General features: G+C 43.7%; 1 protein-coding gene across 1 annotated transcript; it reads right to left on the bottom strand.

Annotated features, from left to right (window-relative positions):
* Window positions 1-3604: 3604 nt before the first annotated feature.
* On the bottom strand, window positions 3605-70187 carry LOC121535216 (translation initiation factor eIF-2B subunit gamma). The gene is made up of 12 exons (XM_041842057.1): window positions 69882-70187; window positions 69431-69592; window positions 60155-60312; window positions 48978-49137; window positions 48505-48616; window positions 36932-37021; window positions 33439-33557; window positions 33139-33329; window positions 32803-32865; window positions 31996-32144; window positions 28852-28955; window positions 3605-3778 (listed from the first exon to the last, which is right to left on the bottom strand). The coding sequence occupies exons 2-12, from the start codon at window positions 69576-69578 to the stop codon at window positions 3726-3728; spliced, it is 1347 nt and encodes a 448-aa protein (XP_041697991.1). The 5' UTR covers window positions 69579-69592; window positions 69882-70187; the 3' UTR covers window positions 3605-3725.
* Window positions 70188-121896: the final 51709 nt, after the last annotated feature.

Genomic DNA, 121896 nt, shown 5'->3' with positions numbered 1-121896 from the left:
GTGTGGGGTTGGAGGGAGGCGTAGGGTTGGAGGGAGGCATGGGGTTGGAGGGAGGCATGGGGTTGGAGGTGGGCGTGGGGCTGGGGTTGGAGGTGGGCGTGGGGCTGGAGGGAGGCATGGGGTTGGAGGGAGGCATGGGGTTGGAGGGAGGCATGGGGTTGGAGGGAGGCGTAGGGTTGGAGGGAGGCATGGGGTTGGAGGGAGGAATGGGGTTGGAGGGAGGAATGGGGTTGGAGGGAGGTGTAGGGTTGGAGAGAGGCATGGGGTTGGAGGGAGGCATGGGGTTGGAGGGAGGAATGGGGTTGGAGGGAGGCATGGGGTTGGAGGGAGGAATGGGGTTGGAGGGAGGCATGGGGTTGGAGGTGGGCGTGGGGCTGGGGTTGGAGGTGGGCGTGGGGCTGGAGGGAGGCATGGGGTTGGAGGGAGGCATGGGGTTGGAGGGAAGCGTAGGGTTGGAGGGAGGCATGGGGTTGGAGGGAGGCATGGGGTTGGAGGGAGGCGTATGGTTGGAGGGAGGCATGGGGTTGGAGGTGGGCGTGGGGTTGGAGGGAGGCGTGGGGTTGGAGGGAGGCGTAGGGTTGGAGGAAGGCATGGGGTTGGAGGGAGGCATGGGGTTGGAGGGAGGCATGGGGTTGGAGGGAGGCATGGGGTTGGAGGGAGGCATGGGGTTGAAGGGAGGCATGGGGTTGGAGATGGGTGTGGGGTTGGAGATGGGTGTGGGGTTGGAGGGAGGCGTAGGGTTGGAGGGAGGCGTGGGGTTGGAGGGAGGCGTAGAGTTGGAGGGAGGCATGGGGTTGGTGGGAGGCATGGGGTTGGAGGTGGGAGGCATGGGGTTGGAGGTGGGCGTGGGGCTGGAGGGAGGCGTAGGGTTGGAGAGAGGCATGGGGTTGGAGGGAGGCATGGGGTTGGAGGTGGGCGTGGGGCTGGGGTTGGAGGTGGGCGTGGGGCTGGAGGTGGGCGTGGGGCTGGGGTTGGAGGTGGGCGTGGGGCTGGAGGGAGGCATGGGGTTGGAGGGAGGCATGTTTTTGGAGGGAGGCGTAGGGTTGGAGGGAGGCATGGGGTTGGAGGGAGGAATGGGGTTGGAGGGAGGAATGGGGTTGGAGGGAGGCGTAGGGGTTGGAGGGAGGAATGGGGTTGGAGGGAGGAATGGGGTTGGAGGGAGGCATGGGGTTTGAGGGAGGAATGGGGTTGGAGGGAGGCGTGGGGTTGGAGGGAGGCGTAGGGTTGGAGAGAGGCATGGGGTTGGAGGGAGGCATGGGGTTGGAGGGAGGCATGGGGTTGGAGGGAGGCGTGGGGTTGGAGGGAGGCGTGGGGTTGGAGGGAGGCGTGGGGTTGGAGGGAGGCGTGGGGTTGGAGGGAGGCATGGGGTTGGAGGTGGGCATAGGGTTGGAGGGAGGAATAGGGTTGGAGGGAGGAATAGGGTTGGAGGGAGGAATGGGGTTGGAGGGAGGCGTAGGGTTGGAGAGAGGCATGGGGTTGGAGGGAGGCATGGGGTTGGAGGTGGGCGTAGGGTTGGAGGGAGGAATGGGGGATGCATCAGTGTCTTAAAAGATAGTGCAGCAAAAAGGGAGGAAATTAGCTTGTGCCTCAAGAACACAGAAGACAAACTGAGGAAGTGTTCTGTTAATGTGCAGGGGTCAGCAACAAACCACTTGGGTGGCCTAGCCAGTCTCTTGCCCTCCAACACGCTCAGCCCTCCAGCCCCGAAACCACCCACCTACCCTGCACCCACCCCCGAAGTCCCAAACTCCACCCCACCACACACACACACACACGCATACTCCTCCCTTTGAGCAGAGCGGGTGACAGCCTCTTTTGCCCCAAGCCCTGAAACTTCTCTCCTAGCTGTCATTTTATTTTATTAGGATCCCCATTAGCTGATGCCAATGGCTAGTCTTACTGGGGTCCGACACACAACAAAAAATACATTACAGACAAAAGACTTTACAATGTACATACATTTAAAAACATGAACATGTAGTGTGCGTGTGTGTGCATGCATGCATCTACCAGTTATATGTCAATACATACACACAAAAAGTAGGTCACATGGGGGAGAGGCATTGTGGCGTTGCTTTATGTTTTTTTGTTTTTTTAAACAGGTTTGCTGTTCATTTGCAATCAGTACTCAGTGTGGCCACCACCCCGTAAGCCAGGGCAGGGTACTGCTCCACAAGAGCTGGCTGTAGCTGCGTCCCAAATGCACTACTAAATAGGGAATAGGGTACCATTTGGGATACACCCTCTTGGACCAGCTCCTTGGCAGTATTTATATCACTGTCTACATGTCTTCATGATTTATGCCACCATGGGCTTCGCAAGTACCACTGCACTTACACTACTTACAGTAACTGCCAAAAGCACATTGAATCACCGCCTGCCTGTTAACATTAGCATCCTGCCAACGTTCACACCATGCAGATGAGCTGACACAGAGGTACGGAGAGAGGGAATCAACAAACATAAACAATAACAGCGGTAGATCTAGTAAACAGATAACATGGACATTTGATTTCATTACTTTAAAAAAAGTTTCCCAATTCCGTTGAGCGACCACTCTGAACAATTTCACCCTTTATAGTCTGTCCATTGTGGTAGGGCCTGTTATATCATAGTAACACATAGCCCTATGGAGACTAACCCAGACCTACCCAGAGACAGCGAGAGCTGATATATGATCTGTTGGATGACATCTGATCCCGAACCCTGGAAAACACAAGCATCTGTCACATTTGGCCCTGAGGGGTGGGGACTGACACTGAACACAGAGCTGGATAGCCCCTAACCAAACCAGCACAGCCACAGGGACTCAAGAGTAGGCTGCTGTATAAATATACAAACCTGACTTTCCAAAACAACCCATGCCAGATCTCATAAACTTGACTTTATGCTCAGGTCAGAGGCTGCTCAAAGGGTTAAAGTTTAAAGCAGGAAGAAAAATAATACATAACAAAAAAGTTTACAATAACTTTTATATTGGGACTGAATGAAAAAGCAATTGTGAGTTGAAAGTGAAGTTATTATTATAGCGTCCCGAATGACAAAAACAAAAGAAGAAAGATGAGAAAAGACAGACATAATTACTCTCCCAATGACACTAAATGACTTCTATTGATCACAGACACGCTATAAAGCAGGCCACTAAATCACACGACGTAGACAGAGCATCTTCCTGGAGATCTGTTGTTAGTGACTAAGGAACTTCAGACCTGTAATTTAAGAAATGAGCTGGCAAAGGAATGCAATAAATCTTTGACAGCAAAGAGGAAGAAGTAAAATTAAAAACAATAAAAGAGAGCAACTCTTATGTTTCTATCAGTTTGTGAAAGTGGGCGGGATTGTGTGTTACTTCATGAGATCTCACTGGGTGGTCCGGCCCACCATTTTTGTGTACAAATAAACTTAACCCCCATTGTGCTTCTCTGGTCCTCTGCTGCACCACACAGCACAGCACGAACACACAGACTACTAGGCTGAATAGTTGTGTGGAGGAATGTATGTATAGACGAGAACACCCTGACTGAACAAACACCTTACAAAACTTTATAGAATCACCCAGAAACAACAGACAAGATTCACACAAAGAACACCACTGAAACTGAGCTTAGGGATAAAAAAAAGTAGCTTTTATTTGGACACAATGTTTAGTTTGCCTCACTGCTGTGGTTTCTGTTGGATCTGTCAGCAAGGTGTAGGACTGGTCAGTCAGTCCGTCTGCCCCTGGTCTAGATCTCCATCAGCTGTTCAGTTCCAACAATCACCTCGTTAGTCCTTTCAGCTACAGAGTGAGAAGAAAGCACTCACAATTAGACATTTGAGTTAGAAGATTATGACCCCTTGTCCTGTAGAACCTGGTATTTGAGGTGAACAGGCCTAGGACCCCTAGACCTAGCAGGTGTAGCAATAGGCTAGTTCATTGTTTCGGGTTGTTCCATGTCATTTCAGCAAGCCAGGACACCCACCAACTCAGATTGTTCTGAAATTGTTTCTGTAGTAAGAAATATAAAAATAGCATTCCTGCAACATTATTTTGTTTAAATATAATTGAACTGATTGCACCCAAATTGGCCATTTTAATTTATAGGATTCATATAATATTAAATAAATATAGTACCTCACATCCGATTTGGACCTTTTTTTTTTTTTTAACAATGAGTAAGACATGAGGAATCCAAAGAAATTGTCAAAAGCCACCAACGGACCCCCCCCACCCCACACTAATCCCAGTAGTATGGAGCTGCAGCTCGGAGTATTGTTTCTTCATCCTATTTAATGTGTTCTCAGTGAATTTGGTGATGTTTTTTCCCCCGGTAATAAATACCAATACCGTTCAGCGAAATGTGTCATTGTTGTTAGGTTCATGTCCCATCCTACATCCTGACATTACCAGGCTCTGTACACTAGATAATGCTGTACCCCACCCCCCTTCCCAATGTTAAGGGGAGAGTTAAACCAAATTACAAAATTACATATTGGTTTCCTTACCGTTTAAGCAGTCTATGGACAAGGTATGACAGCAACCCATGCTTTGGTTTTGTTGGCCACTGTTTCAAATGATAACTTTTTAGCATTTGTAGCACAAATCCCAATGCAAGTCAGTGGTACCTATATTAGAATTTTCACACTTCATATCCAAGTCATGCTAAAGTATCTAAAAATGGATTGTGTAACTCAATGTTATACAGTGCCTTCAAAAGTATTCAAACCCTTGATTTATTCCACATTTTGTTACGTTACAGCCTGAATTCAAAATGGATAAAACATATTTCTTTTCTCACCCATCTACACATAATACCCCATAATGACGAAGTGAAAGTGTTTTTAGAAATGTTTGCAAATTTATTGAAAATGAAATACAGAAATATATACTTTCGGATGACTTGGATATGAAGCGTGAAAATCCTAATATAGGTACCATTGACTTGCATTGGGATTTGTGCTACAAATGCTAAAAAGTTATCATTTGAAACAGTGGCCAACAAAACCAAAGCATTGGTTGCTATCATACCATGACACACTGCTTAGGTAAGGAAACCAATATGTAATTTGGAATTTGGGTTAAGTATCTATCCCCTTAACATTTGGTGGGTTATTTAAAGTTTTTTCAATTTATATCAAGAAAACCATTATTTAATGGTCAGAGCCTGGTAATGTCAAAATGAAATCACATTTTATTGGTCACATACACATATATAGCGGATGTTATTGCAGGTGTAGTGAAATGCTTATGTTCCTAGCTCCAACAGTGCAGTAGAACCTAACAATTCACATCAATACACACAAATCTAAAAGTAAAAGAATGGAATTAAGAAATATATAAATATTAGGACGAGCAATGTCTGAGTGGCATTGACTAAAATACAGTAGAATAGAGTATATACAGTGAGGGAAAAAAATATTTGATCCCCTGCTGATTTTGTATGTTTGCCCACTGACAAAGAAATGATCAGTCTATAATTTTAATGGTATGTTTATTTGAACAGTGAGAGACAGAATAACAACAAAAAAATCCAGAAAAACGCATGTCAAAAATGTTATAAATTGATTTGCATTTTAATGAGGGAAATAAGTATTTGACCCCCTCTCAATCAGAAAGATTTCTGGCTCCCAGGTGTCTTTTATACAGGTAACGAGCTGAGATTAGGAGCACACTCTTAAAGGGAGTGCTCCTAATCTCAGTTTGTTACCTGTATAAAAGACACCTGTCCACAGAAACAATCAATCAATCAGATTCCAAACTCTTCTCCATGGCCAAGACCAAAGAGCTCTCCAAGGATGTCAGGGACAAGATTGTAGACCTACACAAGGCTGGAATGGGCTACAAGACCATCGCCAAGCAGCTTGGTGAGAAGGTGACAACAGTTGGTGTGATTATTCGCAAATGGAAGAAACACAAAATAACTGTCAATCTCCCTCGGCCTGGGGCTCCATGCAAGATCTCACCTCGTGGAGTTGCAATGATCATGAGAACCGTGAGGAATCAGCCCAGAACTACACGGGAGGATCTTGTCAATGATCTCAAGGCAGCTGGGATCATAGTCACCAAGAAAACAATTGGTAACACACTATGCCGTGAAGGACTGAAATCCTGCAACGCCCGCAAGGACCCCCTGCTCAAGAAAGCACATATACATGCCCGTCTGAAGTTTGCCAATGAACATCTGAATGATTCAGAGGAGAACTGGGTGAAAGTGTTGTGGTCAGATGAGACCAAAATCGAGCTCTTTGGCATCAACTCAACTCGCCGTGTTTGGAGGAGGAGGAATACTGCCTATGACCCCAAGAACACCATCCCCACCGTCAAACATGGAGGTGGAAACATTATGCTTTGGGGGTGTTTTTCTGCTAAGGGGACAGAAAAAATTCACCGCATTAAAGGGACGATGAATGGGGCCATGTACCGTCAAATCTTGGGTGAGAACGTCCTTCCCTCAGCCAGGGCATTGAAAATGGGTTGTGGATGAGTATTCCAGCATGACAATGACCCAAAACACACGGCCAAGGCAACAAAGGAGTGGCTCAAGAAGAGGCACATTAAGGTCCTGGAGTGGCCTAGCCAGTCTCCAGACCTTAATCCCATAGAAAATCTGTAGAGGGAGCTGAAGGTTCGAGTTGCCAAACGTCAGCCTCGAAACCTTAATGACTTGGAGAAGATCTGCAAAGAGGAGTGGGACAAAATCCCTCCTGAGATGTGTGCAAACCTGGTGGCTAACTACAAGAAACGTCTGACCTCTGTGATTGCCAACAAGGGTTTTGCCACCAAGTACTAAGTCATGTTTTGCAGAGGGGTCAAATACTTATTTCCCTCATTAAAATGCAAATCAATTCATAACATTTTTGACACACATTTTTCTGGATCTTTTTGTTGTTATTCTGTCTCTCACTGTTCAAATAAACCTACCATTAAAATTATAGACTGATCATTTCTTTGTCAGTGGGCAAACGTACAAAATCAGCAGGGGATCAAATACTTGTTTCCCTCACTGTATATATGAAATGAGTAAAACATTATGTAAACCTTATTAAAGTGACCAGTGATTCCATGTCTATGTATATAGGGCAGCAGCCTCTAAGGTGAAGGGTTGAGTAACTGGGTGGTAGCCGGCTAGTGATGGCTATTTAACAGTCTGATGGCCTTGAAATAGAAGCTGTTTTTCAGTCTCTCGGTCCCAGCTTTGATGCACCTGTACTGACCTCTCCTTCTGGATGATAGTGGGTTGAACAGGCCGTGGCTCGGGTGGTTGACGTCCTTGATGATCTTTTCGGCCTTCCTGTGACATCGGGTGCTGTAGGTGTCCTGGAGGGCAGGCAGTGTGCCCCCAGTGATGCGTTGGGCAAACCGCACCACCCTCTGGAGTGCCCTGCGGTTGCGGACGGTGCAGTTGCTGTACCAGGCGGTGATACAGCCAGACAGGATGCTCTCAATTGTACATCTGTAAAAGTTTGTGAGGGTCTGTTGCGCCTTCTTCACCTCACTGTCTGTGTGGGTGGACCATTTCAGATTGTCACTGATGTGTACGCCGAGGAACTTGAAGCTTTTCACCTTCTCCACTGCGGTCCCGTCGATGTGGATAGGGGCGTGCTCTCTCGGTTGTCTCCTGAAGTCCACAATCAGCTCCTTGGTTTTGTCGTCTGCAAACTTCATGATTGAGTTGGAGGGGTGCGTGGCCACGCAGTCATGGGTGAACAGGGAGTACAGGAGGGGGCTGAGCACGCACCCTTGTGGGGCCCCTGTGTTGAGGATCAGCGTAGTGGAGGTGTTGTTTCCTATCTTCACCACCTAGGGGTGGCCTATCACGAAGTCCAGGACCCAGTTGCACAGGGTGGTGTTCAGACCCAGGGCCCCGAGCTTAATGATGAGCTTGGAGGGTACTATGGTGTTGAAGGCTGAGCTATAGTCATTGAACAGCATTCTTCCATAGGTATTCCTCTTGTCCAGATGGGATAGGGCAGTTTGCAGTGCAATGGCGATTGCATAATGCAACAATGGTGGACATCTTGAAGCAAGTGGGGACAGCAGACTGGGATAGGGAGAGATTGAATATGTCCGTAAACACTCAAGCCAGCTGCTCTGAGGATGCGGCTAGGGATGCCGTCTGGGCCGGCAGCCTTGTGACGGTTAATACGCTTAAATGTCTTACTCATGTCGGCCACGGAGAATGAGAGCCCACAGTCCTTGTGAGTGGACCGCGTCGATGGCACTGTGCTATCCTAAAAGCGGGCGAAGAAGGTGTTTAGCTTGTCCGGTAGCAAGACGCCAGTGTCCACGACGTGGCTGGTTTTCCCTTTGTAATCCGTGATTGTCTGTAGACCCTGCCAGATACGTCTCGTGTATGAGCCATTGAATTGCGACTCCACTTTGTCTCTGTACTGACGTTTTGCCTGTTTGATTGCCTTAAGGAGGGAATACCTACACTGTTTGTATTCAACCATATTCCCAGTCACTTTGCCGTAAATGCGGTGGTTCGCGCTTTCAGTTTGCGCGAATGCTGCCATCTATCCATGGTTTTTGGTTTGGATAAGTTTTAGTAGTCACAGTGGCAACAACATCCCCTATTCACTTCCTTATGAACTCAGTCACCGTGTCCGTGTATATGTCAATGTTATTCTCCGAGGCAACCCGGAACATATCCCAGTCCACGTGATCAAAACAATCTTGAAGCATGGATTCTGATTGGTCAGACCAGCGTTGAATAGACCTTAGCACAGGTACTTCCTGTTTGAGTTTCTGCCTATAGGAAGGGAGGATCTGATTTGCCGAAGGGAGGGCATTGGAGCCATCTCGGAAGGGAGAATAACAATGGTCAAGAGTTTATTTTTAGCGCGAGTACTACAGGTAATGTGTTGATAGAACTTTGGTAGCGTTTTCCTCAAATTTGCTTTGTTAAAATCCCCAGCAACAATAAATGCGGCCTCAGGATATGTGGTTTCCAGTTTGCACAAAGTACAGTGTAGTTCCTTGAGGGCCGTCATGGTATCGGCTTGAGGGGGAATATACACGGCTGCGACTATAACCGAAGATAATTATCTTGGGAGGTAATACGATCGACATTTGATTGTGAGGTATTCTAGGTCGGGTGAACAAAAGGACTTGAGTTCCTGTACGTTATCACAATCACACCATGAGTAGTTCATCATGAAACATACATCACTATCTTTCTCTTTCTTCTTCCCGGAGAGTTCTTTATTCCTGTCTGCGCAATGTACTGAGAACCCAGCTGGCTGTATGGACGGGGACAGTAAATACGGAGAGAGCCATGATTCCGTGAAACAGAGTATGTTACAGTCCCTGATGTCTCTCTGGAAGGAGATCCTCGCCCTGAGCTAATCTACTTTATTGTCCAAGGACTGAACATTAGCAAATAAAATACTTGGAAGTGGTGGATGGTGTGTACGCCTCCTGAGTCGGACTAGAAGTCCGCTCCGAATACCTTTTCTCCGCCGGCGGCGTCTTGGATCAGCCTCTGGGATAAGTTCAATTGCCCTGGGGGATACAAACAAAGGATCCAATTCGGGAAAGTCGTATTTCTGGTCGTAATGCTGGTGAGTTACCGCCGCTCTGATATCCAAAAGTTACTTCCGGTGTCACGCCCTGGCTCTGGGGACTCTAGTATGTTGAGCCAGGGTGTGAGTTTATTTGTTTTTCGTTCTAGTTTTGTAGTTCTATGTTGGCCAGTGTGGTTCTCAATCAGAGGCAACGTGTATCAGCTGTTGCTTGTTGTCTCTGATTGGGAACCATACTTAAGCAGCCAGTTTTCCCACAGTGTTTGTGGGATCTTGTTCCTGTGTAGGTTTGTGTTTTGCACCTTTGGACGTCACGTATCGATTTGTTGTTTTGTTCGTGTAATCATTATTTAATAAATATGTTCACCTTCCACGCTGCGCCTTGGTCCTCTGTATCCGACGATCGTGACAGAAGATCCCACCAACACTGGACCAAGCAGCGTGTCCAGGAGCCAGCGCCAGAGGTATCGCTAAAGGACATCAACCTCGACTGGGCCTGGCCCACGGGGAGGAGAGACCCCCAGAACATTTTTAGGGGGGGGCTCACGCCGTGGACGACGGGGCAGCAGGAGGCCGCGATAGAGCGGTCCAGCGGGTTTGCAGAGGAGGCCGCCAGGTTAAGGGGGCCACTGGTCACAGAGGAGAGGGAAAGTGTAGAGGCACGGCGAGAGGTACTGGGGTGTGTTACCAGTCCGGTCCGGCCCGTTCCTGATCCCTGCGTAGGGCCAGTGGTGTGTGTCCCCAGTACGGTCCGGCCTGTTTCTGTTCCTCGCATCGAGCCTGTGGTGCGCGTCGTCAGCCCGGCCCGACCTGTTCCTGCTCCACGCACCAAGCCTATGGTGCGCATCGTCAGCCCGGCCCGGCCTGTTCCTGCTCCACGCACCAAGCCTATGGTGCGCATCGTCAGCCCGGTTCGGCCTGTTCCTGCTCCCCACACCAAGCCAGTGGTGTGCGTCATCAGTCCGGCACAGCCCGTGCCTGTTCCACCGGTGCCTGAGCAATCCGCTCCACCGGTGTTCAGTCCAGCTCCGGCCAGCAGGGTCAGACCGGACCAGGGGTACTTTGGGGGGTTGGAGAGGGAGTGGGAATCATGCCCGGAGCCGGATCCGCCGCCAAGGCGGAGTGCCCACCCGGGCCCTCCCCTGTGGTGTTTGGTTGGCGCGGCCGGAGTCCGCGCCTTTGGGGGGGGAGGGTACTGTCACGCCCTGGCTCTGGGGACTCTAGTATGTTGAGCCAGGGTGTGAGTTTTCATTTGTTTTTCGTTCTAGTTTTGTAGTTCTATGTTGGCCAGTGTGGTTCTCAATCAGAGGCAACGTGTATCAGCTGTTGCTTGTTGTCTCTGATTGGGAACCATACTTAAGCAGCCAGTTTTCCCACAGTGTTTGTGGGATCTTGTTCCTGTGTAGGTTTGTGTTTTGCACCTTTGGACGTCACGTATCGATTTGTTGTTTTGTTCGTGTAATCATTATTTAATAAATATGTTCACCTTCCACGCTGCGCCTTGGTCCTCTGTATCCGACGATCGTGACATCCGGCTGTATGTAATAACACAAAAAACGTTCTGGGCTAATAATGTAAGAAATAACACACAAAAAAAATATATATACTGCAAAGTTGCTTAGGAGCTAGAAGCAGAGCTGCCATGTCTGTCGGCGCCATCTTCCAGGATGTAGGATGTAGCATGGGACATGAACCTAATAATAACTAATTCAATAATTAAATTACTAATTTCTCTGAACAGGGGAAGAAAATCGTCACCAAATTCACTGAGAATACATTACATAGGATGAAGAAACAGTACTTCGAGCAGCAGCTCCATACTACTTATCAGACATAGAGAACTGATATTGTCTACTTGTTGTTGGGGTGTGATTGGCGTGGGGTGTGGGGGGTCCCGTGGGTGGCTTTTGACAATTTCTTTGGATTCCTCATGTCTAACTCATTGTTAGTAACAAGCTTGGTCCAAATCAGATTTATTGAATATTATAGGAATCTTATAAATTAAAATGGGCAATTTGGGTGCAATCAATTAGCTTAATTTCTCTGAGAACAAATTACATTTCAACAAAATAATGTTGCAGGAATGCCCTATCTTATCCGTTTCTAACAGAAACGATTTCAAAACAATCTGAGATGATGGGTGTCGAAATCCTCTTTCTTGTGCTTTTTGAGGTGGAACGACCCTTTCGTAAAACAAGTGTTTGATAGACTGAAGTCATGTTCTGGTCTTTGAAGTGCTCTTTCGAGCAGAAATTAAATGTCATAAGGTAGTTAACATGCTCAACTCAGACAAAAAGTATACATCTTCAAAACGTGCCAAATCTACACTTTCCCTCTCAATATGGCAGATGGACCAGGATTTTAGGACAAAAATAAGGTGAAAACAGATGATACCTTGCCTCACATAAGGGCGATGCCTAACAGCCTATTGAAACACAAACACGAGGCGAGCCTGCTATCCATCCAGAGCAAGACAGCTATTCCAAACTAAACTGTGGGGAAAGTAATTCATGATCCATATAAAGACATATTTTAGTGTGAAGGAATCCGAAAGGCTTTGTTTTTGCATTCAGAGTTTGGAGGAAAGAGAAATAGAGCATGGAACACTGGGAGAGAAGTGTATTTCCAAGAGACAGTGAGGGAGAGGGCTAGTTGGAGGAGAGAAGAGCGTGTCTGTGTCCCAGAAGCCTGGAGAACAGTCTGGTTTCTTTATGAAGCAGCAGCAACACCTGCAGTCCCACCACCACCGGACTGCATGCCTGTCTACGCAGTCAGCAGACGTCTGTCGGTCTGTGGCTGCCTGACAGGGTGGTCTCTCTCCACAGCAGACATACACTTCCATCTAACTGCTTTGTGAGTGGAGGCGTAATGCTTTTACCAGCCATGCTCTTCATTTATACTCTGACGAGAGAGGTGACCCACCTGATACGGATGGTGCACAGACGCAGACTGAGCCCCTTGAGGATCAACTGCTTCAGGTGATTTATATGTAAAGCAACTGCTCTTTGCTTCATATGGACAGCATTTCTGTATAAGAGAACCCACTGTTCACAGTGTGTATGTAATATGTATGTATACACAGTGGGCCAATAGCTTGGGACTGATAGTAGTCAGATGTAGATCTGATGGATAGCCATGAATAGGAGCACCCTGTGAAGTCAGATGAAAGGGAAAATTGCAGACAGTCACTGTAATAGAGATAAGGCTATCTAAGCACTATCAAATATAATGTCATAACAGCTGACATAACTTGTCCTAACCTGTCATAATATGGTCATAACACTGCCATGACCCATATTTTACAACTGTTGTGACATATATTGCGTTATGACACCTACATAAGTGTCAAAACCCACATTTATTCAAATTCTTTTTTTCCCTGACAAGAAGTTCCCTTTCGTTTGAAAGTTTATCTTAAATCCTTAGTTTTTGTTTTAATGAATTCTTTACAGTCATGTTATTTTAAAATCATATTTTAAATAATTTGTAGAAAATACACTTTATGACACTGTGAAGAAGCATTATGACCATCATAATCATATAAGCCAGATATGCCTATCACATACATGCCCTTATATCTGTCATCAGTCAAAAAGAGAGTGTCTTGTCCTGCTCCTGAAATCTGCTCCTGCATTCACCCCAGTCATCAGCAACAGCGCATTGGGGTAGGTGCATGTCTGGCATCAATGTTTGCACAATTACAATGATAATTTAACATGGTCAATAAATAAATACAATTATAGAACAAACATACTGTTGACAGGTTGGCTATGGTGTAATGAAACGTTTTGCCTTGTGTGGTAGGTTTTGTGGGATTTTACACTTATGTAGGTGTCATAACCAGCCATAAAATAATGCAATAGATGTCACAACAGGCCTAAATGTGTCATGACAGTGTTATGACCATATTATAACAGGTTATAAGTTATGTCAGCTGTTATGACATATGACACTGGGTGTCAAGTAAAGTGTTACTAGAAAAAGTAGCCAGCCAGGCAATTTGTTTTGCAGAAGGAGCTCTATTTTGGTGGCCTCTGGTACATTCTAATGCCTTGATTCTATCCAAAATACTCAGTGAAATTATTGAATACTTGATCAACTTTACCACCCAGATTGGAAAACTGTGTTGTGATATTGTGTAGAAAGTCATGACTTCACAATTTATACTGAACAAAAATATAAACGCAACATGTAATGTGTTGGTCCCATGTTCATTTGCTGAAATAAAAGATCCCAGAAATGATGTGCACAATTTTTTTTACATCCCTGTTAGTGAGCATTTCTCCTTTGCCAAGATAATCCATCCATCTGACAGGTGTGGCATATCAAGAAGCTGATTAAACAGCATGATCATCACACAGGTGCACCTTGTGCTGGGGACAATAAAAGGCCACTCTAAAATGTGCAGTTTTGTCAAACAACACAATGCCACATATGTCTCAAGTTTTGAGGGAGATTGCAATTGACATGCTGACTGTTGGAATGTCCACCAAAGCTGTTGCCAGAGAATTTAATGTTAATTTCTCTACCAACGTCGTTCTAAAGAATTCGGCAGTATATCCAACCGGCCTCACAACCGCAGACCACGTGTAACCACGCCAGCCCAGGACCTCCACATCCGGCTTCTTCACCTGTGGGATCGTCTGAGACCAGCCACGCGGACAGCTGATGTAACTGAGGAGTATTTTTGTCTGTAATAAAGCCCTTTTGTAGGGAAAAACTCATTCTGATTGGTTGGGCCTGGCTCCCAAGCGGGGTGCGCCTGGCTCCCAAGTTGGTGGGCCTTTGCCCTCCCAGGCCCTTGCCCAGTCATGTGAAATAAATAGATTAGGGCCTAATTTCTTTTTTTCAATTTACTGATTTATTTATTTTATTAAAACAGAAAAATAAAGTAAATAGCCCACATTATCTTGAAAAATTAAAGGATTATTTCCCCCCCCAGTTACTTCAGTTTTTCAATCTCAAAATTACACATTAAAAACCAAACAAAAAAACATTAGATGTTCTAAGTCCACAACAATGCTTAAACCTCATCGGGAGACCACTTTTGAGGTCTGGGAAAAATCGGAGAAATGTAGATTTTCTTGGTGTAGTTAACTTTTAATTCAAGTAAGCACCTAGCAAGAGGCTGTGTTTAGCAGTGTTATTATTTTTACATTTTAGTCATTTAGCAGAGGCTCTTATCCAGAGCGACTTCCAGTTAGTGAGTGCATACACAACCCTGGCGTTGCAAGCGCCATGCTCTACCAACTGAGCTACAGTTATTGTAGTGCACACGTGATGGTAGAGTTTGTAAACCAAATACCCACTGGATTGATGAAAATAATCATGATATCATTCTGCCAGGTAAGCATAGGATACTTTATAGTTAACATTTAAGTCAAATCAAATTTAAGGTCTTTGGGAAAGCCTTTCTATCTACCAGAGACTGTTTTCATTACCTAACGGCTACACAAAATGGTAAACACCGCACACTGACAGGGGCATTCTCATTGCCTCTTCAGAAAGTTGCAGGAAACTCAAATCACTGATGCTTTCTGTTTATGTATTATGATAAACCTGGGAAAATGTATACATTTCCAATACATTTAGTTGATTCCCTACTAAGGTCAATACATTTTTTAATATTGTTGAACTCAGTTTTGGATGTTGGGGGGCAGGACCGAGTTTGGGAAACCCTGGGCTACACGAGAGTCAGTCACTTTAGCCTCACTGCCTGGCAAACGCCAACATCCTAGGAAAGGAAACCTAGTACATCCTTTGGTTTACTTGTCCCGATGCAATACCATGGACTTATAACCACGATGCATGACTTCAGAACGGCAAAGGGATATAGGATATCAACTTCAGTCGGTTCAACTTTTATAAACTAGTCAACACTTGCTGTTCAGTACAGTAAACAGCCTACTATGCGCCACGACTCCGCGTGGCTGGCTATGTGAAACAAGCAAAATAAAATAAATGTGCCAGAAAACAAGACTCATCGTTACCACTTACATTACATGGGATATGCAAATTCAAGAGCATCATGTTGTCTCTCTGTTTAAAGAAATTGGACTGCAACCAACCACAGCGCAAACAAATTACTGGGAGGTGGGACAGACAGCAGACTGCGTTTCCCTGGAATCGCTCGCACTGTGACTGCCAGCATCCTATCCTATCAATAGATCGCTAGAAGATGCAAATCGTTCATTCTAGCGGGAGAGGGCTCGACGGACTAATAAATTGAATCTTTTAAAGGAAAAGCAGCGTAGTTTAATATGAAGCGGAAAAAGTTGCCAGCTGAAAATGAGTCTGTTTTCCGCTAATTGAAAACACTGCGAAAGTGAGGTTTAGGGTTAATGTAATTTTGCCGAAATTGTCCATATCAGAGGCTACGAATACAGAGTTTTCTTCCCGCCCCGCCCCACTGGAAATGTATTTCTCAAAACGAAGGATCCGAATCACGTTCTGCGCATGTGTTATTTTACACACACATTCAAGTTTCTCTCATTACTCTATGCTTTACTCACCATCTTCTGAACCCTAAACCAATTTGATCGACATGATGATGTATCCTATGTCTCTGCCTCATATTTCTGAACAGCTGAAATAAAAACTCGAAGGCAATTAGAATGAACATTCCAAATATACAGCAAATTCGCAAAGTATTCAGACCCCTTGACTTTCCACATTTTGTTACGTTTCAGCCTTATTCTAAAATGGATTACATTGTTTTTTTCCCCTCATCTGGATGACTGTGTGATCACGCTCTGCGTAGCCGATGTAAGCAAGACGTTTAAACAGGTCAACATTCACAAGGCCGCGGGGCCAGACGGATTACCAGGACGTGTACTCTGAGCATGCGCGGACCAACTGGCAAGTGTCTTCACTGACATTTTCAAGCTCTCCCTGACCGAGTCTGTAATACCTACATGTTTCAAGCAGACCACCATAGTCCCTGTGCCCAAGAAAGCGAAGGTAACCTGCCTAAATGACTACCGGCCCATGGCACTTACGTCGGTAGCCATGAAGTGCTTTGAAAGGCTGGTCATGGCTCACATCAACACCATCATCCCGGAAACCCTAGACCCACTCCAATTCGCATACCGCCCCAACAGATCCACAGATGAATTTTATTTAACCTTTATTTAACCAGGTAAGCCAGTTGAGAACAGGTTCTCATTTACAACTGCGACCTGGCCAAGATAAAGCAAAGCAGTGCAATAAAAACAACACAGAGTTACATATGGGGTAAAAAACAAAGTCAAAAATACAACAGAAAATATATATAGAGTGTGTGCAAATGTAGCAAGTTATGGAGGTAAGGCAATAAATAGGCTATAGTGCAAAATAATTACAATTAGTATTAACACTGGAATGCTAGATGTGCAAGAGATTATGTGCAAATAGAGATACTGGGGTGCAAAAGAGCAAAATAAATAACAATATAGGGATGAGGTAGTTGGGTGGGCTAATTTCAGATGGGCTGTGTACAGGTGCAGTGATCGGTAAGGTGCTCTGACAACTGATGCTTAAAGTTATTGAGGGAGATAAGAGTCTCCAGCTTCAGAGATTTTTGCAATTCGTTCCAGTCATTGGCAGCAGAGAACTGGAAGGAATGGCGGCCAAAGGAGGTGTTGGCTTTGGGAATGACCAGTGAGATATACCTGCTGGAGCGCAGACTACGGGTGGGTGCTGCTATGGTGACCAATGAGCTAAGATAAGGCGGGGATTTGCCTAGCAGTGATTTATAGATGGCCTGGAGCCAGTGGGTTTGACGACGAACATGTAGTGAGGACCAGCCAACAAGAGCGTACAGGTCACAGTGGTGGGTAGTGTATGGGGCTTTGGAGACAAAACTGATGGCACTGTGATAGACTACATCCAATTTGCTGAGTAGAGTGTTGGAGGCTATTTTGTAAATGACATCGCCGAAGTCAAGGATCGGTAGGATAGTCAGTTTTACGAGGGCATGTTTGGCAGCATGAGTGAAGGAGGCTTTGTTGCGAAATAGGGAAGCCGATTCTAGATTTAACTTTGGATTGGAGATTCTTTATGTGAGTCTGGAAGGAGAGTTTACAGTCTAACCAGACACCTAGGTATTTGTAGTTGTCCACATACTCTAGGTCAGACCCGTCGAGAGTGGTGATTCTAGTCGGGTGGGCGGGTGCCAGCAGCGTTCGATTGAAAAGCATGCATTTAGTTTTACTAGTGTTTAAGAGCAGTTGGAGGCTACTGAAGGAGTGTTGTATGGCATTGAAGCTCGTTTGGAGGTTTGTTAACACAGTGTCCAATGAAGGGCCAGATGTATACAAAATGGTGTCGTCTGCGTAGAGGTGGATCTGAGAGTCACCAGCAGCAAGAGCGACATCATTGATATACACGGAGAAAAGTGTCGGCCCAAGAATTGAACCCTGTGGCACCCCCCATAGAGACTGCCATAGGTCCAGACAACAGGCCCTCCGATTTGACACACTGAACTCTATCTGAGAAGTAGTTGGTGAACCAGGCGAGGCAGTCATTTGAGAAACCAAGGCTATTTAGTCTGCCAATAAGAATGCGGTGGTTGACAGAGTCGAAAGCCTTGGCCAGGTCGATGAAGACGGCTGCACAGTACTGTCTATTATCAATCGCGGTTATAATATCGTTTAGGACCTTGAGCGTGGCTGAAGTGCACCCATGACCAGCTCGGAAACCGGATTGCATAGCGGAGAAGGTACGGTGGTATTCGAAATGGTCGGTGATCTGTTTGTTAACTTGGCTTTCAAATACTTTCGAAAGGCAGGGCAGGATGGATATAGGTCTGTAGCAGTTTGGATCTAGAGTGTCACCCCCCTTTGAAGAGGGGGATGACCGCGGCAGCTTTCAATCTCTGGGGATCTCAGACGTTATGAAAGAGAGGTTGAACAGACTAGTAATAGGGGTTGCGACAATTTCGGCGGCTAGTTTTAGAAAGAAAGGGTCCAGATTGTCTAGCCCAGCTGATTTGTAGGGGTCCAGATTTTGCAGCGCTTTCAAAACATCAGCTGTCTGAATTTGTGTGAAGGAGAAGCGGGGGGGCATGGGCAAGTTGCAGCGGAGGGTGCAGAGTTGGTGGCCGGGGTAGTGGTAGCCAGATGGAAAGCATGGCCAGCTGTAGCAAAATGCTTGTTGAAATTTCGATTATTGTAGATTTATCGGTGGTGATAGTGTTTCCTAGCCTCAGTGCAGTGGGCAGCTGGGAGGAAGTGCTCTTATTCTCCATGGACTTTACAGTGTCCCAAAACTTTTTGGAGTTAGTGCTACAGGATGCAAATTTCTGTTTGAAAAAGTTAGCCTTTGCTTTCCTGACTGCTTGTGTATATTGGTTCCTAACTTCCCTGAAAAGTTGCATATCGCGGGGGCTATTTGATGCTAATGCAGTACGCCACAGGATGTTTTTGTGCTGGTCAAGGGCAGTCAAGTCTGAGGAGAACCAGGGGCTATATCGGTTCTTAGTTCTGTATTTTTTGAATGGGGCATGTTTATTTAAGATTGAGAGGAAATTACTTTTAAGGAACAACCAGGCATCCTCTACTGACGGAATGAGATCTATATCCATCTAGGATACCTGGGCCAGGTCAATTAGGAAGGCCTGCTCGCTAAAGTGTTTTAGGGAGCGTTTGACAGTGATGAGGGGTGGTCGTTTGACCGCGGACCCGTTACGGACGCAGGCAATAAGGCAGTGATCGCTGAGATCCTGGTTGAAGACAGCTGAGGTGTATTTAGAGGGTATGTTAGTCAGGATGATATCTATGAGGGTACCCATGTTTACGGATTTAGGGTTGTACCTGGTAGGTTCGTTGATAATTTGTGTGAGGTTGAGGGCATCTAGTTTGGATTGTAGGATGGCCGGGGTATTAAGCATATCCCAATTTAGGTCACCAAGCAGTACGAACTCTGAGGATAAATGGGGGGCAATCAATTCACATATGGTGTCCAGGGAACAGCTGGGGGCTGAGGGGGGTCTGTAGCAAGCGGCAACAGTGAGAGACTTATTTCTGGAAAGGTGGATTTTTAGAAGTAGAAGCTCAAACTGTTTGGGCACAGACCTGGATAGTATGATAGAGCTCTGCAGGCTATCTCTACAGTAGATTGCAACTCCACCCCCTCTGGCAGTTCTATCTAGACGGAAAATGTTATAGTTGGGGATGGAAATTTCAGAATTTTTGGTGGCCTTCCTGAGCCAGGATTCAGACACTGCTAGAACATCAGGGTTGGCAGAGTGTGCTAACGCAGTGAATAACTCAAATTTAGGAAGTAGACTTCTGATATTTATGTGCAAGAAACCAAGACTTTTGCGATTACAGAAGTCAGCAAATGATAGCGCCTGGGGAGTAGGAGTGATACTGAGGGCTGCAGGGCCTGGGTTAGCCTCTACATCACCAGAGGAACAGAGGAGGACTAGAATAAGGATACGGCTAAAGGCTTTAAGAACTGGTCTTCTAGTGCGTTGGGTACATAGAATAAAGGGGGCAGATTTCCGGGTGTTGTAGAAAAGATTCAGGGCATTATGTACAGACAAGGATATGGAAGGATATGAGTAAAGTGGAGGTAAACCTAAGCGTTGGGTAACAATGAAAGAGATAGCATCACTGGAGGCATCAATTGAGTCGGGTCTCCGCGTGTATGGGGGTGGGACAAAGGAGCTATCTAAGGCAGGTTTAGCTGGGCTGGGGGATCTACAGTGAAATAGTACAATTAGAAATAACCGAAACAACAATAAGCTAACCATGTTTGGGCTGAGGCTAAACATAAACAGGATGTAGTACCGTAAAAAGGAACAGTCCAGCAGACATCAGCTGTATAGCTGAGTTATCATAAGGTCCGGTGAACAGCAATAGGATAGTTCGGAGGCTGCTAAAGCACTAGCGAGTAAGAGGCCACGGCTAGCGTGTGCTAGCGGGCCGGGGCTAGCAGATGGAATCTTCGTGGTCGACGTCGTAACCACATCAGACGATTTCATCGGCAGACCAGTCGTGTAGGATCGGCGGGCCTCCGTGTCAACACTAGGTGGTCCCGTCCGGTTGACAGAGAGGTAGATAGCCGGGAGATGGGCCTAGCTCAGGATGATTAGCCAGACCACAGCGTCCATTTTGTTGCAGCTAGCTGGTAGCGATGAATCCGGAGTTAAAGGTCCAGTGATTCAGTGATTCCGGCAGAAAAACTGATATGTTCTGGGTCGATAACGCGCTGTGCAGACTGGCCGAATATCCGGTGATTAATGTCCAGTGATTAAATTAATCCCGCAGAATCCAATGTTCTGGGTGAAATACCGCTAACTGTGGCTAATAGCAAGTAGCTAGTTAGCTGGCTAGCTAGTTTCAACTGGAGATTCTAGATAAAAGGTAAGTCAATAATAGAATCCGTTCCACATTGAGTGAGGCGGGTTGCAGGAAAAGTATATTTTGTAGGATGAATAGTCTGATAGGGAAATATGTACGAAAAATACAAAAAAAACAGGGTATTTACAGGCTATTTACAGACACACGACAAAAACAGAACTGCACTACTACGCCATCTTGGAAACTCCTGGATCAATCTCAATCGCACTCCACACTGCCCTTTCCCACCTGGACAAAAAACACCTACGTGAGAATGCTGTTCATTGACTACAGCTCAGCGTTCAACACCATAGTGTCCACAAAGTTAATCACTAAGCTAAGGACCCTGGGACTAAACACCTCCCTCTGCAACTGGATCCTGGACTTCCTGACGGGCCACCCCCAGGTGGTAAGTGTAGGCAACAACACATCTGCCACGCTGATCCTCAACACGGGGGCCCCTCAGGGGTGCGTGCTTAGTCCCCTCCTGTACTCCCTGTTCACCCACGACTGTGTGGCCAAGCACGACTCCAACACCATCATTAAGTTTGCTGATGACACAACAGTGGTAGGCCTGATCACCGACAACGATGAGACAGCCTATAGGGAGGAGGTCAGAGACCTGGCAGTGTGGTGCCAGGACAACAACCTCTCCCTCGACATGAGCAAGACAAAGTAGATGATCGTGGACTACAGGAAAAGGAGGGCCGAACATGCCCCCATTCACATCGACGGGGCTGTAGCGGAGCGGGTCGAGAGTTTCAAGTTCCTTGGTGTCCACATAACCAACAAACTATCATGGTCCAAACTAGGGCTGTAGCGCTCACAAAATTTTGTCAGCAGGTGATTGTCAAGCAAATAACTGTCGGTCTCACTGTAATTGACCGTTAATGAACATAAACACATTTAACATCTCCTGGCTTCCACACATAGCCTACACCTTTAAAAAAATCCATTATTTATTTTAGACAGGTCTAAAAAATCATGATATGAAGAAAATGTAGTCTATTTCAGAAGAAAATAATAGCATACTCTGAGTTGTCCTTATGTTAGGTCCTGATGTGGCTATGCCAAATGGCTGTGGGCTACACTAGTTAATTTAGCAGACAAGATTTGCTTTTAATTCCGTGGCATTATTTTATAGTATGAAGAATACAATTGAACAAAGCTGAATAAGTGCGCACATGCGGCTATTCTCTGTTGAGCAGTTAACAAAGAAATAGGTACTCCTAAAAGCTTAATTTAGAGGTATGAATGTAACTTAAGTTGTTCTACAAACGTTGGGCTATATGTTTTGATTTGTAATACATTGTAAGGCTGCATGATGAGACTAATGATGATTTGAAAAAAGTTGCTTGAAAGGCATGAGCTCTGCTTTGTTTTTTGCGCAGGCTGTACACACTCCAATCGTCTCTCATTCACAATTTGACAAGCACTTGATAATGGCTTGAATTTCACGGCGGCATCCCCTTTGTGGCTGTACCGCACTCTAAAGAAATCCATGCCTTTTGCAGCCCGGAGTGCTGCGTTGTGCCCTTCTCCCTGAGTGTGCTGCGCAATCCGAAGCGTCTCTCACTCACACCGCTCTCCGTCACATGATCGGGTCTTTCTCACAGTCTACAAGTAAAGACAGACACATCGGGGACGTAACAGCGCTCGTCCTTTTCCAATTTCGAGGTGCACATTGAAGAACTGTCCACATTTACTTTTCATCAGCCAACAAGATGAGTAGGCCTAACGAACAGCAAAAGCACTAGTCTATGTCAATCTACTATCCCCCATAGTACAAAAGTCAACCTATTCTATTCTGTGTGAGAAATAAATATTCCAAACATAGTCTGGGACAGTTGTGGGATGTGATAGATCCCATATTAATACAACCACTAGCATCAAAAAACATGTTTTATGCAATGTGGCTGACGCAACAGATCAGAACGTTTAGCTTAAAATGTTGATAAACTATTAGGCTATTTTTTTCAAAATATAAGCTCAGCAATGCGTACCTTGGTAGTAGGCTATAAGCGCGAATGTTCCATTTACGGAAAACACCATTATCAAAAGTGACCGCAAATGCAATTATGCATGTAATGCTTTTATTATAAAGGTGCATTTTTATGGTGAAGATTATCTTCCCCAAACTGGAAACTCATACGCTGCTTATATATGCCAGTTAGGCTCTACACCCCTTGTAAAGCGGATTAATGTGCTTAATTTTAAGAAGTTATTTGGCCACTTCAGTTGTGATACAAACCTTATCAAAACATATAGGCCTATGGGCTAGGCTACATGAGGTGTGCAACTATGATTCGAACAAGTCGCAATAAAAAAAGGCATTGTTTCTTATGACAAAATATAATTCACAAGTGATAGGCTAATATTGTCACCCATCAGACTATTCTTGATTTAATCTTGTCTTTACATATACTAAATAATATATGTGTGACATTTGTTTTGATTTAGAATGGACCATTATCATGCACCTGTATCGAAACAGGGGCAGCGAGAAAAAATACATGGCGTCTATGCACTAAAATAGCGAATGGAGGACGCTTTTCCCCATGGTTTATTTTCATGCCAGCCAGGTAGGCTATACTCCTGTTGTAAATATAAGCAATGTGATTGATATTAGGAAAGTTGAGAAATAAATATAAGGCCTAGCCTATAGAAAGCTGATGGGAACCTCCTATTTTTATTAGAGGCCATCACTCTGTTTTCTCCCGCAATTGCATAGCCTATAGAAATGTTGCGCAACATGAGCTCATGGGCTCTCATTAAGTGTTTGATTAGATTTTCGAAAATATTTGCATTGATGTCAGAGTGATAAGAGGGACAATAGAGTGCTGAGTACCAGGCAGTTAGCAAGTTTGGTAGGCTACTAATGACCAGCAGCAGCATCAGAGCTTGGAGAAGCCTAATTACCATTACTAAATGGTCATGTGGAATTTGACTGCATTCATGATTCGAGACCACAGGTGTGGCGGTAATAGGTCACCGCAACAGCCCTAGTCCAAACAAACCAAGACAGTTGTGAAGAGGGCACGACAACACCTTTCCCCCCTCAGGAGACTGAAAAGATTTGGCATGGGTCCTCAGATCCTCAAAAAGTTCTACAGCTGCACCATCGAGAGCATCCTCACCTGTTGCATCACTGCCTGGTATGGCAACTGCTCGGCATCCGACCGTAAGGCGCTACAGAGGGTAGTGTGTACGGACCAGTACATCACTGGGGCCAAGCTTCCTGCCATCCAGGACCTATATACTAGGCGGTGTCAGAGGAAGGCCCAAAAAATTCTATACACACACAAAAGTATGTGGACACCCCTTCAAATTAGAGGATTCGGCTATTTCAGCCACACCCGTTGCTGACAGGTGTATAAAATTGAGCACAGAGCCATGCAATCTCTATAGACAATCTCAGTGAATTTCAACGTGGCCCTGTCATAGGATGCCACCTTCCCAACAAGTCAGTTCGTAAAATTTCTACCCTGCTAGAGATGCCCCGGTCAACTGTAAGTGCTGTTATTGTGAAATAGAAATGTTTAGGCGCAACAATGGCTCAGCCGCGAATGGGTAGGCCACACAAGCTCACAGAACGGGACCGCAGAGTGCTGAAGCGCATAGCTTGTAAAAATCGTCTGTCCTCGGTTGCAACACTCATTACTGAGTTCCAAACATCCTCTGGAAGAAACGTCAGCACAAGAACTGTTTGTCGGAGCTTCATGAAAAAGGGTTTCCATGGCCGAGCAGCCGCACACAACCCTAATATCACCATGCGCAATGCAAAGCATCAGCTGGAGTGGTGTAAAGCTCGCCGCCATTGGACAAATCTGGTTTTGGCGGATGCCAGGAGAACGTTACATGCCGAATGCATAATTCTAACTGTAAAGTTTGGTGGAGGAAGAATAATGGTCTGGGGCAGTTTTTCATGGTTCGGGCTATGCCCCTTAGCTCCAGTGAAGGGAAATCTTACAATGACATTCTTGATGATTCTGTGCTACCAACTTTGTGGCAACAATTTGTGGAAGGCCCTTTCCTGTATCAGCATGACAATGCCCCTGTGCACAAAGCGAGGTCCATACAGAAATGGTGTGTCGAGATCTGTGTGGAATAACTTGACTCGCCTCCACAGAGCCCTGACCTCAAACCCATCGAACACCTTTGGGATGAATTGGAAAGCTGACTGCAGGCGTAATCGCCCAACATCAGTGCCCGACCTCACTAATGCTCTTGTGGCTGAATGGAAGCAAGTCCCTGCAGCAATGTTCCAACAGCTAGTGGAAAGCCTTACCAGAAGAGTGGAGGTTGTTATAGCAGCAAAAGGGGGGACCAACTCCATAGAGCAGGTGAATGCCAAGAGTGTGCAAAGCTGTCATCAAGGCAAAGGGTGGCTACTTTGAAGTATTTAAAATAAATTATATTTTGATTTGTTTAACACTAATTTGGTTACTACATGATTCCATGTGTTATTTCATAGTTTTGATGTCTTCACTATTAATTTACAATGTAGAAAATAGTAAAAATAAAGAAAAGCCCTTGAATGAGTAGGTGTGTCCAAACTTTTGACTGGTACTGTATATATACAGTTTAAGTCGGAAGTTTACATACACTTAGGTTGGAGTCATTAAAACTCGTTTTTCAACCACTACACACATTTCTTGCTAACAAACTATAGTTTTGGCAAGTCGGTTAGGACATCTACTTTGTGCATGACACAAGTCATTTTTCCAACAATTGTTTACAGACAGATTATTTCACTGTATCACAATTCCAGTGGGTCAGAAGTTTACATACAAAGTTGACTGTGCCTTTAAACAGCTTGGAAAATTCCAGAAAATGATGTCATGGCTTGAGAAGCTTCTGATAGGCTAATTGACATCATTTGAGTCAATTGGAGGTGTACCTGTGGATGTATTTCAAGGCCTACCTTCAAACTCAGTGCCTCTTTGCTTGACATCATGGGAAAATCAAAAGAAACCAGCCAAGACCTCAGAAAAAATTGTAGACCTACACAAGTCTGGTTCATCCTTGGGAGCAATTTCCAAATGCCTGAAGGTACCACGTTCATCTGTACAAACAATAGTATGCAAGTATAAACACCATGGGACCACGCAGCCGTCATACCGCTCAGGAAGGAGACACGTTCTGTCTCCCAGAGATGAACGTACTTTTGTGCGAAAAGTGCAAATCAATCCCAGAACAGCAAATGACCTTGTGAAGATGCTAGAGGAAACAGGTACAAAAGTATCTATATCCACAGTAAAACGAGTCCTATATCGACATAACCTGAAAGGCCGCTCAGCAAGGAAGAAGCCACTGCTCCAAAACCGCCATAAAAAAAAGCCAGACTACGGTTTGCAACTGCACATGGGGACAAACTTTTTGGAGAAATGTCCTCTGGTCTGATGAAACAAAAATAGAACTGTTTGGCCATAATGACCATTGTTATGTTTGGAGGAAAAAGGGGGTTCTTGCAAGCCGAAGAACACCATCCCAACCGTGAAGCACGGGGGTGGCAGCATTATGCTGTGGGGGTGCTTTGCTGCAGGAGGGACTGGTGCACTTCACAAAATAGATCATGGCATCATGAGGAAGGAAAATTATGTGGATATATTGAAGAAACATCTCTAGACATCAGTCAGGAAGTTAAAGCTTGGTCGCAAATGGTCTTCCAAATGGACAATAACCCCAAGCATACTTCCATAGTTGTGGCAAAATGGCTTAAGGACAACAAAGTCAAGGTATTGGAGTGGCCATCACAAAGCCCTGACCTCAATTCTATAGAACATTTGTGGGTAGAACTAAAAAAGTGTTTGCAAGCAAGGAGGCCTACAAACCTGACTCAATTACACCAGCTCTGTCAGGAGGAATGGGCCAAAATTCACCCAACTTATTGTGGGAAGCTTGTGGAAGGCTACCCAAAACGTTTGACACAAGTTAAACAATTTAAAGGCAATGCTACCAAATAATAATTGAGTGTATGTAAACTTCTGACCCACTGGGAATGTGATGAAAGAAATAAAAGCTGAAATAAATCACTCTCTACTATTATTCTGACATTCACATTCTTAAAATAATGTGGTGATCCTAACTTTTTACTAGGGATTAAATGTCAGGAATTGTGAAAAACTGAGTTGAAATGTATTTGGCTAAGGTGTATGTAAACTTCCGACTTCAACTGTATATGAAGGCTAACTGTCTGTTGTTACAGATATTACCGTAGCACAAGCAAGACGCAGTTTACACATTACATTGTGGCAAAATGATCAGCGTTTTGTTTGATGTAATCTTACATTTTAGTCATTTAGCAGACGCTCTTATCCAGAGCGACTTACAGTTAGTGGGGTACTTTTTTTTCCCTCATAATTAATCTTCATAGTTATGCTGCCATATAGCCAGAGTTGCTGGAAAAATAACTGCCTCCCAATAACCAATGTTTGCACTTTAAATCACTAGTGACTGCCCGTCTGCGTCTTGCTTGTTGATATGCTGCGTACATATAGCTTGCCTAAATAGCTGCATGAAGGCTAACTCCCCTCTTGAAAAAATAACATGAAATCGCTAGACTGCCTGTTGTGTCGTGCTTATGTCTGCTTTGATTACTGTTACAACAGACAAAGAACTAAGTTTGTTCGAACAAGCGGCAACGAAGTCACGGAGAGCGTGAGCACTGAGCAGCAGCTGAAAGGACTCTGATGGGGAAGCGGGCAGCGGAACCCACACATGCGCAGAAATCTCTGTATCTTTAGTCCAAAACTTCCAGGTTGCAGAAAATCCGGAACCGCAGCCAGTCCGTAGAAAAAAAGACGGTACTTTTTAATTAATTAACATTCAAATTGAAGGGGAATTGGCGCTTTGATATGATGAAATCAAAGTGCTTTTGACTTTAGAACTTAAAGAGAGCGGTTGTTGTCATCCTCCGGGCTATTTCGAGACATTTATGGCAGTTATTATAAGTAATGCTTTTATAATGATAGGTTACATTAACCTCTGCTCTGTTGCAGACTCTGTTAGCCTTTTTTCAGGGATATCTTTTAAATTGTGCTCTCTTGCTGTGCTTTAAACTTAAAATGAGTTGGGTGGGGGTTTGTGCTGGGCTGTGTTAAACTGGGCTGTGGGGCTGAATGTGTGGGAAGTACAAGGGTCTAACTTATAATTTGGGATGTCTGGGAGCCGCTCCATAAGCCAGTGCTTTCCAGGTTACGGCAGGCTAATCAGGTCCAGTCGCACTCTGATAACTGGGCTGGGCTGAGAACTTGGAACACGGACGGGGGTTGGTTCGGAGGGGGGTAAATGTTGCAGTATTTGGTGCAGGGGGCCGTGGTGAAGCAACACCCTGTTGCTCAGTCAATTAGGCTGAGCAGGCCCTGGACATTTTAGGGGCGCCTCTGGCAGTGTCATTGATGGAGAGGTTAGAGAACAGGCCAGGACCACCCGGAATTCAACAGCCCCCAGCCCCCTCATTCCCCATACCACCCCCCAATCCCAAAAACACACACACTGACTAACACACAGGAACACACACACAACCCCCCAGCTCCATCTAGGGAGTACGGACAAGGGGATTAGGAATATAAAAAAATAAAGCTGAATTATACACAGAGGGTTCCATTTTAATGCAATCTAAGAAAGCGTAGAATAAAACGCATCACATTCACATAAACACTGACCCACACAAGTTCACTTCCAATACTCATAACACACTTTAAAAAAAACATTCCTCCCTGCTTTAATACTACATGGCTATTAGCATGTGTTATTTCCTGCTTCTTAGTGTTGCAAAACTCAGGTACCTTTCCCCAAATTCCCAGGTTTTCCAGAAATCCCAGTTGGGAAGTTTCCCAGATTTCCTACATAGTCTCTACGTCTTCCAGGAATCCTCCAAACAGGATTTCTGGAAAACCTGGGAATTTTGGGTTACCGGAATTGTGCAACCCTACTGCTGCTGGATGAAGTGGAGGTGAGTGGGACTTGAGTGTGTGATGGCAAGGTGAGGTGAGGCAGTAGTATGCAGTAGTATGCTCACCCTCTGGCTCTATTCGCTGGGCACTCCCCACCAGGCAGTATTTGATGTCTGCACCTCGGCCGATCACAGCATTACTGCAGATCACACTGCCCTGGATGTTACACCTGTAGAACAAACACACAGCACCATCAAGCAGCAGTCCCCTTGAGAACTAGTACACTATCACTCTGTGCAGCTTGTGGGTACTGGCGAAGACATCGCAGAGGAGTTGATTTCTGGCCAGTGGACACTTGCACTTGCTCTCTGACCTAATGCAAAGTTAAAATCCTGTTCTTGTGTACTATATTTGAACATCTACTCAACCAGGCTTACATTTCAAGGAGGACATTTGCTGGACGTTATAACTTTATGTGCACAGTTTGATGTTTACTTAACATGCCTGGGCCAGGCCAGCTTTTTTTCTTAGAGCATGAAGAACATATTTACAATGAACATTTCTCTTTCATGTCTTCAACTAATTGCACAGCAGAGGGAGGGCCTTGTCCTTTCCTGCCTCTAACCCCTCCCTTAAAGGAAACATGACCCCTCAGAGTTTTCAGCTGTCTTGTTTTATTTTCATAAAGAGACTAGATTAGCATACATATTAAAGAAAAACACCAGCCTCTACCTCGTGTGTGCAAATGATACACTATCATCAACATTTAGAATACACCAATGGTATTCGATACCGTCAGGTTTATTTTTTCTTTTGTTGAGGGCAGGGGGTGCCGAAACATTATAGACAGGTGTTCATCAAGGCTGAGACCAAGCACACACCCCATGTCGAAATAAACCCCCCATTCTGGATCCTATGTTGTAATTATTATGGGTACTGAGCTCAGTCTAAAGAGGGTTTCAGACATTAGGCTTGTTTGATACTCATTCATTTGAGTGGGCTAGCAATTATTTACGGTAAGTAGACATTGATCTTTCTTTTAATTCTTAATTAACTGTTAATTTACTCAGTTTTAAACATATTAATTGTTCTTTCATTCCCTTGATTGTGTCTATTCTACATTTACACAGATGTTAAATGCTGTTTAAATAAAGTTTGATATGATTTGATCAATAAAATATAAAATCCTGAATTAATCAATGAATCTCAATTCAGGATTTCATCTCATCTTCCCATGTGTAACTGCCATAGTGAAACTCCAGACCCTGGGTGGCAGGCAGAGGCATGCTAACAATCAGAGTATCAAAAGTTGGAAAGTCTCTGAGGTGGTGGTGCAGTGTTGGGTTAGGGTTAGTTAGGAGAGCTGGGGAACCAACAACCCTACCCGGGGATGGTTGATGCTCTGCTCCACCTGGGTTGGCAGAACGGGCTGAGGCTGAGGCCACCATAAGTCTCCTCTGGAGGATAGAAACAGACTGAGCTCTGTGCGGCGGGCTGGGGAGCAACATGTACGTCTCTCCCTCCTAGAGACTCTGACGAGCTTGGCCCTGCAGCCACTAACACAGGCAGGTTTGTATTGGCTACTGCTGCACAGGGGCATTCTATTCAGGTGGTGGTGGTAGGGTTGGAGGGAGAGGAAGGGGGGTGAGCAGGAGGGAGGGAACCGGCTGGGGGGTTGATGGCAATGGGAGATTACAAGGATTGGAGCTTTAAACAGAGAGACCACCAAAGAAGCCCAACTGAAACACCACTAATTACTGACACTGTGCTCCTCCTTGCTGTGACCCTCCCCCCCACCTCAACCACCCACCACCTCCGCCTGCCACCCCACGACCTCAGCCCCCCAAATATCCTCTGCTTTGTAAACAAGCACTCCTACATGCAAACAAAGGGCCCAAAAAAATGCAAGTGCCTTCTTTAACATGCCAGGGATTTGCTAATCCCCTCTTACATTTTTTTTATTTTTTATGTTGCGAAAGAATTGCCATTTCTTTATTTTCCTATTTTCTTTCTTTCTTTCCTTCCCTTTATGCATGCACTAACTTGGACATGAGGGTACCCCCGCTGGCTCTGGCCTCCCTGTCTTTAAGAGCGACTGTGCTTAAGCCAAACTCTGCCAGATAAAGCTCTTCCCCAGGATTTGAGGATGTCTGAATTTAAAATAACAGGCCCCTTTTCTACTTCTCAGTGGTCTCTCTCCTGCGATTCATGTCATGCTTGCACTTTTCAATCACCAGCCAGGACATCCTTTCAACCAGCCAGCACGAGTGAAAATACTTTAATTAAAAATGTCTCCCAATGCTAGACTGAAGAAAATAACTACTATTCATAGTAGGTTTACTTTACATAGTCAGCAATCCACCCACAATAAATAGTTGAATATGAAACTTTAAAAAGGTAGAAAACAACTGAGGTAAATGTAAAATAAATATATACCGGTATATGTAAAAGCTTGTGAGTTATATGGATGAAGTGAAATACGCTGTTGCTGAGAATCTAGCTACAGCATAGTTTAACCATGTATATTAATCACCTATTTGTTTATGTATAGCATTGTAACCGTGCTCTGGTTCACTGCACACCAATGGACACTGTCAACATAGTGTTCTCTGTTTCCCCCACATATCACATAAAACAAGCCTCAGTCAGTCAGTCCCCTCCTCGCGCTGCAGCCCACCCAAAAACAAACTTTTACTATCCTTGTGGGGACCAAACAATTGATTCCCATTCAAAATCCAATTTTCCCTAACCCTAAACCTAACCTTTAACCTAACCCTAACCTTAACCCCAAACCCCTAATTCTAACCCTAAAGCTAACCCCTATGCCTAAAAAAGCATTTTCCTTGTGGGGACCGGCAAAATTTTCCCATTTGTCAAAATTGTCCTTGTTTCACTATCCTTGTGAGGACCTCTGGTTCCCACTAAGATAGTAAAACCAAAACACACACACACACACACACACACACACACACACACACACACACACACACACACACACACACACACTCTGGAGTCATCCATACACACTGGCCTCTGAAACTTAATTGTTCCCCTTTGTGGTTCAACACTATACTGGGCTTAATTGGGGAAGGGAGTTTACTACCCAGTCTTTTCCAAATAGAAATAACAGTATTGCTTACACTGCTTTCTCTCTACCATAAAGTGTAATGTGTGACTACCTGGTAAAATGTCCTGGGATCACAGCTTCTAAAGTCTAAGGACACAGTGGTAGAAATGGTCCAAATCTGTATACAATAGGCTCTACTCACCCCTCCTCGATGGTTACTCCGTGCATGATGATGGAGTTGGTTACTTTGACCTTCTCTCTGACGGTAGAGGACGCGCCGATCGTTGATCTCTTGATTGATGTCTTGTCTGAGATCTGACAGGAAGCTCCTATTATGCTGTCTGCACCAATCTGGCAGACAATAACCAGACATGGTAGAACGTTGTCAGTAAAAAAAAGATCATAATCAGAAAAGACCACACCAGAATGTACACTTCCCTCTGATCCCTTCCTACACTTCACTATATCAGTGAGTCTCTTGATATATCGGTGAGTGATAGGAAAGAGACAGAACAACTATAGGATTATATTTTAGAACTCGACAGTTTGAACATAAAGATAGTGGAGAGGCAACCTACAGATGTAGGATCTTAATTTGATCATCCTGTTGCAGAATATTTGTAATTATAATCCACATAATAATTCACATTTCCTGTTGCTGCAGGATTATTTTCCTGCTGTAGCAAACTGTTTCAAATTAAGATCCTACATCTGTAAGAGCTCCCCAACTGTTGAACAGGGCAAGAGGAGCTGAGGGCCTCTGCTGGTGGCCTCCCCTGCCTCTTACACCCCTTAATCCCCTATGACACGCACCTACTGCATCTTACCTCATAGACAACAAGAATAGCATGTGACTAACCAAAGCACACTCACTCTAATGGCATCCTCACTCACCAGACAACGCTCATTCTACAACCTGCTAATGACTCAGACAGACTCATGGACTCAGTCAGAAAATACACATTGTACCAGACATCTAAGAGAACCACCCATCTAGCTAGCTACTCACCAGACAGCGCACAGAGATCACTGCTGATGGATGGACTGCAGGCTCATCAAACAGCTTAGGGGCCTGGAACACAAGACAATATAGGCTACATGTTCATAGAAGAGGATAAAACAATAATGTCAGTAATGTTCAGGGAGCATGTTCATCACTAAGAGAAATACTTAAAGATAAAGGTCATATCAATCAAATCTAAAAGTTACATGTAAGTTAAGGTTACTAACAGAGCCGACTATTAGTTTGATGTGACAGGTAAAGAAAACAGTGTATGAGAAGAGTATGCTAGCCATGAAGCAGTCAGAAACAGATTAATACATCTAGTGTCACTCTCTCACTTACCAGGCGATTGGCTTCGATGTAGGCCGCTAGCGTGTTGACGCGGTAACACATGCCCTCGTCCATGATGTGCACGTAGCATCGCAGGCGTCCTCCGTGGTAGGCCTCACTCATGTCCCCACAATGGTCATTCCAACAGGACCTGTCCCGGGTTAGCTGCAGCAGCACCTCATCCCTGGACGAGATCTGGATCTCTACACACACAGACAGCAGATAAACACAGGTGAGTGTGTGTGTGTGCATTAAGTGAGTTACAACCTAACTATGGAAACTCTCTTAAATGTTAAAGTATAGTTTCATTACCATCCTTTTTCTTAAGGTTTTGATCAGCTTCATCGTTGACCTTCGGAGAGTTCATGGATTTAGAGAACTGTTTGCGGACGAGATACGGGACTAACTCTCCCCGAATCGAAGAGATAGATCTTTGAGAAAAAAAACAAAATACAATACTTACTCAATTGCTGAAATAGGTACATTCACTGAAAGTAAAAATACATTTTACCCTCATGAAGTCTAACATTTGACCCCCAACTCTTTTGAAAAGTAATAACATAGAATCAGAATGAGTACAACATTTGACCGTGGCAATTGACCTGCATGCGGACCCCCGTTCTACTCATTATATTTCAATGTTGAGTCAGGTATTTCCTCATGGCCAATCAAAACGATAGAAGTAGGAAGTAGGTTGAGGGGGGTGAGAAGGGGGGAAATTCCTTTGTGTGTACATGGATAATGTCCATGTACTGAACACTTTCATACGTTCTAGGCTTATCTCTGCTCATGAGGGTTACCGGCTAACCAGAAAAGAATGAAACAACCACGATAATTTCACAGTATACACATTATTCATGGATTTCCTAACAGGTAAAAAAAGATTAGGCTGAATCATGGTTTCAAACTACCATGTAAGCCCAGTAGGCAATTTTACTTTCTCCTCCTTCTCCATCTCTCCTGCACTGCACTATGTCCTTCTCCTCTCTCCTGCACTGCACTCTATGTCCTTCTCCTCTCTCCTGCACTGCACTCTATGTCCTTCTCCTCTCTCCTGCACTGCACTCTATGTCCTTCTCCTCTCTCCTGCACTGCATTCTATGTCCTTCTCCTCTCTCCTGCACTGCACTCTATGTCTTTCTCCTCTCTCCTGCACTGCACTCTATGTCCTTCTCCTCTCTCCTGCACTGCACTCTATGTCCTTCTCCTCTCTCCTGCACTGCACTCCATGTCCTTCTCCTCTCTCCTGCACTGCACTCTATGTCCTTCTCCATCTCTCCTCTCCACTCGCTTTTTCTTTTCTTTTAAGGGAGATTAGAATTTCCATCTGAATGCAGAGAAAGAAACAACAGTTACTCTGTCCATTTTTCTCCTTGAGTGCTCCACAGCAGAGCAGCTTCAAGAGGGAGTGATATAGAGAGAAAGAGATGGAGAGAGAGAGCGGTAGAGAGAGATAGAGGGGGATGGAGGAAAAAGGGGGCTGAATATATAAAAAAAAGTATACTTTGATGCGGGAGAGAAAGAAAGAAATGGGTAGTGCTTTTGAGGCCTCCTGAGTCTGGGTGACAGATAACATTAAATGATATTTATATCAGGATGACTGGTTCATTAAAATGCAATGGGAAGCAGCAGGAACAAGCGTCTGCAATGCAGCGTATTGATGTAAACCCCCGGTAGAAAATTCCTATTTGGATGGAAAGTGGGCCGGGCGAGTGAGTGAGTCAATGCACTCACCAGTTAATGCCACCTGCGCTTATTTTCAACACCACTTAAAGGAGCTGTTGGGTCTCCGCACAATGGTAGTGTAACAAGCACAAAGGGACAGGGGGGACTAACTGGGGTACTGGACTGGGGGGTGGGCAGATGAGGAGGTTGTGCTGCTGCTTTTGGTCTTGCTGTTGGTGGCGGGGGGGGCTACATCAATAGGATGTACATTTATCAAAGTGGGACACACTTCAACTAAGTGCCCTAAGCATCTAACAGTGCCTTCAATTGCTTGGCCTTGATTATAATTATTAGGTGTACATATTTTAAACTGGTGGTGGCCACAGAGATCCATTAAATGACTTCTATATGTTGTAAGCTATATGTCATTTTATGGTGGTGGCCCTATTATATACGTTAACCAAAAAAAGTAGAATGGGCAATAAACACCTGAGACTTTCTGATTGGTTCAAAGTGATTGCAGTTTAAAAGAAAACCAGAGTATGAGGAAGTGAGATGATCAACACAGTTGTGATTGAGGTGTACCTCTGACACAAACGCACAAGGGGGCTAAAAGCCTAATAAACTGCTCAAGTGGCACATTGTAAAACAAATTAACACCTAACAAGAATACCTACCAGCCTCAAAGCCTTTCCACAGTCACAGCCTGTTCTTACATTAACTCAAATTCAACAAGCATGAACCTTGGCAAGAAAGGTGCTGTTCAATATTTCACCTGTATATAGCAATACACTGTATTCACATTTATGTGGATGGTTATCGGTACCTTTTAAAAACTAATTTGATATACATTAAAACATAAAACACAAGCACATTTGTGAGAAAATGACATGACAAAGGTTGCATCCCAAATGGCACCCTATTCCCTATATTGTGCACTACTACAGTGCCTTCGGAAAGTATTCAGACCCCTTCACTTTTTCCACATTTTGTTACGTACAGCCTTATTTCTAAAATGTATTAAATTGTTTTTTCCCTCATCAATCTACACACAATACCCCATAATGACAAAGCAAAAACAGGTTTTTAGAATTGTTTGCAAATTTATGAAAAAAAAGAAAAAAGTATTCAGACCCTTTACTCAGTACTTTGTTGAAGCACCTTTGGCAGTGATTACAGCCATGAGTCTACTTGGGTATGACACTACAAGCTTGGCACACCTGTATTTGGGGAGTTTCTCCCATTCTTCTCTGCAGATCCTCTCAAGCTCTGTCAGGTTGGATGGGGAGAGTCGCTGCACAGCTATTTTCAGATCTCTCCAGAGATGTTCGATTGGGTTCAAGTCCGGGCTCTGGCTGGGCCACTCAAGGACATTCAGAGACTTGTCCAGAAGCCACTCCTGCATTGTCTTGGCTGTATGCTTAGGGTTGTTATCCTGTTGGAAGGTGAACCTTCACCCCAATCTGAGGTCCTGAGTGCTCTGGAGCATGTTTTCATCAAGGATCTCTCTGTACTTTGCTCCGTTCATCTTTCCCTCGATCCTGACTAGTCTCCCAGTCACTGCCACTGAAAAACATCCACACAGCATGATGCTGCCACCACCGTGCTTCACCGTAGGGATGATGCCAGGTTTCCTCCAGCCGTGACGCTTGACATTCAGGCCAAAGAGTTCAATCCTTCGACCTCATGGCTTGGTTTTTGCTCTGACATGCACTGTCAACTGTGGGACCTTACATAGACAGGTGTGTGCCTTTCCAAATCATGTCAAATCAATTTAATTTACCACAGATGCACTCCAATCAAGTTGTAGAAACATCTCAAAGATGATCAATGGAAACAGGATGCACCTAAACTCAATTTCGACTCTCATAGCAAAAGGTCTGAATACTTAAGTAAATAAGGTATTTTTTATTTATTTTGTATACATTTGCAAAAATTCCTAAAAACCTGTTTTCGCTTTGTCATTATGGGGTATTGTGTGTAGATTGATGAAGATTTTTTCTTCATTTAATCAATTTTAGAATAAGGCTTTAACGTAACAAAATGTGGAAAAAGGAAAGAGGTCTGAATATTTTCCGAATGCACTGTATATAGGGAATAGGGTGCCATTTAGAACGTAACCAAAGTAAAATGGCCTCACTTGTTATCAGCGAGGAAGTCGACCACAGACTTCTTCAGGCAGTACAGGTGGGCGTCCACAAGGCCAGTTTTGATGTGCATCCTCGGATGTCTGAATGAAAGTGAGAGACAGAGACGTAGGGGGTAAATCAAATCACATTTTAACTAACATTTCTCTATCCCTGTGTAGTAACAACATAGTAGTTGTTATAGAAACATTGTATTAACATGTCTTAGCACATACACTAGCAATTGGTTTGGAGTTGAGAGCGATCTTTGCTATCACCCACGTGGGCTAAGGATTATTCCCTATTTCACTTTTATAAGTCAACTGTTAGTAGAGTAATAACAGTGTTACTATACAGGTATAAGGGGAACTTAATGTAAACTTTAACCGTACATGTTTACTGAGAACACAGGTGGTGCCAGTACCACAGTTAATGTCACTGTTCATGGCACAACACACTATAAAGTATACTGTAGCAGACACTGAGGCACCAATCCTCTTTCCTTACATGAGCAAAATCACTTTTTTTCTTCTTTTTTTTTTTACACGTTTTGTTTTTCTTCTCCAGATGTTTTTTTAATTAGATGACAAAGAGTAAAAATAACTACAGTCTTTAATTTTGCTTTTCATTCTACCCCCTTAATTACTGTTGAAAGCAGTACGTGACAGAACAAACAGAACATCTGCTATGATAAAAAAAGAGGTGATATAAAAGTCCTGCATCTGTGTATTGTCCCCTGCCAGCCTCCGTCCGCAGGCTCTGTCCCAGACGCTTGGCTGTCATGGCAACCGTGTCCAGTCTGGACTGCAGTGAGTGCTGCATTAACTGGTCAGATGCCAACACCAGCGGACCCCCCAATTGTTTAACAGCCTGCGATTGACATGACAATGCTCTGGGTATAGAGCCTCTGTGTCCAGGCAGGGCAGGCTTCTATAGAGCCCAGGGCTAAAATGGCACCCTATTTCCTATATAGTGCACTACAAGTAGAGCACTATATAGGAAATAGGGTGCCATTTGGGACACAGTCCAGAGCCGGCTGCCTGCCTGCCTGCCCTGGAGGCCAGTCTAATTCATCTGAGAGCAGCAGCAGCCAGGCTGTCTGAGTGATGTGGGAAGTCTCTGAGTTGCAGCTGAAGGCAAAACAAAGGTTGTTGCACCAGGCAGGAAGAAAGAGAGGGGGAAAACGCACAGGATCAGAGATTGTGGTGGCATTGTGTTGAAAAGCTTTAATTGAGTTGAGAATAATTGCTGTTTGGGTTTTATTTTTGAAGTCCTCGGGTGAAATTATCATTATAATATAACTTTCTATACTTGCCGAATGGTGGTTAGTTACAGAATTAAATCTAAGCCTACAGTCGAAATTGCCTAAAGAAGCCAACATCAATTCTAAGACAGTGATGTCAGTTAGCAAAGCTAGCACTGTATTCACAGTAGATATGACCATGGTGAAAGGCCTCTGTAAGCACTGCTCACATAAAGCACTGCTCTGCTCACGTGGCCAGGTGACCCGACTCCATAAACAGCTCCTTGGACAGTACCAAGGAAATGGATCATAAAAGACCATAGCCATACACTCACTAGCCTATCTTCTATATGACCTCTGGATTAGAGCACCAGGTGAAATAAATGAAAACTCCCCCAAACACCCACCATGATCAGAGTGGTGAAGCACCACCATAACGAACTGGCTATCCAGCCTGCCTGGTGGTGTCACATTCAACTGGGCCCCCCATACCCCCCGTCTCCCCTTAATGTGACATTTATGAAGCGAAACCATAAGAAAACCATCTCATCTCTGAGGCTTTATGTGAGAGCCTCCCCTCTCAGTCTTTTCTTGAGTGAAGAATGCGATTTGAAACATTGAGAATGAGTCAGGAGGTCTGTTTGGCCATGCAGATTTCAGAACCAGATGCCGGGCCGTGTAAATCACATTGTGAGGGGGAGGAGGGTAAACAGGCAAGAGGTAAATTATGACAACTTTGAGCCATTCCATTAACCAGCTCACAGAGGGGTCATGTGTTGAATCCACCAACAAGAGACTGAAAACAAAGACAGGAATATTCTAGCACATCACACCACCCACATGTGGTCCCAATGTGCTCCTCCAGTCCACACACAGACCAGAGCAGAGCAAACAGGTTGTCATATCCTGTGTGTGTGTGTGAACTGTACGCCAAATGCAGATGGAAGTAAATGAGATTTATAGGAACACCCAGCATCTGACATCATTGTTTGGCACCTGTTGGGCCAGGCAGGCAGGCAGGGAGGCCAAGCAGGAGAGATACCCAGGGATCAGTGTACCGTGGCTGGTGGTCAGGTGTGGTGTGGCGAGTATGGGAGGGGTTTGGGGGGGTGGGGGGCGACAGGTGCCCTTTATGGAGCAGGACACCATGGTTAAACACAAGCAGGAGCGGCTACAGGCCTAGTCTGTCCGTCCAATGGGAAGGCCTACATGCTGGAGGAAGGATCCCAATTTGGGTGATAATTTTAGAAGAAATACAATTCAAATCGTTTGGCCATAAGCCACTGCATTTCCCAAACAAGTAAACAAGTCTAATGTGTGATTCCTGGTAGTCTAGGGGGCCTGGCTGATGAGTGAAACAGAACATTGTTGCAAAACTCCTCAGGCTAGGGTGATTCACTCCCAAGCTTAATGACTTACTACTAAAAACCTCTAAATGAGCACAATCCACATGGCAGCAGTGCTGTGCTGTGAGGTAATGGTGCTTGTGCTTCTCTCTGAGGGGACAGTGCTAACTGCTGTTCTGGACCTAGTCTGTGTCAACACCACTGCAAGGCCCAGACAAATTTGCTCAAGCATCCAGCTACACTGCGCTTTACTATAAAGACCTAGGCTCTTTGTCCTCTCTCGTGTCTGAACACAGAAGGTAAATACGAACGGCCCAAAAATGTCCAGACTTGGGTAGTTAGTTGGGAAAATGTGCAGTTAAATGTATAGATTCCCTGCCATCGGACAATACATTGACGCTATTTAAAGAGAAGAATGTTTGAGGAGTGTGCTTCATGGCACACAGTGGACAAGACACATACTGTATTACTTGTTTTGCAATGGTACTACATTCTTCAAATATATTTAGTGTTGCAGGAACCAGGTACTGTAGACCTCAAGTGATTGACCAAATCCATGGTTTCATCCTGAAAGAGAATGAAACTATGGTAGTACATACTGTATGAAGACTATGACTATGAAACCTCTGCTGAGTTTACAGTGGAAAGTGGAGCAACATCGTATGCAAGAGCAATCTGCAGGAGCCTTCACACTGTCAAATCAATTCAGGGGCCAACTCATATCACATGTGTAGCAGGTTTTCAGCTTCTATTTAGCTCACATGTGGAAATGGGTAGTGAAAGGTGTCACCACTCACAGACTACTAGTATGGGGAAAATGTGGTGGTAATCTAGGACAGGGGTCAAGAACATGCAGTTTGTGGACTGCAACCAGCAAATACTGGGAAGAGAACTGAAGAGATAGTTATCTTTAAGGGCTGAATACTAACTTAAGATCCTAACCCAAGATCTGCGTTTGTAACTTGCCCATTCGCATAACTCATGCATTGATATCAATGGTCCCAGGTTAGCAGTACCACAGGACAGGACAGCAGCATGTGTGACAGCAGTCCAGAATTCCCATTCCATACGTCACCCAGCCCATGTCTGTATAAATACAACGGCAGACAAGTAAAGACTCTGGAGACAGCTCAGACAAACAGCCAGGGAACGACTGGAGCTGGTGGGGGAGACTTTCAGACGTCTAACACCGTGTTCAAACTTCCTACGCTCAGGAAAAATAGGGTTAATGGGGGAAACAGAGTCAAAACAGACTTTTGACATCTTAGGCTGAAATAAGCGACAAGGCGTCGATACTTAGGCTAGCTTAAGAGTTAGGCTAGCCAACAGCTTTGAGATATCACAAAACTCACTACACCTCAGTCTCTCAATAAGTGGCCTAGTGCTCATTGACAACTTATCTTTTAAAGCTCAACTAGGGTAGGTTTAAATTTTCTTATCCAGAGCGACTTACAAATTGGTGCATTCACCTTATGATAGCCAGTGGGACACCCCCTTTACAATAAAAAAAATGTGGGTGGTGGGGTAAGGGGGGTAGAAGGACTACTTTATCCTATCCCAGGTATTCCTTAAAGAGGTGGGGTTTCAAGTGTCTCCGGAAGGTGGTGAGTGACTCCGCTGTCCTGGCGTCGTGAGGGAGCTTGTTCCACCATTGGGGTGCCAGAGCAGCGAACAGTTTTGACTGGGCTGAGCGGGAACTGTGCTTCCGCAGAGGTAGGAGGGCCAGCAGGCCAGAGGTGGATGAACGCAATGCCCTCGTTTGGGTGTAGGGACTGATCAGAGCCTGAAGGTACGGAGGTGACGTTCCCCTCACAGCTCCGTAGGCAAGCACCATGGTCTTGTAGCAGATGCGAGCTTCAACTGGAAGCCAGTGGAGAGTGCGGAGGAGCGGGGTGACGTGAGAGAACTTGGGAAGGTTGAACACCAGACGGGCTGCGGCGTTCTGGATGAGTTGTAGGGGTTTAATGGCACAGGCAGGGAGCCCAGCCAACAGTGAGTTGCAGTAATCCAGACGGGAGATGACAAGTGCCTGGATTAGGACCTGTGCCGCTTCCTGTGTAAGGCAGGGTCGTACTCTGCGAATGTTGTAGAGCATGAACCTACAGGATCGGGTCACCGCCTTGATGTTAGCGGAGAACGACAGGGTGTTGTCCAGGGTCACACCAAGGCTCTTTGCACTCTGGGAGGAGGACACAACAGAGTTGTCAACCGTGATGGCGAGATCATGGAACGGGCAGACCTTCCCCGGGAGGAAGAGCAGCTCCGTCTTGCCGAGGTTCAGCTTGAGGTGGTGATCCATCATCCACACTGATATGTCTGCCAGACATGCAGAGATGCGATTCGCCACCTGGTTATCAGAAGGGGGAAAGGAGAAGATTAATTGTGTGTCGTCTGCGTAGCAATGATAGGAGAGGCCATGTGAGGATGACAGAGCCAAGTGACTTGGTGTATAGTGAGAATAAGAGAGGGCCTAGAACTGAGCCCTGGGGGACACCAGTGGTGAGAGCACGTGGTGCGGAGACAGATTCTCGCCACGCCACCTGGTAGGAGCGACCTGTCAGGTAGGACGCAATCCAAGAGTGAGCCGCGCCGGAGATGCCCAACTCGGAGAGGGTGGAGAGGAGGATCTGATGGTTCACAGTATCAAAGGCAGCAGATAGGTCTAGAAGGACGAGAGCAGAGGAGAGAGAGTTAGCTTTAGCAGTGCGGAGAGCCTCCGTGATACAGAGAAGAGCAGTCTCAGTTGAATGACCAGTCTTGAAACCTGACTGGTTTGGATCAAGAAGGTCATTTTGAGAGAGAGAGCAAGAGAGTTGGATAAAGACGGCACGCTCAAGAGTTTTGGAGAGAAAAGAAAGAAGGGATACTGGTCTGTAGTTGTTGACATCAGAGGGATCGAGTGTAGTTTTTTTTAGAAGGGGTGCAACTCTCGCTCTCTTGAAGACGGAAGGGACATAGCCAGCAGTCAAGGATGAGTTGATGAGCGAGGTGAGGTAAGGGAGAAGGTCTCCGGAAATGGTCTGGAGAAGAGAGGAGGGGATAGGGTCAAGCGGGCAGGTTGTTGGGCGGCCGGCCGCCACAAGTTGCAAGATTTCATCTGGAGAGAGAGGGGAGAAAGAAGTCAAAGTATAGGGTAGGGCAGTGTGAGCACACACTACCAGTCAAAAGCTTGGACACATTTACATTTTAGTAATTTAGCAGACGCTCTTATCCAGAGCGACTTACAGTTAGTGACTGCATACATTTTCATACTGGCCCCCCGTGGGAAACGGACCCACAACCCTGGCGTTGCAAGCGCCATGCTCTACCAACTGAGCTACAGGGGACATATTCATTCAAGGGTTGTTCTTTATTTTTACTATTTTCTACATTGTACAATAGTAGTGAAGACATGAAAACTATGAAATAACACATATGGAATCAAGTAGTAACAAAAAAAGTGTTAAACAAATCAAAATATATTTTATATTTGAGTTTCTTCAAAGTAGACACCTTTGCCTTGATGACAGCTTTGCACACTCTTGGCATTCTCTCAACCAGCATCCTGAGGTAGTCACCTGGAATGCGTTTCAATTAACAGGTGTGCCTTGTTAAAAGTTAATTTGTGGAATGTATTTCCTTCTTAATGCGTTTGAGACAATCAGTTGTGTTGTGACAAAGTAGGTGTGGTATACAGAAGATAGCCCTATTTGGTAAAAGACCAAGTCCATAATATGGCAAGAACAGCTCAAATAAGCAAAGAGAAACGACAGTCCATCATTACTTTAAGACAATCAATAAGGAACATTTCTAGAACTTTGAAAGTTTCTTCAAGTGCAGTTGCAAAAACCATCAAGCGCTATGATGAAACTGGCTCTCATGAGGACCGCCACAGGAAAGGAAGACCCAGAGTTACCTCTGCTGCAGAGGATAAGTTCATTAGAGTTACCAGCCTCAGAAAATGCAGCCCAAATAAATGCTTCACAGAGTTGAAGTAACAGACACATCTCAACATCAACTGTTCAGAGGAGACTGTGTCAATCAGGCCTTCATGGTCGAATTGCTGCAAAGAAACCACTACTAAAGGACACCAATAATAAGAAGAGACTTGCTTGGGCCAAGAAACACAAGCAATGGACATTAGACCGGTGGAAATGTGTCCTTTGGTCTAGAGTCTAAATTGGAGATTTTTGGTTCCAACCGCCGTGTCTTTGTGAGACGCAGTGCGGGTGAACGGATGATCTCCGCATGTGTAGTTCCCACCGTGAAGCATAGAGGAGGAGGTGTTATGGTGTGGGGGTACTTTGCTGGTGACACTGTCTGTGATTTATTTAGAATTCAAGGCACACTTGGCTACCACAGCATTCTGCAGCGATACGTCATCCCATCTGGTTTGGGCTTAGTGGGACTATCATTTGTTTTTCAACGGGACAATGACCCAACACACCTCCAGGCTGTGTAAGGGCTATTCTACCAAGAAGGAGAGATGGAGTGCTGCATCAGATGACATGGCTGACCTCAACCCAATTGAGATGGTTTGGGATGAGTTGGACCGCAGAGTGAAAGAAAAGCAGCCAACAAGTGCTCAGCATATATGGGAACTCCTTCAAGACTTTCGGAAAAGCATTCCAGGTGAAGCTGATTGAGAGAATGCCAAGATTGTGCAAAGCTGTCATCAAGGCAAAGGGTGGCTACTTTGAAGAATCTGAAATTGAAAAACGTATTTTGATTTGTTTAACACTTTTTTGGTTACTACATGATTCCATGTGTTGTTTCATAGTTTATGTCTTTACTATTATTCTACAAATGTAGAAAATAGTAAAAATAAAGAAAAACCCTGGAATGAGTAGGTGTGTCCAGACTTTTGGCTGGTACTGTGTGTATATATATATATATATTTAGGTCTATACGAGATTTTTGAGGTTGTGCATGTTTGTGCCTTTTATGTGTGGATACAATTTGCCTGTCTTTCAATGTGCATGTGTAGGCCTTGATGTTCAGATGTTTCCTCACAAGTATTTCAGTGTAAGTAAGCTCAGTATGAATGTAGTGTCACAAGCCCACAACTGTGTGTGACGTCCTGGTGTGTGTCTACGTGTGTGTATTTACTTGAGCTGGGCGATGTGGACAGAAATCCAAATTGCGATAAATTGTCTGAATTGGTGCAATAATGATAATTAGAACGATACGTTTATAACATTACTGTGCACCACAGCTTTTATTAAATTATCCTTAAACTACTACTACTAATTTGATGGTTGTAGCCATCAATTGTCTCATTAAAAGGTCCAATGCAGCCATTTCTATCTCAATATCAAATAATTTATTGGTAACAATTCAGTACCTTACTGTCTGGGAGTGGTCTGATTGGGGAGGGGAAAACTGAAAACTAACTTATTAGCAGAGAGGTTTGGAACTCTTTCTTATTGGTCTATTAACTCATTTACTGCCTGGTGAGGCAGACCAAAACTCCATCCCACCAAAACAGGCTGAAATTTCAGGCGGTCTTTTCAAACAGCTCTTACACTAAAAAGGGAACTATCATCATGTTCACAATTTCACAGTATTATTCCAACCTCAGTGTGGAAATATACACTGACTCAAAAAAATAAAGGGAACACTAAAATAACACATCCTAGATCTGAATGAATGAAATAATCTTATTAAATACTTTTTTCTTTACATAGTTGAATGTGCTGACAACAAAATCACACAAAAATTATCAATGGAAATCTAATTTATCAACCCACGGAGGTCTGGATTTGGAGTCACCCTCAAAATTAAAGTGGAAAACCACACTACAGGCTGATCCAACTTTGATGTAATGTCCTTAAAACAAGTCAAAATGAGGCTCAGTAGTGTGTGTGGCCTCCACGTGCCTGTATGACCTCCCTACAAAGCCTGGGCATGCTCCTGATGAGGTGGCGGATGGTCTCCTGAGGGATCTCCTCCCAGACCTGGACTAAAGCATCCGCCAACTCCTGGAGAGTCTGTGGTGCAATGTGGCGTTGGTGGATGGAGCGAGACATGATGTCCCAGATGTGCTCAATTGGATTCAGGTCTGGGGAACGGGCGGGCCAGTCCATAGCATCAATGCCTTCCTCTTGCAGGAACTGCTGACATACTCCAGCCACATGAGGTCTAGCATTGTCTTGCATTAGGAGGAACCCAGGGCCAACCGCACCAGCATATGGTCTCACAAGGGGTCTGAGGATCTCATCTCGGTACCTAATGGCAGTCAGGCTACCTCTGGCGAGCACATGGAGGGCTGTGCGGCCCCCCAAAGAAATGCCACCGCACACCATGACTGACCCACCGCCAAACCGGTCATGCTGGAGGATGTTGCAGGCAACAGAACGTTCTCCATGGCGTCTCCAGACTGTCACGTCTGTCACATGTGCTCAGTGTGAACCTGCTTTCATCTGTGAAGAGCACAGGGCGCCAGTGGCGAATTTGCCTTTCTTGGTGTTCTCTGGCAAATGCCAAACGTCCTGCACGGTGTTGGGCTGTAAGCACAACCCCCACCTGTGGACGTCGGGCCCTCATACCACCCTCATGGAGTCTGTTTCTGACCGTTTGAGCAGACACATGCACATTTGTGGCCTGCTGGAGGTCATTTTGCAGGGCTCTGGCAGTGCTACTCCTGCTCCTCCTTGCACAAAGGCGGAGGTAGCAGTCCTGCTGCTGGGTTGTTGCCCTCCTACGGCCTCCTCCACGTCTCCTGATGTACTGGCCTGTCTCCTGGTAGCGCCTCCATGCTCTGGACACTACGCTGACAGACACAGCAAACCTTCTTGCCACAGCTCGCATTGATGTGCCATCCTGGATGAGCTGCACTACCTGAGCCACTTGTGTGGGTTGTAGACTCCGTCTCATGCTACCACTAGAGTGAAAGCACCGCCAGCATTCAAAAGTGACCAAAACATCAGCCAGGAAGCATAGGAACTGAGAAGTGGTCTGTGGTCACCACCTGCAAAACCAGTCCTTTATTGGGGATGTCTTGCTAATTGCCTATAATTTCCACCTGTTGTCTATTCCATTTGCACAACAGCATGTGACATTTATTGTCAATCAGTGTTGCTTCCTAAGTGGACAGTTTGATTTCACAGAAGTGTGATTGACTTGGAGTTACATTGTGTTGTTTAAGTGTTCCCTTTATTTTTTTGAGCAGTGTATATAAAACACAGGAAAATCACATATTTGACTGCACTTGGCCTTTAACAATCACCCATATTAGCAAACATTTAATTTCAAACTTCACATTTCTCTAGTAATGCCTGCAGTAAGTGATTGGTATGGTCGGTGTCGATAATTTTCGGTTTATCGTCCCAGCTCTAGTATGTACGTACATGCTTGCATGTGTTTGCTACATGCGTGTGTGTGTGTGTGTATCTCCACATTAGCGTGTGTGTGTGGCTGATTTCCTTTTGCAGGGAAGCGTGCTTGCAGCTGCTGCGGCCCCTCTCTTATTGGGCAGGATTTACAGTGGCTCTGGCTCCCTGAAGTATTTACGAGCTCCCAACAGACCAGCGCCCACAGCCCAGCCAAGAGCCCAGGACCTGAGTCCACAGCCCAATACCAGCACCCCAGGACCAAGGCCCAGACCATAACCCAGAGCCAGACCTACACCCCAGAACCAAAGCTTAAGACCAGAGCCCATATTTACAGTGTCTCAGAGTATGACTGCTGATCTAAGATCAGGGGCCATATCTATAGTGTCAGAGCAGGAGTGCTGATCTAGGATCAGGTCCCCCCTGTCCATGTAAACTTATTATGATCTAGAAGGAAAAAGCGATCCTAGATCACTACTCTGAGATGCTGTGTGAATCTGGGCCCAGGGCTGCAGTCCAGGCACAGCTAGTGTGCTGACAGCTTCCAGAGCCTCTTCCTATTGCAGCCCAGACATCATATACACATGCTACACTGGGGACTCAACATAATGCTACAAAGGTGTTCATGATACGTTTTGCACAAACTAGTTCGCACCAGTATTTGATGACTATTGAGATAAGCTATTTATTTAAAAAATAATATGACTATGGTGTTCTATCAGCTCTAAATAGCCTAATCCCAATATTTATTTCATAGTGGGCAGTACATCTACAAGTATTTTACATCAATATGTCATTTTACCAATCTGGTCAGGTATAAATGTAGGATTTAGGCAACACCTTTGTCAATTGAACAAACATGAATTCTGCTTTAAGTCTTTTAAGACTTAGGGTGGTGATGGAATAAGAGCTTAACTAGAAGACTTAGGAGCAGCCAAATGCAAGCACACACTCACCTCAGCGCTAAAGCCTCTTGAAAAAAAATCTAAATGGATGTTGGAAAAAAAGAGAGAACAAGTGAAAGAAAAGAAACAGGGCCTAAGCTGGAACAGGAGGTCTGCTGTGGAGAAACAGCAGAGGACAGCCAAAGCAGGAGCAAATCCCTGTATAGCTGGAGTAATTGGCAAGTCTCATGACAGTCAAGGCTGGGGAGAGCTGTGTTTTTATTAGCAATCCCACACAAATGAAGGGTCAGAGCTGAGCGAGTTTGCATTGTTCCCTCCAACACTCCTCAACACCCCCGCCTTACCTTGTGCTCACACACACACCACACCACACACAAAAAAACCCTGCTGGTTAGATACGGATTGGGAGAACGATAGCAAGCTAGCAGTCAGAACTCAGAACAGGAGTAGCTATAAAATATGTATCCCTGAATTGCTAAACTGGGGAGGTGTTAGTTGTTGTGCTTCCCAGTTCCAGGTCGCATTATTTGAAAATGATCTGAAACGTCATTCATAGTGTGAAAAGTACTTGATTCAACACAGCAATGACAAGATATGAATGAAAATCCTACAGAGCATCTAATAACATTTGATTAGAGTAAATACATCACCTGGTAGATAATGTGCAGTATAAGAGCCATACGCGATATAGATAGCCAATGGAGTCTACATAATGGTTCTGAGCAATACATTTGAGTAATAACCAGTGTAAACCACTGGTTGTGCTGCTCAACTAATACTCACTTTCTCATTATGGACTTCCTGATGACTAGACCTTCGTCCAGGTCGGCCTCATTGGCCATAAAGAGGAGCCTCTTTCCTGTTCCGTCCACCCCAACAAAGTCCCTCTGCTCCCCTGGGAGAAGGAAGACACCAGAGGAACAATCACACATCTATGGCTAAGATCTCACCACACGGCTAACAAGCTAGCTATCTGCCCAGCTTGTAAACTAACATCTAGGCCTATGGATGTTCACTCAGTTTAATAACACAGATTTATAAATAAAAACGTTAAAGAGTTTGAATGTAGAATATTACAAGCAAATAAACAGTTAACTGAGGAATAGCCTTATTTGGAAATGCAACTTCAAAAGTTACGATGTCAGCCATAAAACTACTGACAGATTATATGACGAGGTAGTGCTTTGTATTCTGCACTTTTTTGTGCAGAGCTGGAGTAATACTGGGAGTTGTAAAATTTTGTGAATCTTGTGTACCTGTTTTTTTCTTTCCCTTCTGTCCGGGGACAGTCTCCGTGAACTCGTGGGCTTTGCTCATCAGCATTGAGAGGGTAGCATTGTGAGCCCGGAACAGGTCGACCACCTCGTGGAGAGCAGCGTCCGTTATCAGGTCACAGCTCACCACTAAGATGTCTGTCTGGAGGGAGACATGGAGGAGGACCACACATTCATCCAAATTTAAGAGATGGAGGACCACAGAGATTCTCTTTACCTTGTCTTATTTTTTTTAAGCAAAAAACAATTTAGGCAACAGGGATCTTGATCCAGGAGGGGATTGAATGTCTCTGCTGTAATCAAGAAGCTTGGTTGGCTAGAAAGTTAGCAAACCAAATGCTTAGCTGGAGCCCTAAGCTGGATATAATTTCTTTATAATATATACAGTGAGGGAAAAAAAGTATTTGATCCCCTGCTGATTTTGTACGTTTGCCCACTGACAAAGAAATGATCAGTCTATAATTTTAATGGTAGGTATATTTGAACAGTGAGAGACAGAATAACAACAAAAACATCCAGAAAAACGCATGTCAAAAATGTTATATATTAATTTGCATTTTAATTAGGGAAATAAGTATTTGACCCCCTCTCAATCAGAAAGATTTCTGGCTCCAAGGTGTCTTTTATACAGGTAACGAGCTGAGATTAGGAGCACACTCTTAAAGGGAGTGCTCCTAATCTCAGCTTGTTACCTGTATAAAAGACACCTGTCCACAGAAGCAATCAATCAGATTCCAAACTCTCCACCAAGACCAAAGAGCTCTCCAAGGATGTCAGGGACAAGATTGTAGACCTACACAAGGCTGGAATGGGCTACAAGACCATCGCCAAGCAGCTTGGTGAGAAGGTGTCAACAGTTGGTGCGATATTCACAAATGGAAGAAACACAAAATAACTGTCAATCTCCCTTGGCCTGGGGCTCCAAGCAAGATCTCACCTCGTGGAGTTGCATTGATCATGAGAACGATGAGGAATCAGCCCAGAACTACACCGGAGGATCTTGTCAATGATCTCAAGGCAGCTGGGACCATAGTCACCAAGAAAACTATTGGTAACACACTACGCCGTGAAGGACTGAAATTCTGCAACACCCGCAAGGTCCCCCTGCTCAAGAAAGCACATATACATGCCCATTTGAAGTTTGCCAATGAACATCTGAATGATTCAGAGGAGAACTGGGAGAAAGTGTTGTGGTCAGATGAGACCAAAATGGAGCACTTTGGCATCAACTCAACTCGCCGTGTTTGGAGGAGGAGGAATGCTGCCTATGACCCCAAGAACACCATCCCCACCGTCAAACATGGAGGTGGAAACATTATGCTTTGGGGGTGTTTTTCTGCTAAGGGGACAGGACAACTTCACCGCATCAAAGGGACGATGGACGGGGTCATGTACCGTCAAATCTTGGGTGAGAACCTCCTTCCCTCAGCCAGGGCATTAAAAATGGGACGTGGATGGGTATTCCAGCATGACAATGACCCAAAACACACGGCCAAGGCAACAAAGGAATGGCTCAAGTAGGAGCACATTAAGGTCCTGGAGTGGCCTAGCCAGTCTCCAGACCATAATCCCATAGAAAATCTGTGGAGGGAGCTGAAGGTTTGAGTTGCCAAACGTCAGCCTCGAAACCTTAATGACTTGGAGAAGATCTGCAAAGAGGAGTGGGACAAAATCCCTCCTGAGATGTGTGCAAACCTGGTGGCCAACTACAAGAAACGTCTGACCTCTGTGATTGCCACCAAGGGTTTTGCCACCAAGTATTAAGTCATGTTTTGCAGAGGGGTCAAATACTTATTTCCCTCATTAAAATGCAAATCAATTTATAAAATTTTTGACATGCGTTTTTCTGGATTTTGTTGTTGTTATTCGGTCTCTCACTGTTCAAATAAACCTACCATTAAAATTATAGACTGATCATTTCTTTGTCAGTGGGCAAACGTACAAAATCAGCAGGGGATCAAATACTTTTTTCCCTCACTGTATTTATAATATATATTTCGAAATACCTCGGTATACGGTATAAACGGTATATCGCCCAAGCCTAACCAATACTAATATTAAGGCAGTTAGTGGCTTGAGAAGAGGAGGACGGGTTTTCACTCAAAACAGTCAGGCCCCAGTAAACAGTTGAATTGAATCACTGATACAATAGAGAACTCAGAACACATAGCAGTTCATGACTTTGATAGGAGAATATCACAGCTGGCACTAGTCAAAAGGGCATAAAAGTTACCATTAATTTATCTCTAAAAGGAAACAAACACAGTGATGACCTATGACCAACATGTTTCAAGCAGACCACCATAGTCCCTGTGCCCAAGGACACTAAGATAACCTGCCTAAATGACTACCAACCCGTAGCACTCACGTCTGTAGCCATGAAGTGCTTCAAATCAAATCAAATTTTATTGGTCACATGCGCCGAATACAACAGGTGCAGACATTGCAGTGAAATGCTTACTTACAGCCCTTAACCAACAGTGCATTTATTTTAAACAAAAAAAGTAAGAATAAAACAACAACAACAAAAAAGTGTTGAGAAAAAAAGAGCAGAAGTAAAATAAAGTGACAGTAGGGAGGCTATATATACAGTAAAATAAAGTGACAGTAGGGAGGCTATATATACAGGGGGTACCGTTGCAGAGTCAATGTGCGGGGGCACCGGCTAGTTGAGGTAGTTGAGGTAATATGTACATGTGGGTAGAGTTAAAGTGACTATGCATAAATACTTAACAGAGTAGCAGCAGCGTAAAAAGGATGGGGTGGGGGGGCAGTGCAAATAGTCCGGTAGCCATGATTAGCTGTTCAGGAGTCTTATGGCTTGGGGGTAGAAGCTGTTGAGAAGTCTTTTGGACCTAGACTTGGCACTCCGGTACCGCTTGCCGTGCGGTAGCAGAGAGAACAGTCTATGACTAGGGTGGCTGGAGTCTTTGACAATTTTGAGGGCCTTCCTTTGACACCGCCTGGTATAGAGGTCCTGGATGGCAGGGAGCTTTGCCCCAGTGATGTACTGGGCCGTACGCACTACCCTCTGTAGTGCCTTGCGGTCAGAGGCCAAGCAGTTGCCATACCAGGCGGTGATGCAACCAGTCAGGAGCTCTCGATGGTGCAGCTGTAGAATTTTTTGAGGATCTGAGGACCCATGCCAAATCTTTTAGTCTCCTGAGGGGGAATAGGCTTTGTCGTGCCCTCTTCACGACTGTCTTGGTGTGTTTGGACCATGATAGTTCGTTGGTGATGTGGACACCAAGGAACTTGAAGCTCTCAACCTGTTCCACTACAGCCCCGTCGATGAGAATGGGGGCGTGCTCAGTCCTCTTTTTTTTCCTGTAGTCCACAATCATCTCCTTTGTCTTGGTCACGTTGAGGGAGAGGTTGTTGTCCTGGCACCACACGGCCAGATCTCTGACCTCCTCCCTATAGGCTGTCTCATCGTTGTCGGTGATCAGGCCTACCACTGTTGTGTCGTCGGCAAACTTAATGATGGTGTTGGAGTCGTGCCTGGCCATGCAGTCATGGGTGAACAGAGAGTACAGGAGGGGACTGAGCACGCACCCCTGAGGGGCCCCCCGTGTTGAGGATCAGTGTGGCAGATGTGTTGTTACCTACCCTTACCACCTGGGGGCGGCCCGTCAGGAAGTCCAGGATCCAGTTGCAGAGGGAGGTGTTTAGTCCCAGGATCCTTAGCTTAGTGATGAGCTTAGAGGGCACTATGGTGTTGAATGCTGAGCTGTAGTCAATGAATAGCATTCTCACGTAGGTGTTCCTCTTGTCCAGGTGGGAAAGGTCAGTGTGGAGTGCGATAGAGGCTGGTCATGGCTCACATCAACACCATCATCCCAGAAACCCTAGACCCACTCCAATTTGCATACCGCCCCAACAGATCCACAGATGATGCAATCTCTATTGCACTCCACACTGCCCTTTCCCACCTGGACAAGAGGAACACCTACGTGAGAATGCTGTTCATTGACTACAGCTCAGCGTTCAACACCATAGTGCCCTCAAAGCTCATCACTAAGCTAAGGATCCTGGGACTAAACACCTCCCTCCTGGACTTCCTGACGGGCCGCCCCCAGGTTGTAAGGGTAGGTAACAACACATCTGCCACGCTGATCCTCAACACGGGGGCCCCTCAGGAGTGTGTGCTCAGTCCCCTCCTGTACTCCCTGTTCACCTATGACTGCATGGCCAGGCACGACTCCAACACCATCATTAAGTTTGCTGACGACACAACAGTGGTAGGCCTGATCACCGACAACGATGAGACAGCCTATAGGGAGGAGGTCCGAGACCTGGCTGTGTGGTGCCAGGATAACAACCTCTCCCTCAATGTGGTCAAGACAAAGGAGATGATTGTGGACTACTGGAAAAAAAAGAGGACTGAGCACACCCCCATTCTCATCGACGGGGCTGTAGTGGAACAGGTTGAGAGCTTCAAGTTCCTTAGTGTGCACATCACCAACGAACTACCATGGTCCAAACACACCAAGACAGTCGTGAAGAGGACACGACAAAGCCTATTCCCCCTCAGGAGACTGAAAAGATTTGGCATGGGTCCTCAGATCCTCAAAAAGTTATACAGCTGCACCATCGAGAGCATCCTTACTGGTTGCATCACCACCTGGTATGGCAACTGCTCGGCCTCCGACCGCAAGGCACTACAGAGGGTAGTGCGTACGGCCCAGTACATCACTGGGGCCAAGCTTCCTGCCATCCAGGACCTCTATACCAGGCGGTGTCAGAGGAAGGCCCTCAAAATTGTCAAAGACTCCAGTCACCCTAGTCATAGACTGTTCTCTCTGCTACCGCACGGCAAGCGGTACCGGAGCGCCAAGTCTAGGTCCAAAAGACTTCTCAACAGCTTCTACCCCCAAGCCATAAGACTCCTGAACAGCTAATCATTGCTACCCGGACTATTTGCACTGCCCCCCCACCCCCACCCCCCTCTTTTACGCTGCTGCTACTCTGTTTATTATTTATGCATAGTCACTTTAACTCTACCCACATGTACATATTACCTAAATTACCTCGACTAGCCGGTGCCCCCGCACATTGACCCTGCACCGGTACCCACCTGTATATAGCCTCCCTACTGTTATTTTATTTTACTGCTCTCTTTAGTTATTTGCTCTTATTTTTTTTACTTAACACTTTTTAAAAAAATGCATTGTTGGTTAAGGGCTTGTAAGTAAGCATTTCACTGTAATGTCTACACCTGTTGTATTCGGCGCATGTGGCAAATAAAATTTGATTTGATTTGACAATATCCTCTTAAACTGTTTCTAAAGCATGCCCAGGACCCTTTCACATCAGAGTCTGTGACATTATTCTGCCTAATAGGAGGAACACCCTTCAAATGAAATTGAACAGACATTTAGATGTCCCTAGGCAATGCTCAATAAGTTATCACGCACTCCAGCCTTGAATTACACTTTATTCCGTCCAGCTTTACGTTATGCTTAAAACACCCGAGCTTCCTCGCAGCTGTGACATTCATCTCAAACGATGTGCATATATGCATGAACATATGAGCCAATGATGCTCCATAAAAAGTCCTTAGCGCATGAAAAGTTTGGCCATGTTTTTCTTAACGACAGTCACAACAAAAATGGGTTCATAAGAGGGGTGGTGGTGCTGGGGGGGGGCAAAGTGGAGAGAGAGAGGTGAAGAGAGAGAGTGGAGAGAGAGAGAAGGAGCGGATAAGGAGGGTGAACCTCCTTGATAAACATTGTGCTCTCCTAACTCCCAGGCAGCCTAGCGTAGTGTAGCAAGGGGCACAGGGGAATCCAGCAATAAATCCATTGCTGCATTTGCCATTGTTTCTGTTTGAGATGTCTGGTTCCCATCTGCTCTGGCCATCTTGGGCCTGTGGATAAATAAACAGGGAAGGCAAGTGAGGAGTGAGGCCTGTTAAAGCATGCCTGGCTCTATAAAGGCTGCATGCCTCATTGGGGAGGCCTGGGGAGAGGCCCTGCCGTGACGTTCTGCACACGGGGCATGCAGCTCAGCAGTCAGGCTCTGCTCCGCTCCACAGTCCACAGCACACATGGTCAACAGATAACAACCAGGCCAGAGCCATGGGCCCCAAACCCCACTGTCTGTCTCTGTGCTACTGGAGACTGTAGAGAGACTACCGGAGCATCTTCTCCTATTGCTAATCCCAAAACGATGGTTTTCAGACCGGTTTTAAAAGTTAGAACAGACATTTGTGGGGGTGGGGGTTTGGTTTCAACATACAGTACCAGTCAAAAGTTTGGACACACCTACTCATTCAAGGGTTTTTCTTTATTTTTACTATTTTCTACACTGTAGAATAATAGTGAAGATGTCAAAACTATGAAATAACACATACGGAATCAGGTAGTAACCAAAAAAGTGTTAAACAAATCAAAATATATATTATATTTGAGATTCTTCAAAGTAGCCACCCTTTGCCTTGATGACAGCTTTGCACACTCATGGCATTCTCTCAATCAGCTTCACCTGGAATGCTTTTCCAACAGTCTTGAAGGAGTTCCCACATATGCTGAGCACTTCTTGGCTGCTTTTCCATCACTTTGCGGTCCAACTCATCCCAAACCATCTCAATTGGGTTGAGGTCGGGTAATTGTGGATGCCAGGTCATCTGATGCAGCACTCCATCACTCTCCTTCTTGGTCAAATAGCCTATACACAGCCTGGAGGTGTGTTGGGTCATTGTCCTGTTGAAAAACAAATGATAGTCCCACTAAGCGCAAACCAGATGGGATGGCGTATCGCTGTAGAATGCTGTGATAGCCATACTGGTTAAGTGTGCCTTGAATTCTAAATAAAATCACTGACAGTGTCAGCAGCAAAGCACCCCCACACCATCACACCTCCATGCTTCACGGTGTGAACCACACATGCGAAGATCATCCGTTCACCTACTCTGCGTCTCACAAAGACACGGCGGTTGGAACCCAAAATCTCAAATTTGGACTCATCAGACCAAAGGACAGATTTCCACCGGTCTTATGTCCATTGCTCGTGTTTCTTGGCCCAAGCAAGTCTCTTCTTCTTATTGGTGTCCTTTAGTAGTGATTTCTTTGCAGAAATTCCCACAGTCTCCTCTGAACAGCTGATGTTGAGATGTGTCTGTTACTTGAACTCTGTGATGCATTTATTTGGGCTTCATTTTCTGAGGCTGGTAACTCTAATGAACTTATCCTCTGCAGCAGAGGTAACTCTGGGTCTTCCTTTCCTGTGGCGGTCCTCATGAGAGCCAGTTTCATCATAGCGCTTGATGGTTTTTGCAACTGCACTTGAAGAAACGTTCAAAGTTCTTAACATTTTCCGGATTGACTGACCTTCATGTCTTAAAGTAATGATGAACTGTCGTTTCTCTTTGCTTATTTGAGCTGTTCTTGCCATAATATGGACCTGGTCTTTGACCAAATAGGGCTATCTTCTGTATACCAACCCTATCTTGTCACAACACAACTGATTGGCTCAAACGCATTAAGAAGGAAATACATTTCACAAATTAACAAGGCACACCTGTTAATTGAAATGCATTCCAGGTGACTACCTCATGAAGCTGGTTGAGAGAATGCCAAGAGTGTACAAAGCTGTCATCAAGGCAAAGGGTGTCTACTTTGAAGAATCTCAAATATAAAATATATTTTGATTTGTTTAACATTTTGTAGTAACTTTTTGTTACTACATGATTCCATGTGTGTTATTTCATAGTTTTGATGTCTTCACTATTATTCTACAATGTAGAAAATAGTAACAATTAAGAAAAACCCTGGAGGAAGTAGATGTGTCCAATCTTTTGACTGGTACTGTATATTGTCAAGAAAGATTTTGAAGCTATGAAATACTTTTCACAGTAAATCGTGACAAAAGTAAACATTTGCTTGAAATATATCCCATTGAGTGTCCCTTTGAGGCATCAGTTATATTACCACAATGAACATAGAAATAGGCTACACTTATTATATTCAGGTCAGGTCACATAACTACATATGCATCTAATACACGGGCAAGTACATCTGGCTGGACAATGTTGTATACTGTCAACAGCTGGGATAATCCCCCATTAGCTGAAGTCACAACATCAGATTAAACCGATTTGCTAGGCAGCTCCTAATGGTTAAACACATAGCACTCATTTCTATTTCTGAGTCCCAAGTTAACCAACCACCAAAAGTGGCAAAAAGCCCTTTGTTGCTGCTGGTCAAGAGGGACGGGTCTGTCTGTCACCCCACACGCTGTCCGGTCGGGCAGTCGGTTGGTGGGTCGGAGGCGGACTGAGGGTTGTCAGACAGTCAGTAGGCAACTCTGTGGGTATGTTCCAAATGGCACCCTATTCCCTATATAGTGCACTACTTTGAACTGAGCCCTACGAGCCCTGGTCAACAGTAGTGCACTAGATAGTGAGTAGGGTGCCATTTGGGACGCAAAATGTGACACTGGAATGGTGTCAGCTGGAGGATTATCTGACAGGGTTTGTGGCCTTTCAGCAGGCCTGATCTCTGGTGGTTAGGTCAGGGCCACCCACACTGCCTGCCTGCCTCCCCTGCCTGGTTCTGCCCGGCTGCCCCAAGTCCCTGTTCCCCCCTCCCAGGCTCCCTCCCCTCTCAGCCAGGTGAGACCACCCTGCATGCAGCACTGGAGAGAGGAGAGAGGGTGTGCTCTCTCTCTATCTATCTGACAGGAGGGCCTGCACGCTATTCCTGCTGTCTCTACACAGTCCACAGACGGATACACACACGGCACGCACAAACACACACATTGTGCACATACACACACGGAGCACGCACACACAACACGCACGCATGCTCATTGAGCGGACTGAGCAATCAGCCAGACACCTCTGGTTTCAGCAGTTAGGCAAAATCTCTGCTGAGCACTCAACTTGCATTTACAGTTGAGACATTCCAGTGACAACTGATCTCGATTTAACAGTTTGGGTTATGTGTGCATGAACAATAATGCGGAGGGATGCTTTTTTCAATATGCATTTTGTACTGTAGATAACGCTAATAATATCCAACAATATTTAAAATTGCATTACAATAGAATTAGTTCATAATCATTCTTATCCATACCTCATCACCAACACATGCCCAAAAATGAAATATCAGAAAAAGATTGACTGGTTCAAACTTGTTTTAGCCTTATTCAAGTGTAGTCTCTTTTATTGTATGCACTTATGACAGAGGGGGGAGCTCTACCAAAAGCTGTGTGTGTGTGTGTGTGTGTGTGTGTGTGTGTGTGTGTGTGTGTGTGTGTGTGTGTGCGTGCACATGGGAGGGAATAGCAAGAACTCCTGACCTCCTGCTCTCATTCAACCATGTCTCCTGTGTCCCCACTCACATGAAAAGCCTGCTCTGTGTCATACATACTGCCCAAATCACAGGCAAACGTCAATGTGGCTTAATGCTTTATCACTGCACTGAACACATAGTCCTTGTACATTCATCTTTTTTCAATAGGTGACTTTAGGCAGATGGAATTTACAGTATTTAGTCAGATACACCCATCATTCTCCAGGTGCAGTGTGTTCGTGTTGATGGGAAGGTCTGGGAGGGGAGAGACAACAGTGATTCCTATGCAGGGATTTGGGTTTCTTCTCTCATCACCTCAGTGTCTGTTTGTGTGCTGGGGGACTATGCAATGCAATGCCTTTAATCTACGTGACTGTGCTGGATTAGGAATAAAGGCATGTGGAGGCACTGGGAGGGAAGGAGCATGCTGGAGCCAGTCCCCTTCTCTCCCTGGAGGCCAGCTGAGTCGGCTTGGTTCTGTTTGCCCCCAGACAGTCAACGGATATGTCTGTGTTTTTGTAATGTGGCTTTACTGTAAGTTTAATGCAAACAGAGAGTCTGAATAGGGGCTTATGATGAGCCACACGATCACTCTTAAGTCTGAACTTGTCTTAATACTTTATACAGTTACAGTACAACATCTCTGGTTTACTTACTCCTTACTAGAATAAATCAATGTGTATAAAACCATAACAAAAATCATTGAATATGATCTAATTTGGACAACAACAACAACAAAAAATACCAAATATAGAAAGATAGGCAACAGTCCATATCTCTCCCTTCTGGACCCCAGTGATCCCAGATCCCCCAACATGTCTCCAAGTCCCGGCTCCAGAATACTACAGACCAGGGTGGGTTTCAGAGATCCGCTCCGTGCGTTGGACAGCAGCGGGCTGCTTCTGACATCATCTGTTTGAAGAGCAGCAAGGGGAGGGGGAGAGAGGGGAACGGCTGTAGGGAGGGAGTGGGGGAGGCAGGTTTGCAGCAGGTGAAATGAGGCCCTTCGCTTAGCCGGGGCCAGGAACGCACGGCTCAGTGGTCACCCAGAGGCACACAGGATCTCCTGCTTCAATAGCCTCGCTGACCTTTCCATACTGTGTCCAGGTGAAACATGGGGCACCTGTCTTCTATAGGCTCATTCTGGGGCTAGTAGTACCCTCGCTCCTTCACTGGCTGAACCACCTTCCCCACACGGCCTAGTACAAACACTGACACTCTGTGAGAACATTTGTCCAGGCATTTTCTCAATTTCCTTCTTTCAAATTATCAGCCATTATCAGCCTAAAGCTGACTCTGTGCCCCCCAAATACCAAAGCAATTAATCACTGATTCCACCTTATCAACGAGGTGCTCTCCTATGAGACCGTGTTGACTTGGACTGTTGGACATACAGTACACTAATGTGGTCTGTATTGATATGCTTGTACAGTATATTGATACATAAACCATATTCAAAATGACACTAAAAACATTAAAATCTCAAGTTTACAATAGGAATGATACACTTAACAGTATTTACTGCTAAAAGTCGAATTTCAACCTGAAATCCGATTATTCAACGCCACATTTTTTTGTGTGCAAATCTCCCATTGACTTCATTGCATGACTTGTGTCAACTTCCTAGTAATACACCCATAACTCAAGGTTAGGATTTATCCCCCAGGAGCATCAACATTAGATCCAGCCAATGCGTGGGCAGAGAGCAGCCAATCTGGCTATGAGATCAACTGTCTATATATGTGGCCCTATTGGCACCTTATCCTCCTTATGGGCCCTTGTCAAAAGGAGTGCACTATGTAGGGAATAGGGTGCCATTTGAGATGCAAATTCTGAGATCAACTGTCTGAGTCTGTGACCCACCTTGATTTTCTGCTGGATGTGTCTGAGGGCGTCTGCGGTGCCCATGTCAGCATCCTCCTGGATACACACTATGTCTAACTTCATCTTCACATCCAGCTTCATCTTGGGGTCTGTGCTGATCATCTTCTGCACCTCTTTGGTTGTGATCACAATTACCTCTATAGAGGACAAACAAAGACATTTAGGAATACTAAACCCAGTCACTCCTATGTGACAGGTAGCAGAATATACTACTTACTTACTGGCAGAATCTTGGAAAGTATTCAGACCACTTGACTTTTTCCACATTTTGTTTTTACGTTACAGCCTTATTCTAAAATTGATTAAATATTTTATTTTTCTCAGCAATCTACACACAATATGCCATAATGACAAAGCGAAGACAGGTTTTTAGAAATGTTTGCAAATGTATTATAAGTATTCAGACCCTTCGCTATGAGACTCGAAACTTAGCTCAGGTGCATCCTGTTTCCATTGATTGTCCTTGAGCTGTTTCTACAACTTGATTGGAGTACACTTGTGGTAAATTCAATTGATTGGACATGATTTCGAAAGGCACACACCTGCCTATATAAGGTCTCAGTTGACATTGCATGTCAGAGCAAAAACCAAGCCATGAGGTCAAAGGAATTGTCCGTAGAGCTCCGAGACAGGATTGTGTCGAGGCACAGATCTGGAGAAGGGTACCAAAAAATTTCTGCAGCACTGAAGGTCCCCAAGAACACAATGGCCTCCATTTGGAACCACCAATACTCTTCCTAGAGCTGGCCGCCCAGCCAAACTGAGCAATTGGGGGAGAAGGGCCTTGGTCCGGGAGGTGACCAAGAACTGATGGTCACTCTGAGAGAGCTCTAGAGTTCCTCTGTGGAGATGGGAGAACATTCCAGAAGGACAACCATCTCTCCAGCACTCCACCAATCAGGCCTTTATGGTAGAGTGGCCAGACGGAAGCCACTTCTCAGTAAAAGGCACATGAGAGCCCGCTTGGAGTTTGCCAAAAGGCACCTAAAGATTCTCAGACCATGAGAAACAAGATTCTCTGGTCTGATGAAACCAAGATTGAACTCTTTGGCCTGAATGCCAAGCATCATGTTTGGAGGAAACCTGGCACCATCCCTATGGTGAAGCATGGTGGTGGCAGCATCACACTGTGGGGATGTTTTTCAGTGGCAGGGACTGGGAGACTAGTCGGGATTGAGGCAAAGACGAACGGAGCAAAGTACAGAGAGATCCTTGATGAAAACCTGCTACAGAGCGCTCAGGACCTCAGATTGGGGCGAAGGTTAATCTTCCAATATGACAACAACCCTAAGCACACAGCCAAGACAACGCAGGAGTGGCTTTGGGACAAGTCTCTTAATGTCCTTGAGCGGACCAGCCAGAGCCTGAACTCTGCCTAGAAGGTCAGCATCCCGGAGTCGCCTCTTCACTGTTGACGTTGAGACTGGTGTTTTGTGGGTACTATTTAATGAAGCTGCCAGTTGAGGACCTGTGAGGTGTCTGTTTCTCAAACTAATTTCTAAGTGACCCCAAACTATTGAACGGTAGTGTATGTAAATATATTTTCAGTTTTTATTTTTTATAAATGTGCAAAGAATTACCTGTTTTTGCTTTGTCATTATGGGGTATTGTGTGTAGATTGATGAGGGGAGGGGAGGGGGACAATGTAATCAATTTTAGAATAAGGCTGTAACGTAACAAAATGTGGAAAAAGTCAAGGGGTCTGAATACTTTCCGAATGCACTGTATGCATTAAATCATTCAAAACACTTAAAATGGAATCTGTGCGTCTTTGAACACATCGAAAACATTGTCTTAACTGCATAAATGTTTCTTCCAAAGTAGTTTGCTTACTGTTGCTGTATTTAGCCTTGTAAAAGCTAATTGCAGGGCTTTGCTAGTTGGCTGCTCACAGTAAATACTGCCACACATGAAGTTACTATAGGGACTGGGAGGGCTCTGACTAGACTAAGTATTCCAGGTGGGATAGTATGCATTTTCGTGCTTCCTATCCAAATTATCTACAGTGCCTTCTGAAAGTATTCACACCCTTGACTTTTTCCACATTTTGTTGTGTTACAGCCTGAATTTAAAATGTATTACATTTAGATTTTTTTGTCACTGGCTTACACACATTTCTGCTGAATGTCAAAGTGGAATTATATTTTTCTAAGAAAATTTGAAATGTGAAATGTCTTGAGTCAATAAGTATTCAACCCCTTTGTTATGGCAAACCTTAAGTTCAGGAGTAAAAATGTGCTTAACAAGTCACATAATAAGTTGCAATAATGGTAACTTTAAAACAGTTACAGAGCTAAATGGCTGTGATTGAAAACTGATGATGGATCAACAACATTGTAGTTACTCCACAATAGTATCCTAATTGACAGAGTGAAAAGAAGGAAGCCTGTACAGAATAAAAATTTTCCAAAACATGCATCGTGTTTGCAACAAGACACTAAAGTAATACTGCAAAAATGTGTCAAAGCAATTCACATTTTGTCCTGAATACAAAGTGTTATGGTTAGGTCAAATCCAATACAACACATTACTGAGTACCCTGCTCCATATTTTCAAGCATAGTGGTGGCTGCTTCATGTTATGGTTATGCTTGTAATTGTTAAAGACTGGGGAGTTTTTCAGGATAACAAATAAAAGGAATAGAGCTAAGCACAGGCAAAATCCAAGAGGAAAACCTGGTTCAATCTGCTTTCCACCAGACACTGGGAGATGAATTCACCTTTCAGCAGGACAATAACTTAAAACACAAGGCCAAATCTACACTGGAGTTGCATACCAAGAAGACAGTGAATGTTCATGAGTGGCCAAGTTACAGTTATGACTTAAATCTACTTGAAAATATATGGCAAGACCTCAAAATGGTTGTCTAGCAATAATCAACAACCAATTTGACAGCGCTTGAAGAATTCTTTAAAGAATAATGGGCAAATGTTGCACAATCCAGGTGTGTAAAGTGCTTAGAGACTTACCCAGGAAGACTCACAGCTGTAATCGCTGCCAAAGGTGCTTCTACAAAGTACTGACTCAGGGGTGTGAATACTTATGTAAATTGACATTTTATTTTCAATAAATCAGCAAAAATGTATAAAAACATTTCACTGTCATTATGGGGTATTGTGTGTCGATGGTTGAGAAAAACATATTTATAATTCAGGCTGTAACTCAACAAAATGTAGAATAAGTGAAGGGATATGAATACTTTTTGAAGGCACTGTAAACCCCATCACCAACCGTTTTTTGTGTGTCCCATCACCAACCGTAAATATAATATAAACTCCTGTATAATAATAATAAATAATAATAATATGCCATTTAGCAGACGCTTTTATCCAAAGCGACTTACAGTCATGCGTGCATACATTTTTGTGTGTGGGTGGTCCCGGGGATCGAACCCACTACCTTGGCGTTACAAGCGCCGTGCTCTACCAGCTGAGCTACAGAGGACCTGCATAACCTGCAACATTACCCATGTAGTTTATTTGTTAATGTTTCCCTGCTAAAACACATTTTACATTGGTCAGACATCACGGAGACTGACAATCCGGCTTAATGAATACCGCAGCAACAATAAGTGCTGCGATATCGCCTCTCCTGTTTCCAGACATTTTATGGAAGTAGGCCATAGAACTGATGACAAGCAGTGTATTGGTATGGAAAAGGTTTGGGCTAAACGTAGAGGTGACAATATTGAAATAACTCTTCTGCATAGAGTCCTTTTGGATTTTCACATTAGGCACACTATACCCAGGTGGACTTAACGAGGAGTTGGATTTGGTACCTTTTCTGTGATTAAGCTAGTTGTTGTAGGAGGGGGGAGGGGGGAGGTGGGGTGTCTGAATCTAGCTTCTATTGTTAATTCCTATTTTCCTGTAACTACAAAGCCCAATGTTTTTCCAATGCATTATTATAAAAAGTTACTTGGCATTTTATGACCTCCGCCACCAAACAAGACCAAATTTGGTCCAGGCAGGACCAAATCTCAACCAATCATAGACGTTTATGTTTCACAAGTTTGCACAGGAGAGCTCAGTACAGTACAGCACAGAACAGTAGAGTAGAGTAGAGTTCAGTACAGTACAGTACAGTACACTCAACTCTAGTGTGCTCTACTGTGTACTGTACTCTACTCCACTCTATTGAGGAGTACAGGACGGTACTATATTTGACTGAACTATACTATTTTTCTTTACTGTATTTTTGTATTTGTATTTATTATGGATCCCCATCCTGGGGTCCAGCAAAATTAAGGCAGTTATAATAAAAAAAATTTTTACATTATAATAATTGAATAACAGATTTCACAGCACTAAGTGTGTGCCCTCAGGCCCCTACTACCACATATCTACAACAAATCTATGTGTACGTGTGTGTATAGAGCGTATGTTATCATGTGTGTGTATGCATGTGTCTGTGCCTATGTTTGTGTTGCTTCACAGTCCCCGCTGTTCCATAAGGTGTATTTTAATCTGTTTTTTTAATCTGATTCTACTGCTTGCATCAGTTACCTGATGTGGAATATAGTTCCATGTAGTCATGGCTCTATGTAGTACTGTGCGCCTCCCATAGTCTGTTCTGTACTCTAGTGTACTGTACTGTCCAAACTTGTGAAACATAGACATCTATGATTGGTTCAGATTTGGTCCGGTCCGGTCCGGTCCACCGGACCAAATCTGAACCAATCATGGACGTCTATGTTTGGGCCAAATGAAGGCCGGTCCAGACGTATGTAGACGTTGAAATCAAGGCTGGTCCAGACCGGACCAAAAAACAACATCTGTGGACGTTGAAATCAAGACCAGGGCGGACTGACCAAATTTCAACTGCTTTTCAATGTCTATGGACATCTGGTGTCGGTCGGTGTTCAGTGCGTGAGGATGCTGGTTACAGTAAATGGAAAGAGGTGACATTAATTGGAGAGGGAGAGTAGAGAGAGAGAGAGAGAGAGAGAGAGGGGGGAGGGAGGGAGGGAGGGGTTGTCCAGACATTTAACACTCTTGCTATGACCACCAGACAACAGAAAGAGAAAGAAAACAGTTATCAGCTGAACATAACAGTATGCCAGTGGAAGGGAGGACAGTAGCAGGTGACAACTGTGGTTTGCCATGATTTCCCATTGTAGCCAATTCAATTACAGAAATTCTGTTACCCATTTTCAGAAATTATGTTACCGATTTGGTAACAGAATTTCGAGTTTAAATCACTTAATAATTCATAAACAAAATTGATATCAGTAAAAACACTATAACTAATTGATAGGTCTACCTTTACTTGTTACTTCTGTGAACTTGTACTTGTTACCAACTGGCAAGTGTCTTCACTGACATTTTCAACATGTCCCTGACTGAGTCTGTAATACCAACATGTTTCAAGCAGACCACCATAGTCCCCGTGCCCAAGAACTCTAAGATAACCTGCCTAAATGACTACCGACCCGTGGCACTGACGTCTGTAGCCATGAAGTGCTTTGAAAGACTGGTCATGGCTCACATCAACAGCATAATCCCAGAAACCCTAGACCCACTCCAATTTGCATACCGCCCCAACAGATCCACAGATGATGCAATCTCTATCGCACTCCACACTGCCCTTTCCCACCTGGACAAGAGGAACACCTACGTGAGAATGCTATTCATTGACTACAGCTCAGCATTCAACACCATAGTGCCCTCAAAGCTCATCACTAAGCTAAGGATCCTGGGACTAAACACCTCCCTCTGCAACTGGATCCTGGACTTCCTGACGGGCCGCACCCAGGTGGTAAGGGTAGGTAACAACACATCTGCCACACTGATCCTCAACACGGGGGCCCCTCAGGGGTGCGTGCTCAGTCCCCTCCTGTACTCTCTGTTCACCCATGACTGCATGGCCAGGCACGACTCCAACACCATCATTAAGTTTGCCGACGACACAACAGTGGTAGGCCTGATCACCGACAACGATGAGACAGCCTATAGGGAGGAGGTCAGAGATCTGGCCGTGTGGTGCCAGGACAACAACCTCTCCCTCAACGTGACCAAGACAAAGGAGATGATTGTGGACTACAGGAAAAAAAAGAGGACTGAGCACGCCCCCATTCTCATCGACGGGGCTGTAGTGGAACAGGTTGAGAGCTTCAAGTTCCTTGGTGTCCACATCACCAACGAACTATCATGGTCCAAACACACCAAGACAGTCGTGAAGAGGGCACGACAAAGCCTATTCCCCCTCAGGAGACTAAAAAGATTTGGCATGGGTCCTCAGATCCTCAAAAGATTCTACAGCTGCACCATCGAGAGCATCCTGACTGGTTGCATCACCGCCTGGTATGGCAACTGCTTGGCCTCTGACCGCAAGGCACTACAGAGGGTAGTGCGTACGGCCCAGTACATCACAGGGGCAAAGCTCCCTGCCATCCAGGACCTCTATACCAGGCGGTGTCAGAGGAAGGCCCTCAAAATTGTCAAAGACTCCAGTCACCCTAGTCATAGACTGTTCTCTCTGCTACCGCACGGCAAGCGGTACCGGAGTGCCAAGTCTAGGTCCAAAAGACTTCTCAACAGCTTCTACCCCCAAGCCATAAGACTCCTGAACAGCTAATCATGGCTACCCGGACTTTGCACTGCCCCCCACCCCATACTTTTTACGCTGCTGCTACTCTGTTAAGTATTTATGCATAGTCACTTTAACTCTACCCACATGTACATATTACCTCAACTACCTCAACTAGCCGGTGCCCCCGCACATTGACTATGCAACGGTACCCCCCTGTATATATAGCCTCCCTACTGTCACTTTATTCTATTGTATATATAGCCTCCCTACTGTCACTTTATTTTTACTTCTGCTCTTTTTTTCTCAACACTTTTTTGTTGTTGTTTTATTCTTACTTTTTTGTTTAAAATAAATGCACTGTTGGTTAAGGGCTGTAAGTAAGCATTTCACTGTAATGTCTGCACCTGTTGTATTCGGCGCATGTGACCAATAAAATTTGATTTGATTTGATTTGATTTGATTTGAAATGTCATTATCCTCCCTCCTCATGAGGGAGAGAAATTAGAAAATATCTTAAAGATGTGTTTTTTTGGTAACAGAATTTCAAAGCACAAGGCAATGTTTCTTAAACGTACAGAAGGCAGAGAAATGATCCTAAACTAAATATAAGTGTTGATATTAGTTGGGAGAGGTCTTTACTTCAACATTAGTGTTTTCATGTATTCAAATACCTTCTAAGAGTTTTTATGGTTGATGTTTTCTATCTATTTTCCATCCGTTTGACAAGAAATCAAAGCCTTTGCTTATTGCAAATATTTTGGGTGGAAAATGGTTGAAAATGTACATATGACTTAATTTCTCAAAAACATTCACTCTTAGCTTTCATCTGACACCCAATTTGACATTCTCCTATGAACTTCACATGTTGGTGCTCATGGGTCCTTTTACATGGAAATGACCTTAGGCTACTTCAACACTAACGACAATGAGGAACTCGACAAGAAATCATAAAAAAATCCTCCAAAATCCACTCACTCCTAACCAGACACAACACACCTTCCAGAATACTGACACTCTAGTGGAGGGCCCTCATGTGCACTTTACTGAAGCACAGAGGAGGCCAAGAACAGCTTTCCCAGACCACAGTGGATGGCTATTACAACTAGAGAGGAGTCATATATCAAGCCCTGGGCCATATCATTAGAGGGGAAAATAGTGCTCTCTATAACAATCTTAGTCATTTATCCCCCAATAATTACCTCTGACTTATCATTACCCAAATGCAGCCTGACTGTCTGAGCTACGTAGAGGCCTGGCAGCAAACTGACTCCACTGCCGGGACCTATAAACACTGTAAATAGGTCTACCCATGCATTCACTTTGTCTTAACTGCAAGTTTCTTAGCTAGACTCATGTATTCCAAAAAACATGTTAGCTAGGCTATAAGCCAACGCCTTATGTTCTGAAACAAATACTAAGTAACGCACATAGGAGTAGGAGACCAAGGTGTTGTAAATGTGGTATACGTCCTTAAATAATGGCTCTGCCACTGTCAGCCCTAGAGCAGTACTCCTAAGTGACCTTTATTGTGCCGTTGGTTCATGCATCAACAAATATGGGAAGGATCATCAACTAGATTTAGCCACGTAATGATTTTTATTGAGTGGGTGGTCGGGGGGCCGGAACATTTACATTTTACGTCATTTAGCAGACGCTCTTATCCAGAGCGACTTACAGGAGCAATTAGGGTTAAGTGCCTTGCTCAAGGGCACAGACAGATTTTTCACCTAGTCGGCTCGGGGATTAGAACCAGCGACCTTTCGGTTACTGGCACAACGCTCTTAACCACTAAGCTACCTGCCGCCCCAGTCCCCGCTGTGGGGATCCATAATAAATGCAAATACAAAAATACAGTAAAGAAAAATAGTATAGTTCAAATATAGTACCGTCCTGTACTGTACAGTAGAGTAGAATAGAGTGGAGTAGAGTTCAGTACAGTACACAGTAGACTGCAAATCATTTGTAGACTGCAAATTGACAGCAACAAGCCCAAACAGTTATAATATTTGACTAAAACATAATAATTTCAAACCTTGCTCACATTTGTATACGATCGCATGTGTCTCTCTATTATGCGTGGGAATACTTGGGAACAGAGTTCCAAAAATAAAATCAGTTTCTTTCTAGCTCAGAAAACTTGGGGGGCCAAATAAAACCACCCATGGGCCAAATTCAGTTGGGGAACCCTGGAATATGGTGTGGGTGGGGATGTTATTGGGGCACACTGTAGAGTACAGCACAGAACAGTAGAGTTGCTGGCCTGCTCTGTCATGTGGGATGAGGTGAGATGGCACTGGCCGTGTTATCCATACAGTCTTAAATAACATGGAGAAGTGGTATCTTCACTCTTCAATTTAGAACTGTTGCATTCAGGTCATACATAAATGTGAATATCTTTTACATTGTTGAAGTATTTAGCTGCTTTGTGTTACCTTGAAAGTGTCATTACAGCCTGTAAGAGGTGTCTGAAGCAGTAAGACTGGAACCTTCTACAGTGTTTGCACACTACTGATACTGCCCCCCCACCCCACCCCACACAAACACACACACACACACACACCTCTTATTCTGAAAACAGGAAGCATCTACCAGAGGGAGTCTACTTGGTAGTTCTAGTATCAAACACCATGATTCTGGGATTTAATTTGACCATGACAAAAAGTGCTACTGTAATACAACAAAGTGGGTTTGATTGGATAAAGCCATAAACATAGAGAATATTACCTTCAAATCCCACTCTCTCCAGCAGGTTGAGGGGGTACCAGATGAGGGGCTTGTTCCCTACAGGTAGCAGAGGTTTGGGGGTGTTGTAGGTCAGGTCCATCATACGAGACCCACCACCAGCAGCCATCAATACTGCCTGCAGCTCCATCTTCTGTTATACACCTGGGACACACACACACACCAGGGGTCCAATTTATATGACCACATCAACATGATTGTACTGATAACCAGACTTGCTCTCTTGCTGACGGCATACAGTAAGCAAGTTCCTGCGTTATCCCAAAAACGTGACCCAAGCACACCACACAAACGGTCAGCTAGCTAGTTAACGTTACCTTTCTAGCTAACAGTTCAATGGCTAACAAACTGATTCAGTACTTGCAAGCAGTAATACCAATTGACAATGTATGGCTCCCAGTAGCAGATGAAGCAAATCACATATGTGACCTACCTTTTGGAGAACGTAAACTGGTTTATTCAGCAGCAACACACTCGTGACCCAAATGACAGCGCTGTGCTGTCACTAGTGTTCGCAAGCTGGCTAACAAACGTTAGCTAACAAAGAGTTCGCTATCGTGAAAGATTCCACAGTCTCAACCGAGATCAAAAATTTCGTGAGCTTATTATAATATGTACAGACCTTGACCGATACGTGGTAATAACTTTTTGTGGATCAACAAAATTGTATTAGAGACAGTTCGATTAACTGACTAGCACCATGCTAGCTTGTATGATGACACCTCCCTACCGTTGATGAAATCGGTCCGGGAGAAAACTACATCTAAAAACGGATATTTGGTTCCTACAGTCATTGGTCAGAATGAAACAATTCAGGATTTACACAGTCAACAAAAACAACACTATCAGTATCCTCATCATCATCAATATGTTTGTTGTTTATTTTCTGTGAGAATGAGATAACATTAGCCTTTTTCATATGTCTGCTGTTTTACATTTTATCCTTATCACAGCTTTTTATCTAGGCTATTGCCATAATTTGCTATTTGGTTGACATGCTAATTTGAAAACTTTGATGCTTAAAAATGTTTTCATGAAGTTTATTATAATGATTTTATCATTTTAAAAAATGTAGGAAAGGAAAGCTACTTTATGTGTCTTTACAGGGAGAGTGTTCCTAAGGATTCACACCAGCAATTTCCAGGCTGGGCTGAGGCCCCCACCAGTGCAGATTACCAGCCACCCAGCTCCTCCAGACAGACCCCAAACCCCATTTCTCAGACCTCCGATGTAACAGCAAATTAAACTCTGGGAATGTGGCGTGGCTTTGTTTTCTCTGGACAGGAGATGAGCTTCGTTGGTAGCTGCCTGTAGTGGAAACACTGGAATAACAAGACAAGCTGTTGCAGTTCACTCTGAAGAGAGGGAGAAGGGAAAGAGGGAGAACTTTGTAAATGTTCAGTGCACAACTATGAGAACACATTTTAAACTCCTTCTGGTCACCTTGACATAGTATTGCTTAGTCACAAGAATGTTTTTAATGTGGTGAAAAACAGCAATTAGACCACCCAGATAATCATGTGTTAATGATGGGAGCGGAGTTTGCCAACTGGCAGGTAGTGTAGTAGTCTACCTCCTCAATAAAAAGGTACACAACTGGACCACTGACACGTTGCCAATGAAATCCCGCTTAATGATCACAAACAAATATTAGATGTACAGTATTAACATTTCTAGAAGCGGCTAAACACACACATTTTATTTTAATGATATGGAAGGCAGAAATCATTAGTTCATCCTTTAAAAATTAACTTGAAATCACCTCATGGTAGCCTATCAAAAAGAAAATGGGAAAGGTTAAAGGGATAGTCACCCAAATTATAAAATGACATATTGGTTTCCTTAACCTGTAAGCAGTCTATTGAGAAGATATGACAACAATCCATTATTTGTTTTTGTTTACCTGGCCACTGTTTCAAATGGTAACTTTTGAGTATTTGTGGCACAACTCCAATGCAAGTCAATGGCACCTACATTATATTAGCATTTTCACGCTTAATGTCCAAATCATCTGACCCAAAGGATCTAAGAACTGATTGTGTAACTCAATGAAGTTACTTATAGATGATTTGGACATGAAGCGCGAAAACGCTTATATTGGTACCATTGACTTGCATTGGATTTGTGGCAGAGTATTGGTGCTAAACCGTGTTGTTGGAGGCTGGCATGCTAGTTGGCTGTAGCGTCATGTGATTCGGTGCCCTGGACGGTTTTTCACAGAAGAATAATGTACCAAGTTAGCTAGCTGAATAAACTAAGTTAGTCTGTTCCTAGAAAACATTGAACCGCTGTAGTTTACATTAATTATAGTTTCTGAGGTGGAAGTTGGGAGAGTTATATTTCGGTGTTTCAGTGAAACGTAAGTGAGGGAGGCCCCGCTCTCTCGCTTTCCCAGATGTTTAGTTCATTTAATTCCGATCTCCTTTGCATTATTGTAGCCATTTTCTGTAGCCTGTCAACTATGCCTCTGTCTATCCCTGTTCTCTCCTCTCCGCACAGGCTATACAAACGCCTCATACCACGTGGCTGCTGCCTCTCTAACCTGGTGGTCCCTGCACGCACGACCCACGTGGAGTTCCAGGTCTCCGGCAGCCTCTGGAACTGCCGTTCTGTGGCCAACAAGGCAGAGTTCATCTCAGCCTATGCTACCCTCCAGTTCCTCGACTTCTTGGCGCTGACGGAAACATGGATTACCACTGAAAACACTGCTACTCCTACTGCTCTCTCCTCGTCTGACCATGTGTTCTCGCATACACCGAGAGCATCTGGTCAGCGGGGTGGTGGCACAGGAATCCTCATCTCTCCCAAGTGGACATTATCTATTTTTCCCCTGAGCCATCTGTCTATCTCCTCATTTGAATTCCATGCTGTCACAGTCACTAGCCCATTCAAGCTTAACATCCTTGTCATTTATCGGCCTCCAGATTCCCTTGGAGAGTTCATCAATGAGCTTGACGCCTTGATAAGTTCCTCTCCTGAGGATGGCTCACCCCTCACAGTTCTGGGTGACTTTAACCTCCTTACGTCTACCTTTGACTCATTTCTCTCTGCCTCCTTCTTTCCACTCCTCTCCTCTTTTGACCTCACCCTCTCACCGTCCCCCCTACTCACAAGGCAGGCAATATGCTTGACCTCATCTTTACTAGATGCTGTTCTTCTACTAATCTCACTGCAACTCCCCTCCATGTCTCCGACCACTACATTGTGTCCTTTTCTCTCTCGCTCTCCTCCAACACTACTCACTCTGCCCCTACTCAGATGGTAATGTGCCGTCACAACCTTTGCTCTCTCTCTCCCGCTACTCTCTCCTCTTCCATCCTATCATCTCTTCCCTCTGCTCAATCCTTCTCCCTCCAATCTCCTGATTCTGCCTCCTCAACCCTCCTCTCCTCCCTTTCTGCATCCTTTGACTCTCTATGTCCCCTAACCTCCCGGCCGGCTCGGTCCTCCCCTCCTGCTCCGTGGCTTGACGACTCATTGCGAGCTCACAGAACAGGGCTCCGGGCAGCCGAGCGGAAATGGAGGAAAACTAGACTCCCTGCAGACCTGGCATCTTTTCACTCCCTCCTCTCTAAATTTTCTTTCTCTGTTTCTGCTGCTAAAGCCACTTTCTACCACTCTAAATTCCAAGCATCTGCCTCTAACCCTAGGAAGCTCTTTGCAACCTTCTCCTCCCTGCTGAATCCCCCTCCCCCCTCCTCCCTCTCTGTGGATGACTTCGTCAACCATTTTGAAAAGAAGGTTGACGACATCCGATCCTCGTTTGTTAAGTCAAATGACACTGCTGGTCCTGCTCACACTGCCCTACCCTATGCTTTGACTTCTTTCTCCCCTCTCTCTCCAGATGAAATCTTGCGACTTGTGATGGCCGGCCGCCCAACAACCTGCCCGCTGACCCTATCCCCTTCTCTCTTCTCCAGACCATCTCCGGTGACCTTCTCCCTTACCTCACCTCGCTCATCAACTCATCCTTTACCGCTGGCTATGTCCCTTCCGTCTTCAAGAGAGCGAGAGTTGCACCCCTTCTCAAAAAACCTACACTCGATCCCTCCGATGTCAACAACTACAGACCAGTATCCCTTCTTTCTTTTCTCTCCAAAACTCTTGAGCGTGCCGTCTTTAGCCAACTCTCTTGCTATCTCTCTCAGAATGACCTTCTTGATCCAAACCAGTCAGGTTTCAAGACTGGTCATTCAACTGAGACTGCTCTTCTCTGTGTCACGGAGGCTCTCCGCACTGCTAAAGCTAGCTCTCTCTCCTCTGCTCTTGTCCTTCTAGACCTGTCTGCTGCCTTTGATACTGTGAACCATCAGATCCTCCTCTCCACCCTCTCCGAGTTGGGCATCTCCGGCGCGGCTCACTCTTGGATTGCATCCTACCTGACCGGTCGCTCCTACCAAGTGGCGTGGCGAGAATCTGTCTCCGCACCACGTGCTCTCACCACTGGTGTCCCCCAGGGCTCAGTTCTAGGCCCTCTCCTATTCTCGCTATACACCAAGTCACTTGGCTCTGTCATATCCTCACATGGCCTCTCCTATCATTGCTACGCAGACGACACACAACTAATCTTCTCCTTTCCCCCTTCTGATAACCAGGTGGCGAATCGCATCTCTGCATGTCTGGCAGACATATCAGTGTGGATGACGGATCACCACCTCAAGCTGAACCTTGGCAAGACGGAGCTGCTCTTCCTCCCGGGGAAGGACTGCCCGTTCCATGATCTCGCCATCACGGTTGACAACTCCGTTGTGTTCTCCTCCCAGAGTTCAAAGAGCCTTGGTGTGACCCTGGACAACACCCTGTCGTTCTCCGCTAACATCAAGGTGGTGACTCGATCCTGTAGGTTCATGCTCTACAACATTCAGAGAGTACGACCCTGCCTTACACAGGAAGCGGCACAGGTCCTAATCCAGGCACTTGTCATCTCCCGTCTGGATTACTGCAACTCGCTGTTGGCTGGGCTCCCTGCCTGTGCCATTAAACCCCTACAACTCATCCAGAATGCCGCAGCCCGTCTGGTGTTCAACCTTCCCAAGTTCTCTCACGTCACCCCGCTCCTCCGCACACTCCACTGGCTTCCAGCTGAAGCTCGCATCTGCTACAAGACCATGGTGCTTGCCTACGGAGCTGTGAGGGGAACGGCACCTCCGTACCTTCAGGCTCTCATCAGTCCCTACACCCAAACGAGGGCATTGCGTTCATCCACCTCTGGCCTGCTGGCCCCCCTACCTCTGCGGAAGCACAGTTCCCGCTCAGCCCAGTCAAAACTTTTCGCTGCTCTGGCACCCCAATGGTGGAACAAGCTCCCTCAAGACGCCAGGACAGCGGAGTCACTCACCACCTTCCGGAGACACTTGAAACCCCACCTCTTTAAGGAATACCTGGGATAGGATAAAGTAATCCTTCTACCCCCCCTTACCCCACCCCCCACAAAAAAACAAAAAAAACAACAACATATTGTTAAGTGGTTATCCCACTGGCTATAAGGTGAATACACATAACATCCAAGTAGAACGTTTGTCTTTGCCTGAAATTGAATGAGAATCTGACCTGATCATCCCGTGAGGGGCTAGCCTTGGCCTGGCTCTGTAACTCAAAATGGTGAAAAATTGATGTAGAATACGGCAGCATGCATTCATCTGAGAGTGAATAAAAGCCATGAACTAAAAATTATTCAGATTTGGCTCACATGACATGTTTCTACTACAAATGGTTCTTTATAGTCTCCTGGTCCTCCCCATCAACCCCATTTACAAGGTGTTTTCTACATGCAGGTGGCATTACTCTTGTCATAAAAAGGGGTTCTGGCTGAAACTAAGGCTATCATAAAAGTGAACCTATAGCACTGACACTGTGAGATTATCCCCTTGCCTTTTTTACAACATGAGCATGACATTCCACATTTCTGGACCCAAAACATAAAGAGGCAACTGTGAGGTCCAATTGATATTTCATAATAATGTAAGTAGCAGAAAATGTGCTCTTAGTATTATGGCACAAAGTACAGACCAAGGAAGTGTCTGAAACTGGTAAACTAACGTTTATAAGAGGTATTATGAGACCATACTATTTTCTGGCTATGCTATACCTCCGAAACAAATGTTAGTGCTTTGAAAATATCAGATGTATTTTTTATATTCTTAATAGTTACCCTGGTCAGAGGGCAATGATTCCAATACATTTAAGCTTATGATTTAATAACTTGTTTCCAATTGTTAGATATACTATGTTAGAATGTGCAACTTGAGAGGGAGTATTAGAACTAAAGTTGTGGTTTTTACAGATCAAGTTCAAACTCTGCACAGACACAACACATGGCATTGTATTTTCAGAAAGAAAAAAAAAAAACATAGCCGCTAATAAGATTTGTTGTTCCTCTTTCTGTGGGAAATTTCTTAGATGCGAAACCATGGAAATGCAGGTGCAAAACTTCATAACTTCATAACCCATTGCATTCCACTGACCCTGGATCATGACAATCAAAGCTTGATCATTTTGGCAATCAAAGGCATTGATGTAAAGAACTGTTTCAGGGCCATGATGAGAATAAAGAGATAGAGAGAAGGCCCTGCCTGATCCATAAGGCTGCCACAGACTTGAAGCTCTGCCGTGATTTCCTCTGATTTCCTATTCCTGGCTGTAGCAGCTCTTGTAAATCATTCTCGATTCCCTTTAACAAGCCAGTTGGATTAGGTTGGTTTAGATCATAAACATTCACCGGCCAGACCACCCAGGGAGTGCGTCTCGGGCCGACCTCTGCCTCCCTCTGAGTTGCAGTGCGACTGAAACACAACATGTTCAGTGTGGTTTGTGTTTGCACCACTTCCAGGGCCAGCGTTGGGGCCCTAGCTGCCATGGAAACAAAAACAGGCCCATTCACGGTCATCCACTGATGACATAGATAAACATACTCTCTGAGCCTGTCTGTGCGTCCACACATTTCAGATTTGATTCTCCTACAGGCAGCAGCTAAAGGACATGTGTCGTTTACAGGATTTCCAGACATGATAGCATAGCACAAAGCGAGAGATTCTTGTTAGGACAAGCTGAACAGTATGAAAACACTCCTTTTATCGTCTGCCCGAAAGATGTAGGATTGTGGGAGAAGTGGTGACAAGTGATATGTAGGTTAACTATATAACTATTTTCTTCTTGAGAAAAGGCGGGTGTATTTACAAGAAACATTTAGGCTAATGATATTGAACATAATTTCCATGAGATGAAGGGTAAAGAAAATTGTAATGATCTTTTTCGATTGCATACTCTAAGTCTAGAGCCTACAACAAGCCAATCACCATTCCAAGAAGTAGTAACATGGAGTTTACACAGTTATTCATATGATTTAGGCATACAGTATGTGCTCCAGCCCTATAGCCCACCCCTGCAGCACCGTGAGCTGTTTTGACAGTCTGGGAAAATCTTTGGCTGCCTTCTCAGAATGCCTCACTTGACATCCAGTAAACTTCAAGGATTGATTTCAGTAAACTTCAAACATGCTGTAAACTTCAAATAATGATTTAGGTAAATGTCAAACGTTCAGTAAACTTTCAGTAAACATTCAAACTTTTTAATTTCTCTGAATAGGTTTGTCAGGCAATGTGGTGACATTGCTATCTGTTACATTCCACCTTGGGATTATGAGAAATTAGGGAAAACTCTTGTAGTGAAGTAGTGAAACCCTGACACAATCCTTTAGCTCAGGGTTCTTCAATTCCGGTCCTGGAGGGCCGAAACACCTCTGTTTTTCATCCTCTCCTTCTAATCAGGGGCTAATTCAGAACTGGGACACCAGGTGAGTGCAATTAACTACCAGGTAGAAATAAAAAACAGAAGTGTTTCGGCCCTCCAGGACCGGAATTGAAGAACCCTGCTTTAGCTGATCCTTTTAGCAGTTGATGTGTAGCATATTTTCTAGAGGTTAGTAATTATAATGACTGTAATTTCAATTATCTGCTTCATAAAACATTCCTCTTGTATACGTTCTTTTCACATTTACGTACAGTATGTAAAGCACCTTTTACTCCAACACAAAAAGGTCCAAGACACAGGTGCCAGACACAGGAAATATCTAGACTGCATGGTTTTGATGAGCCAAAGCAATAAACGGTGGGCAACTCCCTGTCGGAAGGGCCTGGCATGTCTGTGCGCTGTGCTGTGCCTGGTGAGTGCATGGTGTCAAGTCTTTGACTGTTTTACACATGTCTGGCACTGTTCATATTTCTAGTGCTTAATGATTCCCATAACTCTGGGCAGCTTGTAGTTTGGCTAGCTTGAGATAAAACGGAGCAGAGAGAAGAAGAGATAGGAGTTTACTCTACCTTACGTAGTGCCTGGATTTACAGTAAAAGTCCCACCCAAACATGGATGAGGGAGAGCCGGGAAAGGGGAGGTATGTTGTGGATTTTACAATTGTTTAAAAACACGAGGTTGTTCCTTGGTCGTTCCAACAGATATTCCCCTCCTCTGGCACCAATTGTGGTTCATAAAGCAAAATCTAAAGTATGTTACTAAAACATAAGCACATCATCACACTTTATAGTTGATCCTCTAGGGGTATGAGTGTGTGAGCATCTGTGCTCTATGTGTAAATGTGTGTGTGGTGCTGGCCGTGTGGGTGACCTGGCTGAATGGGTGACCTGGCCGTGTGGGTGACCTGGCTGTGTGGGTGACCTGGCTGAATGGGTGACCTGGCCGTGTGGGTGACCTGGCTGTGTGGGTGACCTGGCTGTGTGGGTGACCTGGCTGTGTGGGTGACCTGGCTGAATGGGTGACCTGGCCGTGTGGGTGACCTGGCTGTGTGGGTGATCTGGCTGTGTGGGTGACCTGGCTGTGTGGGTGACCTGGCTGTGTGGGTGACCTGGCGTTGTGAGTGACCTGGCTGTGTGGGTGACCTGGCCGTGTGGGTGACCTGGCTGTGTGGGTGACCTGGCTGTGTGGGTGACCTGGCTGTGTGGGTGGCCTGGCCGTGTGGGTGACCTGGCTGTGTGGGTGACCTGGCTGTGTGGGTAACCTGGCTGTGTGGGTGACCTGGCTGTATGGGTGACCTGGCCGTGTGGGTGACCTGGCTGTGTGGGTGACCTGGGTGACCTGGCCGTGTGGGTGACCTGGCTGTGTGGGTGACCTGGCTGTGTGGATGAGCTGGCTGTGTGGGTGACCTGGCTGTGTGGGTGGCCTGGCCGTGTGGGTGACCTGGCTGTGTGGGTGACCTGGCTGTGTGGGTGACCTGGCTGTGTGGGTGGCCTGGCCATGTGGGTGACCTGGCTGTGTGGGTGACCTGGCTATGTGGGTGACCTGGCTGTGTGGGTGACCTGGCCGTGTGGGTGACCTGGCTGTGTGGGTGACTACCCTAAATCTGCTGGTGCCTGTTTTAGGGGGAGCCCAGTGAGGGGCCTGTTTTAGGGGGGAGCCCAGTGAGGCAAAGCCACAAGAGTGCAAACAGCATGCTGCCCCTCTGATCTCTGTGTGTGTCTCCTCTCCTCTGTCTTTGTCCGCCCAGCAGGCCTCGGTTTGTCTGTCTGTGAGGTCCTTTAACCAACACGCTCTCCCCTCAGCCTCCCAACACTGCAGGCAGCCACATCTCCACTGGGTGTCCCCACGCACACACAGCCCCAGAGGCCAAGCCAGAGGCAACCTCCAAGGGGCAGAATCCACATGGACTCACTCATGACTGTTGCTGACTGTCCTCCTGTTACACAGCATATGTTCCATCTCTCTTTTGTCTGCGTCCAAAATGGCACCCTATTCCCTATTTAGTGCACTACTTTTGACCAGGGCCCATAGGGCTCTGATCAAAATATAGGGAATAAAGTGTCATTTGGGACGTATCCTTAGAACGGACCAAACTTCCCATGGTGGGATCCTAGAATGTGTGTGTGTATTAAACCCTGTGATGACATGACGGATGTCTTGTTTATGTCAGGCCTGGCTGGAGCCTCTCCTCTCAATAATCACATGGCATGTCAGTGTTTGGATTGTCACATCTGGTTGGGGACGTTTCGTTTTTTTGTTTACATGACACAATCTCCCATTCTCCCAGCACCGCTGGTATGCTGACTGACAGACAAGGCCTTGGGGAGTGGGTTTCATATCCGCGTCCCAATTGGCACCCTATTCTGTATATAGTGCAGTACTTGGGCTGTGGTCAAAAGTAGTGCTCTATACAGTGGCTTGCGAAAGTATTCACCCCCCTTGGCATTTTTCCTATTTTGTTGCCTTACAACCTGGAATTAAAATTGATTTTGAGGGGGTTTGTATCATTTGATTTACACAACATGCCTACAAATTTGAAGATGCAAAATATTTTTTCTTGTGAAACAAACAAGAAATAAGACAAAAAAACTGAAAACTTGAGCGTGTATAACTATTCACCCCCCCAAAGTCAATACTTTGTAGAGCCACCTTTTGCAGCAATTACAGCTGCAAGTCTCTTGGGGTATGTCTCTATAAGCTTGGTACATCTAGCCACTGGGATCTTTGCCCATTCTTCAAGGCAAAACTGCTCCAGCTCCTTCAAGTTGGATGGGTTCCGCTGGTGTACAGCAATCTTTAAGTCATACCACAGATTCTCAATTGGATTGAGGTCTGGGCTTTGACTAGGCCATTCCAAGACATTTAAATGTTTCCCCTTAAACCACTCGAGTGTTGCTTTAGCAGTATGCTTAGGGTCATTGTCCTGCTGGAAGGTGAACCTCCGTCCCAGTCTCAAATCTCTGGAAGACTGAAATAGGTTTCCCTCAAGAATTTCCCTGTATTTAGCACCATCCATCATTCCTTCAATTCTGACCAGTTTCCCAGTCCCTGCCGATGAAAAACATCCCCACAGCATGACGCTGCCACCACCATGCTTCACTGTGGGGATGGTGTTCTCGGGGTGATGAGAGGTGTTGGGTTTGAGCCAGACATAGCGTTTTCCTTGATGGGCAAAAAGCTAAATTTTAGTCTCATCTGACCAGAGTACCTTCTTCCATATGTTTGGGGAGTCTCCCACATGGCTTTTGGCGAACACCAAATGTGTTTGCTTATTTTTTTCTTTAAGCAATGGCTTTTTTCTGGCCACTCTTCAGTAAAGCCCAGCTCTGTGGAGTGTACGGCTTAAAGTGGTCCTATGGACAGATACTCCAATCTCCGCTGTGGAGCTTTGCAGCTCCTTCAGGGTTTTCTTTGGTCTCTTTGTTGCCTCTCTGATTAATGCCCTCCTTGCCTGGTCCATTAGTTTTGCCCTCCTTGCCTGGTCCATTAGTTTTGGTGGGCGGCCCCCTCTCTTGGCAGGTTTGTTGTGGTGCCATATTCTTTCGATTTTTTTATAATGGATTTAATGGTGCTCCGTGGGATGTTTAAATTTCTGATATTTTTTTATAACCCAACCCTGATCTGTACTTCTCCACAACTTTGTCCCTGACCTGTTTGGAGAGCTCCTTGGTCTTCATGGTGCCGTTTGCTTGGTGGTGCCCCTTGGTTAGTGGTGTTGCAGACTCTGGAGCCTTTCAGAACAGGTGTATATATACTGAGATCATATGACAGATCATGTGACACTTAGATAGCATTTACATTTACATTTTAGTCATTTAGCAGACGCTCTTATCCAGAGCAACTTACAGTTAGTGAGTGCATACATTTTCATACTGGCCCCCCATGGGAAACGAACCCACAACCCTGGCATTGCAAGCGCCATGCTCTACCAACTGAGCTACATAGCACACAGGTGGACTTTATTTAACTAATTATGTGACTTCTGAAGGTAATTGGTTGTACCAGATCTTATTTAGGGGCTTCATAGCAAAGGGGGTGCATACATATGGATGCACCACTTTTCCGTTATTTATTTTGTAGAATTTTTTGAAAAAATTAATTTTTTTCATTTCACTTCACCAATTTTGACTATTTTGTGTATGTTCATTACATGAAATCCAAATAAAAATCAATTTAAATTACAGGTTGTAATGCAACAAAATAGGAAAAACACCAAGGGGGATGAATACTTTTGCACGGCACTGTATGTGGTGAATTTTCTAAACTCTTTGTACAAAACTCCAAACTGGTAACATTTGTTACGCAGCCAGTCTTCCATTCAAAACCTTTCATTGTGTATTTGTTTTGTTTGTAGACATATTTCACCACACAACCATTGAGACAAAATATAAGTTTACTGTGAAATATAACGACTACATTGGTTTAATCATCAAAACACAACATAATGATATCTTCTCAATTTAGTTATTTTAACAACAAGTTAATCCAACAGCAAAAACATTTTTAAGATACATGTTTCAAAATTGCCCTTTGAATGTAGTATGCTACAGTACTTTAAATTACAGTCCATTACACTGTTTTCACATTTCACATTTTCACACTTGCACTACCCATTAAAATTGACTGAACATCAAATTTCCATCATTTCTAATCCATGTGTGATCAAAGGTGTGATCATTGTAATCAAATGAAAGAAACATAATGTTTAGTAGGCACTAGTTTGCATCAAGCCTGTCTTGAGCATTTGGCCATAGGTTCTCATTGAAAACGCAGTAAATATCGTTCGTTGTTCATGCATCTGGGGAACGACCTTTTGGCATGGCGAATCCAAGCTTGACAAACAGTAGGTCTGGATTGAAATCATTGCATGCCTCATCCATGGCCTGAAGGAGGGTGGTACACTCACAGGGATGGCAATCATACATCTTCCACCTGTATTGTATTCATGTTTTGTATTTTACAGTATTGCATTGTACGTATGTATTGTAGTGGTCCTGTATGTGCTCAGTTCATTTTTTTATTTTTATTTTCACCTTTATATAACCAGGTAAGCCAGTTTACAACTGCGACCTGGCATACACCAGAGTTGTGGGGTCGATTCCCACTGGGGTCATATGCCAAATTGTGTGGACTGTTGTTACTTTAGATAAAAGTGTCAGTTACGTAAATGGCATATATTATGGTATCACAGTACTGGATTGGACAATGTAATTTTAATAAAGCAGTGTGATGATCTTTTTGATGATCTGTTTTGAGTTTTGTACTAAGAGTTGTGAAAATGTACCATGTGAAAACTGCACCAAAGCGAAAAAAAAAAACGGTATAATACTGTTTCTACTTTACAGACTACTTTCATTATGTAGTTTTCAAAATCTGTAGTAGACAAACCAGTTTTCATGTAAAATCTAAAGGTTTACCAAACGTTTAAGTGATCATCAATTAAGAGCAGTTGGATTAAGTAATAGTAAAAGGTATTTTAACAAAAAAGAGAATCATATCAAAAGTAATGTGAGCATTGCATTGTGAAAGGCAATTACTTTATATGCAATCAAAATCAAATTTTATTTGTCACATGCGCCAAATACAACAGGTATTGCAATGTGAAACATGTATTTCTATGTCACGACTTCCGCCGAAGTTAGTGCCTCTCCTTGTGCGAGTGGCTATCGGCGGTTGTCGTCACCGGCTTTCTAGCTGCCACGATCTACGGTTCTGTTTTCCATTTGTTTTGTCTGTTTTGTACACACCTGGTTCCCATTGCATTATGATTATTTCCCTATTTAACCCTCTGGTTCCCACATGGTTTTGTGCGTGTTTGTTCATTGTGTTGTGTCATACACGTTTGTGAGCTGGTGTGTTTTCCCTGCGTGGAAATTAGTGTTTGTTTTTTTCCTAGTAAAGTACGTCGTGTACTCAGTTCTGTGTCCTGCGCCTGACTCCGTCCTACCGCTGCACATTTGACACTTGACATTCTAGATGAAACACTTATTAAGTTTGGTGAAAAAGGGACTATGATTTTGGTGGTTGTACTTAGTCAATTGAAAATGTGCTTAGAGTTTTAAAACAACTGCCTCTTTGATTATCTGTTTTGAGTTTTGTTCTAAAGAAATAACAAAAATGTAACCGTAAAGAAATTTCTGGGGAACACTACACATACCATTTTTGTCTCGTCTTGTAACCCAGAAATCTTATGATTTGAGTTACTGCACTGCTTAACGTAATACCACTTTTATTAATCTAGATATCCTTCAAAAACAAGGATTAAGACATTACTCTAAGTATTTTTCCATTAAGGGATAATTGTCTTTGTCTAAATGGAAGACAAGAATGAATGAGAGAGCGAGAGAGAGAGAGAGATGCATGGTCCATGACTCATCCCCTGCTCTGTTGGCCTCCTTCCTCTGTTTAATAAAATTAGAGTGTGTGATTTGAGCGTGGTTGTATATGGTGTAGTCCCACCCATGTTTGTTCTGCCAGCAGACTGCTCACCCTATGAAGGTGGAGGAGGACCTCACACAGAGCTAAGCCAAAGCCACAGTGCTGCTTCCGACTCCACTGCAATCCTGGCAGACGCTTCAGGGAAACAGCAGAATTTTTTGCCGAATTACAGTGCCTGGCCAAATTAGCCCAAAGGCCGTTGAGTAATGTTCTCACTAAAGCTGTGATTAAGACAGCTGGATATCTGACTCTGAGTCTTGTCTTGTCTTCAGGGGGATGTGTGCCAGAATACCTCCCTCTTAGCCTGGGAATTATTCAGGATTACAAGTATTGTCTAACTCAGTATAATTTTTCATTCACTCAAATCCCAGGGCTCACTGTAATATACTACCACTCAATCTAGTAGTGTTTTTCTCAAAATTGAGATGGCTATCATAATCAGCATGATTGTAAGCATAACATGATGTTGATCTTAGTAATTCTCTCCTCGGATCCTTTTCCGATAAACATATCAAGTCATCAATACAACTTTAGATTAACACATAATCATTATGGTGTTGTTACATCTCTATGACTATACACTCTCCGTTTGTCCAAGAAAACATTTCAACAACAGTCAAGGGAAATCACAAATCACTCTCCTCCATGTCATTCAGGGATAAATCACACCATGTTACTGGACCTGGTTCCAGACTTGTATATCCTCCCCTTTAGCCCGAGGCCTAGATGTACTGCTTCCCTTCATCTGTAAGAGGATGTGACTGTTTCTGGCCAGATCAAGGCCCCATGCCAGACCACAGAGCAGAGGCACCCAGACCCAGGCAGGCAGAAGAATGGACATGGGGCCCATTCCAAATGGCACCCTCTTCCATATACTATACAGTGCCTTGCAAAAGTATTCATCCCCCTTGGCGTTTTTCCTATTTTGTTGCATTACAGCCTGTAATTTAAATGGATTTCATGTAATGGACATACACAAAATAGTCCAAACTGGTGAAGTGAAATGAAAAAAATAACTTGTTTCAAAAAATGCTAAAATATAAATAACGGAAAAGTGGTGCGTGCATATGTATTCACCCCCTTTGCTATGAAGCCCCTAAATAAGATTTGGTGCAACCAATTATCTTCAGAAGTCACATACTTAGTTAAATAAAGTCCACCTGTGTGCTATCTAAGTGTCACATGATCTGTCATATGATCTCAGTATAAATACACCTGTTCTGAAAGGCCCCAGAGTCTGCAACACCACTAAGCAAGGGGCACCACCAAGCAAGCGGCACCATGAAGACCAAGGAGCTCTCCAAACAGGTCAGGGACAAAGTTGTGGAGAAGTACAGATCAGGGTTAGGTTAGAAAAAAATATCAGAAACTTTAAACATCCCACGGAGCACCATTAAATCCATTATAAAAAAATCGAAAGAATATGGCACCACAACAAACCTGCCAAGAGAGGGGGCCGCCCACCAAAACTAATGGACCAGGCAAGGAGGGCATTAATCAGAGAGGCAACAAAGAGACCAAAGAAAACCCTGAAGGAGCTGCAAAGCTCCACAGCGGAGATTGGAGTATCTGTCCATAGGACCACTTTAAGCCATACACTTCACAGAGCTGGGCTTCACGGAAGAGTGGCCAGAAAAAAGCCATTGCTTAAAGAAAAAAATAAGCAAACACTTTTGGTGTTTGCCAAACGCCATGTGGGAGACTCCCCAAACATATGGAAGAAGGTAATCTGGTCAGATGAGACTAAAATTGAGCTTTTTGCCCATCAAGGAAAACGTCTCTCATCACCCCGAGAACACCATCCCCACGGCAGGGACTGGGAAACTGGTCAGAATTGAAGGAATGACGGATGGCGTTAAATACAGGGAAATTCTTGAGAGATTTGAGACTGAGACGGAGGTTCACCTTCCAGCAGGACAATGACCCTAAGCATACTGCTAAAGCAACACTTGAGTGGTTTAACGGGAACCATTTAAATGTCTTGGAATGGCCTAGTCAAAGCCCAGACCTCAATCCAATTGAGAATCTGTGGTATGACTTAAAGATTGCTGTACACCAGCGGAACCCATCCGACTTGAAGGAGCTGGAGCAGTTTTGCCTTGAAGAATGGGCAAAGATCCCAGTGGCTAGATGTGCCAAGCTTATAGAGACATACCACAAGAGACTTGCAGCTGTAATTGCTGTAAAAGGTGGCTCTACAAATTATTTTTCATCATAGGTACACGTCAACTATGACAGACAAAATGAGAAAATGTTTTCCAAAAAATCACATTGTAGGATTTTTAATGAATCTATTTGCAAATTATGGTGGAAAATAAGTATTTGGTCAATAACAAAAGTTTCTCAATACTTTGTTATATACCCTTTGTTGGCAATGACACAGGTCAAACGTTTTCTGTAAGTCTTCACAAGGTTTTCACACACTGTTGCTGGTATTTTGGCCCATTCCTCCATGCAGATCTCCTCTAGAGCAGTGATGTTTGGGGGCTGTCGCTGGGCAACACGGACTTTCAACTCCCTCCAAAGATTTTCTATGGGGTTGAGATCTGGAGACTGGCTAGGCCACTCCAGGACCTTGAAATGCTTCTTACGAAGCCACTCCTTTGTTGCCCGAGCGGTGTGTTTGGGATCATTGTCATGCTGAAAGACCCAGCCACGTTTCATCTTCAATGCCCTTGCTGATGGAAGGAGGTTTTCACTCAAAATCTCACGATACATGGCCCCATTCATTATTTCCTTTACACGGATCAGTCGTCCTGGTCCCTTTGCAGAAAAACAGCCCCAAAGCATGATGTTTCCACCCCCATGCTTCACAGTAGGTATGGTGTTCTTTGGATGCAACTCAGCATTCTTTGTCCTCCAAACACGACGAGTTTTTACCAAAAAGTTATATTTTGGTTTCATCTGACCATATGACATTCTCCCAATCCTCTTCTGGATCATCCAAATGCACTCTAGCAAACTTCAGACGGGCCTGGACATGTACTGGCTTAAGCAGGGGGACACATCTGGCACTGCAGGATTTGAGTCCCTGGCGGCGTAGTGTGTTACTGATGGTAGGCTTTGTTACTTTGGTCCCAGCTCTCTGCAGGTCATTTACTAGGTCCCCCCGTGTGGTTCTGGGATTTTTGCTCACCGTTCTTGTGATCATTTTGACCCCCACGGGGTGAGATCTTGCGTGGAGCCCCAGATCGAGGGAGATTATCAGTGGTCTTGTATGTCTTCCATTTCCTAATAATTGCTCCCACAGTTGATTTCTTCAATCCAAGCTGCTTACCTATTGCAGATTCAGTCTTCCCAGCCTGGTGCAGGTCTACAATTTTGTTTCTGGTGTCCTTTGACAGCTCTTTGGTCTTGGCCATAGTGGAGTTTGGAGTGTGACTGTTTGAGGTTGTGGACAGGTGTATTTTATACTGATAACAAGTTCAAACAGGTGCCATTAATACAGGTAACGAGTGGAGGACAGAGGAGCCTCTTAAAGAAGAAGTTACAGGTCTGTGAGAGCCAGAAATCTTGCTTGTTTGTAGGTGACCAAATACTTATTTTCCACCATAATTTGCAAATAAATTCATAAAAATCCTACAATGTGATTTTCTAGATTTTTTTTCCTCAATTTGTCTGTCATAGTTGACGTGTACCTATGATGAAAATTACAGGCCTCTCTCATCTTTTTAAGTGGGAGAACTTGCACAATTGGTGGCTGACTAAATACTTTTTTTCCCCACTGTATGCACGTTCAAGTTTTGTGTTTTTATGTCTTACTTCTTGTTTGTTTCACAAGAAAAAATATTTTGCATCTTCAAAGTGGTAGGCATGTTGTGTAAATCAAATGATATAAAACCCGCAAAAAATCAATTTTAATTCCAGGTTGTAAGGCAACAAAATAGAAAAAAATGCCAAGGGGGGTGAATACTTTCGCAAGCCACTGTACTTGTGAAAATAGTACCAAAACTGCAACAGTCAATGAAGTTCACGTTGCCCCCTCTTTACATTTCAACAAATCCAGACTTTGGACAACACATCCAAAACATTTACATTTATTGGTTTATCCTTTACTATAGTGTACATGTAGTTACACTTTCCATGTTATTTTCAGTTGAAATAAATGTTTATAGCGTTCCAAACATTTTGTGTGAGACAGTATGTGTGGTCCAGTTAGCAACTAGTGTGGGGTAATGTGGGCAAGGTGTGTGTGTGTGTGTGTGTGTGTGTGTGTGTGTGTGTGTGTGTGTGTGTGTGTGTGTGTGTGTGTGTGTGTGTGTGTGTGTGTGTGTGTGTGTGTGTGTGTGTGTGTGTGTGTGTGTGTGTGTGTGCGTGCGTGAGTACATATATGCATATCTGTGTGTGTGTGTGTACTACATGCTCATTTATGTGTGTGCAATGTGGCTACCTCTGCAGGAACACCCATGGCTAGCCTAGGCCTACATTTTTTTATTTTTTTTTATTTCACCTTTATTTAACAAGGTAAACCAGTTGAGAACAAGTTCTCATTTACAACTGCGACCTGGCAAAGATAAAGCAAAGCAGTGCGATAAAAACAACAACACAGAGTTACATATGGGGTAAAACAAAACAAAGTCAAAAATACAACAGAAATACATATATATACAGTGTGTGCATTTGAAATAGTTGAGATGGAGTAACAACTCCCTTCTGAGACACAAACAAACAGAACTCCACCCTGGCTGTTTGAATGTTGCAGATCTGGGCTATATTCTAAATGACACTGTATTCCCTGCATAGTGCACTACCTTTGACCTGGGCCCTGGTCAAAAGTAGTGCACTACTTAGGGAATAGGGTGCCATTTGGGAAGCAGTCCTGCACCAGGACTTGCCGCAGCCTGAGACTACTAGGCTCACCACAAACACATTATGTTATTGTAATTAGATTATTCTATATTACAGCATGCATTTTGTATTTACCTCACCTGAAAAATGAAATGGACATCCAACATATAATTGAACATGTTAAACATTCAATTTAATAATCAGGCAATATAGTAAGTCAAACATTGTTTCTTCAACACGGTTATAGGGTTTCACTATATAAAATGGTCTCACAACATAAAACTTGAAATAATGACGCTATCACCATTTTAAATGCATTCTCTACTAAATTATACTGCAGCATGTTTCAGCATTTGCTAATTTCCCCATAGGACTGTAACTCCAAGCACCATAAAATGTGTGGAAACAATTGTGTGTATTAAGAGGCCTATATAAAAGTAAAGAAAAACACAACCCCACTGGGCTTTCACCAATTATGATTATTTATTTATCTACTCATTTATCTATTATTATTATTATATATTTTTTTAATCTGCATTTTTGGGAAGGGCCCGGAATCATTTCACCTGTTATTTTAAGAAGCATGTGACAAATACAATTTTATTGGATTTTATTGGATTTATTAGATCTGATTTGATAATTGGATTTGACTCTCTGTAACAGCTCTCCCTTGTGGTAAATCTGGAGAATTGCTGGATTCATACTTCATCTCGGCCAGCGAGACAGGACTGTTAAGGTCAGGTTACGGTACCGTTTAAACCCCAGATCAGAAGCAGACAGGTAGCTGCCTGTCTGACACACGGATGTTGAGGAAGGGATGAGAATTCCTGCCTGCTTTGGCTCTGGGAAATCAGTTGAACTGGAGGCATCCTGTGAATCCCTGAACAAGAATAAATCACCCTTAACTAACCCCCTTACACACCATACTGAGCCCAGGCTAGAAAACCTGCCATGTGTTTCGTTTCTCCACTCCGTGTGTGTGTATGCGTGTGCGCGTGTGTGTGTGTGTGCAGCTGGATCCATCTTTCTCTCCAATCCCCTGGAACAATATTCCCCCTCCTACACAAAAGTATTTCACAGAAAACAGGGAGATGACCTTTAAAAAGGGGGTCTGATAGTAACAGTGGACCTCGTGGAGACAGACTTACACCCCCCCCCCGCCCCCCCCTCCACCTTCTCTTCTCTCACGGAACATTATACCTCCTAGGCCAGATGTCCTGCTCTCATCCTACAGTGAAGGTAAGTTCACACAGCAGGGATAAATAACACACGTTTGATGGCGGTGAAGACAGTTTTAGTAGGTTTCATAAGACCGCGGTCATCCTGCTAGTTCCCACAGTGGCGTATTTGAAGATGCTTGTTGGGAGGTAACGCCGCTTGTATACAGTACCCTAACACACAGACTATTTGATATATGGTACTGACAGTAGTTTGTGTGTCTGTTTCAAAGGACCACACTTGAAATGTGATAACACATGAAAGTAAATGTTTTGTTGGATATACTGACATGCAAAGGCCTATCATATAGCATACTGTATATCATAAACTCTATGGGCCAGTTTACGGGACACAGATGAAGCCTAGTCCTGGACTAGAAATCATTCTCAATGGAGAATCTACATGATAATGGCTTTTTAGTCCAGGAATAGGCTTAATCTGTGTACGGGAAACCGGCCCTATATAATATACACTCAGTATGAAAATGTATGCACTCACTAACTGTAAGTCGCTCTGGATAAGAGCGTCTGCTAAATGACTAAAATGTAAATGTAAATGATATATTACTTTATTGTCTGATTTTCACCGATATTTGCCTTACGTACAATAAAATGCACTGCGATAGCGTGGGACACATGGCATAGGCCAGACATATTATCATACAAAATGTACAGTTTAAAGACTCCCCCCCCCCCCCATATACTCACTATTAAACATCCCCTTAATGTCCAAGGTCCCTGAGCATTGCACATAATATTATTGCACAACCCTATAATTTTCATATCCATAATTCCTGTACCTTGCACAAACCTTTTACTTTAAACAGTTAGTTACATTTCACTTTTCACTACTGCACGTTCCCGAATGAGTGAGTCCATCCCTATGTCCCTAATGGCCTCAGTGTTCCTCAGTGTTCAGTCAGAGTGAGCTGTTACTCAACCAGCCTACCCAGAAGACAGAGTGGTTGGTCCTGAAAGGGCAGGTCAACCTGGCACCAAGCAATGGTTGGAGTGCACCCGCATGCTAAATAAAGTATATTTTGATCCCTGGCAAAAAGCCTGTGTGGGTGCCCCAATGGAGAGAGGTGCCCCTTTCTACCTCTGAAAAACCCTGTGGATACCATCCCATGTCACCCCCCATTAGACACGCAAGAGGCCTCGCATCTCCTCCTGCTTGGCCACCCGCCTGTATACCACCACCACACACAGACAGAGAGAGGGAGGGAGGGAGTGAAGGGGTGAGGGGGGAGGGAGGGAGGGAGGGAGAGAGAGGGGGCCAGAGAGAGATAGAGAGAGAGACCCTGTCCCTACCAAGCTTGGCCACTCTACTGAAACAGAAATGATTGTGGTGGTGGAGGCTCCAACATTAGCCCAATCATTTACTCCCTGTCTGCCCAACTAGTGCCTGTTGTCCTGTCCTCGCTGCTCCAAGGCTTCATAGGTAGTTATGAGTTATTTGGCGGATTTCCAGTGAATAAAGTCATGTGTGTTTACAGTTTTTCTCAATTGCTAAAACACAATTTCTGAAATCTTGCTCCATTTCCTGAAAACATTAAACACAAAACCTAATCTTCAAGCACTATTTACAAAACCTCTGACTCCTCTCGCAAAATGAAACATTCGCCTCAAAACAGTTTTACCTGTGTTCAAAATCAAACATTGCTCTCAAATCATAAACAAAGTGATCAAAATGATAAACACTCTCAAGCAGTCAGTAAACAATACACCGAAAAATAAAAAACACATTGTTCAAAACATACAGTTCTCAGGGAGAAGTACATTTTTAATCTCAAAACAGATTTCATATTTTTCCGTCATTGTCTTTTGATGAACGAAAACATGTTCTATCATAGTAGCTCAAAATTGATCAGAAATTACTACTCTGCTTTGCTCTTCGCAATTTTGTTTTTTGTTCTTCCTCCTCCTTGTACCCCTATTTTTACAGTACTGTACCCTGCATCTCACAAACTTGTCCTTTGTCTCTGTGATACTGTAATTCTTGTTCTTTGTTGATATGAACCTGCAACCAGTCAAAATCTATTGAGCAGTCAGTACTGTTAACAAATGGAAAGCACAATGTTCAGGGCCATACAATTTGTCCATTGTACAGTATACAGTATACAGCCTACAATGCACTGTACTACAGTATACAATATTAAAAGGGACAATTCCCTGGAAGTGTGTGTTGTCTTGTATCACTTGTTCCTGGATTTTTCTGATTCATATTGCATTATCTTGAAGGACCATGCCAACTTTAACGGCCCCTTGCTCCCGAGTGAATATAGCTGTCCTTCCACCTGCATGTGGCAGCCTTGCAATTCTACAAAAAGTAGTTGTGCAGTTACAAAACATATTCATGCAGTACAATACATACAGTGATTAGCTTTACAAATGTCTATTGAAACAGCTGCATATAGTGTAGTACAGTAAATTTGCAATTACAAAAATACAGTAGTATACTGTACCTGTTCTCTTCTCTGAATGTCCTTACTATGGTGGACACAGAAAATCGGCTCAAATTGGGTTGCACTCTAAGTCCTGCTTCCCTCATTGTCAGTCCATGGACAAGAACATGGTCTATGACTGTTGCTCAAATTTCATCAGATATTTCCACTCTTTGTCTTCCTCTTCCTCTTCGTCCTCCTCTTCCTCTTTCTTGCCCTCCTCCTCCTCTTCCTCCTCGTCGCCCACCTCGCATACGCACTCGTCCTTGTCCTCTCACATTGTTTCTTCTATCCATTCTCAGACTTTCTCCTTCCCACCTTCAACAACCTGTTTGCTCTCTGAACTGGCTTATATTGGTTGTGTCGCATCATTTGAAACAGGTTAAATCAATTTTGAGTGGTTGTGTTCAATCAATGACATATGTTCTCTATTTGTATTTGATTGTTGCCACTTGTGTTGACCAGTATGGATGACATGTGCATTAGAGTGCAGTATGTGTTTTGAGAATGAGAATGTGTTTAGAGTTTTGCTGAAAAGTCTAAGTGAGATCTGCAATTTGTGTTTTACCATGTGAAATGGTTTAAGGTATTGGCAACAGACTGCATAATTAGCTAAATGAGTCCAGGCAACTGAGAACTTTGTTCAGCCAATGGGTTTTAGTGTTTTAGCAATTGAGAAAAACTGTAACTGGAAAGCTCTTGATTTGAATCGTATGCCAAGGAAAGTTCTAAATTAAGGATGATATATTTTTGGATGAAAACCTGATATTGATTTAAGTCAACCACAGGGCACATAGAAATTATCGAGATAGGAGACGTGGGTAATTGAACATTAAATTCTGGACTTACCATTGGATATTCCGGTAGTATCTTGGTGTAATGTAGACATGTGGGTTATCCAGTATTTTCAGAATGGTCCAATGAATTAAAAGTGTTTTCTTTTTGGACCACTAAAATAGTTATATCTTAGACGACACAGTCTATTTTTTGCGGTAAGTCCTATATTGTTGGAAAAGTTCTATCAATCAGTGCTTCATACATTGTCTGGTCCAGGATGGTTGGCCCCCCAGAGGAAGTGGTGGGATTTTTCCAAACCTGATCAAGGCTAATGAGCATGTCTGTCGAGGGAATAAAAGTTTATAAGTAACTTAACATAGAAGCAAGGATCCATTTATACAATATAGGTTAGTATGGATAATTCCTAAATGTGTCATTTTAGCATAGAAAAATAATAAAAATGAATAGTCCAGGACAACAACTTAATGCATGAATCTGGGATTTTGCAAATTATTAGGAGAATGTGGGGAAAATGGGATAACACTGAGTCTTGTGAGGCATTGTAGTCCTGTGTAGCTCAGTTGGTAGAGCATGGCGTTTGCAACGCCAGGGTTGTGGGTTTGTTTCCCATGGGGGACCAGTATGAAGAAAAAAAAATGTATGCACTCACTCGCTGTAAGTTGCTCTGAATAAGAGCGTCTGCTAAATGACTAAAAATGTAAAAAATGGTACTGCTCCAAACCTGAAAACCCCTGTAGTGTGCAGCTAGAGACATTCAACCAATGATGTGTATAAACCCTAGGGTGAAGCCAAGGTGCAGCCAATTTGGTACTCCATTGTAAAAAATATATTTTTTGTTTAGTTTTTGCCAAGTATATTCAATTACAGACACCTTAATGTATACTTTTAAATTATATTATGTAGCTATACATTAAAATAAAACATAAAAATACATATAAAAACATATGCCTTAAATAATTGTTTGGTTGAGATTACTTATGTTACTGTCCCCACTACTACATGTAGTATAATGTACATGTCATTTTGTCCTTGTATCATTTCAATTGAAATATAAATTCCATTCATTCCCATGGAGGACTGCTCCTTCTGGGGGAGTACCAATATGGCAGCCGGTGGCTTCAAAGCCACTCATTACAAAGCATCAGCAATCCAGGGTTTATACACATCATTGCATTCAACTCATTACCATGTCCCCTCCAAATGTTTCAGCTTTACCTGTAGTACTAATGAATGACCACCATCTGGTGGTAAAGTCAAGTAAGATCTCTCTGTGGAAATTGCCAGTCCATGGTACAAGATTGATCCTGGAAATCTGCTGGGGAAACAAGGGAGGGCAACCTAGCATATAACTGAGGATTATACAGGTATTTTTATTCATTTATTTAAATAAAAAAATCAACAAACGTTTTACAAAAAATCTTGTCTTTAGAAATATATATATAGATATTAGATATATATTGTTCCTAGACTTTCTGCTAAGAATGTTTACTTTTCATATTTTTGTTTTCTTTTTGTTTTTTTCAATGTGTAAATCACAATTTTTTTATTCTTCTAAAATCGACCAATGTTGTCAACAGGTATCAAAAATGTTCTCCTGCTGAGTGAGTGGCCACTTGAAAACACCCCTTCTCCTCCAGTACACTAATCACAACAGATATCCTACAATAGCAGAAATCCTCCTGTTGAAACTAAACTACTGTATATGACTGGGAAGGAATATTTCATGGACATGATGTGAATGACCTCATCCCTCCTCTCTCTTCCTTTCAGCCATTCAACCAGCCCAACCAGCTCACTAACACAATGTCAAACAGGACATATCAGTGGAAGAAGGCATGGTCGGACTCTGAGTGCGGCCAGCCAGGCTAGTGCAGTCTGAAAACCCCTGGTTAGACCTATGATTGGAACCCTCTCTCTGTCACACCACGATCAGGGAGAGGGAATGCATCTCCTGTTCCCCAGAAAAGGCTTCTCCTTATCGCCCTTCATGTTTGGACCCTCCTTGTCCAACCCCTGCCCCCACCCCCCAATCCTCACTATGTCCCTTTTCTCCTGGTTGCCTGGGCAATGCCTAACAAAGCCATCATTTTACCAATTTCCACAGAAACAGGTGCTGGCACAATGGCTGCTTCCTTCTTAGCTGAAAGGGAAGGTTAGCGAGGTTCATGGGAACCCGGGTGGACAATATCAGAGCTGTCCAAGTGTCGTCCCTGGGCCTGGACATAAAAGAAGGCTAATTTGTTGTCGCTGTTTTCCCAGGGGGGGTGTTCGGTTGGACCCCCTGATATCATTCTCCATGCCTGATAGGTCTGTTGTCAAAAGGTGGTGTCAATAAAAAAATGTTTGCTTCAACTCCGTGCAATAGAAGACAAAAGCTGCCATGTCATGACTTCAAGATATTTCAATTTAGCTTTATATCGAGTGTCCACGTCTCTCTGTGTGTGTGTTTGTATCATGGATTTTTTTGCGTATCCAATGTAAGCCTCTGATATCTGCACTTTTCTTTAATCCCCTGCCTACTTGCCCCTTTGAGTGCCCCACCAAAACAGAAAGGGGCATTTGGCGGCACTACAAAGTATTTATGGGCACATTAAGAGTGAGGAGGGCTAGAGGGGCCTCTGCTCCTCTTGCACAGGCCTCACAAAATGTTTTGTGGGGACACAAACCGTTTGAGGGGTGTAAGCAAAGCATTTAGATTGTGCAAGAACTGTGCCATTCACTTGCAATCTCGCTAATGGTATTTGTCTCCATGTGCATTGCCCAATGGAATAAATTGAACTCAATCCAATTTGGATCAAGTTCAAGGACTGGGCTGTCACAGCTTTATTTATGCAACACAAAATATATTCAGAGTATACTTTTTTCAGTATTTTTCAGTATATCTGATTTGGTGGTACAATAACATGAGGTACAGTGGGGAGAACAAGTATTTGATACACTGCCGATTTTGCAGGTTTTCCTACTTACAAAGCATGTAGAGGTCTGACATTTTTATCATAGGTACACTTCAACTGTGAGAGACGGAATCTAAAACAAAAATCTATGATTTTTAAGTAATTAATTTGCATTTTATTGCATGACATAAGTATTTGATACATCAGAAAAGCAGAACTTAATATTTGGTACAGAAACCTTTGTTTGCAATTACAGAGATCATACATTTCCTGTAGGTCTTGACCAGGTTTGCACACACTGCAGCAGGGATTTTGGCCCACTCCTCCATACAGACCTTTTCCAGATCCTTCAGGTTTCGGGGCTGTCGCTGGGCAATACGGACTTTCAGCTCCCTCCAAAGATTTTCTATTGGGTTCAGGTCTGGAAACTGGCTAGGCCACTCCAGGACCTTGAGATGCTTCTTACGGAGCCACTCCTTAGTTGCCCTGGCTGTGGGTTTCGGGTCGTTGTCATTCTGGAAGACCCAGCCACGACCCATCTTCAATGCTCTTACTGAGGGAAGGAGGTTGTTGGCCAAGATCTCGCGATACATGGCCCCATCCATCCTCCCCTCAATACGGTGCAGTCGTCATGTCCCCTTTGCAGAAAAGCATCCCAAAAGAATTATGTTTCCACCTCCATGCTTCATGGTTGGGATGGTGTTCTTGGGGTTGTACTCATCCTTCTTCTTCCTCCAAACACGGCGAGTGGAGTTTAGACCAAAAAGCTCTATTTTTGTCTCATCAGACCACATGACCTTCTCCCATTCCTCCTCTGGATCATCCAGATGTTCATTGGCAAACTTCAGATGGGCCTGGACATGCGCTGGCTTGAGCAGGGGGACCTTGCGTGTGCTGCAGGATTTTAATCCATGACGGCGTAGTGTGTTACTAATGGTTTTCTTTGAGACTGTGGTCCCAGCTCTCTTCAGGTCATTGACCAGGTCCTGCCGTGTAGTTCTGGGCTGATCCCTCACCTTCCTCATGAACATTGATGCCCCACGAGGTGAGATCTTGCATGGAGCCCCAGACCTAGGGTGATTGACCGTCATCTTGAACTTCTTCCATTTTCTAATAATTGCGCCAACAGTTGTTGCCTTCTCACCAAGCTGCTTGCCTATTGTCCTGTAGCCCATCCCAGCCTTGTGCAGGTCTACAATTTTATCCCTGATGTCCTTACACAGCTCTCTGGTCTTGGCCATTGTGGAGAGGTTGGAGTCTGTTTGATTGAGTGTGTGGACAGGTGTCTTTTATACAGGTAACGAGTTCAAACAGGTGCAGTTATTACAGGTAATGAGTGGAGAACAGGAGGGCTTCTTAAAGAAAAACGAACAGGTCTGTGAGAGCCGGAATTCTTACTGGTTGGTAGGTGATCAAATACTTATGTCATGCAATAAAATGCAAATTAATTACTTAAAAATCATACAATGTGATTTTCTGGATTTTTGTTCTAGATTCCATCTCTCACAGTTGAAGTGTATCTATGATAAAAATGACAGACCTCTACATGCTTTGTAAGTAGGAAAACCTGCAAAATTGGCAGTGTATCAAATACTTGTTCTCCCCACTGTATAATGGAAAGAGGTTGTCAGAAATGGGCATGTTGTAAGCTCACACTTTTCTTTTTTTTTTCAGTTGCCTATTTTCATGTCCATTACACATTTCATGTCCATTGCACGTCAGTTTCTTTTCGTGTTTTTATTATGGTTGTACTGTCTGGATTCCTCAACATCTCTCAACAAATGAGATACAGGCTTGTGCACATTTCTTGTTATTTTTTAAACACTTTTGGATTATTTGTGTATTGTTATTGTATTGCTAGATATTGCTGCACTGTTGGAGCTAGGAACATAAGCATTTCGCTACACCTGCGATAACATCTGCAAAACTGTGTACGCAACCAAATAAACTTCTATTTTATTTTATTTGCTATCTCAAATGACACCCTATTCCCTATATAGTGCACACTTTTTGACCAGAGCTCTGGTCAAAAGTATTCCACTATAATGGGGAATAGGGTGCCATTTGAGACTCATCCCAGCCTGGGGTGCCACCATGCCAGTCTGTAGGGTTATGGTTACACCACTCCGTTTTCTGACCCAGACAAATGAAGCCAGTGGGCTGTAATTCAACAGGTTTGCACCCAGGCTAAACGGAGCAACACTTCGGAGGGAGGGTTCAGTCAAAAAAATAAACAAAGCCATCAAAGAAACAACACTACCTAGAAACCACAACACCACTACACTAATATCCCTTATGGTTGAGGCTACTGCTGAGGACACGAAAGCATACAATAAGTCCCGCTAAGACCTCCACAGAGCCATCAAACAGGGAAAAGGACAATATCGGAACAAGGCGGAATCTTATTATACTGGCTTCCAACGCTCAATGCATGTTGCAGGGGCTATAGGACATTATGGACAGGGATGGGCAAAAATCACAAAATACAATTACAAAATACCATAAAGATCAACGTATCAAAATAAACTACAAAATACATGTATTTGTAAATGTATTTAATTAAAATACATGTATTTTGAAATACAGAAATACTTTGAAAGTAGCCATCCCGAACAGGAACAGCATTCTCCGTAACGGTTACAGAAACGCTTTACTTGCTATGACTGTGATATGTTGCTGTTTGTCTACCTTAGTTGAATATACTGACTGTAAGTCACTCCGGATAAGAGTATCTGCTAAATGACCAACATGTAAATGTATATGTGAAAATGAACATAGCAAAATGAACTGCAAAGCACACAGGGTATTATTATTGGCCTTATTTTGGGGTCATGTCTAGATGGGATACAGCTTAACCTAATTCTCCTAACCTGCTACGTTAATTCTCCTAACCTGCTACGAAAAGTAAATTTTGACAAAACCTTGTTTCGGGGTTGAGCTCAGTAGAATAATACTCAGCATGCTTTGCAATTGTAAATTTGTACATACACATTTATATTTAGTTCATTTAGCAGATGCTGTTATCACACCGTAGTGCCATCAGACTTCTCATACCGATGCAGGGTGAAAGGGGACCACAAAATGGTGAACCGCTATAAAGAAAATGGTGTAGAAAAGTATTTTGTATTTTGAAAATACAAATTAAAGTATCTTGTTACAAAATACATTGGAGTGTAGTTCAGCTCAGTGTAATACAAATTACTAAATAGTCAGAAGTAATTGAAATACATATTTCAAATACATGTAACAGAAATACTGCCCATCTCTGATTACGGACTACAAAGGAAGCCCTTGCCATGATCTGGCCAACGATGCCTCTCTGCCAGACTAACTCAATGCCTTTTATGCACACTTTGACAAAAACCACACAGAGCCCTGCATGAGGGCCCCTGCTGATTCTGAGGACTGGGTGATCGTTCTCTCTGAAGCTGACGTGTGTACGTTTTTAAAATGGGTCAACACTCGTAAGGCCACGGGGCCAGACGGGTGTGTCCTCAGGGCATGTGCAGACCAGCTGGCAGGTGTCTTCACGGATATTTTTAACCTCTCCTTATCCCAGTCTGTAATCTACCATCATTCCTGTTCCCAAAAACTCTAAGGCATCCTGTCACAATGACTATCGCCCTGTAGCACTCACATCTGTAATAATGAAGTGCTTTTAAAGACTGGTCATGGCTCACATCAACTCCATCATCCTAGACACCCTGGACCCACTCCAATTTGCATACCGCCCCAACAGATCCACAGATGACGCAATTGCAATTGCACTCTACACTGACCTCTCCCACCTAGAAAAGAGGAATACCTATGTGAGGATGCTGTTCATTGACTACAGCTCAGCGTTCAACCCAATAGTACCCTCCAAGTTCATCACCAAGCTTGGGACCCTAGGACTGAACACCTCCCTCTGCAACTGGATCTTGGACTTCTTGATGGGCCAACCCCAGGTGGTAAGAGTAGGCAACAACACATCCGCCACGCTGAACCTCAACACGGGGGCCCCCCAGGTGTGAGCTTTGTCCCCTCCTGTACTCCCTGTTCACCCACGAGTGTGTGGCCATGCACGACTCTAACTCCCTCCTCAAGGTCTCTGATGACAGGACAGTGGTAGGCCTGATCACCAACGGTGATGAGACAGCCTACAGGGAGGATGTCAGAGACCTGGCAGTGTGGTGCCAGGACAACAACCTCTCCCTCAACGTCAGCAAGCTGATCGTGGACTACAGGAAACAGGGGCGGCTGCACACCCCCATCCACATCGACGGGGCTGCAGTGGAGAGGGTCAAGAGTACCACTGAGGACTGAACATGGTCATCTCACACCAGCACAATTGTGAAGAAGGCACGGCAGTGCCTCTTCTCTCTCAGAAGGCTGAAAAGGAAGATCCTTAGGAACTTGTACAGCTGCACCATCAAGAGCATCCTGACTGGTTGTCTCACCATCTGGTATGGCAACTGACTGCCCTCGACTGGAAGGCCCAACAGAGGGTGGTGCGGACGCCCAACGCATCACTGGGGGTGAGCTCCCAGCCATCCAAGATGTACATGCCAAGCGAAACCTTAATGACCTGGAGAAGATCTGCAAAGAGGAGTGAGACAAAATCCCTCCTGAGATGTGTGCAAACCTGGTGGCCAACTACAAGAAACGTCTGACCTCTGTGATTGCCAACAAGGGTTTTGCCACCAAGTACTAAGTCATGTTTTGCAGAGGGGTCAAATACTTATTTCCCTCATCAAAATGCAAATCAATTTATAACATTTTTGACATGCGTTTTTCTGGATTTTGTTGTTGTTATTCTGTCTCTCACTGTTCAAATAAACCTACCATTAAAATTATAGACTGATTATTTCTTTGTCAGTGGGCAAACGTACAAAATCAGCAGGGGATCAAATACTTTTTTCCCTCACTGTACCTTTAAATACTCCAGTATCCATGCACATTGTACATTTGGTACTGGCACTGACCCTGTATATGCAGTGCATTTGGAAAGAATTCAGACCCCTTCCCTTTTTCCACATTTTGTTACGTTACAGCCTTATTCTAAAATTGATTAAATATTTGTTTTCTCATCAATCTACACACAATAACCCAAAATGACAAAGTGAAAACAGAAATACCTTATTTACATAAGTATTCAGACCCTTTGCTTTGAGAATCAAAATTGAGCTTCCTGTTTCCATTTATCATCCCTGAGCTGTTTCTACAACTTGATTGGAGTCCACCTGTTGTAAATTCAATCGATTGGACATGATTTGGAAAGGCACACACCTGTCTATATAAGGTCTCAGTTGATAGTGCATGTCAGAGCAAAAACCAAGCCATGAGGTCAAAGGAATTGTCCGTAGAGCTCCGAGACAGGATTGTGTCGAGGCACAGATCTGGGGAAAGGTACCAAAAAATGTCTGCAGCACTGAAGGTCTCAAAGAACACAACAGCCTCCATCATTCTTAAATGGAAGAAGTTTGGAACCACCAAGACTCTTCCTAGAGCTGGCCGCCCGGCCAAACTGAACAATAGGGGTCCATCTCTGCAGCACTCCACCAGTCAGGCTTTTATGGTAGAGTGGCCAGACGGAAGCCACTCCTCAGTAAAAGGCACATGACAGCCCGCTTGGAGTTGACCAAAAGGCACCTAAAGGACTCTCAGACCATGAGAAACAAGATTCTCTGGCCTGGTGAAACCAAGATTAAACTCTTTGGCCTGAATGCCAAGCATCACGTCTAGAGGAAACCTGGCACCATCTCTACAGTGAAGCATGGTGGTGGCAGCATCATGCTGTGGGGATGTTTTTCAGCGGCAGAGACTGGGAGACTAGTCAGGATTGAGGTAAAGATGAACGGAGCAAAGTACTGAGAGATCCTTGATGAAAACCTGCTCCAGAGCGCTCAGGAACTCAGACTGTGGGGAAGGTTCACCTTCCAACAGGACAAAGACCCTAAGCACACAGCCAAGACAACATAGGAGTGGCTTTGGGAAAAGTCTCTGAAGGTCCTTGAGTGGCCCAGCCAGAGCCCGGACTTGAACCCGATCGAACATCTCTGGAGAGACCTGAAAATAGCTGTGTGGTGATGCTCCCCATCCAACCTGACAGAGCTTGAGAGGATCTGCAGAGAAGAATGGGAGAAACTCCCCAAATACAGGTGTGCCAAGCTTATAGCGTCATACCCAAGAAGACTTGAGGCTGTAATCGCTGCCAAAGGTGCTTCAACAAAGTACTGAGTAAAGGGTCTGAATACTTATGTAAATGTGATATTAATAATTTTTATAATTTTTTATTTTAATTTTAACCTGTTTTTGCTTTGTCATTATGGGGTATTTTGTGTAGATTGAAAATGTCTGTAACGTAACAAAACGTGGAAAAACTCAATGTTCCTGAATAATTTCTGAATGCACTGTAGCTTCCTCTCTTATTTCTTGTGTTTAAAAAAACATCTATTTTTTATTAGTTATAATATTTTGATATTGAATACTACACTTTTGAGGTAGGGCTTGCAAGTTAAGCATTTGGGAAACTGGCACAGAGAGTGACCTATGAAAACATTCCATTGACCTATGAAAACAGTCTTCAATAAATAAATAAATCAACGAAGAAAAAAGAATACAGATCAAATTCAAATCAAATTTGTGCCAAATACAACTGGTGTAGACTTAACTTTGAAATGCTTGCTTACGAGTCCTTCCCAACCATGCAGAGTTAAAAAAAAGTAACACAATAGGAATAAAATCCACAGGAATGGAGATATATACAGGGAGTACCAGTGCCAGATCAATGTGAAGGGGTATTACAGTTTTTTACAATCACTTTGGCAATAATTTCAAAAACTTGACGTAATTTTTCAAAACTCTAGACACAAAACTCACAACCAATGATCAAAATGCACATTTTTCAAAACTCTAACACTTCTTTCAATTGCTTGGATACAATACACATAAAACTAAGATAATTTGTTCATTTAACAAAAATCACCTGTTCAATATGGCACAGCTTAACATCAAAGAACTACTATTTCAAAAGGCAATTCACACATTACATTTCAGATGAGTGTTTATTCATTTCATTACAATTATCTAACTATCAATTGATACAACTGCTCAAAATGCTAAGTAACTGTTGCATTACTCTTAATGCATAGTCGTATGGAAACAGACAAACAATATCCCATGTTTAGATCATGAAAGTTTCAAGATAATGAGATTCATTGTCACCAATTAGCGTGGAGCATGAACCAATTAGACTACATTATCTATGGATGTAATATTTCATCATCATTCTTTATCAGACACCGTTTCTATGGTCCCATGTACCACCTTTTCAGACTATTTACAGTATTGACAGTACTGCACTGTATGGATGCAGGCCCTTGTAATTGCTTCTCCAATTCTGCCAACTTGTTACTGATGATTGAGTTCACATTGTGGAACTGGAATTGATTGGGATCCACTTGCAACAACTTAGCGATACATACTGTAACATGGAGCTGGCAGGTGATCCAGGTCACAATAGAGGTCAAGCAGTGGTGGGAAGAAGATGAGGAAGACGTGTTGGTCAAAGGAATGGCAGGGGACAAGCACCCCTTCTGAGAGGTGGTCGTGGGCCTCGTTTGAGAGGTGTGGGGGAACGTGGTAGAGGACAAGGCCACGGACCAAGACAGCGGCAGCAACAGCAAAGAGTGTCCAATGAAATCCGAGCAATAGTTGTAGACCATGTCATAAATCATGGCATGACAATGATTGAGGCGGCTACAATGATACAACCAAACCTCAAAAGGTCAACCGTGGCCTCAATAATTAGAACTTTCCGCAATGAGAACCGGTAAGTAGTCAGCATGCACTAAACATTATGCTTCTCTCAATTGTCAAATGACTGCATACCAATGTGTATCACAGAGTAGGTGATGTGACCAAGTGTCTTCTTACTGTAATGTTTCCTGTAGAATTTAGACTAGGCCAAATAGGGGAGGCAGAGGCAAAATTCTGACTGACCAACAAGAGCAGGCTGTGGTCAATTTGGTTCGGGCCAGAAATGATATTCACCTTACAGACATTCGCCAGCATATCTTGGACAATGAAGACATGTTTAACAATGTGGAATCCATAAGTTTGCCGACAATTGCATGCATGCTGAGAAGGCACCAGGTGTCTTTAAAACAACTATACCGTGTGCCTTTTGAAAGAAATGCAGACAGAGTGAAGCAAATGAGGACTGAGTATGTTCAGGTATGTTCAGTTTCAAGATGGCTGTTGTAATAAAATTCCCTAATAATTCTACATTGTACAGTAATCAGTAAATCTCTTTCCAAAATGTATTTTTAGAGGGTGATGGAGCTGGATGCTGATGACAACCACCAAAAATTCATATATTTGGATGAGGCAGGCTTTAACCTTTTTACAGTACAAGCAAGCAAGTTGAGGAACACTGCATTTGATGTTTTACAGTACTGTATTGTTTTTCATCAATATATTTCAGATTTTGTTCAATGATTCCACTGTGTCTGTAGTATTCTCTCTACTACTGCAGTACTTTTACAGGGATGTATTTACATGTAGTACCATAATGAAACATGTATCACCTATTTTGTACTACAATATTTAATGATTGTACGAACAATGACACAGTGAAACTATCGGTTGCTTGTGTGTGGGTGATCTAAATTAACGTTTCATTGGTATTTCACAATAAATTTGTTTTTTGAACCAATGATTGTGCAAGTGCAATATTTCTTTAAAGATATGAACACACAATGCAATGTTTTGAACATTGGACAGCCTGTGTTACAAGTGACGACCGTTTTGAGTTTTGTGTCTAGAGTTTTGAAAAATGACGTCAAGGTTCTGAAATTAGTGCCAAAGTGATTGTAAAAAACTGTAATTGAGGTAGATATGTCGAAATCTAGGTTACTAACTGTCGATCTGATGTGCAGAAGTGCTTGGCGGTCATATGTGATAATAGTATGAACTTTCACAAATCTATGTCTAAATACAATACATAATCAGCATAAAGCAACAACACAAAACAATGTCATTAGGTTGAATTCAGAATGTATTTGTGTGTGTGTGTGTGTGTGTGTGTGTGTGTGTGTGTGTGTGTGTGTGTGTGTGTGTGTGTGTGTGTGTGTGTGTGTGTGTGTGCGCGTGTGTGTGGCTGTGTCTTAGGTGGCACCCTCCCACCCACCCACACAGGCAGGAGATGAGCTGGGGCCATGTTTGCCCTGTTGGGGGTTGCAGTGTTGCTGTTTTCTCCCTGATTTCATCTTCTCCAAAGCAGCAAGACCTCCAATAGTCCAGTTGGGCCATTGGCTGCAGTGTAGTGCAGCCACTAAAACATTTGACAAAGCGTATAATAAGACATTGGCGCAAGAGGCTTAGGACTGGGGGAGAGAGCAGGGATCGCTGGGCTTGTAAACCATTCTGTAAACATTCCTTTGAGAGATGGAAGAATGCAGCCTCATAAGACCTCTATTCAGTCACCCGGGATCACTGTCAGTCAGCCCCTCAGAGGAGTGGGGGGCTGGGAGAACATACTCACGCACGCTCACAGGAACACACAGATAGCTAGCGTACAGCACAGCACACTTGGAGGGAAACAGACAAAGGCATGCACGCTCTATCTCAGGAGCCACCAAGGATAAAAGGGAGGCAAAAACACATGTATCAGTCACAGACACACACTGGTGAAGATTGTGACCACACACACACACACAGATACATCTCTGTAACCTGCAAAATCACTCATTCATGCACAGTGGCGATTTTAGCATGTAAATCATGGTGGGGGCAAAAAAATAAATAAATGTTTGATGCATGCCAGCAAAGCCACTACACAACACAACACCAAACGGTGCCCACAAAATGTTAGGGCCTATATAAAGCTGTCCCAACAGCAGAGCTTTCTTTTCAGCACCATGGAGTGAATCCTTACCACCGCTACATCTGGCTATCAGCGGAGCCTTTTCTGGCAGCGAAACAGTTCATTCAGCCTCATTTACTGCCTTAAAAAAAAACATAGCTGATATGGCTGACTTGCTTAAACAAATATGGTTTCTTCTGACAATTGAGATGTACGAACTATGGCATAAGGGGACGACGAGTGGATTAGAGGCAATCCGTAATTTCGATTAAGAAATGAATGAGCGAGCTGGGATGGACGTAGTCAATATAATTATTTGTTCAGCACTTTTGAAATGTACACCGACAGAATTCAGAACATGAGCCGTTCTTACAGTATTCTCCCTGTACACCAAGTCAGAACCGTAGGATAAATAAAGGGGGCATATAAGCAGACAATGAAAGCTCTCACAATATTAAACGATTACATTTCTGTAAAACAGGCTATAGGGTACATGTGCACCACCAAGTCAGGACAGTAGGCTAAGTTATGAGGGGGAAAGGGACCAAATTATTAGGGTGAGGCACATGGGCTACTAACAGCTTACTACACAACATACACTTAGTAGTACTTTCTTAGCTACAGTATACATATCTCCCTGGAATATTAAATAATTTATGCAGCAGCATACAATACATTTTTGGACTCACCTTGTTGTGCTGTGCTCACTTGAACAGGAAAGTGGCACGGCGGTCCTTCTTGTGGGCAAACTTTGGCATCAAACTTAGTTATCAAAGTCTTGCGATTCTCTGGATTTATGGTGCTTTCAAGACAATTAGGAACTCTGAAAAAAACAAGGTTGAATCATGATGATGTCAGGTCGGAGTTCCCAGTTGTCTTGAACTCACTGAAGTCTGAGATATCCCAGTTCGACTTTCCAGTTGTTTTGAACGTGGCAGAAGTCATGCTGAATTGACAGCATGGCCAATGTATTCAACCTTTTCTGGCCCATGGTGTTGAATGTTTATCTTTATTGTTTTCTGTACTTTTTCTCCCCTTGTCCCATCGCTGCAACTCCCCTACGGCATCGGGAGAGGCAAAGGTCGAGAGCCATGCGTCCTCCGAAACACGACCCTGCCAAGCCACACTGCTTCTTGACAAACTGCTTGCTTTACCCGGAAGCCAGCTGCACCAACGTGTTAGAGGAAACACCGTCCAACTGGCGACCGAAGTCAGCCTGCAGGCGCCTAGCCCGCCACAAGGAGTCGCTAGAGCGCAATGGGACAAGGAAATCCTGACCGGCCAAACCCTCCCCTAACCCGGACTACGCTGGGCCAATTGTGCCCCACCTTATGTGTCTCCCGGTCATGGCCGACTGTGACACAGCCTGGGATCAAACCCGGGGCTGTAGTGACACCTCAAGCACTGCGATGCAGTGCCTTAGACCGCTGCGCCACTTGGGAGATGTTTATCCTTCTAAGCTTAACTACATTATTATTATTTTTTACATTGTTTGCAAACTGATATGTGACGCGTATTAATGCCAAAATAACATGCAAAACAGGCATCAAAATATAAAAAATAATATGCCCCACCTGCCCTGAATGACGGATCGCAACTCTTCATGCACAAACACAGTCACAAGTCTAACCACGGGAATTTATATCCAGAATAAGGTTTCTGGTAATTGTGTTAATGAACCTGTTAAACATACATATATTGACAGCTGCCTTTCATAGGTCCTCTGTAGCTCAGCTGGTAGAGCACGGCGCTTGTAACGCCAAGGTAGTGGGTTCGATCCCCGGGACCACCCATACACAAAAAAAAAAAAATGTATGCACGCATGACTGTAAGTCGCTTTGGATAAAAGCGTCTGCTAAATGGCATATTATTATTATTATTATTATAATGCAGGAAACCACATGGTACAATTATGTGTTCTATAACCACTGACTAGTCTTTGGGCCTGAGCCTCATGTTCAGCCTAGTAGTTCAAAATGTTTTGACATGCTGTGAATGTTCAACTCCACTAGAATGCGGTAAGGAGTATATCGAATACATCTAATTTTGAATTAGATTCATCACTTCTCATCCACCGGAGGTCAGTGTTTCTCTGTATATCAGCCCCAACAGTCTACAGTTGACTTCAACACAGATAAAGAAGAATAACATGGTTGATTATAACCTTAGCTCTTTTAGGAAAGCAGATTTTTTTTTTTTTTGGGGGGGGGGGGTTATAATGCTATTCTACATATTTTGTCATGAGGCTAAGAGAAAATGTTGCAGTTTTAAAGCTAATTTCAAATCAAATCCAAATCAAATCAATTTTTATTGGTCACATACACATATTTAGCAGATGTTATTGCGGGTGTAGCGAAATGCTTGTGTTCCTAGCTCCAAGAGTGCAGTAGCAGTAGTGCAGTAGTATCTAACAATTCTAACAATTTCCTGCAATTCAAAACTTTGTTGCCATGAGTCAGAGAGAAAAAATGTGAAGCAAATTTCCTGCAATTCTACACATTTTGCTCTCATAGAAATGTATCAGTGAGAAAACAAGGTTATAGAAGCCATATGATTCTGAAGGAGAAGTGGTAAGGGGGAGTTGTGATGCTTTCTCTTCTTGTTGTTGGGGAAATTTCTAATGAACAAGTCACCATGACTCGCCAAGGAATCCCTATCAGCTGAGACATGGTTTAAAAAAAAAACACAAATAAACAATCACAAGATAGAAAAATCCCCTAGGATTTTGACAATGATGTCATACAAGATGAGGTATGTCTAAATGTTCTGACTGCAATCATATCAGTGAAATATGTATAAGAAGTAAGAGTCCAAGACAGTACTTATTCTTCTTGGAAGTGAACCATAGTGTATTCAGCTTGAAACCAAAACAATTATCAATTAAATGCTCAAATGCATCGTGGCAATTGTTTCGAAGTTGTCCTATTCTCCAGCAGAGGGCAGCATCATACAAACTTATAATGGTCTCACATTTGTGGGCACATTTTCTTCTAAGTGAGAGTAGATAATAGCTAACCACAGGATGTCTGCAGAGTTTTCCATTTCCTTCTGATCACATGTACCCGAGTAAGTATAAGACTGCTCTGTACAAACACAGTTTTATCAGACAGTCTGAAAGATCATATCTAGTTGGCTCATTCAATCCAAAATGAAAATGTAAACAAACAAGCACCCTAATCTTAAATACACAGGATCGTCCTCAGTATTGAACTAATATAGCATACACAAAAAGCAGTACTTAAGTATTGTGATTTTTAAGATGTTGTAAAGCCAGTGATCACTAATTCTTTAAAAGACTTGTTCTGGCAGAAGGTTGTTGGTGGCTAGGGAAGAGTTGGTCATCTGGACATGACCATTCACAAGGGGTCATTCAGCAGGCATGCAGTCTATGACAAATAAATTACAGAAGCTGTTGGCCAGTCACAAGTAAAGTAATCAGGAGTTAGGACTGTGAGAATATGACACATTCCCAATGCTATGGCAAAGATGGCTGCCATATAGGGTTCATGATCTATCTCTCCCTCCTTGTATATAAACATGATCCTGAACTTTCCAACTGAGCTTCTAATGCGTCTGTAATTGACTGCTATTTGTACCATCGGAAAGAAATTCTCAACGTAATTACATTTCTGCCTCTCCATTCATACACAGAGACGATTCTAATGCACTGTACTATTACTACCATTGGAGATAGATAAAGGGACTGGGGGGAGAGAGAGAGAGAGAGAGAGAGAGAGAGAGAGAGAGAGAGAGAGAGAGAGAGAGAGAGAGAGAGAGAGAGAGAGAGAGAGAGAGAGAGAGAGAGAGAGAGAGAGAGAGAGAGAGAGAGAGAGAGAGAGAGAAGAGGGCTGTCTAAATGATAATCATACAATTAATGTACTCCAATTAACATCAATTAAGACAGCTATTAACATGTTCACCCGCTAGCATGTTTCTACTTCTTGGTGGCCATACAGTACAGTACAGACACATCCATCACCATGGTATGTTGTCCTCCACCCTCCCCATCATCACCTTTGTGGTAGTCGTTTGGTCACTACTGGCTTAAGTAGCAACTGTGGTTCTGTATTTCCCCCTTAGGGTAACCAACTAATTTAACCACTGAGTTCCAGGGTCTCTAAAGAGTTTGTTCCCACTTCTGCTCCGATGATGCAGAACCAGGGAACAAAACAGCATCTGTGTCCTGCTCTGCAGCTCTGCTTTGGCCAGGTAAATAACGGCCCATGAAATGTTGTTGACTAGGATTGATATGAGCCACAGTGAACATTGTCACATTGTTCTACCACGTTATTCTCAGTGCCTCTAAGTGCAGCAATAATACACAGAGACACAATCATATGAGAAACATTCATTAAAATGAAGCCAGGCACCACTGTCTGTCCTCTGTGTCATGCCCGGACATGATACAGACATGTAAACTAAAATAGCAGGAGGAGATTATCCTGTATGTCTGTTAACCTACAATACCAGAACACTGATGATTTAGTATTAGTAGGCCATATTTACTCCTGGTCACAGCACTGCCCTACAGAGTGCTGTTAATCTCCTAGGAATGACAGCCTCAGATACTCTGACAATGTTTCAAGATCTAAGAGACATAAGGACTGTTAGAGAGCTGAGAGCAGATCAAGGAGGCCTTTGGGGGGATGTGTAATGGTTTAGGCTTGATTGATGGAGGGTTTTTAGATGTGCTTAGATGACAGCTGTGCACTGATGTAGCTTAGTCCCTAATGAGCCAGTGAACTAATGACGTCTGAGATGACGAGTGATCTGGCATCACAGAGATCAATCTGGCCTGTTATGTGATTAGGCAGATCCTGGGATGTGATGGGAGGTTGAGTGTGTCACATAGAGCACACACCCCACACACACACACACACACACACCCACACACACACACACCCACACACACACACACACACACACACACACACACACACACACACACACACACACACACACACACACACACACACACACACACATACACACACACACACACACAAGGGTGTATACTTGTCACACACCACTCTGATACTGACGTGCCATAGTCAAATATGTAGAGAGAGTGGAGTTGCATTTGTCCTCTCATAATGACTCAAGGGCACATCCTTAGAACAGCTGAAATGATGCTACTGAACTTGATTCTGATTAACACACAACTGTTTTTGTCATGATTGTCTTACAGTTTTTTACAATCACTTTGGCACTAATTTCAGAACCTTGACGTCACTTTTCAAAACTCTAGACACAAAACTCAAAACGGTCATCACTTGTAACACAGGCTGTCCAATGTTCAAAACATTGCATTGTGCATTCATATCTTTAAAGAAATCTTACACTTGCACAATCATTGATTCAAAATACAAATTTATTGTGAAATACCAATGAAACGTTAATTTAGATCACCCACACACAAGCAACCGATAGTTTCACTGTGTCATTGTTCGTACAATCATTAAATATTGTAGTACAAAATAGGTGATACATGTTTCATTATGGTACTACATGTAAATACATCCCTGTAAAAGTACTGCAGTAGTAGAGAGAATACCACAGACACAGTGGAATCATTGAACAAAATCTGAAATATATTGATGAAAAACAATACAGTACTGTAAAACATCAACTTGCTTGCTTGTACTGTAAAAAGCAAAACATAGGAGTGATTACTGTACTTCTACATTTTCATCAACTCTGTCTTGTGGTTTTGGCCACAGGTTCTCATCTACATCACAATGGATGTTTTCATTAGCCAAACATCTTGGAAAAAACCTTTGGCCATGGCGAATCCAGGCCTGACACTGGTCTGCCGTGATGTCATTGCATGCGTCATCCATGGCCTGGAGAAGAGTGACTTGTTCATGAGGGCGCCTATCATAAACCTTCCATCTCCATGTGGAGAAATATTCCTTAATCGGGTTAAGGAAAGGAGAGTATGGGGGGTAAATACAGGGTGGTCAATTGTGCATGGGCCTGAAACCATGCTTGCATCATATGAGCATGGTGGAACCTGACATTATCCCACACGATGACATAGGTCACGCCATCAGCTCTACAGACCTGATCGAGCTCATCAAGGAAGGTTACAAGGGGACCATAGAAACGGTGTCTGATAAAGAATGATGATGAAATATTACATCCATAGATAATGTAGTCTAATTGGTTCATGCTCCACGCTAATTGGTGACAATGAATCTCGTTACTTTGAAACTTTCATGATCTAAACATGGAATATTGTTTGTCTGTTTCCATACAACTATGCATTAAGAGTAATGCAACAGTTACTTATCATTTTGAGCAGTTGTATCAATTGATAGTTGGATAATTGTAATGAAATGAATAGACACTCATCTGAAATGTAATGTGTGAATTGCCTTTTGAAATAGTAGTACTTTGATATTAAGTTGTGTCATATTGAACAGGTGACTTTTGTTAAATGAACAAATGATCTTAGTTTTATGTGTATTGTATCCAAGCAATTGAAAAAAGTGTTAGAGTTTTGAAAAATGTGCATTTTGATCATTGGTTGTGAGTTTTGTGTCTAGAGTTTTGAAAAATGACGTCAAGGTTCTGAAATTAGTGCCAAAGTGATTGTAAAAAACTGTAGTGCTATTCGTTTCTTAGTCCATGACGTTGCGTCAATGGCCTACTTTTAGATATAGCATTGTTCTATTTGTGTAGTTCAAGAGAAGGGGACTTGCACAGTGTCAGTTGTAAATAGAAAGTGTCTGAGTGCAGCAGCCAGCAGCTACACAAATGCGTCACTAAAATCTAAAAGGTACACTGTAAGACCTGTAGACCTGTACTATTTGTACTTCTTCTTCTGACATAACCTACATAGATGGAAATTAAAGTGGGTGGAAAAATACATTGGTCTTATCACAGATGTGCCTCTGTCTGCAGTGGGTAATGATGCCCTGGATATGCAACATCAACCTTTGTGTTATTGACTGACCACAGAGATCAACAGGATGCTCATAAAGGAGAAAACAACAGTGTGGGCGACAAGGGCGACAAACTGAGTGTAGTGTCCACATGACCTTCAAAGTAAACAAGACTATATAACAAACACCCAATGCCTTCAATATGCAGTTTCTGAATTCTTACTGTAGGCTTTGTTTATAGATATGATAGTGACTGCACACAAAAAAAGTGATATATAATGCAAATTAATGTTTATTTGGCTTGTAACCATAGCAGATCCCTTTTTGGTGCTATGTAGACCCTTTTTTTTAGGTTCTATAAAGAACTATGCTCATAAGGTTCTAACTGGAATATGTATGGTGCTATAAAGAACCCTCTCTTAAGGTTATATAAAGAACCATTAATAAAATGTTCTATATAGTGCCAAAAAAGGGTTCTGCTATATGGTTACAACCCTTTTTGGGGCTATATACATTAGAACCCTTTTTATGGCTATTTATAGAACCTTTATGGAAAATGATTATATAAAGAACCTTCCTTAACTTAAACTGTTCTTTGTAGATCCTTTTGAAGAACCACACAGGATTTTTTATTCTGATTAGCCATGTTATTTTTCCATATGTGTTATTATTGTGTTACTTGATCAGTTGAATCACATCTCAGCTCTGGAACAGCTTGTTAATTGAGAAAGCCTTATGTGAGTCTTTCACAAGACATATTTACAGGCCATAGTCATGTTTATTATACTGTGATATAACACAACATATTAGATCAACTGGAATGACACTCTCACTCACGGTTGCACTAAAGAGCTGTGAACAAACCACGCCCCAAAATATTTGAATGAGCTGCCAACCCTTAATTTGAACTATCACTACAAGAGGAATGAACCCTTTTCTGAACTGCAAAGAACCATTGAAGGTCTCAAATGGTTATTTGAGTCATTATGGTTCCACATAGAACCCTTGAGGGACCCTCTTTTGTTAGTGTGTGTATAGATTTACATAAACATGCAACAGTGCATGCATTAAGGGCGAGCAACAGTGCGCACAAATATCACACACCTGCTGTTGATTGGCAGCAGTCAAAACTGCTGAAGAAGAGAAAAACATGTTTGGCTTCCTCTTACTACGTATGTGGTCAAACAGCCCTGTGAGGCTCTGCATGGTTAGTGTAAGGTGGTTTCATAGTGGTTCTGTCTGATTGCAGTATTGTCATGATGTCTCTCCCTAAGGTTGGCACTGCCGCAATCCAGCTGCAGTCTGGGCAGATTGATCACTCTATTAGTTGGGTGTGTTCCAACACCCGACTGGTTTCTCCTCTCCTGTCCAATCAGCTGTTGCAGCTAAATGCGGGAGGACTGGCCTGGTTGGGGAGGGTGTGTGTGTCCTCTGGATCAAATACTACTGCATTAGACAGTAACCCTGAACATCAGTCTGAGGCAGGTGGCTCATTATGGAAGATAACAGGTCCATATGACAGAGGTGAACATAAAACCTAGCACACATTTTATGTAACAATATGTAGTAATACATTGTAGCAAGCAAGAGTATAGGAACAAGAGTCTGTAGTTTAGTCAACTTTTATAGTTCTACGAAACTCAGTTGTTGTGAGCAGAGACTTTGGTTAAGCTGCTTGTTGTAACGAAGGCAACTTGAACAGACTTACATGTACATATGTATGAGGCAAAGTCCTCCTGCCCTAATGCCCTGTCTTTGATACTTACCACACTGAGTAGCAGAGCCAGTTACCGGCCGGTACAATGCATCCCATTCTATTTGTTTGGTTGTATTGCCAGCTCAGCCCAGAATGGCTGATATTGTAGTTGCTTTATGTAATTACAAGTTGCAACATCTAAAATCCAGGAGCTTGGACACATTAACACTCAATCCCTTCTGTGATTACTAAAAGACTGTAGTAAAGGAGAAAAAGAGCTTTGTGCTTTGCCTACCATGGCTTCTCACCCTACAGTGGGTTTCATAAGTATTCAGCCCCTTGTACTTTTTTCACATTTTGTTGAGTTACAACCTGGAAATTAAAATGGATTTAATTTGGATCGTCTTTGACACTGATGTACACAAAGTACTCTGATGTCAAAGACCCCTTCTGATCTAAAGGGAGATTTTTTGTCTAGACTGATTCATTTTTCTATTGGCTGCCAGAACACTGTCTGCTTGTCTTCCCAGCCCTGTCATTCCCCAGTCAGCACAGTCAACTCTTGGCTGTTAGCTCTGTCAGACGGTGTGCTGTCATCCTAATACAGCAATGATGAACCATACAGGATCTCTGTCAATCACAGTGTTTCCTCAGTCGTTACTGTTTTGTGTACCAATCCAGACTGCAGTAAAATTGTCTATTCAATTAATACAGTATGCTGAATATGAAAGTCCGTTGAATATGATAGACATGACATGGCATAATAACAATCATGTTAAATGGTGGCACTTTTGGAGTTAATAAAACAGCCTCAGAGTCTGGCAGGACAATTTAGTCATTTAGCAGACGCTCTTATCCAGAGTGACTTACAGTTAGTGAGTGTATAATTTAATTTTTTATTTTTTTTCGATTCCCCCACAAGCCACCTCAGATAGATACATTCCACCACAGTGATATTGAAACACTTTGGAGAATGAAGTGAAATCTTACTGTAGACGTCTTGTGACGCCAATTCTGTTCTATCACACATTATGTGAAGGTTATTTTTGTTTTAGGACCCAGCGCTAATCGTTCTTTTCATAAGCAAAACAATAATATGAATGACAAGCTGTGTGTGGTGTAATGACAGGATGTGTTGAAGGTCACAGCCTGTGACACAGTGAGCCTCTGTTGCCGACTGATACTTTACAGAGACTCAACTCTATACTAGAGTGATTAAAATAATTAGGTTCTCCTTGATTATTCCTATAACTATGTAGTCTGTGAATGGAACTGGCTTCAGTCAAGGTCACTGATCTTCACTCATGGAGAAAAAAAGGACTGTATGATAGAGAATTATGTCACTAACAGACAATTCATGAACCTTTGTTATTCAGCCACCATAAACGTTTCCACATACCTTAACAGACATGATATACTGTACAATGTTACAAATAAACCAGGAGAGTTAGACTGATATGATAAGGATTTTACTTCCCCTTCAACTGCAGACAACAGACACATCCTAGTTCAAGGGGCATGAGATAAGGAGTGTGTGTACTGTATGTGTGTGTACTGTATGTATGTGTGTGTACTGTATGTATGTGTGTGTACTGTATGTATGTGTACTGTATGTATGTGTGTGTGTGTGTGTGTGTGTGTGTGTGTGTGTGTGTGTGTGTGTGTGTGTGTGTGTGTGTGTGTGTGTGTGTGTGTGTGTGTGTGTGTGTGCGTGCAGAGAGAGAAGACTAGAGAGGAATACAGAGGAATAGAGAGTGAAGCACAACACAGCTATGGAGAGAGAAATGGCATATGGCAACTATAATCCCTGCCTGTTACTATGTAAATAGCTACCTCCACCAACCACCCACATACTGTATGTCTGTCATGTTGATGTGTGAGGTACTGGGATTTCCTATCTCACTTTCCTTCTGCAATCCAATTATCAAACCGACTGATGACGCCATCGCTGCATCACCTTAACACGGTCACTTGCCTTGCACTTCACAATCACCCACCAGTTCTTTCACTCTCTCCTCCCTACCTCTGGGCAAGTTCCCTCGCATCTCCGAACACCTCCCACCCATGGTAAAACACCAATAGATCATTTCCTGGTGCCTTTTGTGTGCTGCTGAGCTCAAATACGTATTACTCAGACAGACAAGCTTCCTGTTTCCTGTTTTGATGATTGCTAGACTGCAGCACATACACTGGTAAACAAAACTTTAAGGACACCTGCTCTTTCCATGACCTAGACTGACCAGGTGAAAGCTATGATCCCTTATTGATGTCACTTGTTAAATCTACTTCAATCAGTGTAGATGAAGGGGAGGAGACAGGTTAAATAAGGATTTGTAAGCCTTGAGATAATTGAGACATGGATTATGTATGTGTGCCATTCAGATGGTGAATAGGCAAGACAAAATATTTAAGTGCCTTTGAACAGGATATGGTAGGCGCACCGGTTTGTGTCAAGAACTGCAACGCTGCTGGATATTTCACGCTCAACAGTTTCCCATGTGTATCAAGAATGGTAAACCACCCAAAGGACATATTGACACAACTGACACAACTGTGGGAAGCATTGGAGTCCACATGGGCCAGCATCCCTGTGGAACGCTTTCGACACCTTGTAGAGTCTATGCCCTGATGAATTGAGGCTGTTCTGAGGGGGTGCAACTCAATATTAGGAAGGTGCTGCAGCCCACCAACACACACGTTACACAGCTTGCTTAATAGGTCATAGTGCATAGCTAGCCTTTTAGGTTATACAATTTGATTAACATTTACATGATAGAGTATGATAGAGTATCAGCACTGTAAAAACAGTCAAGCCGTTAATCATTGTAATGGATGCACCACCAATAATTGATTACTTGTGGCATTTAATTGCAATTATTTATGTTGCTGAAACTCATTAGGCCTACATAACATCCTAATTGTCTCAATTACCACGAAATACTGGATTTTACTAGATTAATTTACTGGATATTACATAACTGGAATGTAGCATCTGGTTTGTATTTCCAAAAAGCCTGGCTCTTGGAAATGGAGAGAATTCAAGAGGATTTTAAGAGCTAATTATAAGAAGGTGAATGACCCCACTAATCTATGTCTGAGAACCCCTTTGTGATATGTTTATGTAATGTTCATATATTGGCTAGAGTTTGTCTTTGATTGTAAACTAGTTCCTGCATGTTAACGGTTTATTGGTTTATATTTCCAAGTTCCATACCTTGGAAAGAGCACAAAGCATATTTATTTATTAGATAAAATCTGAACCTGTAATTTATATAATCTTTAAAGAATATTTTGACTTATTTTATGTAGCGGAGAATGCATATGGGGAAATTTCCAAAATAAACAGACTGCCAGGGAGGAGAAGATGTTGGAGACAAGCACGGGAATTTATGACCTGAGAAGGGTTAGCCCATGAACTTCATCGGAGCTATGATCAATATTCATGGAGAGACTCTTTTGATATCTCGGTAGTTCTACTTACAGAGTTAACACATTTATACTGGTGTTGAATGAAACAATACCACAGAACTAACATGTAGGATGCGTCCCAAATGGAACTCTATTCCCTTTATAGTGCATTAGTTTTGACCAGAGCCCTATGAGCACTGGTCAAACGTTGTGCACTAAATAAGGAATAGGGTGCCATTTGGGACGCAGTCAGAGTAAGATATCGACGTCAGAGTGATGAATATGCAGATATGCCTGGTAATGTTAGCGGTTCTAAAGATGGCTGGCAGACCCATGGAGTGTGTCTAAACTAAAACAACCCATGTCTGGAGAAGTGTGCCTGAGATACAGAGAGCTGCACCTCCATCCTGCTTAAAGATTAATGAAGTGAAAAGCACTTCCATGCCCCTGCTGGCTTTACCTGACCCCTCAGAGGCAGATGGCAGATGGGGCAAATTCTGGACAGGCCCTTGGCCTTGTGACAACTGTCAGGGGCGGGGGATGGAAGAGGTCAAAGGTAAAAAAAATCCTCTGTCTGAAATAACCACCCTTCCCTCCCAATCCATTCCAAACTACTACCACTACAAAGGCTGTTTCACCAAACTTCCTTTTCTGTCCCCAAAACACCAACCTGAACTCAGGTGTATACAGTGCATTCGAAAAGTATTCAGACCCCTTGACTTTTTCCACATTTTGTTATGTTACAGCCTTATTCTAAAATGGATGTTTTTTGTTGTTTTTTGCCCCTCATCAATCTACATACAATACCCCATAATGACAAAACAAAAACAGGTTTTTAGATTTTTTTGCAAATGTATTAAAAACAAAAAACTGAAATATTACATTTACATAAGTATTCAGACCCTTTACTCAGTACTTTGTTGAAGCACCTTTGGCAGCGATTACAGCCTCGATTCTTCTTGGGTATGACGGTACAAGCTTGGCACATCTGTATTTGGGGAGTTTCTCCCATTCTTCTCTGCAGATCCTCTCAAACTCTGTCAGGTTGGATGGGGAGTGTTGCTGCACAGCTATTTTCAGGTCTCTCCAGTTATGTTCGATCGGGTTGAAGTCCGGGCTCTGGTTGGGCCACTCCTGCATTGTCTTGGCTGTGTGCTTAGGGTCCTTGTCCTGTTGGAAGGTGAACCTTCTTGAGCGCTCTGGAGCAGGTTTTCATCAAGGGTCTCTCTGTACTTTGCTCCGTTTATCTTTCCCTCAATCCTGACTAGTCTCCCAGTCCCTGCCATTGAAAAACATTCCCACAGCATGATGCTGCCACCACCATGCTTCACCATAGGGATGGTGCCAGGTTTCCTCCAGACGTGATGCTTGGCATTCAGGCCAAAGAGTTCAATCTTGGTTTCATCAGACCAGAGAATATTGTTTCTCATGGTCTGAGTCCTTTAGGTGCCTTTTGGCAAACTTACTGAGGTGTTGCTTCCGTCTGGCCACTCTACCATAAAGGCCTGATTGGTGGAGTGCTGCAGAGATGGTTGTCCTTCTGGAAGGTTCTCCCATCTCCACAGAGGAACTCTGGAGCTCTGTCAGAGTGACCATCGGGTTCTTGGTCACCTCCCTGACAAAGGCCCTTCTTCCACGATTGCTCAGTTTGGCCGGGAGGCCAGCTCTAGGAAGAGTCTTGGTGGTTCCACATTTCTTCCATTTAAGAATGATGGAGGCGAGGCACTGTGCTCTTGTGCACCTTCAATGCTGCAGACATTTTTTGGTACCCTTCCCCAGATCTGTGCCTCAGCACAATCCTGTCTCGTAGCTCTAAGGCCAATTCCTTCGACCTCATGGCTTGGTTTTTGCTCTGACATGCACTGTCAACTGTGGGACCTCAGATAGACAGGTGTGTGTCTTTCCAAATCATGTCCAATCAATTGAATTTACCACAGCTTGACTCCAATCAAGTTGTAGAAGCATCTTAAGGATGATCAATGGAAAGAGGATGCACCTGAGCTAAATTTTGAGTCTCATAGCAACGGGTCTGAATACTTAATACTTAAATAAGGCATTTCAGTTTTTTATTTGTAATACATTTGCAAACATTTCTAAAAACCTGTTTTCGCTTTGTCATTATGGGGTATTGTGTGTAGATTGATGAGGAAAAAATATAATTGTATCCATTTTAGAATAAGGCTGTAACGTATATGTGGAAAAAGGGAAGGGGTCTGAATACTTTCCGAATGCACTGTACATAACGTAGTAAAGGTACATTTGTTTCCCTACATTTAGTAAAATATGTATACATTTGTGGATGTCCATCATCCATTTCGTATGATATGTTATGAATTGTACTGGGAGGCAGGATACAGCCAAGTAGTGATGGGCATTCCAAATATTTTAAATATATTTTTTGGTGAACTGGATCATTTGGCTCTGTTCACCTAAAACAGATATTAATTTGGTTCCCAAATGGCTATTTCTTTAAAATTGTTGAGAACCATGAGAAATAGCAATTTGTTAACGTAAAGCCCTCCCTTGTTACGGGGGGGGTCGCAGTTCCAGAGCGATCCACTAGGTGTCATCCTCCAACAACCTTAGGCACATCCTCACTCACAGTCTGGACTAATCATTATCCTGTTCACCTGTGTATTTATGCCCTCACTTCCCTGTGTTCCCTTGCTCTGTTTTCTCTGCTAGTTCTCGATGCCAAACAGTACTAATCAGTGTCTGATTGCGAGAAGCATGTACAGGTACTTGAGAACTGTTCTCCCTGTTTCATTGTTGTTTTCAGTCGTAGTTAGTATTTTGTATGTTTGCTGTCAGCCTGTTTTTGGAGACAATTTGCTCCTCCTTTATTTTTTCGTGACAAGTCCGTTATTTTGTATCCTGGTTTTGGGACCACCAGTAAAGATCCTTGTTTCACCATCTCTGCCTACTGTCTATCCTGCACCGCACCTGGGTCACACCTCACACCAACCCTTACACTCCCTAATTCTGTCCCAAAAAGAGGATGTGTCTGGACATGTCCTGTCATGTACTAGGAGGAGGCAGCAGGATACCGCTAAGAGAGGAAGAAGGACTGCGCTCTCCTTAGCTGTTTTATTCATAAATCATGTCCCCCATGGGATGCTGAATCTTTCGAAGCTGACAGGTCAGGCCTGTAATTCAGGATCAGAGTACAGTGTCTGGGCCAGGACTAGGGTTTTCCCTTCCTTCAGTTTGGACGCTATAGAGTTATGTCACAGATCCTGTACCAACAAAGGATATCCTGTTCTGTTTGGTCCATATGTAAAGCAAGCCTAATGTTCATCCATATGTAAAGTAAAGAGAGAGGCTGAAATTAAAAAGTCAGAGTTAAAAAGTCAGAATTAAGCGATGACATCTCAAGTTAGGATTCAGCCCATACACAATAGGTATATCGTAAAGTAGTTTAGGGCACCAGCTCTGAAAAGAAACGAAGTGCTTTAGTCAACAACTTAGTGTATTTGTAGCCTACATTTGTAAGATAGGCTAGAGGTGTTCTTTCTTTCACCACATCTCCTCCTAAAAATAGCGCAGGTCACACTGCTTTCTCTAAGCTCACCTGCATTCTTTGCATATTCATTTCAAACCCAATGCAGCTAATTTTCTGTTCACTTGTTGTTGAAACAAGTGTTAAGGAGGAACAGGCTGGGCCCTTTTCTTCTTTGTCAGTGAGAAAGGTAATTTATTTAGCCTAAGTGGGACAACAGGCTGCATTCCCTTGCCCTCTTGTCTGTCGCAAACGCTGACCATTATGACTGCCTGTCTCCTGTGTCAGCAGTGCTGCTAATAGTAAATAATATGGAGCAAAAGTGTCCCAAGACAATACCTGCCTGGAGGGATGGTTAGTGGTAGTATTATGCAAGGTGATTTTATACAAGGGTAAATTAAAGTTAGAATGTTTATTAAAGATTCAGTCAAAATTTCAATCTGCATCCTTGCAGAAGTGATAGATTTCTTAAAAAGTGCTTGGTATTCGAAATTGACAATATACACTCAGTGGGCAGTTTATTAGGTACCCCTTTCACGAAAATGGTTCGCTCCTACAGACAGTGAGTCACGTGCTATATAAAGCAGGCAGACAGGCATCGAGGCATTCAGTAACTGTTTGATTGAAAGTTAGAATGGGCAAAACGAGCGTGTATGATCATCGGTGCCAGGCATGCCAGGTTCCAGTATCTCAGAAACGGCCAGCCTCCTGGGCTTTTCACGGACGACAGAATCTAGGGTTTATAGAGAATGGTGTGTCAAACAAAAAACATCCAGTCAGCGG

Source organism: Coregonus clupeaformis, chromosome 21, assembly GCF_020615455.1.
Source record: "Coregonus clupeaformis isolate EN_2021a chromosome 21, ASM2061545v1, whole genome shotgun sequence".
NCBI lineage: Eukaryota > Metazoa > Chordata > Actinopteri > Salmoniformes > Salmonidae > Coregonus > Coregonus clupeaformis.
This window is presented reverse-complemented; position numbering and strand designations above follow the sequence as displayed.

Bases quoted from the DNA above. Each gene is read 5' to 3' on its own strand.
- LOC121535216 (XM_041842057.1), bottom strand. From the start codon at position 69,578: ATGGAGCTGCAGGCAGTATTGATGGCTGCTGGTGGTGGGTCTCGTATG. The intron at 37,022-48,504 runs GTGAGTATTAGT...ACTTTCATTCAG, and splicing joins AGGAAGTCCATAATGAGAAA to ACATCCGAGGATGCACATCA. The intron at 33,330-33,438 runs GTAATGAAACTA...CTGTGTGTGTAG, and splicing joins AAACCTTAAGAAAAAGGATG to AGATCCAGATCTCGTCCAGG.